Consider the following 125,480-nt stretch of genomic DNA (forward strand, 5'->3'; position numbering starts at 1 on the left):
ATAAAGGAGGGGAGAGGAAAAACGGAGGAGAAGAATAAAATAATCAAAAGGAGGAGGAGGAGGAGGAGGAGGAAGAGAGGAAGGAGTCAAAGGAATATAAGCCACATGCAATACAAGAAGTCTCTCTCTCTCTCTCTCTCTCTCTCTCTACGCCTTCAGATTTCACCGACTTCCTCATCGTCACTATTATCCAAATCTTCTTCTTCTTCTTCTTCTTCTTCTTCTTCTTCTTCCTCTCCCTCCCCCCCCCCACCCCACCCCGCGGCACCTGACGGAAGCCTTGCACACTCTCATCACGTTTCAATAAAGCAACAAAACAACATGAGGGAGTTCCGCGAATAATGGCGACAACAATAACAACAGCAACAACAACAAGCGAAAATAATGATGATAATAATAATAATAATAATAATAATAATAATACAGCCAACAACAACAGCACTATCACCAACAACAGTAATAATAATAGTAATACCACAGCCACTAACAATAATAACAGCAACAACAGAGGAACTTTATTAAATGGAAAAATATGAAGAAAAAATTGAGAAAATGGAAAAGAAAGGAAAGAAAAAAACTAAACTAAGAAAAATAATTAAGCAAGGACACAAAAATAGCAGAAAATATTCACCAACCAAGAAAAAAGTGAGGAAAAAGAGAAAAAACAGAAAAGGAAGATGAAACAAAAAAAGAAAAGAAAACTGAACTAAGGAAAACAACTAAAACAAGAACACGAAAAACAAATGAAAACAAAGCAAAAACAACAAACTTAAAAATAATAACAAAACAGAATAGAAGAACAGAAGAGAATAACAGAAGAATGGGAAACAAATAACCAAAAAAAATAATAATAATACAAACAACAACAACAAACAAAAACAAGAGTCACCGATCGATCACGGGTGTTTGTGTGTCTGTCTGTCTGTCTGTCTATCTGTGCGTCATAAAGCGTCGACTGCGGGATAGTTTGCATAAATATTCCCGCAGAGCATTGTGGGAGGGAGCCAGACCGAAAATTGGCTCCCTTTGTTTTCGTTCAGTGGCGCTCTATCACTGTGTTCTATAGAGGGGGGGGGGAGAGAGGGGAGAGGGGGGTAGAGTGGTTAGAGAAGAGGAGAGGAATGGGACGCGGAGGAAAGTGATAGAAGAATGAGTGAGGATGAGAGGAAATGTGAGGAAAGGGAAAGGAGATGGAGGAGAGGGGGAGAAGGGGGGGGCAGGAGGACAAGATAAGTGAAGTGAGGGAATGAATATGAGGGAAGGGAAAGGAGAGGAGTACAACTTGAGGACTGGGAGAGGGAGGAGGGAGGAATAGGCCAAGAATGAGGAAGAGGAGGGGGGAAAGTGTGTGAGGAAGAGAATGACAGGGAGAGACAGGGAGACATAAGAAAAGGTGAGAGAGAGAAGCAGGAGAGAGGAAAAGGGGAGTATAAGGAGGAGATGGAGGAGAGATTGAGGGAAGAATGAATAGCCGTACCGTGAAATCGTATGAAGGTATTTGAAGTAAACACAAACAAAAACAAATAAACAAAACAAATAAAAAACAAAATACACACACACAAACACACACACGCTCCCACACAAACTTATCCCCCACCCCCCCCACCCCCACCTACACACACACACACACACACACACACATACAAACACACCAAATTCAATAATGCCCTAACAAAGCCTTCCGGAATGTGGTGACGTCGCGATGAAAGAGCGAGTAGGAGGGAGAGAGGCGAAAAATTATGACGCCAAGAGGAACGACGCGATGAGGGACTGAAAGGGACGCAGACATGACGAAGAAATGAAGAAGAGCAGGACGTCAAGGGGGGGGGGAGAGAGAGAGAGAGAGAGAGAGAGAGAGAGAGAGAGAGAGAGAGAGAGAGAGAGAGAGAGAGAGAGAGAGAGTAACAAACAAAGAAACAGACCCATGAAAGAGAAAAATAGATAAGAAAAACAGACAGACCCACAAGAGAGAGAGAGAGAGAGAGAGAGAGAGAGAGAGAGAGAGAGAGAGAGAGAGAGAGAGAAAGGTATGTCTGTGTTTGTGTACGTGTGTGATCAGATCTCCTTTACCTGTATATTTCGTAACCTTTCCTCTCTTCATTTCTCGTTACATAGTTATTTCAGTTCGTTTCCATCGCTTAGAATCCAACGGCAACTTACTCTAACACCTTTCTCGTGCTCATAACTAAAGCAACACTGAAGCAATACAGGAAACACTACAACAAAGAAATACAAAAAAATTCAGAAACACACATGTAAGCTAACCCTTCTCTCGTCAACACAACTAAAACACAATGAAGAAAAACAAAACAAGAAAACAAAACAAGCAACACAACAACAGGCACAAAAACAACACAGCACACAACAAAAACTTACCACCACCACGACACACACACACACACACACACACACACACACACATACTTCATCCTTCCTTCCTTCCTCTCATAAACTATAAACTCAACTCCATTACCAAAGCAACACAGAACAAAACCTCGGAAGCAAACAACACAAGCGGAGGAGCAGAACACAGTAGCAGGAACTCATTGCCATCGCGCCCATGAAGTATCACCAATAGCAGAATTTACGCCTCAGCCCACGCACCCCATAAACTGCGCTAATTAACCACACAGGTGCGCCAGGTGAGATAAGGTGCAGGAGGAGGAGGCGTCCAGGTAATGCTTACGCCGACTCCCTCCTCGTAAATTTTCCCCTTCGTTCGCGAGAGAGCGAGACCGAGACCGAGACCGAGAGAGAGAGAGAGAGAGAGAGAGAGAGAGAGAGAGAGAGAGAGAGAGAGAGAGAGAGAGAGAGAGAGAAGGGGGGACGTGGGGGGGGACTCAACAACTTAGAAATGATGTAAGAGTTTATTGAATTACAATACCGCCGAGCACACCTATTTGGACAGGTGAAAAATAAGGGTTAGTGGGAGGTGGTGCAGGAGGAGGAGGAGGAGGAGGAGGAGGAGGGATTGGAAGAAATGTTTGTGAAGATTTGCTGTGGTGGGCAATCGTGAATGATGGAAGAGGTGAAGGAAGGAAGAAGAAAAGAAAGAAAAAGAATTTGAAAGAAGGAAAGAAAGGGAAGAGAAAAAAAAAGGAAAGGGCGGAAAGGAGGGATGGATAAATAAAAGGAAGATGGGACGGATGGAAGGAAGGAAGGAAGGAAAGAAGAGCAAGAGGAACGAAAGAAGGACTTATTACAGACAACAAATGAGGGAAGAAAGAAATTACCGAGTACAGGCAAAAAAATAAGAAAAAAAGACGAGAAAAAAGGAAGGGAGGAAAAAAAATAAAAGAGGTGATTAAAAAAGGAAAAAAGGGAGCAGAAACGGAAGGGGTGACTACTATTTTTTGCTCGGTGGAGAAACGTACTTCCACTGAATGACGATGGTGAGTATTTGAGTAGGAATGCATGTGTTTACTAGGCTATCCAGACGAGGGAGGGGCAGGGAGGGGCTGAGGCTGCACGGGGAAGGAAAGGTGAGAGGCAGCGCAAGTGATAAAAGTGGACGAGGAGTGAAGGGAAAAAGAAAAACAAGTGGTAGAAGCGTTGGTAAAAAATAGAAGTGAGGAAGAGAGCGCACTGCCAGGTAAGAAAAATAATGATACTGGTGAAAATAACGCCATGATAAAACATATATTGAAGTAGGAAGCGAGTGGACTTCTAAGGGGGAAAGATAATATATACATGCAAGTGAATAAGAGATAGAAAATTGAAAGGAGAAAGAGAGCAGACTTATAGAGCAAAAAAATATATATAAGCAGGTGAAAATAATGACAAAATGAAGTAAATATTGAAGAAGGAAGAGAGAGGGTGCTTCTAAAGGGGGAGAGAAAATAAATGTAGAAGTTAAAATAATGCAATAATGAAATAAATATTGGAGGAGGAAGAGAGTGGACTCGTAAAGGGAAATAAAATAGATGAATATATGAAAATAACGCCAAAATGAAATAAATATTGAATCACACGAATATTAGAATAATGCTGGAGAAAATGATAAATGGTGGGCGAAATAAACGAAGTGAAATATATACTAATCAAAGAATGGCACGGAAGTACAGATAATTAATTTCTGACGCGACATGACCCAGTTTATCTCTCTGTATGGGACGAAAAGAGAAATAGTGAAAGAATAAACAAAAGATTCTCCTCGTAAATCTAAAGGTATTCAAATTCTCGTATTCTTATTATTTATTTTATCTCACTGCTATTTTCTTTGAGTCTTTCCTTCGGTTTTTTTTTCTCTTTTTGTTCCTTCTTTACTTTCTTCCCTCCGTCTCATTTTTCTTTCATTTTTTCATTCATCCTTTCTTTCCTTCCTTCCCTCTCCCTACCGTTCCATTTTCTTTTCATTTTCTCATCCCTCCGTTCTTTCCACCTTTCCTTCTTCGTTTCCTCCTTCCCAACTTCCTTCTTGTCTTCTTTCCATTTCCTTCTATATGTCTTTTCTTCCATCGTTCTTTTTTTGTTCTTTCTTTACTTGCTTCCTTCCGTTTCACTTTCCTTTCATTTTCTCATCCCGTCTTTCTCTCCACCTTCTTACTTACTTCCTTCCTTCCGTTCCTACTTCTTTCTTGTTTCCTCCTTCCTTCTTTCCCTCCCTTTCTACGTATCTGAGTTTTCTAGCCTTTTCCTTCCTTGTGTATGTGTTTACCTTCCTTTCTATACGTCTATGTACTATACAGTCTCGGCGCCGTTACACGATGACCAGAATCACTATAACAATTAACACCGCCGTTCAATTAGTCTAACCCGGCATTGTTATGAAGGCCAAAAGACAGCAGGGTGACACAGTTTCCTACAACACGTGACATTGCTACCAAGGTTACAGAATTTTGTTGACGTTTCACTGGCTTGTCTGTCTGTGTGGAGGCAATACGGATAAATCAATAAGAGAAGGATAGATGGGAGCTGTGATTTATCGTTCGTGTAAGCTACGTAAGGGTCACCATATATAGTGCAGTAGTTAATGTTATGCGTCTTGATTTCTTGTTTACGTTTAACTCTTGCTAGTCTGTGTGTGTGTGTGTGTGTGTGTGTGTGTGTGTGTGTGTGTGTGTGTGTGTGTGTGTGTGGAAACAATACAAATAAATAAAAAAAAGAGGACAGATGGATGTAGTTATATATCGTTTATGTAACCCACGTAAAGATCTCCATCTATAGTTTCTTAGTTAACGTTCATGTATCTTCTTAATTTCACCAACTAACTCACTGGCAAAACATAAATAAAGGAAATGTTAAAGAAAAGTGGAATTCTCTAACTTTCCCGAAACAGACCACACCCTGTTTACATGTCTTTTTTTGTTGTTGTTGTTGTTTGACCCAGAAAACAACAACACAGCCCTCCCTCCTCCTCCTCCTCCTCCTCCGCCGCCGCCGGCCGTATCCACCTTAGCCTTTTCTCTTCCCTGAAATGTAGGTTCTTTTTTAATAATTCGTGGCGTCGAGGGAAGCTTGGCTATGAATATAATATGAAGCCTTGCTCTCCCGTGCTGCCTGGCCGAGGAAGTTACCGAGTTGGGACTGCTGCGGGAGGGGGAGGGGGGCTGACGGAGAGAGAGAGAGAGAGAGAGAGAGAGAGAGAGAGAGAGAGACTCCTTGTGTGTGTGTGTGTGTGTGTGTGTGTGTGTGTGTGTGTGTGTGTGTGTGTGTGTGTGTGTGTATTTATTCATTTATCAACCTATTTACACACACACACACACACACACACACACACACACAAAACGCAAACACACACACACACACACACACACACACACACACACACACACACACACACACACACACACAAGGCACTAAGGATATCCATTCGACATTAAACTTTGGTCATTACTCAACCGGACAAATCCTCCCACCAGCTGATGAAAAACAAATAAATTATTCGCCTTTCAATTTTCGATTCAATAACTTTGGCGTCCAGATGAAAAGGTGGGCAGCGGGCCGCGGCGCCGCTGCTGCCGCCATCCGGGGACAAACAACGTAATTAAGTCGATGGCTAATTGCATGTCAGAGGAACATAACCTTTATGAATCGAGCGACACAGTGCACGCCGCGCCGCGCTGGGCCGCCGTGAATGGTGCGGCGCCGCGACCCACTTACGCCGCGACGGAAAAACAGGGAGAAAAATAGTCTTACATGGAGACGTGAAGAAGAGCAAGTGTAAATAAAGGAGGGAAGGTGTGTGTGTGTGCGTGTTTATGGGTGTGTGTGTGGCGGGGAGGGAGGGGGGGGTTGAGTGAGCGAGTGACAATAAGAAGAAAAACGGAATATCAATAACATCCACAACAAAAACAAGGGTACTGTCACCTACAAAAACAACAAGTGTCGAAACCCAACCCATAAAACAAAGGCGAAGTAGCAGCGGCAGCAGGTACGCACAATAACAACCATAAAACATAGCCGTGCATGGGAAGGCTTCGACCGCGCACACACACACACACACACACACACACACAAACCGCTCCACAGTGTACCCAGGAGCTGCCAGTCTTGTCCCTCCCTCACTCACCCTCATCCTCTCCCCTCACCCCTATCTCTCCCCTCTCTCCCCTCACCCCTTCCCCACCCCTCTCTCTCTCCTTTCATCCCCTTCCCTGCCGCCTCCTTCCTGTCATAACCCTTCTCTCCCCTCACTCCCATCATTGTCATTTCCCCACCCCTCTCTCCCCTCACACTCTTACCTGACTCCTCTCCCCTCTTCTCTTCCTCACCCCCCACACACACCCTCACCCCTCTCTCCCTCATTCCCCAGAGCCCAGACAGCGAGATGAGAAAATATCCCAATAGATCATTAAATATTTCAGGGCACACGAACGATCACCGGCCGGATTTATTGCACCCCAAACAAATACTCGCCATAAAGTATTTCTGTCGTAAATTGGAGAATATTTCATCGAGGTAGCAATCACGTTTCATGTATCCAGAATGCTAGAAATGCCGCTGACCCACGCTGACGCCGCCGCTACTGCTACTGCTGCTGCTGACGGTGAGGCTGACGCTGTTTCAGAATATTCCGCGTCGAGTCAAACAGGACGCGTGACAAACACTGATATTGCTCAACACTTCAAACATAATAACACCAACGGCGCGGAAATTCTCGAATATAAATACAGCCCAATGTAGCTCAGCGCGGCTCCCTAGCTTTGTTGTTGTTATACTTGTTTGTGTGTGTGAATGGACTGAGGTCATAATACAAGGCTACAAATGAAGGAAGCAAAAGTGTCCTTAGTCTGTTTACGTACAGGAAACGAACAAATGCAGCAAAGATCCGTATTTTTGTTTTCGTGTATTTGTTTGTATGATTTTTTATATTTTTTTACAGCTAAAGAAACAGCTCAAGGGCAACACAAAAAAGGTGTAAAAAAAAAACCCGCTAATCGCTGTTCCTACAAAGACAAAAGTAATGAGCGGCCAAAAGAGAGGTCAATTTCGGGAGGCTACTAATGAAGAAAAGCAGATGTTCCTTAGTTTTTCATGTATACAAAATAGCCCAACATAGCTCAGCACGGGTTCGAATTTTTGTTTTCGTTAAGGTGTATGAATGGAATCTGGACATACAACGAGGCAACTAATGATGACGGCAGATGTTCCTTAGTTTTTCACGTACACAAAATAGAACAACATAGCTCAGCACGGGTTCGAACTTTTGTTTTCGTTAAGGTGTATGAATGGAATCTGGACATACAACGAGGCAACTAATGATGACGGCAGATGTTCTTTAGTTTTATTTTATGCAGGCTATACGAAACTAAATAATCATACACTGCCCGCTATAGGAACTCGAGATTCATTATTATACTCAGTTATGTTTGCGAATGGGACCTTGTTATGCAAATGGAGGGCAATATAACTACCCATTTGTTTACGTTGAAGAGCTGCATGAGTCGTATCGTACAAGTTGCGAAGAGATTTTACGTGGAAAGCGAGCGTGAAAAGCCTCCCCTTGTGTTTCAGTTTCCTTTACTATTGAGCCATTCATATTTCTAAAGGTAAAGTTAAAGTTGGAGGCTATAACTGCGCGTGGCCTCTGTGCTCATCTCCGTCTTGAGCAATTTTAAACGAAGATGCCAAGACTATTTTCTCATGTCCGCGAAAGAGATCGAGGTAAGGGCGTTGGAAAAAAGAATACAGGTGAAAACTAACACACAAATGCTTTTCACTAGAGGAACCAGAGAATATTGAGAACCAGAGATGAGTGTTGATAAAAAAAACAGAGAAAAAAAAGAAGTGTTGGGAGGAAACAGAGAGAGAGAGAGAGAGAGAGAGAGAGAGAGAGAGAGAGAGAGAGAGAGAGAGAGAGAGAGAGAGAGAGAGAGAGAGAGAGAGAGAGAGAGAGAGAGAGAGAGAGAGAGAGAGAGAGAGAGAGAGAGAGAGAGAGAGAGAGAGAGAGAAAAAAGTGTTGGGAAAAACCAGAGAGAAAGTGTTGGAAAAAAGTAATATAGGTGAATAACTAACACTCAAATGCTTTTCACTACTAGAACCAGAGAGTATTGGGAAAAAATACAGGTGAAAAACTACCCCTTAATTGCTTTTCACTACAAAGATTAAACAAAGACTTCCAAAAATGCCAAGTTCAGGGCTTGACCTAATACACATCTCACGAGCGAATTTATTACATCACAATCCTCTCTCTACATTGCCCTTTCTTCCTCGTAAAAGTATTAATAAACTTCCTTCCAATTACTGACATTCAATCTTCTCTCGTTTAAGAATTTATAGGCCTCCAACACACCACATCTACACGGCCAGGGTTTTTTTTCTTTTCATTAATTATTTACTCGCCTTCTAGTCACTTACAAACACTTACAAACAAGTACAAGTATCCGTGTAGTATTCTTATATTCACATACTTTACAAACACCATCTAAACTTTTACTCACACATCTTTTACTTATTCAAAAGACTACCATTCCTTAATCATCTCCTACCTTTTACTTATTCAAAAGACTACCATTCCTTAATCATCTCCTACCTTTTACTTATTCAAAAGACTACCATTCCTTAATCATCTCCTATCAAACAACTCGTACACGTTCTCCTCTATCACACCTCATTGGCACCTTTGTTTAATCACTTACAAACTACCTTCACACAAGAATTTACCCATTTTCACCCGCTCCTCTCACTCATGAATCCACTAACTTCTCGTACTAACTCACTCACACTTCCATTTAACCAAACACAAACAACCTTCAATCACGCAAGAACTTACACTCAACCATTCATCTCTCTCTCTAAGCAAGAACCCAACATACCTCCAAAACTAATCAATCACACACACACGAACACAAAACCATTACAACACACGTACAGTCCTTCCTTACTTTTTTCCTTCACACGCTCTCAACCCCAGACAGATACCCTTCAGTCACTCACCTCTCATCTTCTCCTCTCATTCAAGAACCCGAACAAACCTTTCACAAAACCATTACAACACACGTAAAAACAGTCCTTCCTTACTTCTTTCCTTCATACGCCCCCAACCCCAAACAGATACCCTTCAGTCACTCACCTCTCATCTTCTCCTCTCATTCAAGAACCCGAACAAACCCTTCAAACATATCAATCACTAAACATCTTCACCAAACACATAAATACAGTTCCTTCGTCCTCCCTTCACCCCCTCACCTCAAAAGCCCTCACCCCAAAAACAGGCCACGATAAAGCCCAGCAACAGCACCATAATCATCATCATCATCAACATCAGGAGCAGTATATCACAGCGGCGCTAATGAAGTTTACATAATTTTCGAGGCCCGGCGAAGTTTCATCATCAGTGAGGCATCGTGCATTCTTGCCCTGTGCTGCCGAACAATTACCGCCGCTTACTACACGCGCTTCTGTTTAGAGCTGAAATACACACAGCGAAATAATGCAGGTTGTGTTGGCTCCCTTGAGTGTGTGTGTGTGCAGGGAGGGAGGGGTGTGTGCGTGTACGTGTGTTTATGTAGCAGGTAAAACGTGAAAATGAGGTGTGGATGTGAAGGGCAATGAAACGACCAGGAGGAAGAGACGGCGAAGGAGAGAAATAATACAGGAAGAGACGGCGAAGGAGAGAAATAATACAGGAAGAGACGGCGAAGGAGAGAAATAATACATACACAAAGAAGAAAAAGAAAATACTGAAAATGAGGTGTGAATGTGAGGGATAATGAAACGCCCAGGAAGAAGAAGAGAGCGCGAAGGAGAGAAATAAAACACACTCAGAGGAAAATAAAAAGACTAGTCAAAAGTTTCGTTGAGTGGAAGATAATGAATCTGACAGAAGGAGAGGAAGAAAGGGCAGGAAAAAAGGGAGGAAGTAAATGAATCTAAAGCTAAAACTAAACCCGGGAAAGATTATAGATGTAGAGTTAACCATAAGTGATAGAAAATGGGAAATATAGGATAGGATGTTATGCAGTAATAAAAATAAGGTTAGAAAATAAAACAAGTGGAAAAGATGAGTTTATGTAATTATTATGACACAGACAGGAGAGCTAAAGGGATGCATGCGAGAAGATAAAACACTCACAATACATAAAGGAATAAACGGTGAATATATCGAGTAATCAAAGGAACAGGAAACAGAAAGGAGACTGGAAAGAAACGCGTTGATGAAAGAGAAACAAACCACACAAACAAATGAGAAGTATGAACACAACGTAACGAAAAGAGAAAGCAAGTAAATTGGAAGGAAATGTCTTAATGAAGCGCCAGGCAGGAGAGGGAAACAGAAAACCGGAACAGAAAACCAGCGAGTCGAGATGGAAAAACAGTATGATGAGGCAACAAAAAAGAAAAGGGAAATGGCAGCAGTAGATGAGGAAGTTACCGGACAGAAATTGCTACAGACAAACGAGTAAAAGAAGAAAGGGAGGAGTAGGGTTGCAGAGGGTGGGAAAGTTTCCGGAAAACAGAAACTTTCAGGGACCGGGATTTTCGGAGAATTTTCAAAATTTTCACACACGTGTATTTGTATTAATAAACAAACCAATTTTGGTTAACATACCTATTGATTAAAAAGTTTAAAGCAAAATAATTGTATTTCCAATAGGTTAGGTTAAGTTTAAGGAACTTTCAAACACATGATATGGCATAAGTTAACAAAGAAAGCCGTCACTGTGTTATATAAAAAGACTCATTTAGTGAAGAAGAACAGATGCATGATTTTTCTGAGTCAAGACGTTTAGTATCTTTTTTAGTACCATACCAATACCAAGAGAAGGGAAATGAGGATGATGATGAAGGTAAATGGGCAAGAAAAGGAAGAAAGGTGATGAAGCAAAGTGAGAAAGATAAAGGTACATAAAACTATTAAGAGAAAAAGGGGGAATGATAAGTGGGACCCAAATGTCAGAAACTAGAGTATGTTAAGCTCGGGAGGGAAGGAAGGAATGAAGGAAGCCAGGCAAAGAGTGAGGAATGAGTGCATAAGAGAGGGAGGATAGTAGAAGGAAAAAAGAAGGGTGGTAAAGGGAGAGGGTAATGAGGATAGGTGGAAACTGGGGTAAGCAAAAGAGGAAGGGAAGGAACGAAGGGAACCAAGCAAAGAGTGAGGAATGGAGTGTATACGTGAGAGGGGGTTATGAGGAGGGCGGTAAGGAGGGAGGGTAGTGAGGAAGGGAAATGAGGATAGGTGAAAACTGGGGTAAGCAAAAGAGGAAGGGAAGGAACGAAGGAAACCAAGCAAAGAGTGAGGAATGGAGTGGATGAGGAAGGGTAATGAGGGAGGGTGGCGAGGCTTGGATCGCAGGCAGGCGGGCCACGCAATACGCCACCCTCGCCCCTTCGTCAAACTGAGATAAGCACGTGGGGGCCGAACAAGCGACGGTCTGTTTGCGTGGGTGAGGGTCGCCACTCAAGGGAGGAGGGACAGGGCGCCGTGTTTGTGTTGGGGCAAAGCTGAAAAATGAACTGTAATATCAATCAAGGAGGAGCGGGCGTGAAACCAGACACGACCGCGATTAGAAGCGTCGTAAACCTTAGAAGAGAAGGGGAAAAAAGTGATAATTAGCAAGCTTGAGTATGAGAGAGTAAGAACCAGACATAACTTTGATAACCATACGTAACCTTACAGAGGAAAAACGCGGTAATGGACAGACTTAAGTATTAGAGAGTAAAAAACAGACAAAAGCTTATACAGAAGAAAAAACGATAATAGACAAATATTAGAGAGTAAGAACCAGACATAACTTTGATAACTAGACGTAACCTTACAGAGGAAAAACGCGGTAATGGACAGACTTGAGTATTAGAGAGTAAAAACCAGATATAATTTTGATAACCAGACATAAGCTTATACAGAAGAAAAAACGATAATAGACATATATTAGAAAGTTAGAACCAGACATAACGTTGATAATAATAGCCATAAATTCAGAGAGGGAAGAAAAAGAATGCGAACAGAAGACGAAATGTAAGTACTAAAGATGGTGACAACTTTCATAAATGTTACAGGAGGGGAGAAAACGAATGACACTTAAATTATTCGAAGGTAAGAACCAGACACGACTTTTTGATTAGACGTCATGAACTTAATTTAAAAGGGAAGAGAAAAAAACGCCAAGTAGGAGCAAAATTTATGTATGAAAATGAGCCAGAAAAGGTGATTAGAAACATTCATAAAATCTCACACACAAAAAAAGTGCAAAAAATCCTACAAAAAACAAAACGGAAAATGCAAAACACAAAACACCCTGAAAATAACACAAGAAGCAAAACAAAGAAACAAACACCACAACGACACCTCAGGAAAAGGACACACAGACAAACACATCAATTAATTAAGGGGGACCAAGACCTGACAGACGAGAGAGAGAGAGAGAGAGAGAGAGAGAGAGAGAGAGAGAGAGAGAGAGAGAGAGAGAGAGAGAGAGAGAGAGAGAGAGAGAGAGAGAGAGAGAGAGAGAGAGAGAGAGAGAGAGAGAGAGAGAGAGAGAGAGAGAGAGAGAAAATGCTTGTCACTTATCCTTCACCTTCCTCTCCCTTATGGACACGCCCCCCCTCCCCCCACCTCCCCCTTAGGCGACCCCCACAAGACTCCCTTAGCTACCAGAAAGAGGAGAAAGGGAGAGGAGGTGGGGAGAGGAAGGGAAGAGGGAGGAAGGGGAGAAGGACACCACCACCACCATCACCATCACTAACAACGAGAAAGGGGGGGGAGGAGTAGGACAAGGGCACCACCACCACCACCAAAGGGCAAAGGGTCAAGGCGCAGGGCAGGCTCGCGGCGTTCTCTGAGGGAATCTCTTGACCTCATCTGTTAACACTAGGGAGGGAGCGAGCGAGAGAGGGAGAAAAAAAACTTATGATCCTTAATGTGTTGTTGTTCTGTCTGTGTTTGATGTAAATGAGTTATTCCTTTTTTGTCCATCTGTGTATATGTGTTTATGAACGAGTTGCCATTTTTCTTTTTTTCTTCAAGTCTGTCATTCTTTTTCTTTCTCTTCTTCTTCTTCTTTGTGTATGTGTTTATGAGCGAGTTATTTCTTCCTTTCTTTTTTTCTTCCAGTCTGTCATCCTTTCTTTCTTCTTCTTTGTGTATGTGATTATAAGCGAGTTTTTTTTTCCCTTTTTTTTCAAGTTTGTCATCTTTCCTTTCTTCTTCTTCTTCTTCTTCTTCTTTGTGTATGTTTATAGGAGCGAGTTTTTTTCCTCCATTTTTTTCCTTCAGTCTCGTGTCAACTTTACTTCAACGACTTGTATCTTTCTTTAGCCGTGATTATTTTCCTTTTCTTCTTTTTTTACAGCCGAAAGAAATAATATCAATAGTTCTTAATTGCCTTTTGGAGTGAGTTGTTTTTCTTTTCTTTTTTCTTCAGTCTTGTATCAGATTCACTTTAACGACTTCCATCTTTGTTTGGTCGTGATTATTTTCCTTATTCTTTTTTTAAATGCAGAAAGTGTTGCAATAATATCAATAGCTCTTAAGGCTGTCATCACTTTACAAGACTCTGCTCTAATAGAATAATAACCATCAAACACACACACACACACACACACACACACACACACACACACACGTTCATAAATACATACATACATACACATACCTTTTACGTAGACCTGACCGGAACTAACATCCCGCCAAGCACACCTGTACGCCCCCCTCACCCCCCCTACGCCCCACCCCCCGTGCCCCACCTGTTCCTTCCGAATCAAGCCAATTTTACCCTTCAGTGCAAGCGAGGCCCAATATGCCCTTAGTATAATCATGTGTGTGTGTGTGTGTGTGTGTGTGTGTGTGTGTGTGTGTGTGTGTGTGTGAGATCTCTCTCTCTCTCTCTCTCTCTCTCTCTCTCATCCTTCTTCCACAATGTGAATGATCGTCGACCTCTTGTCCTCGACACGTGAAATTAGGCAGGTAAGAGAGAACGGGAGGAGGAGGAGGAGGAGGAGGAAGTGGAGGTGAAAATAAAATGAAAATAAAGGGAAGGAAAATAAAGGGGAGGAAAACAAAGGAAAGGAAAACGAAGAAAATTAAAAGAAAGGTAAGGAAAATAAAGGAGAGAAAATAAATGCTGATAACAATGACGAAGATAACGGAAGAGACCTAAAAGATTACAAGAACGAGGATGAGAAATTAATAAAAAAAGAATAAAAAGAAAAAGTCGAAGAAGAAATGCCTCTCATATAATAGAAACCCATAATTATAGTCAATACGTAAAACAGACCATAATAAACGGAAGAGAAAAAAAAACACGAACTAAGGACAAAATTTAAGGACGTATGAAAATGAACCAGAAAAATGTGATTAGAAACATCCATAAGGTCCCACGAATCAACAAAACACACACACACACACACACACACACACACACACACACACACACACACACACAAACACACACAGGTAAACACGCCAGGGAGATTTACCGGCCTGGCATAGTCGTTTAAATCAATGCTTCATACTGAGACAAACAGACAAAACACAGAGACAGACAGACAGGCAGACGGACAAACAAGGCAAAAGAAGGAGTAATGGTGAGGCCGAGAACACAATCACACGAAGACGAACACGCAATAAGACAGAGAAACAAGACAACAATAGAAAATAAGAGGAAAAAAAATGGAAACTGGGATCAATTTCTTGCCATCTTACGAACTCCGAAACGCGACAAGGAACGATGGCACTTCCCCCTTCTCCTCCCTGCCCCCTCCTCCTCTTCTTCTCTCCCCCATCGGCGTGAGTAAGGAAGAGAAGGAAGAGAGGAAGAGGAGTAGAAAAGGGAGGAAAGGGGGAGATGGGTGGCTGGGAAATGGATAGGTTAGGAGGAAAGGAGGGAAGGAGGGAGAGAGGAAGGATGGGGAGGAGAGAAGACACGAGATGGATAAAGGGAGGAGTCTGGGAAATAGATATGCTCGGAGGGAGGGAGAGAGGGAGGGAGAGTCGATTAACTGAAGACTGGGAGGAAAGGAGAGAATGAACCAAGGAGAGGAGGTAAAAAGAGGGAGGTAAATGGTAAATACATAGAGGAAGGAAGACTCGGAGGAAGAACAGGGAAGGTAAAAAAGGTAGAGAAAAAGGTAGAGAAAAACAAAACAAAAGGGAAGAGGAGAAAGAAAATGGAAGAAATGCAATGAGTGGAAAGGTACAGAGCAATAACAAAAGGGAAGAAAAGAGGAGAAAGGGTGAGAAAGGAAGGCAGTGAGAGTGAACAAGTGGAGGGAAAAAAAAGAGGAGGAGGAGAAAGGATGAGAAAGAAAGGTAGTGAAAGTGAACAGGTGGAGGGAAAAAAAAAGAGGAGGAGAAAGGATGAGAAAGGCAATGAGTGAACAGGTGGAGGAAAAAAAAAAAACAAGAAAAAAGGAAAAGAAGGAAAAGCAATACAGGTGAAAAGGTACTCAGGAAAACCTAGTCGAGGAGATGAACAGGAGAAAGGGCGAGGAAAAAAAAAACTACACTGGCTGGAACAAGGTCACGTTATGGTCACGTTATTGAGGCCAAAGTGACGGACGTACCGCAGCCTGGGCGTGGGTGATTAGGTCATTGTGTCAGGCCTCAACGCGGGATCATTAGCGGAATCAGTTCGTTGCAAAAAGGTTACGCGAATAATGGAGAGTATTATACCATTACAATACTCCTACTGCTGCTCTTGTTGTTTTTGTTATTGTTGATGTTGTTGTTGCCTTCCCTGCCATGCGATATTACTAGTGTTATTTCATTATAAAACTCCTTTCATGTCGCCTCTTTTCATACATTCCCTTATTGTTGATGTTGTTGTTGCCTTCCCTGCCATGCGATGTTACTAGTGTTATTTCATTATAAAACTCCTTTCATGTCGCCTCTTTTCATACATTCCCTTATTGTTGATGTTGTTGTTGCCTTCCCTGCCATGCGATGTTGCTAGTGTTATTTCATTATAAAACTCCTTTCATGTCGCCTCTTTTCATACATTCCCTTATTGTTGATGTTGTTGTTGCCTTCCCTGCCATGCGATATTACTTGAGTTATTTCGTTATACAATTCCTTTCACGTCACCCCTTTTCATACATTCCCTTTCACGCACCTTTCCTGTCACCTGTAAGAATACCTGAACTCCTTTCCTCACCTTTCTTTTGATACTGAAATCACTATCACCAACAGTATAGAGCACCTCACCTCACCGCTCTTATACTCACAATCAGAGGCATCATACAGCATCTCATCTCATCTTTACTTATACTCATTCAAACTCCCTATCATCCGCATTAAACAGCACCTCACTTTTTTATACTCACTCTATTACCAACAGTCTATACAACACCTCACTTCACTTCTTATACTCACTCTATCGCTAACACTCTACACAGCACTTCACTTCACTTCTTATACTCACTCTATCACCAACAGTCTATATAGCACCTCACTTCACTTCTTATACTCACTCTATCGCTAACACTCTACACAGCACTTCACTTCACTTCTTATACTCACTCTATCACCAACAGTCTATATAGCACCTCACTTCACTTCTTATACTCACTCTATCACTAACAGTCTATATAGCACCTCAACTCACTACTTAAACTCACATAACATCGCCTCGGTCCACACGACGAGGATCACTAATACCTTGCCACACGTCTGATTTCCTGAGCTCTTTTTAGTAGTCTTTGTCAGTAGGATCCAACAGTACAGAAAAACAATAATAATAAGGGTCTATTAAACAAAAAACTTGGTTCCGCAACACTTGGCCTCGTCCACTACACTCAGGTATTACGATAACGACGTCTACTCTTCACCGCCTCTGCTGCTGAACTGTGCTGCTACTGACCTATATGAATATTTTTTTCCGAATAATGTCTCGAGCAAGTTCGGGATAACGGAGCCTCAATGTTCATGACTGTTTCGAGCGATGTTCCGGACAGAGCTCGGTGGTAAGTGTGTCCGCGTCTTGAGGTAATTCACACACACACACACACACACACGATGCACCACCACCAGCACCACCCTCAACGCCTTCGCCTGTCTAAAACCACACTGCCCTTCATCACCAACAAGCAGGCACAAAAATAGCAACATTCCAGCACACAGCTCCTCCTCCTCCTCCTCCTCCTGACAGCATTACTACCTCAATCAACAATCACTCGACTAACACAACTTTAGTTCAATACAAAGGTTACCCGGCCAGCAGGAGACTTTTTTTTCAACTACTTGCAAAATCGATCTGATATTTATGCACAGCGATTTGTAACTATTTCATTTCTCTCACTTTTTGCTCTTTCATTGTTTTAAGTGCTTCATTACATAAGAGCATGATTTGTTTTCCTTTCACTGGTTTGATTTTCTATTCACTTACTACTTTTACGTTAATAGAAAAGGTTTTGTTTCTAATTTGTTCTCTGTTACGTTCTCTATCTCTGTGTTATGCTCTAAGTTATAATTGTTTTCTTTCTTTGCCATGTTATGTTTTCTTTGTTATTTTCTTGTTTGCCATGTTCTCTCTTATTTATATCATGTTCTTTCCTTGTTTATGTAGTTTTGCTCCCTCTGTTGTTTGTTCTCTTTGTTTGTTTGTTTAGGTTATATTCTTAGTCCTGTCCAACATCATACGCCCAGTGGAACCAGTAGTGAGCAATATCAACACTTAAGAAAACACAAGTAACCTTTCTTATAACATCTAAACACACACAACATGACGAACCAACACCAAGACGCAACGTAAACACCCAAGACTCAAACCGTACACAATTTCATACCATTTACACACACATTTTTCACTACTATCCTTACATAAACAACTGAAGTCAAGTGGAGAGAAAATGTGACGAACTCGAACAAAGACAAGGAGGAGGAGGAGGAGGTAGAGGAGGAGAAGAGGAGGTGGAGGAGGAGGTGAGTATTATGTAGTGGAGGCGGCGGCTTTGTGGTCTGAGGGGAAGATCCAGTGAGGCAGAATACAAGTGAGTTGGTGTCTCCCTGAGCATACATTATTCCCGCCACTTGAGACCGCACGTGTGAGAGTTGACGAGACCAAGGAGACGAGAGAACGAGAGAGACGGGTGGTTGGTAGTAAGGCAAAGAAAGGAAAGGATAACTGGAGGATAGCTAAGGATGGGATGGAAAGGATGAGAGAGATGGGATGAGACGGGAACAGAAGGGAGACAGGAGGAAAGGAAAGAGAAGAGAAGTAATGAGAGTAAGTCAAGAAGGAAGGGTGCGTGAAGGATGCCTAAAGATGGGATGGGATAGAGAGAATGGAAAGTTGGAAAGTTTCGTTTAGTCGGAGCAACGTCTGTGGTCATATGCCGGAGAGAGACTGAAGGGGAAGGAATTATAGGAGAAGGGAACAGATTCCAGGAGACGAGACACAACCCCCGATTAACACCTGGTACCCACTCACTGCTGGGTGGACAGGGACGTAGGGTATTGGAAAAGCCGCCCAATTTTTTTCCACTCCGCCCGGGAATTGAACCCGGGCTCTCGGTTGTGAGCCGAGTGTGCTAACCACTGCACCACGAAGCCCCACCAGAGAGAATGGAAGGGATGAGAAAAAAATGGCACGAGATGAAGAAGAGAGTGGGAAAAAGAAAAGAAATTATGAATAAGGAAGACAAAAAAAAAAGGGTAATTGATGGATAGCTAGGATGGCATAGAAAGAGAAAGGGTAGATGAGGAACACGAGGAGAGAGGAGGAAAATGATGAAACACGAAAGAATGAGGAGGAATGAAGAAAGATGGAAAGGGAGGACATACTGAAAAGAATACATAGAAAAAGAACAGGAAGAACATAACTATTCAAGGAAAGTAAGAAACCGATGGAAGAAAGATGAGAAGGAAGGAAGTGAAAGGAAAACAAAAAAACATGAAATAATAAATAGAAGGGAATGGGAGAGAAAAATGGGAGGGAGAAAAAGAAAGAAACAATAGTGGAAATAGAAACGAAGGAGAAAGAGCGACATGAGAGAAGGGAGGGAAGAAGGATTGAAGCTCAGGAAAGAAAGGAATGCAGAGGAAGTTGGAGGCACGGGAAAAAATAAAAATAAAATAAAGGGAAGAGGAAGAGACGGGGAGAGAGAAGAACAAGAGGGAAAATAATTGAAAGGGAGGACGGCTAAGAGAAGGAAGGAAGGAAGGAGGGAAGGAAACCAAAGAAGAGAAAGCAGCAGATGAAGTATAGTTGAAAGCAGGGGAAGAAAAATACAAAAAAGTACAAAAAGTAGGATAGATACAGAGGGAGGGGGGGGAGATAAAGAAATACGAAAGACAAAGTAGAGAGAAATAAAGGAAAATATATGAAGGGGAGAAAGGGCAAGAGAGAGAGGAGTGAGGAGAGTGAAAAAAGTGAAAAGAAAAAGGAGAATAAACTAAAGAAGGAGAGGAGGAGGAGGAGGAGGAAGAAGAGAGGGACTGAGGAGGGAAGGAGGCATAAGAAGGAAGAAAAAGAAACGAAGGAGAGAAATAGCAAGAAGAGAGAAAGAGTAAGGGAGGTAAATAAAATAAAGGAAAGACGAGGAGGAAAAACAACCACTAGAGAAGGAAAGGACAAGAATGAAGAAGGAGAAAAAGAGAGACTGAGGAGGCTCGGAAGGTGAGACAGGGGGGGGGAGGGGCTGAGAGGGAGACTGGGAGGGGAAGGGGGAGTGGACTTGCCTGGCCTCCGATCAAGCCCGCACAACAAATGGGACTTATACGAACATAATTTTTAGATGAAGAAGTGTGGATGGTGGCAGAGGTGGAGGACGCGGCGATGTATCAATGAGACGGACAGGGAGAGAGACAATACGTGTGACAAGGGGGAGGAGAGGAAGGAGGAGGAGGAACTGGGAGGGGTGGAAGGAAGGCATGGAGTGTGAGGAGGGAAGGCTAAGAAGTGGAGAAGAGGAATGGGGTAATGGAGTGGTGGACAGTATGGAGTGCGTGGAAGATGTGGGAGGAAAGAAGGGAATGTATACTTGAGAGAAGGGGAATGGAGGGGATAGTATAAGAATGCGCCTATGGACAATAAGCGAGAGAGGTATAAGACTTTGACTACGTGGGAAAGATGTTGAGGTAATACTGTTGAAGTAGGTGTGAAAAAAGAAGATGGAAAATGAAGTGGAGTTAAAGAAAGAAGGAGTGTAATGTGTAGGGGAAATTACTCTGTAGTGGAGATGGAACGTTAAGTGGAGTCGGAGAAAGAGGGAGGAAGAGAATGTGTGGGATAGACGGTGACGTGGGACAGAGAAGTGAATTTGAGTGTAGTGGATACAGGCGGAGTGGATGCAGGTGGAATGGCGAGGTGCTGTGGAGCGGTGGAGCGGTGGGGCGGTGGTTGGAAGGCGCGGTAAGTCGAGATGCAACAGAAAGTCTATTGTTTTCAGCATTCGCAGCGGCACAGACAACGGGGCTCGGGTTGTACAGACGGCAGGGGAGCGATAGCCATTGTGATATTCAATTCTACCTCTGCTCAAGCCTCCAAATATTACCTGCCACACACGGGAAGCCTCGATATTTTACTCTGCGTCAAGATAACTCATACACAAACAATACAACTCAGACTAAAGGCGTGTGAGATGCCTATAAAACCTGGATTTCTTATGGTGTAAAAGGAGGGCCATCAAACTTAAAACGGTTTGACTCTCGCAAGACAAAACAAAACAATGCAACTCAGACTAAGGGCGTGTGGGATGCCTATAAAACCTGGACTTCTTAGCGTGTAAAAAGGAGGGCCATCAAACTAAAAACGGTTCGACTCTCACAAGCCAAAACAAAACTTTTTCCCCCAAACTCCGGCCGTAACCGAGAGCGGCCAGCGAGCTAATTGGTAACGAGACACCTGGGCGGCAGCAACAATACCTGGCCGGCATTGATCAGGTATCACGCCAAGCCTCCCAACAGGATCGACTATTTTCACCGTGCATTTCTTACTCAACTCTGGGAAGCTGCCTCTCGCCCCCCTCACACACACAGACAGACGGAAAGACAAAAACACAGACAAATAAGGACAAAAATAGACAGACAGACAAACACATAAAATCAACACAATATAAGTAATACAAAAGTAGTAACACTTGATATTGGTTCACCGTTGCTGCCGCCGAGACAATGGTGATGCTACAGCCGGTGAATCATGAGTCCTCTGGTTCTGGTTCTTCTGGTTTCATTCTAGTTCTTTCATCTGGTTCTTTCACTGCATCCTCTTGTTTCACTGTTTCGGCCATAATAATATCACGAGGGTCTGCTATGTGGCTAAGTTATGACTGAGGGTTCCTTTTACCTTCCCTCGGCTCAGCGTTGGTAGCAGCATAGTCACTCAGGCCTCGCTGAGAGGACGGGTTGTCACTGTTCCTTCAGCGAACACTGGCGGTGAGCTGTTCTTCATGCCACTGGGTTTATTGACGGACCCACTGTCTCCTGTCCAAGAACAACACAACATTAACTCTAGGGCGCGGCACAATCAATTAGGAACACCTGCCATTACCGCGACACAAAAAAGTAACACGGGACGCGCGTCAACATGTTTTGATGTAAGGGCATTAGAGGCACTGCAACAAAACATTACCTATGCACTGCATATGATTACGTATTATTAATAATACTATGACAGTAATGATACAACAACACCAATAATGATATTAATAATAATAATAATAATAATAATAATAATAATAATAATAATAATAATAATAATAATAATAATAATAATAATTGTATAAATAATTACACCCTCTCACCACTAAAACAACTCCAAAGCCAACGCCACCAACACCACCATCACTACCACCACCAACATTATAATAATAACAACAACAATAATAATAATAATAATAATAATAATAATAATAATAATAATAATAATAATAATAATAATCATAATAATCATAATAATAATAATAATAACAATAATAATAAAAATACTAATAATACTAATAATGTCAATAATAATCCTAATAACATTAATATTAGTATTTTCATCATCATCAATATTATTTAATACAATATTTCTGGTGATATCTTTTTTTATTCCGACTGATTATAATTAATGTACGGTACTCTGGTCTCTTGTTGTGAAAAGTGACGGACAGAACTCATTTGCCAAACTATTTGCGAAGGATATTGTGTCTAAAATACTTCCCATCAAAAATACCAACCCATGAATATGACGCACGCGTCAGAGTCACATGGAATTTCGATTATCCAAATGAATTAATCAGGAAGGCGAGCTCTCGGCGCGGCGAGCAGGCTAATTCAGGGGCACCCACGCACGCACGCACCCTCCCACCCCCTACTCTCTCTCTCTCTCTCTCTCTCTCTCTCTCTCTCTCTCTCTCTTTTCACACACACACACACACACACACACACACACACACACACTCACATACACACACAAGCAAACACATGAAGGCAAACACAAACAAAAGGCTAACTGGGGAGAAATACAGCAACATTACGAAACACACGCGATGGTTCGTGCCGCGGGAAAACATGACCAGCAGAGATTTTTTATTTTATTTCATCAAGTCCAACGAGACGCAAACGCCGTCACAACCACACTTTGCATCCTTGGCTGGGAAACTGTAATTGATAAACCTAATAATCCGGTGTCTGTCAATCACGTTGCTGTCGAAATTATTAGCTGAAAGCTTCTGGGGAATTAAACAAAACCATGATCCTGAATATACTAATACACAGTTCCATCAAATTCAGTTCATCAAATCCAGTTCATGATATGTATGCAAATATATTATACATTCGTTTATTATCCATTGTAAACGAAAAGCAATAAAATAATCAATGTACCCTTGTTGATAAGCTTATCCAGCAACAAACTTGAAACATTTTAACTTATTCACCAGCGTGTTATGGCAAATTTGCATTAGTGCGACAGCGCCGTAACTTTCACTGGCGGAGGCGTTGTCCGGGGGTCTGGAGGAAACTTGTTAACTCTTCTCGTGGACGCCTCGGCCCGGGCAGCGCCGCGATATTCCCGTCCACCTCATTAGCGGCAGTAAACAAGGCGGGCATGGCGCAGCCTCTGCAAAGTTAGATTGCTTGTTAAATAGGTCACTTTTCCTTTCAAATATCACTCAGCCTCGGAGCCGTGTTTGTCACGGGCACACACCAAGTTTGAAGTGGAGGATTCCCAAGGCTCTGCCCCTCACAATGGCAGGCAGAGCGGAGGAGTGCCTTGGTGATGGAAATTTCAAGAATGACGATTCATTTGTAAAAATATAGTGATGTCCACGCTGGTAATCAAGATAAATTTCTCTTCATCCCCCTCCTTCCTCTCGTGCTTTTAACCTCTCCGCTATAGATGCCAAGTTCACCTCTGCTCCGAGATTATAAGTGTTAGATTTATTATTATATTTTTTGTTAAGTTGTGTTAGATTAAATAAGTTATTTTCTCTTCATCCTCGTTTAAAAGTAATAATTGTAGCTGTGTCTTATTAATCAAAGGGTCAGATAATGCAGTTTCAATAGTGTTATGGGTACTGAATGAGTCAGGAGAACAGAAGTAGAAGACCTAAGAAAGTAATTTTTATCTAAAACTGGGAATGGTCAGGACACGGATGTAGAGGCTGAGAAAAGTTATCACCTCTCACCTTTATTTGATCAGTGTGTGTGTGTGTGTGTGTGTGTATGTGTGTGTGTGTGTGTTGGCCGGGTACAGATGCTTGTTTCAACACTTGCAAGGAAAGGGAGAGAAGAAATGAGAAGGAAAGGAGAGAAAGAGGGAGAGAGATCGGAGGGAAGGTATAATTGGCGAGATAAAAGGGAGGGAGGGAAAGGGGAAGGTGAGTTGAGGGAGATAAAAGTGAGGGAAGAAGAGAAAAGAGGAGAAATGTGTGTGTGTGTGTGTGTGTGTGTGTGTGTGATGGGAGAGGAGTTAAATATACGCTGTCATTCCGATTTGATACTTTTTTGCGTTCACATCCTCATTACGAACACACTCTTTTGATGCTGCATGTTATTGTTGTTGATGGTATTATTGTTGATGTTATTACTATCATTTTATGTGCACTGCCATCAACACCATTATTCCTGCATTCCCAACGATATGTTTCGGCCCATTATGCCACTGATTTGACCCCTTTGTGCACGCAGCCTCACTATGGACATACTCTTTTTGTTTTCATGATGCTTGTTGTTATTATTATCATCGGTGCTATCATTATTATTTCTATACTTTTTATTATTTATTACTATTATCATTATCGTTATTGCTGTTATTATATGGTAACTTGTTCTATCGCCGGTGCTGGGATTCGAACCCTTGACATCGGAGACACCTCGGCCACCTGGGAGTTAACATATGTCGGGTCTCTGATGGGTTCAAATCAGGCACAGGTGAGAGAACACAGTATTTATAATAGTAGTAGTAGTAGTAGTAGTAGTAGTAGTAGTAGTTATTGTTGTTGTTGTTGTTGTTGTTGTTGTTGTTGTTGTTGTTGTAGTAGTAGTAGTAGTATGGTAGTAGGGACATCATCAATATTACCATAACTTCTGAATTTCCAACAGTAATTTTCGGCCCACAATAGTCTAACATGTACTCCAGAAAATTACTGCTCGGGACAAGGAATGCGTCGAGTTTCTTTCTTTTCTTTTTTTCTCCTTTTAGTGCTGGCGACACCAGACCCCAGACCACCGTTAACTAGGACACTGCTCAAGGTGACAGTCAACGCAGCTGGGAAGTCAATAACTGTCTCCTCGTTGGGAAGCGAAGACGGAAATAAGGAGCCAATTCCACAGTCCAACACGGTGTCTTTGTAACCCCCTGAACCAAACGAGACAATCCTATACAATCCCATAATGCTAAGGTATTCGATACGACACCAGACACAAAAGAGATTTCCTGTATAGTTTCCTAGAATTTCTTACCACAGACACACACACACACACACACACACACACACACACACACACACACATAAGCGCCGAGGGAAAACGCATGCGAATAAAAAGATAAATAAATAAAAGGATAAACGAAGTGAAAGGTGAAATCTGCGAGCAATGAACTGGCTTAAGCTTTATATAAACTAATGCTCTTATCGCCTAGCCGCTAATGGCAAAAGCAGACCAATACGAAACAAAGGAAATTCAAAGTCTTTGGCATTTGGTTTGGGAGCTTACTAACCCATCATGTCGAACTGTGAAAGTGACCCCGAGTGACCTTGACAAGTGTTCTTCAAAATCTCATCACAACGACCCAATTTTGACCTCTTTCTAGTACCAAGACCTCTGTACCCTATTTCTTCTATGCACACCCACTCATCTATACTCTTTTTTTATATAGGGGCAGTGATAAGTGGGCTTTTTTTCTCTCTTTTTGTTGCCCTTGAGCTGCTTCCTTTGCTGTATAAGGAAAGAGAAAAGAGGAAAGAAACTGTTGCTAATGAAGAGCTAGAGGAAGAATGGAAATGCGATAATATGGGCCTCATGCTCATTAACTCTCACCGAACAGAAAACGGAGTGCCAGCGGCATCTATATAACCCCGTAAGTGGAGGTGAATGCAGGTGACCCACAGAGCCATTAGGTACAAAAGGCACTACCTCTGCCATCGGTAATTATCCCTGAACACCTATCGACATAATTTGCCTCGTAACAGCCAGCTGGGCACCGCGGCCTCGTTACAGCACGTTAATCACTCCGGAAGCCTCATTACCGCCTGACCAATGGCTGGCATAATTTTACCTTCTGAAATGGTGGTGCTTTACGGTCAGCCAGCCAGACGTGAATCCTCTTTTTTAGGAAGTTTGGACACACACACACACACACACACACACACACACACACCATTATCCCACTAGCTAACAAACATCACTCATCTCCTAACCTCACCTTCCTCCCTCTCTCCCCTTCCCTATTTTCATCTTTCCCCCTCCCTCCCCTCCCTTTTTTAAGCAAGTGTAGTTCCCCCCCCCCCCCACACACACACACATAAGCGCCGAGGGAAAACGCACGCGAATAAAAAAAAAAATAAATAAAAGGATAAACGAAGTGAAATGTGAAATCTGCGAGCAATGGATTGGCTTAAGGTTTATATAAACTAATGCTCTTATCGCCTAACCGCTAATGGCAAAAGCAGACCAATACGAAACCAATAAATAAATAAATAAATAAATAAACCCGGAAACTCGTGATAGAGGTGTTTTGGTAAATATATACAAATGATTTTTTTTTTTCAACGTCCTTTCAGTTTTCATCAACAATAATGAACCTCTTCCCTCTCCCTCTCCCTTCTTCTCTTTCTCAATGCAGTTCTCAATTTCCATCGTCTCTTATTGCAATATTTCCTGTTTTACCCAATTTCCTATCCTCTGTTCTCCTATGTTCACGTTTCTTATTTCCTGTTGGCCCCTTGCCTACTGTTCTTCCTGTTCTGTTCTGTTCTGTCGTTTTATGTTTAAGTTTCAAATTCCCTGTTGACCCCTACCTATTATCCTTCCTGTTTTGTTCTGTTTTGTTCTTTTATGTTTCAGTTTCTTATTTCCTGTTGTCCCCTTGCCTACTGTTCTTCCTGTTTTGTTCTGTTTTGTTCTTTCATGTTTACGTTTCTTATTTCCTGTTGCCTCCCCTGACTAATATTCCTGTTCTCTTCTGTTTTGTTGTCTTTTCTGACCCTGAAGGAATGGTTAGCTGGTTTTGTTTGTATATATCCCTTTTTTTAACGACTAAGTTTGTATTAATACTCTGATTTTTATATATTCCAACATCACATAAATCAGTTTCTTAAGAGGCCAGTCACTTCCTGTATATATACTTAGTGAAGGAAGGTTGTATGTCGACTTAACGGAGTGAAAATCCAACACTTCTAGCAAACTTCGCCCCAAAGGTAGAGTTAAGAAGCCAGAATACCCACATAGCTGATAATAAATACTACTACGATATCAAATTTTCAGAAGATAAACTTAACATATCTCTCCTCTCGTATACACTTCAACACCTCAACGTGAATGCGATACACAGCGACACTTTCTGAGGAGTCTCCGATACCGATTACCAGGAAGTGCAATTATGAGCAATGAATAACTGAAACTCAAATCAATCAAGAGGTGAACGCCAAGGAGGAATCGAAGGTGAAAAGTGAGGATAATAATAGTACCAGGAAGTCATTTCATCACATCGCACTTAGCCATTTCTTAGTATCCATTATTTCATATACAAAATTTAAAGGTAGTGGTGGTGGTGGTAGATGTACGATAGTAGTAGTAGTAGTTGTAGTAGTAGTGATAATAATGATGAAAAAAATAACAATAACAATAATGAGGAGATGGAAGAGGAGGAGGAAGAAGAGGAGAAGGAGGAGGAGGAGGAAAAGGAAGAGTTTTGACAAGTTAGACCAATACGAAACCAATAAATAAATAAATAAATAAACAAACCCGGAAACTCGTGATAGAGGTGTTTTGGTAAATATATACAAATGATTTTTTTTTTTTCAACGTCCTATCAGTTTTCATCTACAATAATAAACCTCTTCCCTCTCCCTTCTCCCTCTCCCTTCTTCTCTTTCTCAATGCAGTTCTCAATTTCCATCGTCTCTTATTGCAATATTTCCTGTTTTACCCTATTTCCTATCCTCTGTTCTCCTATGTTCACGTTTCTTATTTCCTGTTGCCCCTTGCCTACTGTTCTTCCTGTTCTGTTCTGTTCTGTCGTTTTATGTTTAAGTTTCAAATTCCCTGTTGCCCCCCTGCCTATTATCCTTCCTGTTCTGTTCTGTTTTGTTCTTTTATGTTTCAGTTTCTTATTTCCTGTTGCCCCTTGCCTACTGCTCTTCCTGTTCTGTTCTGTTCTGTCGTTTTATGTTTAAGTTTCAAATTCCCTGTTGATCCCTTACCTATTATTCTTCCTGTTCTGTTCTGTTTTGTTCTTTTATGTTTCCGTTTCTTATTTCCTGTTGCCCCCCTACCTATTATCCTTCCTGTTCTGTTCTGTTTTGTTTATATATTTCAGTTTCTTATTTCCAGTTGATCCCCTGCCTACTATTTTTCCTGTTTTGTTCTGTTTTGTTCTTTCATGTTTACGTTTCTTATTTCCTGTTGCCTCCCCTGACTAATATTCTTCCTGTTCTCTTCTGTTTTGTTGTCTTTTCTGACCCTGAAGGAATGGTTAGCTGGTTTTGTTTGTATATATCCCCTTTTTTTAACGACTAAGTTTGTATTAATACTCTGATTTTTATATATTCCAACATCACATAAATCAGTTTCTTAAGAGGCCAGTCACTTCCTGTATATAATTAGTGAAGGAAGGTTGTATGTCGACTTAACGGAGTGAAAATCCAACACTTCTAGCAAACTTCGCCCCAAAGGTAGAGTTAAGAAGCCAGAATACCCACATAGCTGATAATAAATACTACTACGTCATCTAAATATTCTGGAGATAGACCTAACATATCTCTCCTCCAGTTTGCACTTCAACATCTCAACGCGAATGCGATATACAGCGACACTTTCTGAGGAGTCTCCGATACCGATTACCAGGAAGTGCAATTATGAGCAATGAATAACTGAAGCTCGAATCAATCCAGAGGTGAACGCCAAGGAGGAATCGAAGGTGAAAAGTGAGGATAATAATAGTACCAGGAAGTCATTTCATCACATCGCACTTAGCCATTTCTTAGTATCCATTATTTCATATACAAAATTTAAAGGTAGTGGTGGTGGTGGTAGATGTACGATAGTAGTAGTAGTAGTTGTAGTAGTAGTGATAATAATGATGAAAGAAATGACAATAACAATAATGAGGAGATGGAAGAGGAGGAGGAAGAAGAGGAGAAGGAGGAGGAGGAGGAAAAGGAAGAGTTTTGACAAGTTGGATAATTTAAACAAAAATAAAAGGAGAACAAGGCGTAAAAAAGCTAAAACGAGAAGAACTGAGAGAGAGAGAGAGAGAGAGAGAGAGAGAGAGAGAGAGAGAGAGAGAGAGAGAGAGAGAGAGAGAGAGAGAGAGAGAGAGAGAGGGGAAATGGAGACGGAATAAAGAGGAGGAGGAGGAGGAGGAGGAGGAGGAGGAGGAGGAGGGCACAAGTTGGACCATAACACAGCATAACGTGACCACAAAGAAGGGAGAGGAAGGCGAGAGGACGAGGCACACACGGAAATTTCCACACTCCTTCGCGCTCTCCCTCCTCCTCCTCCTCCTCCTTTATACAGTTCTCCATTTCCATTCTCTCCCTACGTAATTACAATGTTCCCTGTTTCTCCTATTTCCTATTTTCTGTTCTGCTCTGTTTTGTTTCCTATTTCTTCTTTCCCTTCTACCTATTCTTCTTTATCATTCATTAAACCACCTCCATCTTTTTTTTTCCTCTCTCTCTCTCTCTCTCTCTCTCTCTCTCTCTCTCTCTCTCTCTAGTGACTTACCCCCATTTATCTCTTTTTACTAATCATCCTTTTCCTCCAAGACTCTATTCTTCCCTCCCTTACCTTTCTATTCTCTCATTCTCTCCATATACGGCTTAGTTCGCGTTTATCTTCTCCCGAGTGGATTATTTTTTATCCTTTTTGTTATTCTCCATGATAGGATAATAACAATAATGAAAAGTTTAGTTAGTAATAATAATAATAATAATAATAATAATAATAATAATAATAATAATAATAATAATAATAATAATAATAATAATAATAATAATAATAATAATAATAATGGTAGAACACAAAAAAGAAGAAGAAGAAGAAGAAGAAGAAGAAGAAGAAGAAGAAGAAGAAGAAGAAGAAGAAGAAGAAGAAGAAGAAGAAGAAAAGGAGAAGAAGAAGAAGAAAAAGCTAAGACATAGACGAGGAGGAGGAAAATGAAGGAAAAAAAATCAAGGAAAAATAATTATTGTGGGAAGAAGAGGAGGAGGAGGAGGAGGAGGAGAAAGTTACGATGGAGGATGTCGAGTTGGAGAAAACGAAGAAAAAAGCATATGACAGCAAGACAAAAGAGGAGGAGGAGGAGGAGGAGTAGGAGGAGGAGGAGTAGGAGGAGGAGGAGGAGGAGGAGGAGAAGCAAGATGGCTGAAGTGTAACACTAACACCATTGACTTGTTTTCCTCACGGCTTATCAGTCACCTCCCATCGCACGGCCGAAATGGCATAATGTGCACACCCATAGCCCACAGGAAGGCGGGGCACGGTGACCAAAGCAGGGAAGAGGCGCGGCGACCCCCCTTGCCCCTCACCCGTGCCCCCTGCCCCCGGTGACGGCGCACACCCACCTAAACTGACCTCTACTGACTGATGGTGGAGGAAAAATATTCGCCTGCACTTTATTTTGAGCCACGGGCGGTTGAAATTTGTTGTGGATGCGATTTAATATCAAATATATTTATACTTCAGGATTTTTTCCCCTCAGGATGGGTCCCCTGGACATTTATAAATGCAATATTAAAATATTTAAAGGCGTAGTGCGGGGGACACCCCAGGAAGGTTTGGGCCAATATTCATTCGTCATTGCCAACATGACATCACTATTTGTACTTGATTTTATGGCCAGTAGTGGTTGACGGATAGGCAAGTACGCGGCTCCTCCGCCTGCCTGACGATCAGCGCTAAGAGCCCCGCGACAGGCCCTTAAAGTGCGGTGAGTACATTATTCTACACGGAAAATTAACTTCGAAAATATATTTACAAAACCTACTACGAAAAGTAAACACACACACACACACACACACACACACACACACACACACACACACAGCTGCGGAAACAGACACACATGTAGCTGGGTGTAAAAGCCTCAGCGCGGAGACACGGGAAGGGAAAAACAGTGACTAGTGCGGCGGCGGGGAGCGTCCAGCGGCGTCCAAGTGTCCGGGATGGGGCAAAGTGGCCCCCTGCAGCGTGCACCCCGCCCCCCCTCCCAAAGTGGTCCCTCTCCTCGCCTCCCTCACCACTCACACCACTCAGCGACCCACAGCGTCCTGACCCCCCCCCCCCTCCACCTCGTCGCCGTGACCCGCGCCCCCCCCACCTTCACCTTGTCGCACACCTTCCCTGTGTTTGCTTGCCCAGCTGAAAATCGAAAAATATATCCTCGGAATTCTGTGACCCGAGGGAGCAGGTTTTTGCAAATGCAGGAGAGAGGAAAAGATAGAGACAGACAGGCAGACAACTATCAGTGGAGGACATCTGAAGAACGACCACTAAACTATTCACCGAGAGATTAATACGGCGACGGATGGACTTAGGGAACATTACAGGCAGATAAGAATGACGAGAAGCAAGATAACGCCCTGCACTCACGAACACTTAGCAAACACTGACCGGGACCTCCAGAAACACGCTACTTACATACAAATTACACAAGTTGTTCCTTACTAAACTGTCACGTTAGTATCTTTTTATCTTACTTCAGAAAACGGTAACCTGGAACAATTTTTTTTTCCAGTGCATAAGACCAGACGTAGTAGTAGTAGTAGCAGTAGTAGTAGTAGTAGTAGTAGTAGTAGTAGTAGTAGTAGTAGTAGTAGTAGTAATGAAAATAATAATAATAACGTACCCTCAAGTCCATTATAATTTCGTCCACCCGGTCCATTTCGTTTCACCTGTACCTGGAGAACACCTTAGTTACACACACACACACACACACACACACACACACACACACACACACACACGAACACGTCACTGACTCGAACACAAGCGAAGGAACACACAGGAAACACCCGAAAAATCCAAAATCAACACAAAAAGAATGTTTGTCAGGATCCCACGCCGTCATTTCCTCTCCCAACGAAAATGGAAAAGAAGATGGAGGAGGAGGAGGAGGAGGAGGAGGAGACAAAGAAAAAGAAGAAGGAGAAGAAGAAGAAGAAGAAGAAAAAAAAATGAAGAAGAGGAAGAAGAAGAAGAAGAAGAAGAAGAAGAAGAAGAAGAAGAAGAAGAAAGCTAAAGAGAATTGAAAATGCAGCTTAAAATAAAAAAAGAGAGAGAAAATGACAAAGAAAAAAGAAATAGGGAGGAAAAAAACTAGGAGAGAAAGAGAGAGACAGACAGACAGACAGCAACCGATCCTCCGTCTTTTATTTACACGAATCAGCGAATTGGCTCAGTCTGTCCCTAAAGCGATTATTACTCTCTATTATAATTACTTACCGGGAGTTCTTTCTTTGTTATTTTGAAAAAGTAATACAGCCACTGAATCCCGAAATGGCCTTCCGCTTAATTAAATGTACCTGCAGCGTTAAAACTCATCTCACTCTTACTTTCTTTTTTTATTTTATTTATTCCCATAAGAGTAATACAAGCGAAAAGTGAGTTCATCCTTTTTTTCGGGAGCAACGCGCGGGTCAGGCCACTCACTAATATTAAACACTACACACACACACACACACACACACACACACACACACACTGACCTTCGCTTCATACGCTTTGTTTTTAGACTAGAAGCCAAACACCTTATTTTTTTCATCTGTTATATCAAGAGTGTAACACCTCATCTCTCTGCTCATCTCTCACTCACTCACTCTCTCTTTTTCTCTTTCTTTTTTTCTCACTCGCTCTTTCTTTTGTTCACTCACTTTATTTTTTTCTCCTTTCTTTCTTCCTTTCTTTCTCCGTTCCTTTCTTCATTCAATCATTTCCTTGTTCCTTCCTTCCTTAATTCCTCCCTTCCTTCCTTCCTTTCTCTTTCTTTATTCCTTTCTTTCTTTACTTATTTATTACTTCTCTCAAACACACACACACACACACACACACACACACACCTCAGCTTACTATATATACCTAACTTTTTGCCCCCGGCCAGCACTACCACCACCACCACCGCGAGTGTTTGACAAATCATATACACCTATACACGTTTTTTGCAACACATAATAATTCACGGACAACTGAAACTGAAAGCGTTAATATAGTTAACCGATAAAACGGGAGAGCGAAATGTATATCGAATTTATGCGTATACAGACATGCAGAATTGTGAATCAAACAACCGACGGTCACAAAAATTGGAGTGTGCTGCTACATGGCTTTATCTAACGCGTTTTATATATATTTTTTCATTCCCTCGCCTCTCACAGATGGCAATTACTGACGTTTAGAAGAAATATATTAAAAAAGGAGAGGGCACAAAAATATCTAGTAGCTACTAAAATATAGATTAAAGATGAAATTATACAGACAGAGATACAGAACAAATATATATAAAATTTAGTGACAGATTTAAATAAGAATATGGAAAGGAGAAGTATTAAAAAAAGGAGAGTGAACGAAATATTAATTGGAACTAAAATTCAAGATAAAAAGCAAAAAGATAGATGGAAAAAATAAAGTAAAAGCTAAATAATAAATAAGGAGAAGAGAATTAAGAAGACAGGAACAAAAATAAAAAATAAAAGAAATATTAAGAAAGAGGGGTACAAAAAATGACTACTAAAATCATGGAAAAAAAAAGGAAAGAAAAATATGAAAAAATACAGAAAATATAAAGAAAAATACAGATACGAAAATCAAGAGCAGTTGAAAGAAAATGACAAATACGAGAAAAGATAAAAATACGAACAATTACAGGAAAGGAAAAGGAGTAAGTACAGAAAAGCTACACAAGAACAAAATACATGAAAGAAATAGATGAAAAATATAGAGAAAACAACGGCGAAGTAATAATAAAAAAAGAACAAAATAAAGAAAAGAAAAAGCAAAAAATTATGAGGAATACAATAGATAAGAAAACGAAGAACAGGCAGAAAAGAACAAGTAGAACAAACAAACAAACAAACAAACAGAAAATGAGGACAGAAGACAAAAAAAGGCATAATAAAACAATAAAATAACAAATAATACAATTCCTTCATTTACTGTGACGATATTTTTCCGGCATTTTTTGTTTCATTATATTAATACTATTTTAACGACTCGAGCGCCGTTTTCTTTCCACCTGTTACTTTTTTTCAGCGGTAACCTCCTCGTTTTGATAATGTGCACACACACACTATTGGTCGCCTTCGTCTTTTGCGTCACGATCCGATTACGTGCTCTAGGGGGCGTTTTGACTCGGGTCTCAAAAATTCTGACCCTCGGCCATCAGCACAATTACTCTTTCATGCCGGCAAGCAGCGTTCACAAAAGACTGTAAGATTAAAAAAACACAACTCCGGGAACAACGAGAGAAAAAACAAATGCTCGGTAAACAGTTCGTTCAGCGTAAAACGTTTTGTTAGCGGCTTGCACCACTAACAATAGCAAAGTCCAAAGAAATGTCGTTAACGAGATGTAATAAAAAGTGCATTTTGAGTAACAATTATCGTAAAAACAAGGAAAATAAAAGCAATAATACCTTTCATGGTAATAATTCCAAATACAGAAAGAAAAATATCAGGGAAAGAAAAGTTAATGACTCTTAAAAGGAATCATATTTTGACGAACAATTATATTAAGAAAAATAAAATAATACCATGAAAATACTCCCCGTTAGAGAAAGAAAAATATCAGACAAGAAAAAGTCATTAATAAGACGTAAAAAGATGCTTACTATTTAGAGGTACAATTATAGTAAGAAAAGCAAAATAAGAGTAATAAAACCATGAAAATGCTCCCACTTACAGAAAAAAAAATATCATTACTTTCTGTTCCCCTACCAGCACTGAAGCCACTGAGAAGCCATTGAAAAAAAAAAAAAAGGAAAGTTGGAAAGTTTCGTTTAGTCGGCGCAACATCTGTGGTCATATAGCTACCGGAGGGAGACAGAAGGGGAAGGAATTATAGGAAAAGGAAATGAAAAGAAAATCAGACTGACAAAATGAATTCCAGACTAGCAGTAACTGATATAAAAGCACCCAAGAGGACGCCGCTTAGCAGATGGTGTGATGAAATTAAGCAGCTTACGGAACGCTTCAAGGTTGTTAAATAAAAAATCGGGGTTTATTTATTTATATCGGATTTTTTTTTTTTTTTTTTCAATCGGATCTTTTCAATATTTTTTGCTAATGAATATATATACGCAAGCACGCAGCCTTGTACCCCGGAACATAGCTTTCGCATACGTCAAAAGCAGGCATCAGGGATTGACTTGGTAATAATATTTGACAGGTAAGGAGAGGGTGCATAGAGGGACGAAAGGGAAGGAGAATGCGGAAAAGAAGAGAGGGAAGGAGAATGAAGAAAGGAAGAGAGAGAAAGAAGAGTGAGGAAAGGAAGACAGGGAAGGAGAATGAAGAAAAGAAGAGATAAAGAAAAGTGAGGAAAGGAAGAAAGGGAAGGAGAATGAAGAAAAGAAGAGATAAAGAAAGGTGAGGAAAGGAAGAAAGGGAAGGAGAGAGAGTTAAGTAATAAGAGTATTAAAAGACAATGGAATGGATGGAGAAAGAGAAATGAGAGAGGGAAAGAAAGGAGGAGAAACAAAGATCGGAGAAAGAAAAGGGCAGGTGAGAAAAAGCGAATAAGGGAGAAAAAAAAATAAGGAGGCAAGATTTAGTTTTCCTTAACCAAGTCAAATTATCAGCCCTGTTCCTTGACCCCAGTAATGACAAGGGAGAATCGATACCACCCTCCCAAACACACACACACACACACACACACACACACACACGAGAGAGAGAGAGAGAGAGAGAGAGAGAGAGAGAGAGAGAGAGCCCTGTAATGAAGGCCTTTCCGCCGACGCCGCCACACACACACTCATTAACAAACTTTATGCTGGCTTCGTGAATGACTTAGTGCTAATTGATTTGAAACGCTCATTAATATTGCATCCGTTTCCGAATTTACACAGTCAGTCCTGTTGGCCCGACATGCCTCTCGTCTTAATGACACTAATTACCACTCGCTTTTAATGCAGGTATGCAGACTCTGGCGGGTCGCTTTACCTGTCCAGTACTTTATTTAACCTGTAATGAGCTGCGTGTGGATTTGAGGGATGGCCAAGGTGGATTTTGGTGGTGTGGAGGCGGTGGAGGGTACGGCAGGTGGGCAGGTGGAGCGTCTCAGCCCAGGAGGAGGGTGGGGGGAAGGGGGAAGTGGAGGCAGCAAGGTGGGTCTGTGAGTTGGGGACCGTAGGGGGATGTGGAGGTAAGGATGGTCCGCAGGGCACGAGAGGCCAGTACTCCCAGCGATACCTCCTCCTCCTCCTCCTCCTCCTCCCAGACACAAGCTTCATCAACAACCGCCAGTCTCTCTAGCAACTCTTCTCTTCTTTTATTAACTTATTCCCTCCCTCTCTCTCCCTCTCTCTCCTTTATTATTATCATCATTATTATTATTATTATTATTATTATTATTATTATTATTATTATAGCGTGTATCTTTTTTTTATTTCTCCCTCTCGTGTTCTTTTAATGATGTAAGGTTTCTCATTGCATTTACATTTCCTTTCTTTCCTTAATGATTCTTTTTCCTCCTCCTCCTCCTCCTCCTCCTCCTCCTCCGTCTCATCTTCCAACCACTTTTTTTTTTGTTTTCTCCTCCTCATTATGTGCCTTGTTCTCCTCATGCTGTATTTTCATTTCCAGATACTTAACATTTATCGTTGCTATCTACATCCGCCTTTTCCCTCCTCCTCCTCCTCCTCCTCCTCCTTCACCTTTTCCTCCTCCTCCTCTTATTCCCCCTTCTCCCGCTCTCACAAGTATAGCATCGCGCACATCTGATAAGCAAATACTCCGCTAATACCCAAATAACTAATCACAGCGATCCAATTAACAAAACATAGGATACCGCATCTATAGACACGTGAATATTTATGTTTGCTATTACGAGAGCCTTTCCCTTCATGCACCAACGAGAACCAGGGGGGGGGGGGGGGGGAGAGAGAGAGAGAGAGAGAGAGAGAGAGAGAGAGAGAGAGAGAGAGAGAGAGAGAGAGAGAGAGAGAGAGAGAGAGATTCCTGATGTGAATTCACGCAAACTTGTCGTGTCATTGCATCTTACGCGAGGTTTGGAGGGAATGACACCCTTACAAAGACGAACGAGGAGGAGGAGGAGGAGGAGGAGGAGGAGGAGGAGGAGAAGTTGATGGAGATAACTCAGGAAGGCGAAAAATCTGTCGAGTTATGAATAATGTTACTCTATTTATTCTCTCTCTCTCTCTCTCTCTCTCTCCACATAGTTTTCATCCCCACTTTCTTCTTCTCATTCCTCAAATCTTTTTCCTCCTCCCTTCCCTCTCCCTTCGTCTTCCCTTCAGCCATGTGCTTCATCTCCATCCGCAAGAGAATTTCGGGAGGAAGATGAATTTCAGGGAGGCGAGATGAGATGCCTAACCTTTCATATCCTCACGGCCGAAGGTAACGGATTTAAGCGCTGCAGCAATGAGCATTAACCTGTACGATCTTCTGCTGTACAATTTACCTTCAGCATCTCCTTTCTTGATCATCTTTCTTTAATATTCTTCCTAAGTCACAGCCTCTTCTCGTTTTGGTAGTCTTTCTTCCACTATTTGTTTCATTAATCGAACTTCTGGTAAATTTTCCAAACAATACATTATATTTTCTCTCTCTCAGCTAACCTCACCTTCTTTTCCTTTCCTTCTTCCTCTCCTATGCACTCTTCCTTTCTTGATTGCTTTCGTAAGTCTCCCTTTTCGCAACGTCTCATCTTATCAATCCTTTTTCCTTTATTTCCTTCATCAAACGAACTTATGGCAAATTTTTCTGACAGTTTCTATATTTTTTTCTTCCCCTCTCTTATGCACACTTCCTTTCTTGATTGCTTTCGTGAGTCTACCTTTTCGCATCGTCTCACCTTATCAGTCCTTTTTTCCTTTATTTCCTTCAACAAACGAACTTATGGCAATTTTTCATAACAGTTCCCATATTTTTTTCTTCCCTTCTCTCTAAGCTAACGTCACCCTCTTTTCATTCACTTCCTCCTCTCCTCCTATACAATCTTCCTCTCTTAATTTTCTTTTTAAGTCCTCCCTCACCCTCTTTTCATTCACTTCCTCCTCTCCTCCTATACAATCTTCCTCTCTTAATTTTCTTTTTAAGTCCTCCCTTCGTAGTCTCTCCTCGTCTCCTTAGTCCTTCTTCCCTTAGTCGCTTTGCCATACGGACTTCTGATATTTTTTTTCCTAACAGTTCACATATTTCTTTTTATCCTTCTCTCTATTCTAACCTCAAGCTCTTTTTTTCACTTCCTCGTTCCTCTACGCGCACAACCATTCATTACATCTCATTTTCCTCGCACACTTTTCTTCTTCTCTTTTATTTCCGTTGTTTGTGGCATCTCGACAGAACGAATACACGAGTGACTTCCCTAAAAACGCGAGAAAAAGGAAAATGAAAAACAGAAATTCATGCACGCGAGAGAAGAGAAAAGCACCGCCGAAACAACACCACCACCTCCGCCACAATGGGGAGAATGATCGAGGTGGAAAAATATAAATGCCCCGAGACTCATCCATATGCATGAACGCAGACGCTGAATAAGGAACGACATTTAGCAGCAGCGACGTTTAGGAGTGTGCACGCAGACGATTGAAAAAAAAAAAAGAAGAAGAAAAAAAAGAAGAGTTCCTGGCCGTGTTTATTTATTACCGATATACATCATTTACAATTCCTTCGTGTCCTCCCCCCTCATCTTCCTTCCTGCCTTTCTTCCTCCTCCTCCTCCTCCTCCTCCTTCTCCTACTCTCCCTCTTCTTCCACCTTTTCCCATTTATCACCCGGCCGTCGCGAAGGTGTTGATTAATTGTCTACTTTGAGATTGCTTGATTAATCATTCCCCTTTAATTATGCAGGTAACGAAGACGCGCTTTGGACTCGAAATGACTGCCGGACTTTAACAAATAGCTGCCATTTATTCCACTCCCTTTGTCTCAGGCGCCTCCTTCATCACACACACACGCGGATTATGCTTCTCGCGCCCTCTGATTCTCGGGCCCGCTGCCTACCCTTATCTTCGCCTCCTAATGACGTCAGCCCCAACTAAGCCGGACTGTGATTACCGATGTTATCACCGTATGGGCGGCCGGGAGCTACCTGGCTGATGGGACGAGGCGAGGTGATGGTTGGGGGGAAGGAGGGTGGTGGTGAAGAGGGTACGCGATAAAAAATGCAAAAACAACCATTATTATCATCACCTCCATTGTTGCCATTAACACTACCATTACACAAACAATGGCGACAAAAATGGTGGTGGTGGTGGTGGTGGTCAAGGGTGGTGGTGGTGGTGGTCAAGGGTGGTGGTGGTGGTGGTGGTGGTTGTAGCTGTTGTTGTTGTAATAATGATGAAACTAACACTGCTACCACTACTACTACTACTACTACTACTACTACTACGTACTACTACTACTACTTAACAATAAAAACCATAATAGCAATAATAATAATAATAATAATAATAATAATAATAATAATAATAATAATAATAGTAATAACAAATGGCCTGACTTTATCTCCGGAGCTTATCTCTCTAACAAATAGCCATGCCTTACACCCAGCATTTAAATCAATGCAGGCAAACTCGTTACCACTTCAATATCTATCCCTCCTCCTCCTCCTCCTCCTGCTCCTCCTCTACCAGTATATTTTCCTCCTCCTCCTTCTCCTTTCTCCTCCTCCTCCTTCGCTTCATCCTCTCTCGCCTATTCACATTTATCTCTCCTTGTGTATTTATATTTCTCTCTGTTCATCGAGCGACGCAAGACCTTTCTGCGCGCCTTATAAGTCGCTCTATTGTCACTGATCCCCGAGAGCCAATGGCGTGGCTGCGGGGGGTGAGGTAGTCCAGCGGGGCCTCTGTCACCCCCTCAAGAGGTCAATGGATGGTCCCCGGCGAGTCGCAGATCACTGTACTATGCCAGGGGTCAAACGCTGCTTAGGGGAGGGCTGCCCACTGTGCCAAGAAGGACCCGAGACACTGGATGGCGCTGCGGTGTTCCCCGAGGCTTGCAACGGGTCATGAATCATCTTGAGGTCACGGAAGGTCACAGCGTAATGTCAATCGAGTCATAATTAAGTAAAGCACTTGTCGGTGCTGCCCGCCGTACATGGGGCGACATGTGGACGGGAAGAAGCAAAGGACAAGTCACATAATTGGAACCTGCTGCTGCAGGTAACAGAGATACACCCACCGCGTGTGTCTGGGCGGGGGTGCGTGATGCGGCCACACACTGCAGGCGGACAAACTTGCGACAGGAACCTTGATACAGCGTGGGAAGTGAGCTCAGGCAAACCTTGACCTCCAGGTGAAGGACGCAGGTATTCTCAGCCGGCAATAAATGCTTAAATAAAGAAAAACGTTGTTTGCTAATATCATTTGCTTAAAAGTTTAGCACGACTGTGTTTGAGCGATGTCCAGCAACTGTGGGCAGCCTGAAGCCGCGGCGACCTTACTATACGCAATACTCTACGATGGCCGATGTGTTACGATACGGGCGCCTCACGACACCAGACACCTTTGCGATAGCACGGTGCCGGGCTGGGATGGCGGAAGGTCAGCGTGGCGGGCACCAGGAGGTCAAGCAGGGTCGAGGCGGGCCTCTCGCCGCCCCGTAACGAATCTTGTAATGAAGGGGACGTGACGGTTCCCCACTGGCCATCGCTCAATACCCCAGACTTTCGTCCCGCACTACAAACAAGTGATGCCCGGGCCGCCAGGGTCCTGCCGTGGCCCCGCCGGACTAACCTCGGCTCAGAGCGGAATCACTCCGTCGGTGCATTTCAGTCACTTATTCTGTGTCCAAAGCGTGATATTTGAATTTGGTCGATAAGCCGTGAAGCGAGCGAACGCTGGTGTTTATTTTTTTCCCTTCCAGACGAACGCTTCAGCGGGAGACGCCAAGCGATGCAGGGGCGGGGAAATTTCAGCTGCCAGGCCCTAAACCCGCCCGTGCGTCGCGTGCACGCAAGGTTCATCCATGGACACGGCGAGGCTGGCGATGCGCCCCTCCGCCCGCCTCATAAGGCCACAGGTGCGAGGATGCCACAAAATTACAAGAAGGATAAATATAAACACCTTGAAAAATGAGTTAATGTGACTGGGATTTCTTAAAGACATTACTTCAAAGTTGATTAAGATAAAGTTTCCCGGACCCTCGGGACGCCCGCGGCCCCCGCCCCTGCCGCCTCAGCCGCCGCGGGGTCGCCGCGCCGCAGCTGCGTCTCGTCGCAGATTCTTGCCTCCAAAATTGATTTGCAACAATAATTCGTCACGCCGCAACGCAAATGCCATTGGCAGTAATCGTGCGATTATTATTGTGTTACGAGGTCGATACATATATTGGATTATTTTGTTAATCTCCCGCCAGAGTGACGGCAACTCGGCGGCGAGCACGACGCTTGGGCAGTGCGGCGAGGCCGGGGGCGCCGACGCGAGGAGGAGGAAAAAGTGTGAGGAGACGCGCTTGAAGCATTAAATAATAAATGCAGCTCTACCAATATAATACAGGAACACACACACACACACACACACACACACACACACACACACACACAATTCCCGCCTTCCACCCTCATCGCCATTACTTAGCAACTTCAATTCCTTTCCCATTCTTCGCCTCCAGCCATTCCATTCCCATGACGCAATGAAACGCAATAAGACTCATGCCCATTATCTTCATCTTAATAAACAAACCGAACTTGCATTATATCAATCACTCCGTGACTTGCAAAAAAAAATAGTAAAAATCGAACAACGATTTTTTAATTTTATCATAGAATATATATATATATATATATATATATATATATATATATATATATATATATATATATATATATATATATATGAGAGAGAGAGAGAGAGAGAGAGAGAGAGAGAGAGAGAGAGAGAGAGAGAGAGAGAGAGAGAGAGAGAGAGAGAGAGAGAGAGAGAGAGAGAGAGAGAGAGAGAGAGAGAGAGAGAGAGAGAATTCTTTGTGGCAGGAGTACCTATAAAATATTCCTGAAGTCTTTATTTACCCAATATTCTAGATTGACGACCAGGGGCGTATTTAGGACCTTGAAACATTGAGGCTTAGCCCAGCTCAAAGTGCTGGGTGGTTGGAGGCGAGAGAAGCGCGGAGTTTTTAGGGTGATTCTGAGGCCTCTCTGACATACAACAGGGCCAATTTATGTGTTATTGTATTTAGCAGCAACACTGAAAATATGGCAAGTGTATCATAATAAAACTTTCAAGGTCATTATCAAACTTTGGTAAAGCATAAGCACATTTTAGCGCTTAAGACTGATGTATCATACATATAAATGTACTGTACAGACAACTTCAAAAGGCACTAAAAACTGACGAAAAGCAATTGGCCGTTTTTACAATGTACTATAGTAAAATATGAACATCTGAATAAGTGAGCATCAAGTAATTAGCAATCAGAAACTACGATTTTGCAGAAATTCATCTAGTTTTTTTTTTATTTAATTTATTATCTTACCAAGGAGATTGAAAACTACAACTCAGCACTCTTACACTTAACTGTTTTGTTTGTTTTTGTCCGGAAAAAAAAATGTCCGTGCCTGGAAATTAGACCGCCAACAAGTTCAATATAATACCCCCTTTTTTAATAGGAAAATTAAGCAATTCATTTTGTGAATAATATTAATATTAATGGTAGCCACAACTTATGTCTGAAGAAAAAATAACTGTTCACACTCCAGCGGCAACGGAACGATCGATTTATTTATTTGCTCTACTCACCTAGAAAAAGAAGAAAAAAACTTTCAGACTTTAATCTTATAATAGACGTATTGTTTACCCCGTTGTCATAGCCTATGTCATCATATCACAATAATAAATAATGTGGCCTGTCAGGTTTCATATCCTGCAGCCTACTACTCTACTACTACATTTTATAAATTTAGATGCTGGTTTTTACTCCTGCCATGTCATCAGTTCCTGCAGGCTGCAAGTTTATTTAATACAGGGTTAAATACATCTTAAAAGCTTATTTTACTGTTATGCTTTTAACTTTTTTTTGTATCAACGATGTACGATCTCGCGACTGGCGAGTGTCCGTGACTACGTGATGATAGGAACGTGAACCGGATCTTATGATCCACCAAGTCTGGACCATGGGGTCTGTGTGGTCTGATTTTCTATGTAAATCTATGTAAATCTATCTATGAGATTATGAAATCTAATTTCTAGTACTAATAGCTTAACAAGAATGAACATTTTTTTATTGGCCTGGCTGGGTCTTTTCTTAAAAAAAATAAACCCATTGAGATCCGGGGCTATTCATAAAACATTCGGGGCTATAGCCCCGAAAGCCCAGGGCTAACTACGCCACTGCTCACGACTATCGGGATTAGGAAGGGAATATTGAAGAGAGACCCCTTAAGATGTCTCTTCTCATTTTCTCCCAAACAGCACAGCATCGTTTTCTGTCTGTCTACAAGGCACAACATAGCTATTTCGTTTGCCCCGCTTGTAAGCCACTCTGTCTTGTAAGCTTGTAAGTCACTCTGTTAGTCTCTGTTACGTTGGCCCTTAATCCTATGATGGGTAAGAACCGGTTCCCCGGGGCACAGGGCCAGTGTGACATCCAGGTACCCACAGTTTACCTTATCAAGGTTTCCTCAGGTGCTCATTCATCTACTCTGAATGGGAGGATGAACAGCTGAGTGAACTGCATGCATGCCGACTGCCTGAATGGGGATTCGAACCCGGGCTCGCGAATTTGTAACTTTTTTTTGTTACAGTCACGTTAACCACCGCACCACGGAGGCGGAGTTAAAAATGCTTCCTTCCTATATGACTACAACTCCTCGTTCTTGACTGGGACAACAGCATGCTTACGGAACACTTACACTGAATGGATGCAGCAAACCTGCTGCTACTGCTACTGTACGACTCGTTCCATCTTCTATCGATATTTTCATGATCAATGCTATTCTGAACTTGATAACTGCATCTCTCCACCCATCCCGCGGCCCTGCAGAGCAAGACTTTTTATTCAAGCTCATCCCTATTCTATCCAAATCCCTTCGCGAATCAACCAGCATGTTAGTTCTTACATTACTTTCGGTGGTAAACTCAGGAACAGCCTTCCTTTGTCTGTAATTCCTATTGCCTATATAAGAACATAAGAGCATAACGTAAGGAGTCTGCAAGAGACCGGTTGGCCTATACAAGGCAGCTCCTGTACATGGCCCCCAAGCCTGTTCCATTCGTCCACCACTCTATTGGTGAACCAATTCTTGCCTGTGTCTTTGTTAAATCTGAATTTGTCTAACTTAAAACCATTGCTACGCGTCCTACCCGGCTCTTTTACTATCAAAATCTTATTGACATCCCCTTTATTAAATCCCTTCATCCATTTATAGACTTCGATCAAGTCTCCTCGCAACCTTCGCCTTTCTAGCGAGTGTAGATTTGACTGCTTCAGCCTGTCTTCATAAGGCAAGTTTCTCACCCCCTGAATCATCTTTGTCATCCTCCTCTGTACAAATTCTAACATCTTGATATCCATTCTATAGTAGGGGGACCAGAACTGAACTGCATAATCGAAATGAGGTCTAACTAGTGCCAAGTAAAGTTTGAGGATGACTTCAGCGCTCCTATTGCTTACGCTCCTTGAGATGAAACCAAGTACTCTGTTTGCCCAATTTTTAGCCTGAATGCATTGAGCGCTCACTAGGACTCGTAAGTCTCTCTCACGCCCAGACATACTTTGAACATTTTCAGTATGGGAGTATCAAGGCACCTCCTTTCCAAATGATTCTGGCATCTCTGTTTTGGAACACTTTCACTAGTGTTGTGAAAACACTGCAGGAGCAGCGCCAACAGGTTCTTTTGTTTCCTCTCTTGTATTGCCCTTGAGCTGTAAAACCATAAAAATTAAATAAAAAAAACGCCTTGTGATTAAAGCGGCAGGAGTAACATCGCCTCACAGACACAACGCGCCATCGTTGCCTCACAGGTTGTCACGCTTTAGTAAATACTAGGGTAGACACGGGCCAAGGGGCATTTTACTGATACACGGAAGAGACCACCCCCACGACACTGACCCAGACTTACAAGAACAAAGAACTCGAGATATCAAACTTTAAATGATGTTTAAACAATATCCACTAAGAAAATATACAAATATACTACTACTACTACTACTCATAATAATAATAATAATAATAATAATAATAATAATAATAATAATAATAATAATAATAATAATAACGATAAGAATAATAATAAGAACAAAAAGAATAAGAATGATAATAAGAATTATTTTGACGCTCAATGGGTTTAGTGAACTCAAGGTGTTCCCTGTGAAATATTTATTAGCTTTCCGAAATCCAATTATCGTTTCACAAGCAAGACAAACCACTTCCATTAACTAACAACAAGAACACAGGACTAAAATTTCATTGTTACCCAAATTAGAGTTAAATCCCGTCTCCGATTTATGAGTGAAAGTATCTACCATTATATAAAGTGATTGACAAGGACGGTATTTTCCCCACACTTCATCCCGGAGACTGATGAGCTCAGACACTTTGTTGGTTTCCTGCAATTCATTCATGTACTTGTGACAGACTGTAACCTGCAATTTTCCTTGAGATACCCGAGATGAAGGAAAAAGTCAATATAATCAAGACCACCATATAAGCCATTAAGCATTAAGCATTTCAGTTATAAATGACCGACAAGCAAATGGTTGGAGAAAATATAAGTATGGGGCAATGTAACATCAGCATCACTTTGTTTACTCTCCAACACAAACAAGAGTATTGTTTTTGTTTGTTTTCATCAGTTGGGTTATGTGCAACAGAGACATCAGACTTACGTATGAAAGGCAGAGAGGAATCATCAAAAATAAGGACACTATCAGGTCAGAACACCAATTATGAGGCTGAGGAACACGAAAATAGTAAGACTTTCAATTATTTTCTTATTAGATCAAGCCAGAAATTGATGTTGGGTGTTGGAGAGGCAGTAGCGACGTGCACAGTATTTTTGGTGGGCGTGGGCAGGACAACCGTGTCATGCACTGCCTTGTTGGTGGGTTTGGGCGGGGCAGCAGCGACGTGCACTGTATTTTTGGTGGGCGTGGGCAGGACAACCGCGTCATGCACTGTCTTGTTGGTGGGTTTGGGCGGGGCAGCAGCGACATGCACTGTATTGTTGGTGAGTGTGGGTTGGACAGCCTCGTCATGCAATGTCTTGTTAGTGGGTTTGGGCGGGGCAGCAGCGACTTGCACTGTATTGTTGGTGGGCATGGGCAGGACAACCGCGTCATGCACTGTCTTGTTGGTGGGTTTGGGCGGGGCAGCAGCGACATGCACTGTATTGTTGGTGAGTGTGGGTTGGACAGCCTCGTCATGCACTGTATTCTTGGGTTTGGGCAGGACAGCCGAGTCGTGCAGAGTATTCTTGGGTTTGGGCAGGACAGCCGCGTCGTCCACTGTGTCGTGGGGTATGGGCAGGGGGATTGTGTTGCTGGGTCCAGGCAACATAGCGGGGTAAGGAAGGTCCATCAAGTCAAGCATATCTTCATCCAGAAAGTGACCAGTTAGCCACGTCAGGCCCTGCCCCATTGCTGCTGGCAGCAGGAGCATTGCCACAAGGAAGACAGTTGATCTTTCGGCCCACATGGCTGCGGCACACTAGTTCATCGAGACCTAGCTCACAGCACCTCCCTGGCCGGTGGGGTGAGTGTTTGGTGAGTGTTTGGGTCATGTGTTTATAAACTACACTATGCACAGAGATTCGAGAATGGTCAGACTTGCTTGGTACGACTATGCAAGACACCATATGCAGCACTAGTTTAGTTATTTATGAATATTCTCCTTCTCCTGCACTCAGCCAAGTACTGCAAGGATCCTTGTTATTTTGCAGTTGTTACTGCACTTCAATTATTCCAAAAAAAAATCCTATGTTTATTGTTTAACCTCCTTGACATCCTCCATCCATCGCCTACTTCACCATGTTTTATGATGCTGTACTATTATAATCATGCTGTGACTTGCACATTTTTGTTATGCATTTTTGTCGTGTCACTCTCTGCAGTGGCATGGCTGGGTATCTATCAATGAGGGGGCACAGCTGAGTGTGTGGGGAGGGGTGAGGGTCGGGGGCACTTAACAAGTGGAGCGCAGGGGCATTCTAATGCAACATCAATGTCGATGTGGCATACTCTAAGATCCGACCAATGAGGGGCATCAAGGCATGGCCGGTGGGGGGGCATCTGGGGGGGCACTGGATTCTCATGGGGAGACACGTGCCCCCCTCCCCCCATAGCTATGACACTGAGTATCAGGCACTTTTACAGATAGTATATATGATCATATTTTAACTCTTAGATCAGAGCATGTTGCAAAAGCAATGTACTATGGGATAATGCTAATGTTTTACATGCAAGTTAAACACTGGATATGTTTCCTATAACACACACACACACACACACACACACACACACACACACACATGGCTGGCTGGGCCAGCCTACAAATTTGAAAACATGTTAGTCAGCTGCCCGGCCTATATTGACAGTACCTACCCAGAGATTGACTTATGAGCCTTGCTGGCGATTGCGAGTTCAACTCGTGATCAGGCCGTGATGAAACCCACACACACACGCCCCCCCCCCCCTCTCTCTCTCTCTCTCTCTATATATATATATATATATATATATATATATATATATATATATATATATATATATATATATATAAACAGACACCTACAAAATTGATATATTTATCTTAATTTGTTGTTTAAAAAGAAAATCAAATAAATCCAAAAATAAGGTGTTATAATAATTAATATAAAACATAACAATTATCTTTTTCTTTACCCTGTTAGTAAAATATTGGTTAATCATGAGATTAAATTTAAGACTGGATAGAGTGCCCTGATACCATAAAAAGAGTAGTTACCCCTTCAAAGTGACGTTTTCATTCAGTGTTACTATAATAGATACCTTTACTAGCAACAGCCTCGGGGCCCTACTGAAGAGCACCTTCACCTTGTAAATAGTCTCCTTGGCGGCTGAGTGGCCAGGGAATGTCAATACAGCCATGGGGGGGGGGAGGGGAGGAGAAGGAGACGTCAACACAACTATGGGTGACAGGCTGTCGCGGCCTGGGCGGCCAAGTAGCTACCCAAAGGGATGTCAACACAACTGTGTGGGGAGGGGCAGCTAGGGACGTCAACAGCCATGAGGAGCAGAAGGCCTCACCACTCTACACAGCCATGGCGGGGAAGGGGATGTCAACAAACGGGGCGGGGGTGTCAACAGTCATGGCGGGGCAGGGGACATCATCAAACGGGGCGGGGTGTGGGTGTCAACAGTCATGGCGGAGCAGGGGACATCAACAAACGGGGCGGGGCGGGGTGTCAACAGTCATGGCGGGGCAGGGGACCTCAACAAACGGGGGGTGTCAACAGTCATGGCGGAACATCAACAAACGGTCGGGCGGGGCGGGGTCTAAACAGGCATGGGGGGGCAGGGGACATCAACAAACGGGGGGGGGCGGGGGTGTCAACAGTCATGGCGGGGCAGGGAACATCAACAAACGGCCGGGCGGGGTGTCAACAGTCATGGCGGGGCAGGGAACATCAACAAACGGGGTGGGGCGGGGGTGTCAACAGTCATGGCGGGGCAGGGAACAGCAACAATCGGGGCGGGGCGGTTGTGTCAACAGTCATGGCGGGACAGGGGACATCAACAAACGGGGAGGGCGGGGGTGTCAACAGTCATGGCGGGGCAGGGACCATTAACAAACGGCCGGGGGGGTGTCAACAGCCATGGCAATACAGGGAACATCAACAAACGGGGCGGGGCGGGGGTGTCAATAATCGTGGCAGTGCAGGGAACATCAACAAACGGTCGGGGCGGGGCGGGGGTGTCAACAGTCATGGCGGGGCAGGGGACATCAACAAACAGCCGGGGCGGGGCGGGGGTGTCAACAGTCATGGCGGGGCAGGGAACATTAACAAACGGCCGGGGCGGGGGTGTAAACAGTCATGGCGGGGCAGGGAACATCAACTAACGGCCGGGGCGGGGTGGGGGTGTCAACAGTCATGGAGGGGCAGGGAACATCAACAAACGGCCGGAGCGGGGCGGGGGCGTCAACAGTCATGGCGGGGCAGGGGATAACAACAATCGGGGCGGGGGGGGGCGGGGGGGTCAACGGCGATGGCGGGGCCGGGGCCAACAAACGGGGCGGGGCGGGGGTGTCAACAGTCATGGCGGGGCAGGGAACATCAACAAACGGCCCCTGCGGGGCGCGGGGGTCAATAGTCATGGTGGGGCAGGGATCATCAACAACCGGCCAGGGGGGGGCGGGGGTGTCAACAGTCAGGGCGGGGCAGGGGACGTCAACAAACGGGCGGGGCGGGGTGTCAACAGTCATGGCGGGGCAGGGACATCGACAAACGGGGGGGGGGTGTCAACAGCCATGGCGGGCAGGGACATCAACAAACGGGCGGGGCGGGGGTGTCAACAGTTATGGCGGGAGGGACATCAACAAACGGGCGGGCGGGATGTCAAGTCATGGCGGGCAGGGGACATCAACAAACAGGGCGGGCAGGGGTGTCAAGTCATGGTGGGGCAGGAGACATCGACAAACGGGACGGGGCGGGGGTGTCAAGTCATGGCGGGCAGGAGACATCAACAAACGGGGCGGGGCGGGGGTGTCAAGTCATGGCGAGGGAGGAGACATCAACAAACGGGGCGGGGCGGGGGTGTCAGGTCATGGGGGGGGAGGAGACATCAACAAACGGGGTGGGGCGGGGGTGTCAAGTCATGGCGGGGCAGGGGACATCAACAAACGGGGTGGGGCAGGGGTGTCAAGTCATGGCGGGGCAGGGGACATCAACAAACGGGGCGGGGCGGGGGTGTCAAGTCATGGCGGGGCAGGTGACATCAACAAACGGGGCGGGGCGGGGGTGTCAAGTCATGGCGGGGCAGGAGACATCAACAAACGGGGCGGGGCGGCGGTGTCAGGTCATGGCGAGGGAGGAGACATCAACAAACGGGGCGGGGCGGGGGTGTCAAGTCATGGCGAGGCAGGAGACATCAACAAACAGGGCGGGCAGGGGTGTCAAGTCATGGCGGGGCCGGGTACATCACCAACCGGGGTGGGGCGGGGGTGTCAAGTCATGGCGGGGCAGGACACATCAACAAACGGGGCGGGGCGGGGGTGTCAAGTCATGGGGGGGCAGGAGACATCAACAAACGGGGCGGGGCGGGGGTGTCAAGTCATGGGGGGGGCGGAGACATCAACAAACAGGGCGGGGCAGGGTGTCAAGTCATGGTGGGGCAGGAGACATCAACAAACAGGGCGGGCGGGGTGTCAAGTCAGGGCGGGGCAGGAGACATCAACAAACGGGGCGGGGCGGGGGTGTCAAGTCATGGTGGGGCAGGAGACATCAACAAACGGGGCGGGCGGGGGTGTCAAGTCATGGCGGGGCAGGAGACATCAACGAACGGGGCGGGGCGGGGGTGGCGAGTCATGGGGGGGCAGGAGTCATCCACAAACGGGGCGGGGCGGCGGTGGCAGGTCATGGGGTGGGGGGAGACATCAAAAAACGGGGCGGGGCGGGGGTATCAAGTCATGGTGGGGCAGGAGACATCAACAAACAGGGCAGGGCAGGGGTGTCAAGTCATGGTGGGGCAGGAGACATCAACAAACAGTGGGGCGGGGGTCTCAAGTCTTGGGGGGCCAGGAGACATCAACAAACGGGGCGGGGCGGGGGTGTCAAGTCATGGTGGGGCAGGACACATCAACAACCGGGGGGGGGGGGGGGTTTCACGTCAGGGTGGGGCAGGGGACATCAACAAACGGGCGGGCGGGGTGTCAAGTCATGGTGGGGCAGGACACATCAACAAACGGGGCGGGGCGGGGGTGTCAAGTCATGGTGGGGCAGGAGACATCAACAAACGGGGCGGGGCGGGGGTGTCAAGTCATGGTGGGGCAGGAGACATCAACAAACGGGGCGGGGCGGGGGTGTCAAGTCATGGTGGGGCAGGAGACATCAACAAACGGGGCGGGGCGGCGGTGTCAACACAGCCAAGAGGGTCAGGCTGCCACGGCCGGCGGTTCACGGGACGTCTTCAGCTGCTTCACCGCTCATGCCCGCGCAGGTTGACACATTTCATAACTATTTCAACGCCTGTTTTGGACTACACTCTTTCCTAAGGCTCTCCAAGGGGTTTGAAGGCTGGCAGATGACACAGGGGAGGAAACGAGACATGGGCACGTCAACACAACCAATATTTACTATCACGCAAGTTCGCTGTTTACTTCAAGGTTCTACCGAATGTTGAACTTACAGCTGCCTTGCATGTGTCCCCCGCTGGCCCTCAACGCGTGTCCTGGAGCTGCAAGGCACTTAAATAACTCTTTGGGGCCTCTTCGGTGACACCTCCACACTGCTTTGCGGACAACCACACAGGCACACATTGACATACTGCCCCCGACAACACAGGCGCAGCGCGAAGCGCTCCACACGCGGTTACCGTAATAAAATACTTTATAAATCTTACCAAACTAAATCTAACCTTAATATATATAAGTCCCCTCTCCCATCCTTTCCCCGCTGCCAAAATGCGATGCGTTCATAAACTACCAAATGGTTTGAGCAGAGGAAGGATATCCAATGCCCAAGAGGTGTTAGGCTAAGCATGCAGTAACCAGCCTTTCCTTTGCCATTAAGACTTTTACTACTATTAATCCACCGTCCAGAGCATGACAACTGCTTGTTTGAGAGTGCTATTATTATCTCCGCAATGATATAATGTAAAATGAAAACTCATTCCTGGCAGCCTTATGGGTGGAAGGTAGGTGACCTCTATGGACAGAGTCACTGCCAGGCTGCGGCACTTCATAATTAATAATGATGTAATAGTTAGTTGAGGGACCTAAGTTATGTTTGATGCTAAAAGATTGAGATCTCAGACTGACACTGCATATATTACTCTAAATTTTAACAACCTAACAAAATGCATTTATAATAAATGTGTATAATTTCTTTGTCTTTGGATATAGAAGTATCATGATGTTGGAAATATGCTGAGATATCTTAAACATTACTGTGGGACGGGATAATCCCTGCCAGGCCACAGCAGCAACAGCCATTGCAGTGGGGTGAGTTAATACTGACTGCAGTGACTGGTTCCTTCCCCAGTGTGACAATGTATGTGGTGCACAGAACCTCTGACAGGAGATGAATTAGCTTATTTTGACACTGGACATCCATGATCCATCCCAGGTTTTCCATCCTTATACTGTTTACCCCATTACTTGCTCTGTACTGTAGTACTCTTACCTTCAATAATGACCTTCAGAATCTTCTTTAGTGAGATATTACAAGTTTTCAGCACATCCCTTACAGTGAAGACTGAGGTGCCTTCCAGGTGTGCCACCATCAGTAGTTGACTAATTAGTACTTTCATTTCATTCTTTTCAATTTCTCCTAACATTAGATTTTGATAGTCATTTTGTTCTTACAATAGAATATACACAACCGTATACTTTTTATGATTAAGCAGGCCCAATCAAACTTGCAGCTGTGACAGGAGAGTTTAATTTGAAGTTAATTCTTATGTAACTGGGAGCAGTTGGCAGTGCCTGTCCGGAACAAACAAAAGGGTTCAATTTCTCTTATTTGCTCACATGACAATCTGTGAGGCAGCTTGCATGTTATCTCTCATCTCCTGGGACATAGCTAACTCTGCACCTACTTGGGCAAGGAATAAAGTGTTGATGATGGTGAGCACAAAAGCTTCATAGTCAGACTCCCTTTTTTTTGTGTGTACTCTTTAGAGTCAAGATTTTTTGCATGAAGGTGCAGCTCCACTTTTATGTTAGACACTGACAAGCTTGATTATAAATTGACACATTATAAAACAAATCCATCATTGTGGTTCCATAAGGGTACATAGGAAAGTTAAAATTGGGGCATAAACTATAGCCGAGTCTTAATTATTATTGTGTCAATGCTCATCTCTGTCACCTCTACCCTTGAGCCTGTGGTGGGTAAGAATCCATTATCCCAGAACACAGAACCAGTGTGGCATCCGGATTACCACAGTTAACCTTCCCAAAATTTCCCCAGACACCCAATTATTGATCAACTCAGAAGGGAGGATGCACAGTGGGGTGAGCTGAGCACCAGCTGCCTAGGTCATGACTGAACCCAAGTTCACAAATTCATACATAAACATGTTAATCACTTTACCACGACAGCACATGTGGGGAAAAGACAAAATTGGTATGGCCTAGATACTGGTCTTTATATGAGTATAATACAGACTTAACAAGCATATTTCTTACAAAGTAATATTTACAAAACTTACACTCACCGTGGGACAAAACCTTGAGAGCATAGGCCTAACTGGACGCTATAACCTGACGACCCTCATGCCCTCCCCCTCGCCTGCACTAATGAGTCCTGAATGTACAGGTGGCAAGGGCAGCACTTAGAGCTAGCAAGCTTTCAATAAAGCTAATGCTTGGGGTGATGTGTGTACACTGATAAAACAAATGAAAATGACAATGGAGAATGCATGATAACCTAAGTGGTCGTAATTTATCGCTGTCTTTGCCACCATGCACGAGCAGCCCCTGCTGTAAGGATCACAAGGCTGCCTGGCACCCTTGTACTCTCTGACCTGCAGCAGGCGGGTGAGGGACACACGGAGAGCCTCTTCGCTGGCTCATGAGACTCGCCAAACTTTGTAAATGGTGGGTGTCATCAGGGAAAAATATATATAACACGAGTCAGCTGGACACTCTTGTCACACTCACCGATGACTCCGCCCACCGTGGTGATCAAAACGTGTGACACAAGATCTGGCTGACCCATAGCTCATTTCCCAACACACGCAGGATGTATTCTACGCAGCTCCTTTGGTACAAAGGCAGCTGAGAAGAGGAGTCCGTAGCTAGAAGAAAACTTGTACAAAACAGGCTGTATAAAATGGGGCTGCACTACCGAGAATAATGAATTCAGTGATTATATGTTGTTTCTAATAATGTTCAAAGCTATGATAAACTCCTCTTTACACCATGCCTAATAGAATCTTCTAGTTTTCACAGGATCAAACAACTCAGGTTACAATTGGATTTGGTCAAAATGGGATTGGATTTGGCTTAAAAGCTGAAGGAAATACAAGTTACATCGAACCTGACTTGCAAATGTAAACAATAGTCAATGAGGTGCATGATGAAGGAATGAATGTGTGTGTGTGTGTGTGTGTGTGTGTGTGTATCAGTAAGTGGCGGCCGGCAACTGCCCATGACATCACCCCTCCATAACAGGTGGCTTGCCCCCTCAACCAGCACCACTCCTGATGACTTGCTGCTCAGTTATCGTTCACCTCTTGACAGGCCTACCCCCTAACAGGGTAACCCAGCTTCCCTTGCAGCAGTACAATATCCTTCAGTCTTTAGATAATATTACATTGAAACACTGACCTCTATGTGCATTTTCATCATTTCATACTGACATAACTACTTATTCAAAGCTTGATGTAGTCACTTCTAAATTTTCTATAAATGTATTTTGTACTTTCATCGATTCTGACCAGCCACCACATACAGTAAGCTTGTGGTGCAAGCTTAATGAGTTGGGAAACTAAGTGCTTTTATAAACAACCCCTGATAAAATATAATATTTATGTGCACTTGATGGCTTCTTAATAAGCTTATTGACTCTGTTAGGTTATGGAATCTCTGAATTCAGAGTTATTGGAAATACCTCTAATCTTTAGGTCCCATATATATATATATATATATATATATATATATATATATATATATATATATATATATATATATATATATATATATATATATATATATATATATATATATATATATATATATATATATATATATATATATATATATATATATATATATATAAAGCATCACTTCAAATGTACTTCCAAATTTTGTATTGTTTTAAAAACCCATCCAATTTTTTCCCCAAATTCCCTGTGAGTCTCTGGAATATATCAGCTGGTAGCATAATTGTTCATGTACAACACTGGTGAGTGAACATAACCTTTCAGTGGCCTCACTCAGAGGTGAATCCTGGAGTCACAAAAGAAGAAAAGTACATCAGTGGTGGTTCAGCTTCCTCAAACAAAATATATATACTGGTATATTAACATACTTAAATGAAATTTCAAGCATTTTCAGTCACACTTTTCTATCTTTTACAATTTATTTTTTGTTACACTCTGTTGTGTGTGTGTGTGTGTGTATATGTATATATATATATATATATATATATATATATATATATATATATATATATATATATATATATATATATATATATATATATATATATATATATATATATATATATATATATATATATATATATATATATATATATATATATATATATATATATATATATATATATATATATATATATATATATATATATATATATATATATATATATATATATATATATATATATATATATATATATATATATATATATATATATATATATATATATATATATATATATATATATATATGATAATAGTTTTATGTTATAGTATTGCTGAGATTCGCTAGGGAAACTTTTTGACCAGTTGTCAGTTTTCTGCCCCACATGCACATACGCTGCCTCATACAGTTCTGCCTGAGAAAAAATAGGTTTGATGCTTGCAGCTCAGCGAGCAGACTCACACTCCCGGCCAGCACTCTGAGGACGATATCACCTGGCGAGGTTCCACTGTCACTTGTTGAAGTGTTATCAGTTTTTGGCCTGTTTCTGTCTTGCACAAGAAATGAGAGAAAGAGTAGGTTTCACCTTTGTCACTAGACCTATAAAATGCTTTCCTAATTACGGTATAAAACGAGTTTAATAATATAGTCTCAAGCAAGAAGTCACAGTACCTTGCTCCACCAGTAGTTAGATGTCAGGAAGCCTATCAACAAGAAACTTTAAGCTAAGAGTACCTCTTGCATTTTTCAGAAGAAACCTTTCCCAGACAAAACACAACACTGATCATACCAGCAAGCACTACCTATTTCATTCGTCCTTAGGGGTAATAACAAATAACTTCAAAGTTAGTTGGCTTACCATACGTAAATATATGGACAAGTTTATCGAATCACGTTGGCAACCAAACTTCAGCCGTTTGCCATGGCATTATGCATCCCTAAATGATATTCTGTCCTGATGAGCAAATGTTCTTCTCGACGGAACACGTGGGCCTGATCACAGGGGCCGCCTGGCAGGAAGGTGGAGGCAGTTGGGCGCTGGTGCTGGCATCTTCACCAGAGTGGGCCCGCACTGCCCTGGACTACGTGGCCAGGTCAGACGAGCCCAGCTGTTGCGTCTCGGGGTCTGAAGTACTGCGTCCATTAGACACGTTGGGCTGTGGAGAGTCTGTACCACCCCGGCCACTTAGATTCTTCCCATCAGACTGGGACACATCGCTTTCTACGTCACTCTCCGCCTGCAACGTAAGTCTCATTTGATGATATTTTCAGAGGAATGATGTGGAATGTAATCATGTGTTCTTACAACATTTATGTGTAGATCAAAGGGGATTAAAAAAGAGTGAGTGAAATTCGTCCTTACTGGAAAAATGAATGAGAGGTTTAGCAAGAATGGAAAAAATATTGAAAAAGTTAAGTGGAAGAAAGGAATTGAAAGAACTGGTATTAGGAGCACAAGTTATGTTGCTATGCTTGTAGAGCTTGTAGAGCAAATTGGAGCAGGCACTTTAGTAATTGTGAGAGGGAAAGACAAGTTTGTGATGTTATCATAACTTGAAACATAAAGCTCCATAGGTATGGATAGGTGCATAAGAAAGGTTAATGCAAGAATGAAAGGCAAGGATGTGAAACTGAATGGAGAGAAAGTCCCTAACAGAAAGCTCTATTGCAGATGCAGATATCAATCTGCTGTTTAGTGAAATAGGGTTTGCTGAGTGGGGAAGGAGCTCCACATAAGTTGTAAGAGAAGAAAGCTAAATAAACATATTGACTGCTCCGTAGTGTAGTGGTTAGCACACTCGTCTCACAACTGAGTGAGCTCAGGTTTGAATCCTGGGCAGAGTGGAGGCCCATGGGCAGTCTCCTCACAATTTTGCCTCTGTTCACCCAGCAGTGTGCAGGTGCTGGGTGTTAGTCAGGGCTAGTGTCCTGCCTCCAAGGGTGCAAAACCCAACATCACCAAATGAGTACCACAATTAAGTAAGCGTTCATAAAATACTTTCATGTGTTACCTTTGGTATATCAAGCTGACAACAAAGTACTAGTAATAAATACAAAATTATGCTCTTCAAGAAAAGGGTGATGAAAGCCACTGAGAGGAATTGACAAATAATACAAGATACAAGAGTAATGTGGGTAGAGATCAGTCTTAAGAAACTCTGAAAAAATAGAAGCTCTAGTAAAACTAGACTTGACAACGACAAAGCTGATATATTATACAGATACAAAACTGATTAATGAAGGAAGCTCAACTTCTCAGAGTAAGTATATGATATTCACAGGACGACTATTGACCTGCTGTCTGAATAAAAAGCACCAAGACGCACCATAAGGGGGAGGGTGGAGGTGAGCGGTTGGCTCACCTGTTTGCCCTGGGGGAACGGAGAGAGCCGCTCAGAGGTGTCGGAGCCACAGGAAGAAGACTCGGACAACTCCGTGGTGAACTTTCGGCCCACCCTGGGGGAGGCTGGGGGCCGCCGGCTACACACTTGTGCCTGAATGTGTTCGCAGATGCGTCGAAACCGCCGGATGTTACCTGGTAGTGGGTGAGGGTTAGGGGAGCACCACCACCACCCTGCGGCATGCACCGGCTACTGCAACTAAATCTTTGCGCAAAAAACTCTAAGAAAAAATTGTTAAAGCAGAGGTAATCCTCACACATGCATAAATATTTAATGTAAAATTCTTTGGTATTAAAAGTTGTTGATATTAAAAATATATGCTTAACAGTTTTGTATCAAAATGCAAATATCTACTTTAAATAAGTTACTGAAGCCTTTCACTTAATCTGTTCATATTCAGTGATTGTGACTGATCACAAAAATAGAGGAAAGTTAAAAAGAAATATTGAGAATAAAGCCGGTAATACATAATGTGAGTACTGTAGGCCACAGCCGAGTTCATCTGTCCACAACTGCTGGGGATTAAGAGCATTACCATACCTGTGGCAGATTTAGGAAGAGAAATGCTAAAATACCTGATATACACCTACTGTCTTATCATCATCATTATCATCACCATCATCATCACTATCACCACCCCCATCACTTCCCCTCCCAAACCCCACCATCACCCCATCTTTCATGGTGAGCAGGGAGGTGCATGACATGTGGCACAATAGCTGCCTGCACAAACAAATTTATTCCTGTGATAAAAAGTCCCTGCTTCTCAAGTCTGTGGCCCCTCCATTGTTTTACTTGGAAAAGTGAGTTACTAACAACAAAATTAATGTTAAATAGTTTCCATGATAACCCATGGCTTTATATAATGTGACAAGGCACAATATATTTCTTCTGCATGGTAAATATTTCATTAGTTTTAGGATTTTTAAGATTGTAAATGTCAGAGTTCATATATGATGATTTAAGTGGGTCTTTCCTTTTAACTTATAACATTATTGATTTCAAACCTTTCTAGACATGTGACATAATACAGCAGCAGACAGTATTGAGTTCATAGTGGAAAGTGTCCAGCCAACAGAACTCAAATGGTGTGTGAAAGAGTGGCATCACCCATTTCAATAGGCAAATACTCCTCCTACAATTGGTTTCTTGTGGCTCCGTGCAAGGCTTCAGCTCACATCCAAAAGAACACTTGACCTGCATGTCTTTTGTTGCCCCCCCAATACCTGGAGCATTGTGTTCACACTTTGCTGAATATAAATGTCTTCCTGCTTTTATTTTTTTTCATTCATGTAGGAAAAAGTGGGAGCTGCTCTTTCCACTTCAGATGATGACCACAGTTAACATAATGGCAAAGGTCATGATGGCAATGATGATTATGGTGGTGGTGGTGATGGTGATGAAGGTAGGCAATACATTCAAGTTATAATACGAAGGAAACTGATACTAAGAACAATTTGTAGTACTAAGTGATATACTGCCACATGGTCTATTATCTACTCTATTCTAGAGCAGCATTACGGCTACCAAGATGGACACTTCACTGCAATATAAGTGACTGTTGAGGGGCCAGGAGAATGCTTGGCCTGAGGAGGGGCAAGTTGTCTTGCTGGATGATGTTAAACCCTTTGAGGTCAGAATAATGTGCTTTAGTCTATGCTTGTGCAGTTGTGTTTGGTGGCTCAGTGTGTGACTACAATACTACATTATTCTTTACCAAGAGATACATAAATGATACAGTACGTATATGTTGCACAGTACTCGCACTCAAACCAAACCTTGTGAGCAAACTAAAATTTTTAAATGTTTTCATTCACTCAACTATGGATGCATCTTCCATGTGATCGTGTGTATGGCAGTATAATGCATTCCAAAACTTGCCATTCCTTAATAAATCAATTCAAGCAGTTTTTACTCAAAAATGTTATTCAAGCTTAAAAATTGAATATTTTTATGAGATCAAGCTACAGAATTTTGCATATTACAACTTTCTTAAATAAACAGTACTTATGTATTGTCCTTCAGTACTGTACACTTAACCTTTTTTGGTGGCCAAAGGAGGCTGTTATTGATTTTGCATCCTCCGAAGTAATAACAGTGGGTGTGGCCTTGCCAGGGACGGTCTGGGTTGAGTGGTGGTGTGCTGTCTCACCTTGGTACAGATAAGCTCAAGCTGTGAAGCAGAAACTACGAAATACTTGCAGTGTTTTATTACCCATCATACCAGAGAGCAGGATGAAGTTAATAGCGTAGAGTGGATTGGGATCATTTGGGGAATACACCGGTGTGATGTCCACCTGGAACCTCACGTGTCTCTGGAACACTGCCGGCCCTGCACTGCCTCTTTTATACTCCACCCGGAAGCTCATGGGTGAGGTGACACTATGGCTCAGCTCTGCCACCTGCAAGCACCACGAGACAGTTACCATCAAGAAGTCAAACATCATGGAGTTAATTGAAATTCCTACTCTGTCCTATGTTGTGTCAGGTACTGGCAGGGGCACAAAGCATCTAGACACCATTCATAATAATACTACTATACTAAAAAAAATCATGTTAAGGATGGTTTCCACAGCTTTAGAAAGACAGACAATAGAAAAACAGATGACCTCTATAATGCGCTGGATGCAAATGGAAGGGCACCAGCAAAAAAGTCCTAACAGGCAAAGGGATAAACCAATAAACTTTAAGAATTCTTACTATGGGGGAGGGGCCAATGAGAAGCAATTACATCCTGAATGACTGCGGAAAACTGAAAAGACGAGTTTATCAGCAACACACTTATTGAGGAGAAAATTGGGATATAAACATCAAGGAGGGAGAGAGAATCAGGGTGGTCAGCAGATTGGGAGAATATTGGAAGGGAGGGAATGATGTATTGGGGCAATATTAATATACAAGGAGGGGAGACAAGATGAAAAATGTGAGATAGAGGAGGAAGATAGTTATGATACAGGCTGGGCAGTGAGGATGAAGCAATATGGAGTGAGGAGGGATGTAGGAAATGTACAGAAAATGTTAAAAAGCTGTCAATCAAATAAGCCCAGCAAAAGATATGAAGGAAAAAGAGAAAAGTAAGCACAAATATTAGACAAATAGAAACAAGAGAGGATTGATGAGAGGTTATGTAATGCTTGAGGGAAAGGGTGAAATTGGATAATCTTGAAAAACCTCAGACAAACAAAATAAACTTAACTCTTGCAGAAAAGATACCATAGATGAATTAGGGTTTCAAAGTGACAAAAGCAATAATGAAGAGCTCAAAGAGAGATGACAGGGACCAGTGGAATAGTCCTAACAGGCAGAGGGATAATCTAATAAACTCTTAGAATTCTTACTAATTGGGAAAGTATTTATGGGGTAAGGTTGTAAAAGTGATCAAAATCTTAAATAATACACTAAGAAAGAGATGACAGACACTAAATATTGGTAACAAGTAGATAAATAGTAACCTTTAAGAAATCCTACAGGAAAGCATAAATAGGTAAAGTTTCCCAGACCAAAACCTGAACGCAGAAGTCAAGACGAGATGACTGAGACTTGAATAACAGTAACAAGCAGAGGAATTAACCTTGCGGGCCCTTACAGAGAGGAAAGCATGGATGAGGTCGGCCTTGACAGTGGCCAGAGCCTTGTCCTTGACCAGAATGGTGTAGGTCTCATCCCTTTCAGTGCTCATGAGGGAACCAAACCATGACTTCTTGGTGAGTTCCGGAGAGGACTCTGGAGTGAGATGGACCTCGTCTGTTGGGACTGAGACACAGTGTTATTATACTTATCATTGTACTACTGAGTTTATTCATTGTCCTTGCATCAGTTTTAATATTTTGAGATTAATATGTACACTGAAAGAGTATCATATATTTTGCCTGGAGGGTATGTCAGTGTTCCAAACAAATGACAACACAGATAATATATACTTCACCCATTTTGACAATAAGCTGCTAAGGTTTTCTTCTCATAACTAACATTATTATAGTTTTGTAATATCATCACTTTTCTTTCTACTTTATAATCCTGAATTTTCACCTGGTTTCATATCAGAAGACATTTATTACAGTCAGACACGATTTTAAACTCTGAATTCCTTTTGTGATGTATTATATCTCGTGAGTTAAGAAAGAATGAATGGTAATTTTTTTTTCACTCAAACTGATCTTTAAGTTTGCAAATCAATCATACAATTTCCATAAGTTAAAACACACTTACTTACACATACACACACACACACATACAAACACATAGTACACAGATATAAATAAATAAATAAATAAATACATGAATGAATCAATAATAAGCAGCAATATCATCCACCATCCTCTCCTAAGTGATGAGCGAGAATGGAACCGTAATTACTACCTTGAAGTTTCCTCCTGTGGAAGCGCGGGGAGCCTAGGAAGGAGTTTTTGATGGTGTTGAGGCGAGACTTCCAGTAGGGGGCGGAGTAGGGGGAGCCCGGGGCGGAGGGGGGGTTACTGTCATCCCCTGGGGTGATCGTGCCCGACTGCTGGTTCCCTGCTGTGGTGCTGGTGACGGTGCTGACTCCGCTGGTGCTGGTGCTGCTGCTGGTGGTGCTGTGGTGGTGCTGCTGGGAGTGGTGGTGGTGGTGGCGGGAGGTGCGAGGCGAGGAGAGGGGCGAGGCAGTGGGCGTGACGTTGTTCGAGTGGAGAGGCGAGTGTGAGCCGCTGTTGTTGTTGTTGGCGGAGCGACGACGGCTGCACGGAAGGGTGTGTGAGGATCTGAGGAGGTGGAGAGAGGCGTTAGAGAGGCATAAGGGAGGAGCCCAGTGTAAATGTGAGGACCTGAGAGGGCAGAAGAGGGCAGTCACCATAAAATAAAACAGAGGAAGGTTTGTGTGTGTATCTGAGAGGGGGAGGAGGAGGGAGAGTGGGAAAGAGGGCGGATATGAGGAGATGGAGAGAGGCGTTAGCTTGGCATACGACAGGAGGTGAGTATAAAGACCTGAAAGGAAAGAAGAGGGTACCTAGCGTAACATGAAACAGAGGAAGATGAAATAAAAAAGTGTGTGGTTAGTATGGCCGAAGGTAATGGTTTTCAAACTCTTTAATGGGACTCAGTTTACGTTAGTGCATTACTCTCCCGACCCTGCTCCAAGCCTATTGATAACCTGTGGGGGGAAGTAAAACGTGGAATGATGGCACCGTAGACTTATTTAATTTTCTTACCTCCTGGACTTGCTAACCACCCTCCCTCCACCCACCCCTTGACTTTAGTATGCACGGAGATAAGATTAGATATGTCATAATAAGTGTTAAGCTACTTACTGATGAGCGATAACACTTGTATGCAAGAAGATAAGATAAGATACGTTAAATACATGGTTCTTAAGCGTTTCAAGAGGAGAGTTATCGAGACATCTCTCCACTCGATATTGACCTCTCTTTTGGCCACTCTTCTAACGCTCTTTTATAGGGGCAGAGATTAGCGGGCTTTCTTTTCTCAATTACCTTTTTGCCCTTGAGCTGCTTCCTTCACTGTAAAAAAAATAAATAATGCTACGTACTGATGAGTGATGACTTGAATGCACGGAGATAGGATAGATACGTCAAATAAGTGTAAATCTATGTACTGGTTTGCGATGACTTGAACATAAGGAGATAAAATAAGGTACGTCAAATAAATGGCAAGCTACATACCGGTGGGCGACGACTTTTGTAATGAGGGTGATAAGTCAATGAATCGTTTATCTACGTACTGGTGAGCGATGTTCCGCCGCGGGGTGATCGGCGAGCCCTCCGCCAGCCGCTCGAAGTGAGACATGGTGCCGTTGACGGAGCACGTGTCCACCCGCTTCCTGGGCGGGTCCGCGGACTCCGAGCGGTACCTGTGGATGATCTCGTTCTCGTCCTCGCACGCAGGTTTCCGTCTCTTCCGGTCCAGCAGCAGGAAGTAGATGACCTTCTCCGTGTTGTGGCTGGTGGGGAAAGGTCACGCACGTCAAGGAAGGGTTACGAGTAGAAGGGTAAGGATAGTTATTAGCATGACGGGGATGTTTTCTCTCTCTCTCTTCCTCTCTCACCCTCTATCTATCCATTTATCCGTCTGTCTATTTCTATCTATCTGTCTATCTATCTATCTATCTATGCGTGTGTACGTGTAATAAAGGGGGCGAGTGCACTGCGTAAAGAGGCGTAACTTGAAGCGTCGATCATTTGCCATTCCCTTAGCTGTCCACCCACTCACTCCCACCCTTTTCAGTGCATTAGCGGCTTCATACGTTCTCTTTTTTATTTGGAAACTCCTCGCAGCAAAGTTGTTCGCGTGCCTTCATCATGTGGCGGTGAGGTAACTTCCATGCAGCCCTCACTTTTTTCCATAATTTTTTGTACTACTCCCAGCCATGTCAGCAAATTTGTGTACCCAGGCTATGACAAAAAAAGCTATCTCTACAACGTTGGTCCGAAGTTGATGGTCGCCGTAAATGAACAGGAAAACGAGGCAAACTTTCATGCAGGCCAGTGTGTGGATGCAGCAAATAACGCGTATGGTGGTGAAAATAATTCCATATTTGTGAACCTCCAACACGCCAAATGGAGACTAACAGTGACTCAAATCAACCCAAACAAAGCCTTTATATACGTGGCAAATATTCCAAACGTAAAAATGGGAATGACTGAAAAAAAAAAGCAAATAGAAACGAAACTTTAAGAGAAACCACAAATAAACTAATGAATTAGTAAGTGAACTTATATATATATATATATATATATATATATATATATATATATATATATATTTATATATATATATATATATAGAGAGAGAGAGAGAGAGAGAGAGAGAGAGAGAGAGAGAGAGAGAGAGAGAGAGAGAGAGAGAGAGAGAGAGAGAGAGAGAGAGAGAGAGAGAGAGAGAGAGAGAGAGAGAGAGAGAGAGAGAGAGAGAGAGATAGATAGATAGATATACAGATAGATAGATAGATACATAGATAGATAGATAGATAGATAGATAGAGATAGATAGATAAATATAGATGTACTAGATATATAAAAGGATATAATAGTAATAAACAAATGAGTTAAGTTATGAAAGACAAAGAATGTTTGAAATCAAAACGTATACCCAAATAATTAAAAAAAAAATAGAATACAAAATGGAACTGAAAAAAATATATAAAACACGATCCACAGAAGTAAAATTACAAGGAAGCGAAAAAAATAGAACAAAAAAAGCATGAACTTTGAATTAAACAAGTTAAAAAATAGTAAGAAAAATCTAACAAAACAACAACCAATAATAAAAATGCGCACGACGAAAATTAAAAAAAAAAAAACACGTGCTGATGATTGACAATTATAACAAAAAAAAATCACTTGTCTATAAAGAAAAACAGACAAACTGAAAACACGTATAAACAAACAGACAACCGTAGAATCCAACACGCTGGAGAAGGAATAGGAGAAACAGAGCAGGTCAGGAGGTCAGGTCATGGCGCCACACTAACCAGGGGTCAAGGAGGTCAAGCATCACTTTATCCTTGTCCTTGAAGCAGCCGAGCGACGCCATGTTCCGTATGACGTCAGGGTCGATGCTGTCCTTGGTGGGGATGATGTGAGTCTGTACCACCTCCATCATCGGCCGCTCCAGCTCCAGCTCGCCCTTACCCCCTGCGATGACCCACGGGTGCTTGTTGATCTCCTCCAGCTGCGGGGGCACGGGGGAGAGATGTTAGGGGGGCACAGGGGAGGGATGTTAGGGGCCCACGGGTGAGGGATGTTAGGGGGGCACAGGGGAGGGATGTTAGGGGGCCACGGGGGAGGGATGTTAGGGGGGCACGGGAAAGGGATTTTAGGGGGCCACGGGGGAGGGATGTTAGGGGGGCACGGGGGAGGGATGTTAGGGGGCCACGGGGGAGGGATATTAAGGGGGCACGGGGAGGGATGTTAAGGGGGCACGGGGGAGGGATGTTAGGGAGGCAGGGGGGAGGGTTGTGTTATGGGGTTAAGGAGGGAGCCACAGGGGAAGGAATATAAGAGGGTGAACAGGGGGACTTAGGGGGAGGGAATATTATGGGGGGAACTGGGGCATACTGGGGAGGGTGTGTTTGGGGGATCGCAGAGGGGGCACAAACACACACACAAACACACACACACACACACACACACACAATGGAGTCACGTCGTCTGCTTATGCGGCGTAGAGCAAAACACACACACACACACACACACACACACACACACACACACACACACACACACACACCAGTTTAAAGATGAAATGCATGAATATGGAGACAGGACGATACGACCATGACTCAAATCCACACACACACACACACACACACACACATAAACACACACATTCCTCCATGGGCGCATCAGGCCGGGAGCAGCAGCAGGAGGGAAAGAGGGGGAAGGGGAAGGATTGGAAGGGGAAGGGGGAGGGGGGCATGGGCTTCCCTCTTTGCTGACCGATGCTGATGGGACTCCCCGTGAGGGCGGTGAGGGGAGACCGGGGCGAGCACCACCACTGTCTAGTCCACCCATAAAAGAGTGCTGGCGAGGGAGCGTTGAGCCAATGATGAAGATTTTACCTCCACCTCTGCAACGAACCTTTACTTTCCCCAACAACCTGCCTTGAATATGAATAAAAATAGAAAAGTGCTCGCCGTCTACTATGGGTATTTTCACTTCTGTATGTAAGGCAGGCCAGACCCTCGCCGCCCCCAGCAGCCTGAATACCAATAGGGAGCTGCCAGACGTTTGCTATGTATAGGCAATGTGTGGGCCGTAGGCTGTGAGGAAGCATACGGAAGTGTACTGTGGGTGGGTCTTATGCATTACATCAGCATTTTCAAATGGAGATCCAGAATTTCCCCGAGGAGAAGGAAGAGGAGGAGGAGGAGGAGGAGGAAGGGGGTGCGAGGAGAAACAGTCCACAACACATTCCTCGCGTCCGTGTTCCCCTCCCTGCCACATTTAATTGTTCTCGTATCTCTCACTTTAGCGTTTTCCAATTTCTTAGCCACAGCTCGTACTTGAATGCGACGTGTTTCATGGGGGGAGGGAAATGCATGTTCCTCATCATACGTGTGTGTGTGTGTGTGTGTGTGTGTGTGTGTGTGTGTGTGTGTGTGTGTGTGTGTGTGTGTGTGTGTGTGTGTGTGTGTGTCTTACCGTGAACCTCTTCTCCGGGTTGACCTCGATCATGCCCCGCAGCAGGTCCTGGCAGTCCGGGGGCACGAAGTGGGGGATGTGGAACACGCCGCGCTTCACCTTCTCCAGCAGCTGGCGGAGGTTGTCGTCGTCGAAGGGCAGCGCACCCACCAGCAGGGCGTACAGGATCACGCCGCACGACCACACATCCGCCCGCCGACCGTCGTACTTCTCCCCCTGCGGCACAACGACCACCACGAAGACCATGAGGCGATAAGAACGACAAGTGCGCCTTTTATTCTACCTCCTTATAAGGGAACGAACTGTAAATGCCGGTGGGCGCTTGGGAGAGGAGGGAGAGTGGGAGGAAAACGTGTCCAGAAACTCAACACATTGCCGAAGGAAAGGAAGAAAACGGGTGATCAAATAATGCTGAAGCGGAGGGAGGAAGGGATGACAAAGGCCGGGGCGAGCAGGGAAGAAACTAATGTGATGGCAAGACGAGAGACAAAGGAATAAAGGTTAGTGAGGCGGATACGTCGCCCTGCTGAATCTGAACCCCACAGCAAAGCGATTCCTGCTGTTTTGGCATACCGGGTTGTATTTCAAAGCCTGACATTTATTTCTGCACCTTTTAAATTGCGTGTCTTTGATTTATTTTTTCATCATACATGTGTTCCCTGTCTCACTATGATAGCTTCAGTTAATAACAATCATCAAACAAATCAGTTTTATAACTTTGTTGACTGAAAAAAAAACTCTTGTATTTGTCAGCTATTACAATGATATAAACACATCTCTAGCTTTTATTCTTCCTCCATGTGGAATAAATAAAATTCCTACAATTATTCTTCATGTTTTGTCAAGATAAAGTGAGATATGCCTATTAATTTATATTATCCTGAATACCAAAAGGTTTCCTCGTCTGGCTGGCAGCCACACTCACCCGTATCACCTCCGGGCAGGCGTAGTGCGGGGAGCCGCAGGACGTCTCCAACATGGAACCCTCGGGCTGCAGCGACGCCATGCCGAAGTCTGCGATCCTGATGCTGTTTTTCTCGTCCAGCAGTAAATTCTCCGGCTTGAGGTCCCGATGGCTGGCGGAGAGAAGGTTAGGGACTTATGAGGGCTTGTGGCGTGGGTGGTGTGGGGGCGGTGGTGTGTGGGGGACATGTTCGCTGTGCAATATTCCGGTCTATTCCGCGTGCGGGTGATCCTTGAAATGAACAGATAATGATTCGTGAACTTGAAGTTCCGAGCCAGTGACTCTGAATGACCCGAAAATCCTATAACGACAACGCTGTGTGCCGCATACTCGTCCAGTTATCGACGGACACCGTAATGACGACTCTCGCCCCTCCCTCAACCCTTGTGTACTGCGGAAAAATGTCAGTGTCCAAATGCCACGTCAAGTGGCGCGACAACACACAGAATCGGCCTTTTTGTGCCTCGGTATGAAGGGTTGTTTTCGGCGGCGGATGAAGGTGTCTCAGGGGGACATTGATTCGTCCCTCCTCCCCCTCATCATAATCTGAAGGAGAGGTTTGGTTCCTCTCGCCTCCTCCAGCAGAAGTGCCTCGGTCTCATGGATTCCTGGAATCAATAAGTGGAGGTTTTTCTGGCCTGAGTTGGCGGACCGGATTTACCGCGCCAGTAAACATGACTTGGCGGGGCAAAGTTCATAATTGTTGCCCAACGCCGATATATATTACGTAAGTCTTACACACACTCTTATTCCTCTTGAGCGTACGTAATCAAGTGGGCGGGGCGTGGGAGAAGCGATCGGTTGGCTCCCATCAGACACACATAAACCATTTATATATTTGTTATTCCGTCGCGGGCCGCCGCCTCAGCACAAACACTGATGCCCCATAAGCCCGAGCGCCGGCGAAGCCACACCGGGAGATTACCTGCGAAGGGAAAAAAACAATGTCCCCCCCTCCCCCCCCCGAGGCGGCCCTCAAGTGGATGTAATAACTCCCGCACTCCCCTCCCCTTCCCTTTCCACATTCCTGTCACACTCCCTCTCGCCACGCCTTCAGTGAGCAACACGGCAAGTTATCGGAGCCTTCCATTGTAAACTTTGCAACAAAAATACTCGGCGCCACAACTTGAGGGAGAAAATTAAGGGACAGACTCACTCAGGTCTAGGAATTTCTTTCTACCGGAATGGTCGGTCTGGACGTGTTCCAGGACCCTACGAGCCCCTCGCCCCCCTTGGTAGCCAGCCATCATTCACCACGGGCTTCCCTCCGCCCCGCGCGATGAGCTGTGGGCGCCGCTGTGTGCTGTGGAGCCTCGTATAAGGATGCAGACTGACTCAAGTGTTAGGATAAACTACCGAGTCGTGTCACGTGATCCCTAGCTCTAAGGGCCGCGTGGGGAACTATTTTGGGTCGCAAATAAGAAAAATAATCCAAAATTCTCCAAAATATCTCTTCTTGGGGGTTGGATTCCCTCACGTGATATTTGGCGAGGGATCTGCTCAGTCTTATATTTAAAACCGTGACGTGGCCGCCTCGCTGGAGCCCCGAGGCAGCGGAGGGGCGGCGAGGGTCAGATTCTGGCATAGCGTCAACATTTGCCTCCTGCCGCGGCTCATCCGTCACTCCGTTATCTTAGCGACTCCACGCACCGACTACCGACGGCTACACGACCCCTCAGACCCCACCCCCCCTCGTAGGACCCTTTGGAGAATCAACTACGCCCCTCGATCCCCTCCTCCCAGCCCACTATACATCTCTCCCCACTCAATCCCCTTTTTCTTTCATACTCTTCCACGCAACCCCTCTCAATCCCCCAATACCCTTCTCCCTCGCTCCCCTCTTTTTCATCGTACCATTTTCCCGCTCCTCCCAGCCCTCCATACATCTCCCCTCCCCTACTCTATCCCCTCTCCTCTTTCTTTCAGACCCTTTCCCTTTACATCATCTCAACCCCCATTCCTCTCCTCCCTTGCTCCCCTCTTTTTCATCCATTTTCCCTCAGTTCTTTCTTCATGCTCGTTTCCCTTCAATCATTCCTTTATGGCTCTTCGCTTCCCTTTCTCTCTCTTATTTCTTCCATTTCCCTCATTATCCTTCTGTCAACATCTCCTCCATACACTTTGTCTTCCCCTTCCAGCAAAACCCCCAGTACCCCAGCTCACCCTCTCTTACCCTTCAGTAACTTGTTTGCCCCTCCCCATCACCCTTTCACATCCCTCTTCTCCCACTCTCACCCCTCCTATCCACACTGTTCCTTTTTTGTCCACCTCATCCCTTCACATCCCTCCTTGGCCCTCTTACCCCTCCTATCCACACTCAGTACCTTCTTTGACCCCCCTCCTCCTCCCTTCATATCCCTCCTTGCCTTCTCCCTGTCACACTCAGTTCCTTCTTCGCCCAACACATCCCTTCACATCCCTCCTTGCACCCTCTTTCCCCCCTTCCTTCCACAGTCATACCTTCTTTGCCTCCCTCATCCCCTCATACCCCTCTTCGCTCCCTCCAACAACCCCCTCTCCACACTCTCCTCCACGTCACATTAAAGCCACCGGGTCGTCGGGCTGCGGGTCACATCACTAACGCTAGCGAGCCTGTGAGCTGCCTAATGGTAAGTGGCGGAGCTGTTCCTTCCCTGTTTTGGGGGTTGAAAGAGCCTTCGGTTGGTGGAAGTTAATGGCAGACTCATCAAACTTGTAATTATTTCTGGCTCACTGATCTCCCTCGCCCCGACCCCCTTTTTCATATTTTTTTTGGCATTAGTGGTCGGTGGCGTGGCCGTGTCTCGTCTACTTTCACTTAATGGTACGGCGGCCACTCCTGTTACCGAGCCAACGATAAAGGCGACGCATTGGCATAACGAACACTTCCACTTCGGTTAATGGTAAAGGGGGGAAAGGGACAAGGGCGAAAAAGGGGATGGGGTCAGTCTCGCCTCCCTCCATCCCCCCCCACCCACCCCGACGCAAGTAAACATAACAAGCTGCTCTTTCTGGCGATCACAAGGACAGAACACTTAAATACATGAGAAAGAGAAAGGGGATGGGGTCAGTCTCGCCTATCTCCACCCCCACCCACTCACCCCGACGCAAGTGAACATAACAAGCTGCTCTTTCTGGCGATCACAAAGACAGAACATTTAAATACATGAGAAAGAGAAAGGGGGATGGCGTCAGTCTCAGCTACTCCCCCTCTTCACCCATTCCCCGAGGCAACGATGCACAACAAGCTACACTTTCTAGCAATCTCAATCAAGGAAAATACAACACAAGAGAAAAAAATAATCTGTTTTAACTTTATCAGATGACCCACCAATCACTGCATAGACTGATACTATAAACTTGGTCTGCTGTCTTGTTTGAGTTCGAGTCGCGTGAACGTAAGAGCAATTACAGGACTTAAGGAGGTGGGTTTCTAGTTAAAGATGTTGGATCCGTATCGTCAGACTTTCGGCTCTTACAATCAGTATTTCCAAAGGCCACAAAGAAGATTAGGCGGGTTCTCAGAGTGTTTTTCACATTCATGGTGGACCAAAGCCTTATCAAATGTGGGTGTGTAAGCCCGGAAATGTTGGAGTTTATGGGATTTGGTCTCTAATTAAATACCGTAACTATGTTGAAGTCTGGTTAAGGATATTCGTCTCTAGTGAGCATGTTGGTTTCCAGTTAAAGTTGCTGGTTTCTGGTTAAGGATTTTGATCTCCGGTTAAGGATGCCGTCTGGTTAAGTTGTCTCCGGGTATTTTCACCACGGCATCCGCAGACCTGTTTCTCTTGCCTTTCATCTTCTCTGGAGCCTAAACTTTAAGGGTGTCGCGGAGGCGTGCTGCAGCCAAGGGGAAAACCTCGACCTGCTTCCTGGGATGAGCTTAAAAGGATTGCCCTGAGATCCAACTGACTCAGACCTGAACTCCGCCTCCTCGCAGCTTCCAGGCGAGGCGCGGGCGGTGCAGCATCAATAAAACCCACACACAGAGGTGACGCCATTCCTGCTTGCACTGTTTTATCACTTGTATTTTTATCAACTTTTCAATAACTATATCCGATCACTCGTATTTGTATTGTGTGTTATTATTATCTGTACTATTAATTAACTATATTTTAATAACTGCATTTTTTTTATCGAGTGTATTATATTAACTATACTTTTATGAAATTACTTATATATAAGTTTGTAATGTTTTTGTTTTCATACGTACTTTTATATATACTTTATGGCATTACCTATATATCAGTTTCCAATGTGTAGTATTTTCATATATATACCTTTTTGTAGAATTACTTATATATGTCTCTATTGTGTATTTTTATCAAATGTACTACTCATTAACTCTATTTTCGGTAACTACATTTTTTTCCGAGTGTATTATATTAATTGCACTCTTATAGAATTACACATATATAACTATTTGTACTTGAACTTTTATGAGGTCCGGTGTCATGCATAAATAAACACAATCACAAAAGGTCACGATATTTGTGTTCACTGGAATCTATTTTCTAAACCTCGCCCATTCCTGTGTATGTACATCAATACCTCAGATCCTTTGATAAAATATAATACTAATAAAACATAATACTAAGCTCTGTGACTCATTATCTTCTATATACAGCAATAAAACTTAACAATAACTGCTGTGATTCATTATCGACAGTACAGATAAAACAATAATTAACATACTAAATAATTCACCCGCGTAAGCTAATTGTCCCAACTTCAATTAACATATTTAAGAGAGTCTCTGCTGCAACACTAAACTCTCATACTAACATAGCGCTCACTGTACTCTGCATCATATCAGTTCTCAACCCTTAATATCAGTTTTCATCATGTTGTCTTTGTATCATCACATCTAACTTGATTAAACAGACATTATAGTGAGAGGATATACTTCATGATAATTTCCACTCTCACACTAAACAGTACACTAACAGCTTTCCATATCATGTCAGCTAACAGTCCATAAATCAGTCTTGTCTGCTGGCCTTTGTGTGCTCAGCGTTTTGTTTTGGTTTCATTGTGGTTTTGTTGGATTTTCGAAATGTTTGAGTTGGTGCATTGGATGCTTAATGTGTATAATATAAAATAAGAAGTATCTAGTATGTTATTATGTACTTGTCTGATCAATGACATGTGTGATCAGTGACACTTTGGACTTGGTTGGTACGGACGTAGATAGGCGGACTCACCATATGGAGTGGCTGTGGCAGAAGTCTAAGGCCGAGATGATTTGTCTGAAAAACCTGCGCGCTTCCTTAGGTGTTAACCTTCCCTTCTTGACGAGGTAGTCGAAGAGTTCCCCACCTGAGACGTGTTCCAGCACCAGGTACCTGAGGAAGAACAATACTCATTAGGTTAGGGAGAAGGTAAGGATGTAGGGCACTAATATGTATAGGTGCCTTACATCTACCCGTGTACTACCCCAAAAAAGCACAAAGGCCACACACACGTTAACCCCAAAACAGTCAACTTAAATGGTGGCAGCGGTGGGATATCCTGAGTATTCTGGGAGGCAGGAAAGAGTGAGGTAGATAAGAGTATGTGTATGGACGTACCCCTTTAGGTAAATAAGATAAATTTTACATGAAGAAAACAATAGAGGTTATAAAAAATGTGTCATGGGAGCCTGAGTATATATACATGATTCAGAATGTGTAGAATAGTAACATATAAAAGGCATGTGGGGTAAAGGTATTTGTTTCATAACGTAAATTTGTCAAGTAAAACTATAGACAAGTAAGAAACATATGTAGTGAAAATGGAGTTTGAATGCATGGCGAGAGTAGGTGAAAAATAAACACTGATGGAAGGAACATAATTACGGAATGGGAATATTTGTTCAAGTCAATAACGAACATTTTTTTTAAGGAAGACCATAAAAACTAATAAAGAACATGTAGTATGAATGTCTGAGTTTCATAAATGACGCGAGTACATGAAATAAGGCAACACAAAACAAGAAAAGTGAGCAGTTTAGAATTTTATCACACGAGCTTAACTGCAACGTAACATAAGAAGGAAAAACAAAAAAACTCAAGCTAACGCAGAAGAGAGGAAAAGAAATATTAAATTCGTGGAAGTACAAATGTTTTACCTGAAGGAGAGAGAAGAAAAAAGAAAAAGCGGCGTCACACTGAATATTTAATGAGACGAAGTTGACGCCAGAGTTCAAACGAAGCAAAAAAAGAATACAGAGGAAAATAAATTAATAAAAAAATAAACTCCGAGCTGTGTCCGAATCCCAGCTTAATGGAAACACTTCGCATTTTGCCTCGTGTCGCGTCTTCTTTCCCCTCAGTTTATTTTTCATCACAAACTTCCTCCGACTTTGGTTATTCTTGCAGCAAAAAAAATTCGCCTTCTTACTCTTCTTTCCCGTTTTCCTTCTCCCTGTTGGGCCATTTCCCGCTTCCCTCGCTCCTCCTCCATTCTTCCTCATCCTCTTCCTCCTCCTCCTCTGCTTCCTCCTTTCCTCCTCTTCCTCCTCCCTCCCAACACCTTCATCCAAGGACACCAGCTCTCCCACCCACATCTTCCCCCAAACGTCCCCCTTCCTTCCTCTTCTTCCTCCTCCTCTTCCTCCTCCTCCTTCCTCGCCTCCCCTTTCCTCCTCCCTCCCCCCAGCGTGGCGCCTCATGACTCCTGGTCCGACACACAAAAAACAAGAACGAGGCATATTCAACACCTGCGACTTTGCTCATATGGCGCTGCGACGGAGACGGCGGGCCGACCACCACCACGACCACCACCACCACCACTACGACTGGAAGAGCTATTACTACAACTACTACTACCACTACTACTAACTTAAGATCTACTACAACGATTGCGTTTTTATTGCTTCCGCTATCCACAAATAGCATACTCATTACATTTATGACTACTACTACTACTACTACTACTACTACTACTACTACTACCATCACCATTTCTTCATTTCCACTACCACTGCACACAACCACACCCACCACAAGCTCTACCACACACCATTACCACTGCCACCTCCCACCATACACACCACTACCATCACCGCCACTACCACCCCTACCACCACCACCGGCATCTCAAGGTATTAACCCAAAGGAAGTGAGGCTGTGGATACATACTGCAAATATGTGGGGAGTCTGAGCCGCTGGTGAATAGAGTAGGTGGGTCGATGCCGCCCCCCCTCGCCCCCTTCCTCCAACATGCCTCCCTCTGCCCCTCCTCCTCTTCCTCCTCCTTCTCCTCCACTTTAGCCACCCCCTTACCCTGGTCCTCCTCCTCTTTCAGTCCTCCTCTTACTCCGCCTTTTCCACTTCTTCCTCTCGATTCTTTCACTCCTCCTCCTCCTCCTCCTCCTCCTCCTCCTTTCCCTTACCCATACCCTTACCCATGACCTCCTCTCCCATTTCTCGTCCTTCCACTCCTCCTCCTCCTTACCCATTCTCTTACCCTGTTCCCCCTCTTCTTCCCATCCTCTTCCACTCCTGCTCCTCCTTCTTGTCCCCTCACTCCTCCTCCTCCTCCTCCTCCTCCTCCTCCTCCTCTTCCTCCTCCCCCCCCTCTTCCCCTCACAAGTCAGGGGCTCCGTGGCTTAGTGGAGTAATACAGGTCGTTCCCAAAGTCACAGTGAAGCTTCGAACGGCGCCCTTAATTGAGCCACGCCTATTAAGTGTGGAGGTAAACCAGTTTCCGAAGCACTTAACTCCACACGGCCCGTTGATTCGAATACCCCGGTTCGAACCCCGAGGAAAACATCATACAACCAACAAAATGGAATAAATGGAATAGCAAAAAAAGGTTACTTGTTTTTAGGGTGGTGCAGAAAGGAAAAACAAATCGAAAAGAAAAAAAAAACACTTCTATACAACCCCGAGAGATAAAAGATCAGAGTCAGAGAGGAAAAAAAATCAATATTCCTCCATATCAACCAACATGGGAGGGAAAAAAATGAGGAAAATGAGGGGGACTAGAAACCTTCGAGCCTCTGGGGGGAAAAAAATATAGAAGAAATTGGAATAGAAAATTGGTTTACTAATATTTGGATTTTCAGGAAAGGAAAAAAAACCACGTGTAGCCTATTCAGTCACGGAAGATACACAGAGTTAAAGAGACGAAAAATCATGTCCTCCAAATTAGCTCACAGGAGAGGGGGAAAAGGAGGAAAATGAGAGAATTACAAACCATCGAGCCTCTGGGGAAAAAAAACTACACAATAAAAATGGAATGGGAAATTTGATGCACTTATTTTTTAGGGGTGGTTGGGAAATGAAAATGAAAAGAAAAATGGTGTACATGTTTTTTGGATGGTCAGGAAGGGAAAAAAACAGCAAAAAACAAAAAACAAAAGTCACTTGTATGTAACCCCGAAACATAAAAGGTCATAGTCAGAGAGAGGAAAAAAATCTATACTCCATATTAGCCAAAAGGGAGGGGAAAAAAGGGAGGAAAAAAGGGAGGAAAATGAGCAGAATTACAAACCTCCACCCAAATGATCCTATCCCTCCCTTCCCTCCCTCCCTTCTCCCTCCTCTCTTCCCCCTTTTCCTTCATTCTCCCTCCTCTCATTCTCCACTTTTCCTCCTCTTTCCCTCTCTCATGCCATCTTTCTCTCCCCTCTCCTTCCTCTCGTCCCCCCTTTTCCTCACTTCTCCTTTCTCTCATCACCCTTTTTCCTTTCCGTCTCTCTCCTTTCATCTCCCTTTTCCCTCCCCTCTCTCTCCTTTCATCTCCCTTTTCCCTCCCCTCTCTCTCCTCTCATCCCCTTTTCCCTCCCCTCTCTCTCCTCTCATCTCCCTTTTCCCTCCTTTCTCTCTCCTCTCATCCCACCTTTTCCCTCCCCTCTCTCTCCTCTCATCCCCTTTTCCCTCCCCTCTCTCTCCTCTCATCCCCCCTTTCCCTCCCCTCTCCATCCTTTCAGTCCCCTTTCCCTCCCCTCTCCTTCCTCTTACCCCCCTTTCCCTCCCTTCTCCCTCCTCTCATTCCCTTTCCTCCCCTCTCCTTCCTCTTACCCCCTTTCCTCCCCTCTTCCTCCTCTCATTCCCCTTTCCCTCCCCATCTCCTTCCTCTTACCCCCTTTCCCTCCCTTCTCCCTCCTCTCATTCCCCTTTCCCTCCCCTCTCCTTCCTCTTACCCCCCTTTCCCTCCCCTCTTCCTCCTTTCATCACCCTTTCCCTCCCCTCCCTTCATTCATTTCCTGTCCTCTCTCTCGCCTTTTCTCTCTTTTTCTTTCTCCTTCTTCTTTCGGCCCCTTAAAAACCTCCTCTCGAACTCTCCTCCTCCCCCGCCGCTAAAATATTCCATTCAACTCGTCCTTGGTCTTTGCAACGGCGCATCAACAGCCATCAGGGAGAATGTAGTCTGTTTGTGCGTTCCGGCAACTACGTAAAGACAGAGGAGGGGATCTCTCTCTCTCTCTCTCTCTCTCTCTCTCTCTCTCTCTCTCTCTCTCTCTCTCTCTCTCTCTCTCTGTCACACACACACACACACACACACATTGCCTCTTTTCGTGGGTGGGTGTGTCGGGTGGGGGAAGAAGCTAGCTCGGGGAAGACTGGTGCATCTCTCTGCTTAAGGAGGAGGAGGAGGAGGAGGAGGAGGAGGAGATGCCGTTATGTGTGACTGCCTGAGTAAACACGCTTTAAGATATTCATGCCCCGGCCTTGTCCCTCGGGCCCGCCGCCGGAGGAGTGGGAGGAAAAGAAGTTACTGGAGGAGAAGGATAAGGAGGAGGAGGAGAAGCGGGATTAAGGAAGAGGGGATGAAATGAGGAATGAAGTGAGCAGAAGTGGCGAGAAGGAGGCGAGGCAGAAAGCGAAGGAATACAGGGAATGAAGGAAGTGGGCGAAGGAGGACGAGGATTAGGAGAGGAGAGTAAATAACAGGAGGTAAGGAGGGAAGAAACGGATGATGAAACAAAGGCGGGAGAGTTAAGGAAAGGGTAACAAGTGGGAGGAATGAGGAGGCGAGATGAGGATAAGATGGAGTAGGAAGAACAGAGACGAAACAAGGGATAGAATAAGGAGAAGAGGGAGAGGTAAAGAGGGGTAAGTGGATGGAGGATGATAAGAGGGAGATGGAAGAAAAAGGAGGGAGGGAATGGAGGATGAAACAAAAGGGAAAATAAGGAAAGGGGAGTGGCAGAGATGAAGAAGTGGAAATGGGAACGTTGTGGGTGAGCTGGGAAGGGGACGAGAGGAAGGACCCATGAGGGGGTAGAGAAGAAGAAGAGGAGGTAAGATAGGGAAGAAAAGGAAGATGGAAACAGAGAATGAAACAAAGATGAAAGTAAAGAATGGGTATAAGGAAAGATGATGTCAAGTGGGGAGGGAGAGGAGGGAAGAGGAGGAAAAGGAGGGAAGAAAGGGGAAAAAATATAAAAGAAAGGAGGAAACAGAGTAAATAAAGGGGATAGACAAAGATGAAGAGGTGGAAATGGGAACGTTGTGGTGAGCAGGGAAGGGGGAGGGGGGTAAAGGGGAGGAAGAGGAGGGAAGAGGAAGAGGAGGAGGAAGAAAGGAAGCGAGGCGAGGTGAGAGCTGGCAGGAGGAGGCGCTGGAGGAGGGAATGGCGCCTCTCCAGGTTTTTGGGGAAGCAACTTCAGCAAACATTATCTTTTGGAGGGATATCAAAAGGCGGTCGTTAAGTCCCCCCAAAGCGAAGAACCGCAAGCCGTCGGGAAGCTGTCGTCTCTCTCTCTTTCTCTCCCTCTCCCTCTCCCTCTCTCTCTCTCTCTCTCTGTCTCTCTCCCTTTTTTGCGGCAATATAAAAGACAGCGACAGTCATAGAGATAGAAATAAATGAAAAAGTAGAGCAAAGAAAACATTCCCACACAGACAAATACTTTCTCCTACATAAAAACAAACTTAACCCGCTTTCAAAACATCCTTCCTCCTTTGCCATAGTAGAGTGAGTCATAAAAATAAAACAAAAAGAGAAATAAGACACATACATCTCCGCCCCCCCCCCGCCACACACACACACACACACACAATCCCTCTCTCTCAAAACTGGTCGGTGGTCAAGTGGCTCAGAACGTTTCAACATTGTAAGCTATGGGTCGGGGCGAGACAGTTCGAACCCCAGCGCCGATCTGAAACCTTAAACCGAGAGCCACTACCTCCCCAAGCATCAACTCCTAACTCTTGGGGAACGACGTAATGGAGCAGAAGAAGCGGTCGTTGTAAAGTTAAGAAAAATGAAAGAGAACATGATGAACATATATTGCCACACACACACAATCACTCTCTCATACTTTTGACGTTCCATTTTAGTCTTAACCTGAGAATATAAAAATAAATAAACACGAAAAGGATAAATTACAACCCACAGTATCACTCTCCCTTACTTTTGACGTTCCATTTTAGTCTTAACCTGAGAATAAAAAATAAATAAACACGAGAATGATAAATTACAACCCACATAATCACTCTCCCTTACTTTTGACGCTCCATTTTTGTCGTGAAGTTAAAAAATAAAAAAAGAAAATATACATAAACACGAAAAAGATAAATCACCCACACCCACACAATATCTTCCGCTTAAAAAAAAAACGTACCCGCTATAATAAAAATAAAAAAAATTCCCGGAAGGTTCGTCTAATTAAGCAGCCCGATAGGAAACACCGGTGACAAATTACCTGCGCGGGAAAATAATTAAAACTATCCAAAATTAACCTTCACTTTACCTCTCAATTTCCACGTCATTTTACGCTGCCAAGGTTATTTCTTTCCTCCTCCAAAGTCGCTCCTCATTTATTCCTTTTCTGGTTGGCTTTAGAGAAGAGTATCCTGGTGGCCAAAGCTGCGCGGCGAATCATGGCGGATTTTGATGAAGAAATGTGTGGACTCCGAAGCCATGGTGTGTGGGTACAGCCGGCCGCGAGGGATCAACGGAGCTCCTCTCTTGTTACTGCTCCTTCTTCTCCTCCTCCTCTCTTTTTTTCTTTCTCTCTTACGTCCTTTTGTTCTTCTTCCTCCTTTTCTTGCTGTTACACCTCCTCCTCCTCCTTCATTTTCTCCTCTTCTTTTGGGTCCTGTTGCTCTTTTCCTTCCACTGTTGGTTATATTCTTCTCCACTTCCCCCTCCTTGTTCTCCTCTTCATTTGCGTCCTTTTATTTTCCTCTATATCCTACTTTTTCCTCTCTTCTTTTACGCCTTCTTGTTCTTCATCATCCGTTGTAACTCCGCTTCCTCTCTTCTGTTCCTCCTCTTCCTTTACGCCTTTTTGTTCTTCATCATCCGTTGTAACTCCGCTTTCTCTCTTCTGTTCCTCCTCTTCCTTTACGTCTTCTTGCTCTCCTCCTCCTCCGTTTGTTCCTCCTCGTCTTCTTGTTTTTCGTCTACTGTAGCTTATTTTCTCCTTCCTCCTATTCCTCCTCTTTTTCACGTCCTCCTCATCTTCTTCCTCATCTACTGTAACTTCTCCCCAGGCGCACACTTTTTACAGTAGCAGAATGAAATATAAGCAAAAAAACGTAAGCCACTTAGTACCAGGATTGCAAGGACCGCCGCGCTGAAAGGACTCAAGGACTTCCAACGCCACGCCCTCCACCAGCTGCCTGCCGACTCTCGATGGAGGAGGCCGAGGAGGAGCTGAGTACCTCCTCCTCGAGCCAGGCGGTACTTGGATGCTGCTCCTCCAACGCGGCCAGACTCAGAATGCCAAAAACTTAAGGGTCTGACTTTTAGCTTGATTCTTGTTTCCCTTCGTCTTTATCTTCTGCTTGTAAGAAAGTGAACCTGACCTTTCCCTTTTTTTTCATTCTTCCTTTTCTTAGTATTGTTTAATCCTCCGTTTTATTTTAGTTTTAGTGTTTTTCTACCCATTTTCTTTCTTTTTTTGTAAGTTTTCTTTAATATTCTTTTAGTTATAGAGGGTGTTTCCCGGTTTCTTTTCTATTACAGTGCTGTTGTCTTCCTTTAACTGTTTTCTTTACAGTTTCATTGTATTTTTATTCCATTTTTATGTTTTTACTTTGTTTCTTCTGGTTTCTTTCTCAGCGCAGAGTTTTATATCCTTTTTGTTTTCGTTCCCATCGCATTTTTTTTCTCAATATTCTTCCTTTCGCTTTCATTGTGCTCTTTCTATTTTCTTCTCGTTTCATTGTTTTATCCTCTCGTTTCCCTTTGGCTTCATTACTCTTCACACATTTTCCTTTTCGCTTCAGTGGTTCTTCATTCTTTTACTTTTCCGTTCTCGTGTCTTTTTCTTCTGTTTTCCGTTCGTTTCGGGTGGACCTTTACGCGCCTTTGCACAAACAAATATTACACCATCAACTGACTAAAGAGACGGAGCTGAGCACAGAGGCAACGCGTAACAGCACACGCAACCCTACCTTCCCCCTCCAAAACGTCCCTTACACCCAGACAACCGATGTTCTCCCTTTGTTCATTTCCTTTAGCTTATCAATTTATCTTCATATAGTTATTGACAAACGTGCATGAGGGGAGACGGACGAGCCAAATTATCCTGTTCCCCCTCTTCTGTCCTTCTCAGTAATCTCCTTCATCTCTCTATGCGCATCCATCTACATACTGAGACTGCCAACCCGCGCTCCGGTCTCCCTCATCCACTCTCCTCAATTCGTCTCCGTGTGTCCATCTGCTCTCATCTGTTGCCATCTATATGCGGGGAAAGATAACCAGAGACACACGTACAGATTGGCAAACAGACATCGAGAGGGACAAGAAGGGAAAAGAGAGTAAGGAGAAACGTGGATAAAGACGAGAGACGGGAAGAGACAGGACAGACTGACACACACACACACACACGCACACGCACACACACTCCCCCAACCTACACACACACACACACACACACATACACATACAAGAGAGACAGAAAGGCGAAATAAGGACTCTCCATTTCCTCCACACGATTTCGCCTCGCCATAAATTCTCTTTCTGGGCCAACGCGGCGGCTCGGTGACCTTGAGACGACGCCGAAGCTCATAGGGGCCCGGTGTTCGACTATCGCCCTCCCCCCCCCCACCCCCCCGACCGAGGAGGCATCAAAAGCCCCTTCGGCGGATCACTTTCGAGAGCCTGAAGGAGAACATTTGCTGCCTCGTGAAGTACATATTGGGAGGAGGAGGAGGAGGAGGAGGAGGAGGAGGAGGAAGAAAAATATAGGGGGTTGGCATGAAGAGACGAGAAGAAACAAGTGTAAAGGGAAAGGAGGGGAAGAAGGAGGATGAGAGGAAGAAAGAAGAAGGGGGAGGAGGGGAAGGGAAACGAATTGGGATAGGAGAGGAGAGGGAGAAGATAATATGAGAAGAAAAAACGGAGGAGAAAGAATAAACGTGAGAGGAGGAAGGAGGCGAAGGAAACACTAAGGAGAGAAGGAGAAGAGAAAGAAGTACAGGAAGAGGAGGAGGAGAAGAAAGAAGAATTGAAGAAGGAAACAGGGTGAGGGAAGAGAGAGAAAGGAGAAGGAAGTAAGATTGAGAAAAAGAAAAAGGAAAGAAAGTGACGAGGGAGTGGAAAAGAATGGGAAAAAATAGAGGGGTAGAGAGAGAGAGAGAGAGAGGTAGGAGATCAAGGGTAGAGGGAAGGAAGTATGCTAGAGAGGAGGAGGAGAAAGACAAGGACACGGAGAAAGAACAGCGGAAGGAGGGGGAGGAAAAAGTCTATCGGGGAGGAAGTGAAGAGGAGGACGAAAGGAGCGAAGTAGCCTTAAGACGGAAACAGGAAGAAAGGAGAAAAAAGAAAAAAGAAAAGGAGAACTAAGAGGGCACGTAAGAGAAGGAATGTGGGGCTTAAATGAGGGAGAGGAAAAATGAAGAATGGGAGAAGGAGTAGGAGGAGGAGGAGGAGGAGGAGGAGGAGGAGGGGGAGAAGGAGTGGCAATCAGCTCTCTTAATTATTTTCCTTTCTTATTTTCCTCCAACTCACGACCCACGAATTTTCTTCCACGGGGAAACACTCATTAGTATTATTCTTATTATTAGTAGAAGTCGTAGTAGTAGTTGTAGCAGTAGTAGTAGTAGTAGTAGTAGTAGTAGCTGTAGCAGTAGCAGTAGTAGTAGTAGTAGTAGTAGTAGTAGTAGTAGTAGTAGTAGTAGCAATGTTTCTTTTCGAGTACATTTTTTTTCTTGTTTTGCATGTTATTTTTTTTCTAGTGATTAATTATCCTTATTTTCCTTTGGTATTATTATTAATAGTAGTAGTAGAGGCGGTGAAGATGGTAGTAGAAGCAGCAGGAGCGGAATAAGGTGGAGTCAACAACTTAACGACCTAATTACCTTCGTTATCATTATCATCTCAACACTTTCCCCCGTCAGCTCCGGTTACTTAAGTCGCCCCAAAAAGTTAGAGAGACGCGGGGATTACTCTACCTAAGCCTAAGCCCTTCATCATCACCACCACCACCACCGGAGAAGTAGAGGAGGAGGAGAATGAGGAAGAATTGTAGAAAGAAGTATGGTAGGGGAAGAGAAAGAGGAGAAGGAAATAGAGTTAGGAGGAAGAAAAAGGGAAAGAAAATGGGGAGGGATAGAGGAGGAAGAGAAGGAAGAATTGGAGAAGAGAAAGAGAAGAAGGAAATAGAGTTAGGAGGAAGAAAAAAGGGAAGAAAATGGGGAGGGGTAGAGGAAACTGGGTTAAAAAGAGTAGAGAGGGGTAGAGGGAAAGGTAGAAGATGAGGGAAAGAAGGAAGGAGGTGAGAGGTAGAAGGAAGGAAGTGTTCTAGAGAGAAGAGAGGAGAACCACCATGACCATCACCATCACCACTATCATCACCACCACCACCACCACTCCGTCATATCTTCTGCTGGAGTTACGCAAGTTAATCAAGGGGAAAAAACAGTAATTACTTTAGTACTTGGAGTGTAAGTAATGTGAGGCAAGATTACGTTTTTTTTTCCGTATTTTTTACAATATTCTTTTTTTAATTTTCGTTCTTGTTGGTATGGATTTTTTTCTCATCAAGATGTAGGAACGAGACGAATGAACGAGAAAAACAGCGAAAAAGGAAAACAAGCGAAAAAAAAAGAAAGGAACGAGACACGTCAACGAAAAAAAAGCGAAAAAAAAAAAAAAAGAAAGCGAAAAAGGAATAAAAAGCAAAACAAAGAGAGGAACGGGAAGCATCAACGAAACCAAAGCGAAAAGAAAAAGAAATCAAGCGAAAATAACGAAAGGAAAATAAGGACAACGAAACACTAGGAAAACAAGAAGGAAAACAAGATAAAAAAATATAGTAAACAAAATCACCTCATCAACAAAAACAAAAAGGAAAACAAGAACAAACAAACACTAAGAAAACTAAGAAATAAAACAAGATTAAAAAATATACCTGAAAACAAAAATAAAAACAAAAACAACAGCAAACAAATGGAAAACAAGGACAAACGAACACTAGGAAAAACAAGAAAGAAAACAAGATAAAAAAATATACTTGTAAACAAAAACAAAAAACAACATCAGCTTCACCTCATCAACAAAATGTACATTGCCTGCTCAAGATAAATCAGCCAAACAACCCACAATCTTATAAGTCCCTCCATTGTGTTATTTCCCTTGTTCGCCCCCTCCCCCCCCCCCCCTTTCGTCTAATGTTCCTCAGCCATTTTCCTCTTAATTTCATGGTACATTTATCTCTTGGTAATTTCCCTTCCTCGGTAAATATCCTCGACTATGGTTCACGTCTTCTACCCCTAAAACAACCAGCAATATTCCCTCTCGTTTCCATTTCTCTCTCTCTCTCTCTCTCTCTCTCTCTCTCTCTCTCTCTCTCTCTCTCTCTCTCTCTCTCTCTCTCTCTCTCTCTCTCTCTCTCTCTCTCTCTCTCTCTCTCTCTCTCTCTCTCTCTCTCTCTCTCTCTCTCTCTCTCTCTCTCTCTCTCTCTCTCTCTCTCTCTCTCTCTCTCTCTCTCTCTCTCTCTCTCTCTCGATCATATACTCACTGAATTTCCGGGTAAGCAAATCAACAAAAAAGAAAGGAAAACACGTCGATACAAACACGAAATTCATCCACTCTCTCTCGACAAGGATGAATGGAGTCCTTCAGCAAGACCTTCCCCGAATCAGACGCCGTTCGGAGAAGTAGGAACTGCCAATCAGCGCTCAGAAAGGCTTCAAATACCAGACCTAGAGAATGATGGATGGATGCTGGCGTTAAGAGACTGAAGGCGTGAATGTTAACACCGCCTGGCTTCAGAAAGGATGAAGGATTAGGAAGGACAACGTATGCATTTCAGGTCTTATTTAACGACACAAGGAAGGCATAGTAACAGAAAACAGACTAACTTCATTCCCATACCTTTAATTTTACACTGTAGGAAGATCGTATGGGAAACAGTATGTCTAATTTTTCTCCCTAGCTCTCTCTTTTCATGCAGACGGAAGGTAATTCATTTCTGCCGTGCAAGATTCCGAAAGTTAATATTCACAGCTCGTGCAATCTTTTTTTTTTCTTTTTGGTATAACTTTTTTTCGTACAACTTTCTTTTACTTTAAACTTTTTCCTCTACTTTTTCTAATCTTAGATCTCTCTGTTTTCGTGGAAGGGGAAAGTAATGCAACGCTGCCGTGTAAGATCCCGCTAAACAACATTCACAGCTCCTATAACATTTTTTTCGTATAATATATTTCGCACAATTTACATTTGACTTTTTTCGTATCATTTTTTCCTAGATCTCTTTCACGCAGGCGGAAAGTAATGTAATGCTACCGTGTATGTTCCCGTTAAACAACATTCACAGCTACTATAACCTTTTTCGTACAACTTTTTTTTGTATAAGTTTTATCGAATATTTTTTCATGCAACTTTTCCTCTCAGACTTCTTTTTCACGCAGAGGGAAAGTAATGTAACGCCGCCGCCGGAGAACACTCACAGCTCGCGGTACATTCTTGGTCTCGCCGCTAGACCGTGAACAGTACGCAGCAGAATCCCGTCCTTGGAGCGACCGGCGGCAGGGCAGACAATACCGTCCCTGCGCAACAAGCCTTACGAGGAGAGATTAAAAGAACCCGACCTACTTTTCGTGGAAGAAGCTCCGCCGTCGAGGTAAGATAATCACATTTTCAAATATTTAAAACCCTTATGAACACAGAAACACGGAAGGATATTTTCAGTGGATGGAGGCGGCGCATGGGAGGCAATGGGCTGGAAACACCGCCGGGAACGTGAAGTAGCGAGAGTTAGTGTCGGTGCTTCGCTAACTCTCCGTACCATTCCTTTCTCCTCAGTATTCCCCATAACGCTGGCTTGTGGGTCTGTTATTACGTGAAGGGGGACTAAATCAAAACTAACTATATATAAAGCCTAAAGATAATTATACGTACTTAATAATACACACCTTACTTCAATGATTCCACAACGTTAACTTTCAGGTTTTTTATCAGGTGACGAGAGGCAGAGATCGGTACTCTAAGACGCTTCCGCCTCTCAAATCAACTACTTCCAAAGACCGAAAAGGGGATCAATCGCGTTCTTATGAGTGTTTTTGTGAGTTCATCGCAAAAAAAGAATGATCAGACTACAAGAAGGGTCATAAAACTACCCTTGCAAATGCTTCAAACTCCTCCTACGAAAGCCTTGTCGAATGTGCGTGTGCGCGTGCTCCGAAATGTTTAAGAATATGGTCCTTAATTTAACTTAACTATATTTACCGTCTAAAGATATATATACCCAGGGAAACACACTCATATATACACGTTTAAACACACCCACACACACCCACACACACACACACACACACACACACACACACACACACACACACACACACACACACACACACACACACACACACACACACACACACACACATCAAGGAGAAGTGTGCGCGTTCAGCTTTACTCGTGTACAGGCAATGGACGTAAAACTTCAATCCTTTTACCTTGAATCGAATCCCTTTACCTGGTGCTCGTCCAACGCAGGTATTCATTACACGCCAGAAGGGATGAAGCTGGTGTTGTTTGCTTAAAGAGTGGATTATACATTCACCTTTAATTATATGTAGTGGGAAAATACCCAAAATCCTCTCCCCTTTCTGCTCGTCCAATGTATATATGCTTGAAACGCTACACTTAATGAAGCTTTTTCTTTTTTCCAAGTTCAGACTTCGCAATCAGCATTACACTTATAAATAGTGAAATCCGGGTTCAAATTCCCTTGGACTTTCTTTTCACCCTCAGCAAGTATTTCATAACCACTTAACACGATAACCTCACAGCCGTATTAAAATTCTCACTTACTGAAAGATACTAGTTAATACCGACTCAAAATCCAATGGCATCATCAAAACCATCTTTCGTCCTCCGTTAATTCCACAAACTTCACTTCCAACGACTTTTTTTTGCCGACTTGCTCCATACTATTACTGACAGACACTTAATATCTTGGATAGGCCATTAACCTGTAAAAGTGGGCCATAGAAAAGAAAAAAAAGGAACAGGGCTTGGCAGACTGATACTGTGGGAACTCTTGTCGAGGGAATGATCAGGAAGGGAGAACTTGTACTATGTTATTTTTTCCACGGTAAAGGAAGCAATTCAAAGGTAAAAAAAAGTGTAATCATGAGAGGAAACCCGCTAAACACCGCCCCTGTAAATAAAAAGTTCAGAAGAGTGTTGTTTTAGTATTCAAGAGCAGACTGTGATTTTGGTTTTACTCACGTAGATATAGAGAAGTAATAAATGAAAAATCTCTTGACTTTTGTATTTGTCTAACGCAGGTATTATACGTTAAGCAGGATCAACGTTAAGTCTGAGCAAGAAACGAAGCTAATATTAAAACCAGACTGTCAAGGTGAACTCACTGAGAACTCTGTGAGCTTTGGAATGTTACACAACTCTCTCTCTCTCTCTCTCTCTCTCTCTCTCTCTCTCTCTCTCTCTCTCTCTCTCTCTCTCTCTCTCTCTCTCTCTCTCTCTCTCTCTCTCTCTCTCTCTCTCTCTCTCTCTCTCTCTCTCTCTCTCTCTCTCTCTCTCTCTCTCTCTCTCTCTCTCTCTCTCTCTCTCTCTTTGTCTCTGTCTTTGTCTCTGTGTCTCCTGTCTCTGTCTGTCTGTCTGTCTGTCTGTCTGTCTGTCTGTCTCTTTCTTTTTCTCCTTTTTCTCTTTTTCTCTTTTTCTTCTCTTCTTTTCTCTTTTTCTGTTTTCCTCTTTTTTATCTTTTTTATCTTATACTCTCTATTTTTTTTCTCTCTCTATCTATCTGTCTGTTGGGTCATTTTTCTATCCTATCTCTTCTCTCCCTCTCTTGTTTCTTCAGCATCCTGGTCTTTTACTCGCTTTTTTCTCGGCTTTTCCCTCCTTCCTCCTCCCTCTTTTTTCTCCTTCCTCTTTCACTCTTACCCTCCCTCCCTCCAACATCCCTCTCTCTTATCCGGTATATTTTCTTCCTTTTGTTTTTTCCTCACTTTCAGGCTTTCTCATTGCGTTACCGTCCTCATTCCTTTATTTTTTTTCCTCATTTCTTCCTTTCTATTATCGCCATGCCTAAAAACATTATTATGCATACCTCTGAATACCTACATACCTCTTCTATATAACTCTTCACACCTGTATACCTTTTCATACATACACAGCTAGTCTACATACCTCTCCATACCTACATCCCCGTTTGCTCATTCCTACAGATCAGTCTTTCCTTTCCAGCTATGATACGAAGAACTCAACTTAAAGATGAGATGAAAATGTAAGGTCAAAAGGTAAGAAAAACCGCCATCCACTTGTTTGTTGTTTGTTTTGTCCTCTTTAGGAGAAAAGATTGCCTCGAGGAGTGGAAGTTTTTATTCCTTCCATTGTATCTCCGACATGGACGATTTTATTATTTGATGAGAGAGAGAGAGAGAGACTTTTTAATTATATATATTATCCCAGCATTTATCACACACACACACACACACACACACACACACACACACACACACACACACACACACACACAGACGTGCCTTATGTAAGGAGATGAGAGTCAGAACGGACGACTTCCAATTAGCGATAAAAGGTGTGAAATGTTCGCTAATGCTGAAGAGGGAGGAGGAGGAGGAGGAGGAGGAGGAGGAGGAGGAAGAGGAGGAGGAAGAGGAGGAGGAGGAGGAAGAGGAGGAGGAGGAGAATATAGAAAAGGAAGCGGAAAAGAATCAATATCAGGAAAAAAGGGAGTAGAAAGAGAAGATGAATCAGTTGGAGGAGGAGGAGAAGGAGGAGGAATACTTATAGGAATACATAAGAATACATAGAAAGAACGGACACCGGAAGACCTGGCGGTCTATGGTGAGGGTGTCTGTCTGCTACCACTACTACCAGCAAACTACGCATTGTAGGAAAGTACAGAACAGAAGAAGGCTCCTCCTCACCCACCTCTCCCTCTGACAACGTGCCGGCAGGAAATGGTTAGAACACCATGTGCCTTTTAGGAAGAAAGGAGCATGGAAATTCATTGACCAGGAGTAGTAGTAGTAGTAGTAGTAGTAGTAGTAGTAGTAGTAGTAGTAGTAGTAGTAGTAGTAGTAGTAGTAGTAGTAGTAGTAGTAGTAGTAGTAGGAGGAGGAGGAGGAGGAGGAGGAGGAGGAGAAGGAGATTGGGGAGAAGAAGAAAAAGGAGAGAAAAGGAAGAAAAGAGGAATCAGCATCTGAACGAAGAGGAAGAGAAGGAAGAGATGAATCAGTAGATGAAAGAGGAGGAGGAGAAGGAGGAAGAAGAAGAGCACAACCAGGTAAGTGGGGAAGGGAGAACACACCTTTATCACCTTTCCTTGTGCCTCCCTTCTTCCCTCCCTCCGTTCCTCCCTCTCTCCCTCCCCCCTCGTGATCGCGTTACCAGGGGCGAGGGGACGAAGGGCATCGATCTGGCTTCGGTTACTGCTGGCGAGGGCGACGACGAGGATCACTAATTTGCCGATGATGCTTCCCTTAGTGGTGGTGGTGGTGGTAGTGGGAGTGGTGGTGACATATGCAGGTTTTTTTAATTTTTTTTATACATCAAGGGAGGCAACTCAAGGGCAAAGAACAAGAAAAACAGCAACAAAAAGGACCGCTATAAGTAACTCCAACAAGAGGAAAAAGAAACAGAGGAAAGAAGAGAGGTCAATTCTGGGTTTAACTTAAAGTCATCCCTATCCTTAAATGACTCTATCTGTTAAACAAATCTGTAAGTCTCTGCATCAGGTCTTTAAGTATTGATAAACAAGTAAGGTATAAGAAAGAGATGTCGTGTGTCCTTTTCCCATTTTCCACTGCATTCAAAGTTGTCCCTACCTTCTATGTCTCTGTATCAAGTCTTTAAGTAGTAAAAAACAAGTAATCTATGTAAAATCTGTCTTGTGTCCTTTTTCTCATCTACCAGTGAATTCAAAGTCATCCCTATCTTCTACTATTTGTGTCTGTATCAAGTCTTTATCGTTTGTCTCTTTCACTCGAGTTATCCGTCACTGGAACAGACTCCCGGGACAGTAGGTAATGCAAAAGTGATCACGTCGTTTATATATCGCTGCGGCAGAGGTTTAAAGAGCAATAAAAACAAGTAAGATATAAAAGCCGAGTTGTTCGTCCTCTCCCCATCTTCCTGTTCTTAAAAGTCACTCATTTACAAACACAATCAGACGGAAAGACACGAAGCAAAGGAGCAACAAAGAGAAAACAAAAATGTCACCGATATCAAAGGAACCAGACTGGGAGAGACATCATCATTTTTCCTATTTTTTCCTATCTTGACATATTGCTCCTCCTCCTCCTCCTCCTCCTCCTCCTTCCCCGCATCATCAATCATACCCTGACCTTCAGAGGAAAACTTAGGGCATTATTATTTCACGGTGACGCTCAAACTGTTTACTCCGACTTTGCCCTTAGTTTGTTTGTCCCCCACGAGTCTCCTTTCTCTCTCTCTTGGCGCTCAGATGAAGAAAACTTAGCCAGGACTTTATATCACGCCTTCTGCTACTGCTACTGCTCCTTCTACTGCTGGTGGTACTGCTATTCCTGTTTCTACTGCTACTATCAACTCGACTACTCGTTCTGCTACTACTGTTATTGCTGATGCTACTAATACTGCTACTACTACTACTAATACTGTTGCCACTGTCCCCTGAAGAAGTAGAACATGATGAAGAAGATTGAGGAAGATGGTAGAAGAAGAAGAAGAAGAAGAAGAAGAAGAAGAAGAAGAAGAAGAAGAAGAAGAAGAAGAAGAAGAAGAAGAAGAAAAAAAGATGAAGAAGAAGAGGAAGAAGTCAAAAAGTTAAGCAAAGAAAGAAGAAAAAAACTACAACTTCCCGCTCCTTTCAGTCACTTCGTCTTGATAAATCTCACTCCAATTTCTTAATCCGATTCCTTTCAAGTCACTCACGCACACGCACACGCACACCCACACACACACACACACACACACACACACACACACACACACACACACACACACAGGTAGCTTTACTCTGAAGAATAAATACATCCCTATACACAGAAAAAAAAAAATATATATATATATATATATAAAAAATGTGAATAAATTAACCGAGGAAACAAACGTCAACCTCTGTAACCCAACAAACATATGAAACAGTTATACATATGATGCAAAAGCCGGCAGAACTTTCCTTTGTCTGCGAGTGTTCAAGTTAGATATAGAAACAAGCTGACTTTGCCCTCATTAAATAAATAAAAAATAAACGAGTAATATAAAACTCCATGGAAACGCCAAAGATGAAACACAACGGAGACTGTGTGAAACTAAAATTGAAAACAGTAAAATATGTAGAAAAGGCGAATTCATACCACTTAAAAATAATTTTAAAAAAACAAGCAGAAGAGAAAGAAAAGAAGAAAAAGAAGAGAAAGAATAAGAACAAGAATAAGGAAACGATGAACAAGAGCAGGAACAAAGAAGAACTGGAAGAACACGAAGAAAAAAGAAAAAGAAGGAAAATGATAATAACAATAATAACAATAACAAACTTGTGAAAAGGTGTGTCATGCCTACAACACACCTGAGCCTGGGCAGCGTGCAGGATCGCGTGCCTCTCCCCTTATCCTCACGCTGCTCCTTCCCCGACAACTGTTTGCTCGATTACAGGTGACTCAGGTGCTCGCCGGGGAGGTAAACAACTCCATCCAGTCCACTCCCTCACCTCACTTCTGCTTTCCTTTTCTTCTTCCTTATTTTTTCCTCCTTTACCTCCGTCTATTAACTCCTTTCTCACCTCGTTCTTACTTTCTTACCGTCTTTCTTACTCCTCCTCCTTTCTTTCTTCCTTACTTTCTTCTCCTTTACCTCCGTCTACTAACTCTTTTCTCACTTCGTTCTTACTTTCTTACCGTCTTTCTTACTCCTCCTTTCTTTCTTCCTTACTTTTTTCTCCTTTACCTCCGTCTATTAACTCTTTTCTCACTCCGTTCTTACTTTCTTGCCGTCTTTGTTCCTCCTCCTTTCCCTCCCTCCACTACTTCCTTTTTAACCTCTTCCTTTCTCTCCGTCCACTTCTCCCTTTTATATCTTACTTTTCCTTCCTTTTCTTCCTTCCCCTCCATTCACTGCTCTCTTTCTCACCTCACTCTCTCTTCCTTCCCTTCTTCCATACTTTTTTTTTCTTTCCCTCCATCCACACTCCTCACCTCATTCTTATTTCTTTCCCTGCTTCCTTTTCTTCTCTTCCCTCCTTCTCTTCCTTGTATATTTTTCCCAACCTATTTCCTCTTTTCTTCTTACCTCCTCTTCACCTCATTTTTCCTGACCTCATTTCTCCTTTTTCCCTCATTACTTTCCTTCTTTTCTCTCATCATTTTCCTCTACACTTTATTCTGACCTTATTCCTTCGCTTTCCTTCTTTTTCTCCTTATTTTTCTCCTGTATTTTTTTTATCTTATTCCTTCTCTTCTCTTCTTCTCTTCCTCCTTCCTCCTCTTCCTTTCTTTATTCTTTTCCTTATCTCTTCTCTTCTCTCCCTCTTGCACTTTCCTTACCTCCCTATCACCCTTCTTCTCCTCCCACCTTTCCTTCTCTCCCTACTTCTGTTCTTCTTTCTCTCCTTTCTTTCCCTCTCCTCTCCATGTATCTTCCATTCCTCCACTCTTTCCTCCACCTCCCCTTTAAGCTTCCCTCTTCCCTCCTCCTCTCTCTCCTTTTATAATTTTCCTCCTCACCTCCATCACGCCTCCTCATACCTTTCCTCATCCCCCCCTTCTCCTTCCCTCTCCTCCTCTTCCTCCTCCTCCTCCTCCCTCTCTCCTTCTGTCTCACGTCCCCTTTAGCTCCGTGTCCTCATCTTGTTCGCCTCTTTCGTAATAACTAATATTTTCTTTTTTATTATTATTTTTTGGGGTGTTATGTAAGGGGTGTTCTGACGTGCGTTGGTGTCCCGCTGTACGTTTTTTTTTTTTTTTTTTTTTGGTTATTAGTTTTTATTGTGTGTTCCATTTTCTTTTTTTCTCTCTTTTTCTCTTTTCTTGGTAGTGTTTTTTTTATCATTCATTTCCATTTTTTTCTATCTATTATTCTTGTCGTTTTTTTGTTGTCGTGTCTCTTTTTCTTTTTCTCTTCGCTCTTTTTTTCCTCTTTACGAATTAGTCTTTAACGATGTAACTTATTTTCCTTTTACTTTTTGTCCATCTAATCCTTTTTTCTAGTATTCTTTTTATTGTCATTCTTTATATCTTTCTTCCTGTTTTTATATAATTATTTGCCCACTCAGTGCCCACAATATTTTCCTTCTTTATATCTATTAATTTTTATATTTTTCTTTCCTTTCTTCATTATTTCTTTCAGTTTTCCCTTACTATTTCCTTCTTTCTTTCTTTCGGTTACCTTTTCTACAATATTTTCCTTCTTTATATATATATCCACACTTTTATCGCTTTCTCTTCCTTCTCTTTATTCCTTGCAGCTCTTCTTTACTCCTCGTTTCGTCCTTTCCTTATGTTAACTTTTCCATCTCTTATTCACCCATTCAGTGCCTATTATATTTTCCTTCTTTATACTTACTTTCATCTTTCTTTTCCATTATTTGTTCTAGTTCTCCTTCACTACCTCCTTCTTTCTTTCCTTCTGCTACCTTTTCTATTATATTTTCCTTCTTCATATCCACAGTTTTATCTTTTTCTTTTCCTTCCCCATTACTTCTTCCAGCTCCTCCTTACTCCTCCCTTCTTCCTTCCCGTCCGTCACCTTTTCTATCTCGCTACTTTCTGTCACTTCATTCAAGGTGTAAATCTCTCCAATTTCCTCGTCGTACAAGTTATCTCCGTCCCCGGCTCCTCCTGCTCCCTGTCCTCCTCCTCCTCCTCCACTTTTTTCTCCCCTTCCTCCTCCTCCTCTCATCTCTAATCCTATCCTAACTTCCCCAATCTCTTAGTCTTCTCTAATGCGCCATTTCTCCGCTTACTCCATTTTTCTCCTCTAGCTTTTTTTTCTCTCCCTCTCTCTCCCTCTTTCTCTCTCTCTCTTGTGTCCCTCCTTCCCTCAGTTTTTACCTTTCCCGCTTATCTCCTCTCATCACTGTTTCATGGCATTGATCTTTTCTTCTTCTTCGTCTTTCGTTTCGTCTTTTTAGTGATTCGCTTCCTCTCATGATTTGCTTTTATACGTGTTTACTTTTTCTTACTTTTCTTCTTTTGTTTCTTTTTTTATTCATTCTCTTACGTGTATAATAAATGTCCTCTTCTTTTATTTGTCTAGTGATTCTTCCTTTACTTTCATGGTTTACTTTTTTATGTTTGTTTATTTCTCTTATTTTTTTTCTTTCTCTTTTTTTTCTATTCTTTTTTTATTTATTCCTGTTACGTGTGATTTTTGTCCTCTTCTCATTCGTCTGGTAATTCTTCCTTTTATGATTTTCCTTTATATATGTTTAATTTTCTAACTTTCTGGACTTTTTTTTACTTCTATTCTATTTCGTATGATATTTTTGTCGTCTTTTCTTTGTGAGTCGTTTAAGTTCTTTTTCTCTCTTTTGATTTTTGCTTTTCCTCTTTTTCTCTCTCTATTTACTTTAATGTGTATATTTTTCTTGTTTTCTATATTTTTTTTCATTTTTCATTCATTCAGTTACGTGTATGACTATTTTTTTTTCTTCGTGTGTTCTTTAAGTTCTTTTCCTCTCTTTTTCCCTTTTCCTCGTTTATTTCTCTATTTACTTTTTCATCACAATCTCATCCACACTTTCATCCTTCGTTTTTCTTCCGTGCAGTCTGTAACTTTAAACTTTTAAACTCCAAGACTCTTATTTTTTTCTTCTTTCCGAAAATATCCTTCCTACCTCATTTCTATCTCTCTTCAGCTCTATCTCCCTCATTTCCTTCTCCCCCGGTCACTTCTCTCCCTCCCTCATTGCCCTTTTCTCCCCTCCAGCCTAGATTTCCCTCCCGTGATCCTTCCCTCGTCTTCTCTCCCTTTTTTTTCCCGCTCTCACTTTCCTTATCCGATCCCTCGCAATCCACAGCCTCCCTCTCATCTCTTCATCCCGGCCATATTCCCTTTAGTCTTCTGCTTCTCCCTAGCTCTCCTTCGTTTTCTCTCCTCCCTCCTCCTCTTCTTTCTTCCACACAATTTACTCTTTTCTTCACTTTCTCCTTCTTTCCTTGTCTCATTCCTCTATAGTCTTCTTTTCATATTTTTTTTTTAGTTTTCTCCTTTCCCTTAGCCAGTCTTTCCCTTCTCTCTCTTCTCCACTTTTTATTCCTTTCTCTCCCTCCCTCTTGCTCTCCTTCTGTCTCTCCTTTCTTCCGGTTTCCTTTCTCTCTCTCTCCTTCCCACCTGTCTCCATACCTCCTTCTGTATCCTCCCCTCCGAATTCCTTTCTCTCCCTCCCTCCTTCCTTCCCCTTTTCCTCCCCCACTCCTTCCCTTCCTCCCTTCCTCCCTCTTCTCTCTCTCCTCCTCTTCATTGGCATCATCTCCTGTATCATCACCAAGCGTCTTCCTTTCATCTCAGAGGCGGTGATGGGAGCTCATTTCGCCTTTTGTCTCTCTCTCCTTCATAAGCACAACCACGCCATTAGACACACACATACACACACACACACATACTCTCTCTCTCTCTCTCTCTCTCTCTCTCTCTCTCTCTCTCTCTCTCTCTCTCTCTCTCTCTCTCTCTCTCTCTCTCTCTCTCTCTCTCTCTCTCTCTCTCTCTCTCTCTCTCTCTCTCTCTCTTGCTACGGGTCAAATCGAGACTCGGGGTAGTGGTCTGTAAAATCCCTGCCTGACTTAGCAAGCGTGTGTACGTAGGGCTATGGGGGGGGAAGCTGGGGGGGAGGGGCGTGAGACTGGTGGGGGGGGCATCTGAGGGTGGTGGGGAGGGGCTGAAGGGCTATGGGAGGACGCGGGGGGGCGGAGAAGCGTTAGGATTGGTAGGGGGTGTTTGGGGGGCGGCTAGAGACAAAGGTAGCGTGGAGGGGGTAGGAGTAGACGTTAAGGGAAGGGTAGGGGGGCAGATGCGAGTATATTGGGGAGTTAGGGGGTCGTGCAATCAGTTGGGGGCCTCATGGGGTGGAACAGTGTCCGTATTGGGGGTGAGGGAGGCAAAAAGAGTGGAGGTGGGGGGAGGGGTCGAGCTGGGTTAGATTTGGTTTAGTATGACTTGGTTTGGTTGGGTTTGAATTACGTTAGGTTGGTTTGGTTGAGTTTGGTTTGGTATCGTCTTGGCTTTCTTTGGTCTGGTATGGTTTGGATAAGACTGGTTCGGATTGGGGTTGGATAAGTTTGTTTAGTTTACTTGGATTTGGTTTGGTGTTGTCTGGGTGAGGTTGAATTAGGTTTGGCTGAATTGGTTTGGTTTGGATTACGATGGATTGGGATTTGTTGGGTTGGTTTGGACTGCTTAGGTTTAGTTTGCTTTGGTATCGTTTGGAATAGGTTGAGCTGGGTTGCAACGTTGCCGGATTGTCGATTATATACCCAGCCGATTATATTTCCCGGCTTCTTACCCCTAAGCTGTCTTCTGGGCTCCGATAACGAAACTCATTTATAGTTATCGTTAAAAGAGTTAGATCCTGATGTTTCTTGGCAATAGTTAGGCGTCAGAAACCGGTAAATACTATGCTCTGAGTACGACAATCTGGCAACGGTGCTGGGTTGGATAAAGTTGGGTTTGATATGGGTTCGTAATATACTAACAGGCGGGTGGGCGGGCGTGTGGGAGGGCAGGTGTAAGGGTCAGGTGAGATGTGAGGTGTTAATCAGGGCACACGGCACACCTGGCTCACACACACAGGTATTTATGTAGATGGATGCACCACATATCAACGGGGGCCATAAGTATACTACCATGGGGGGCTGCTGGGTCGCTGGGTGCTGGGTGACTGGCTGGCTGGGGTGATAGGATGCAATTAATCCCCGGCTTTATGGGTGCACTTGATGGGGAAAGTTACAGCTCTGCCACCAGTGTAGTAAATATAGCATCTGGTGGTGCCGATAACGGGACCAATAGCCGATAGAACACATGGCCCGCGCGGAAACGAGGAGAAAAAGCGCGATGCGAAAGCAATACGAATAATACGAAGTTCACGGACACGCACAAAAGGATGATTGGTGATGCGACATTTACGTCAGTGGATTACGGAGGGTTCGTGAAAGCGTAAATTGGGTTCACGAGCGGAAATGAATGTATGAGCGAATGCATAAAAGGGTGAATAAATGAACGAATGGAAAAGTGAAACAAACAAACAAATACACGAACAAAACAATAAAGGAACGTGGATATTTTTTGTAGTTTTGAACATTAGTAAAAGCACAATAGAGGAGTAAATGGCCAACTTAAGTGAGGAGTTTTAACAAAGAACTGTGAACTAAAGGTGAGCGAGTGACTGACAGAAAGAGAAAGAATAAAAAAAGAAAACAGAAGCTCGCAAACCCTCCGGAGTCTCGCGCCAGGAAGCCACAAAACAGTTTCCCATCGTACGAATTTCTGAAGGAAAGGAAAACCGATTAGTGTCAGCGGCGAATGCAATTTCGAAGGAGAGGAGGAAAAAAAATGGCCGTCCGCGTATCAGTGTGTTCCTTGCCCCTTCCAGTAGTAATTATAAAAGGCTCGGAGGAGTGCTGACGAAGGGCGACGAGGAAGGAAAAGAAAAGGAAAACACAGAACATGAGAACAAATAGAGTGAGTAAAATACGAAAAGTAGATACTAATGAGGAAGATGAAGATGAAGCCAAAAGAAAAAGATGACGAAAACAAAGAATAAGGTGGAGAAAAATACGAATAAGATAAAGAAGATGTTAAATAAGAAGATAGAAACGAAGAAGAAAAGGTGTGTCCGGTTTGATTCATAACATTATCATGTGTTAAGGCGAAAAGAAGTACCTCTATTTCTCTCCCTTCCCTTCCCTTTCTTTTCCTTTCTCTTCCCTTCCCTTCCCTTTCTTTTCCTTTCTCTTCCCTTCCCTTCCCTTTCTTTTCCTTTCTCTTCCCTTCCCTTTCCTTTCTTTTCCTTTCTCTTCCCTTCCCTTCCCTTTCTTTTCCTTTCTCTTCCCTTCCCTTCCCTTTCTTTTCCTTTCTCTTCCCTTCCCTTCCCTTTCTTTTCCTTTCTCTTCCCTTCCCTTCCCTTTCTTTTCCTTTCTCTTCCCTTCCCTTTCCTTCCCTTCCTCTCCATCCCTTCTTTTCCCTACCCTTCCCTTCCTTTTTCTTCTTATCCTTTCCTTCACCTTCACTTTCCTCTCCTTTCCTTCCATTATCTTTTCTTTCTCCTTCCTCTCTTAGTGTCATTATTCTTGCTTATCCTCCTTCTTCTCCATTCCATTTTCTTTCCCTTCTCCCCTTGTAAGTGAATGACGTCACCTAACGCTCTTCCATTCCTTCCAGTTCCTCTTTTCTTCGAATCTCTTATCTCTTCCTCCACCTCGGTCTCTTCCTCTCTTTACCCCTCCACCTCTTCCTCTTCTTCCTCTTAGCATCTTCCGTGACTTCTGAGAGAAAGAATAAATAACATCCAGCACTTTTGCATCACTCTCTTCCCACGTCTTCCCACGCCCTCCCACGCCCTCATAAGTCTTCCACGCATTTTCTCTCCCTACCACGCCCTGTCCCATTCTTTTTCATCCCTCCACGCCTTCCCACACGCCCTTCCCACACACACACCTCTCTCCCATCGCTATTTTTAACCAGGATATCTTTCTCACTCTTTCACATCCTGGTACATCACTCTCCGCGTCTCTCACAGCATCCAACATCCTTCTCCGCTCTCCCGGGTCATTCCACACTTTTCACATCTTCCCTCTCTCACTCACACACCTTCCCAAGCTCTACCGTCATTATTTCGAACCAGGATATCTTTCTCACTCTTTCACATCCTGGTACATTCCTTCCCACGCCTCTCCACAGCATCCAGCATCCTCCTCCGCTATCTCAAGTCCTCCCATACTCTTGCAACATCTTCCCCTTCACTCTCTCACCTTCAAATTCTCTTCCATATCATTCTGCGTCATACTTTTCTCCCATAAGTTCTTACTCTCTCTCCCATACCTGTCTACATATCCACACACCTGTCCAGCTCTCCCACATGATTACATTCAGTTTCCATGCCTTTTTACACCTCTGCACACGTTAATACACCTCTCAACGGACTTTCACACCCCACCACATCCCTCTCTCCTACACTTCTCCATAATACACTCACATCCTCCAGCCAATCTCTTCCACATCCTCCACATCCCTCTTTCCAAAAGTGTTTCCCTCTTCCCTTCCCATAATACACCTACACTCTGCAACCAATCACTTCCACATTCGTCCATGCACTTCCATCCTATTCCACGTCAACCCACACGCCTTCCCACGCCAATGGACTCCCTCCCACGCCTTCCCACGCCCCCTCTTCCTTACATAGGTCTCGAGGGGCGCCCATCAGGAAGATCAAGGAGTGATGTAAAAGCAGAGACGTAACAACCACTTGGGGTATTGGAGGCCTCGGGGAAGGGGGGAAGAGGGGAGAAAGAGGGGAAGGGAATGGAAGGATAGGGAAGGAGTGGGTGAAAGGGAGTGTACGGTATATATAGGGGACTGGAGGAGGGAAGGGAAAGAGAGGGGGGAGTAGATGAAGGGAGGAGTGTAGGGGACATAAAGGTGAGGGGAAGAGGGAAGGGGAGGTAATGGTGCGGTCAATGCTAATGGATGATGGGAAGGTCAAGGGAAAGGGAAAAAAGGGAGATTGATGAAAATGCGATAGAAAGTGGGAAAGGAGAAAGAGAGAAAGTATAACAGACATACACAGACAGAGGCGGTGGCTGAGGCGACAGAGTGACGGCGCCGCGTTCAGGAGGACGCGAGTTCGATCCCCACCCGGTGCCACCAAGCTGGGATTTTTCAGCCACCGCCGAGTGGCTTAAAACTACCCACATGCTGTCCAGAAGACCACCTATCAACCCGGACTCTAGATTCTAGGATTAAAGATGAGCTCCGGGAGTGTAACACGAGGCAATGCAAGATGGCGCCACTATAAACACTCGCCTGCGCCAGAACGGGCTGGGCCGACCATCAGGCCCCACCGGGAAGAAGCCTACCGGGGCAATAGGCCGCGACGTAAAAAAAAAGAAGAAAATAAAGAGGTAGATAACAAGAGTGAAAGGAAAGGGAAGAGGAGGAGAAGACGAAGGAGAAGAAAATAGAAAGAGACTGAGATGGTGAGAGAAAGGGAAGGAGGGAAGAGGAGACAGAGAAGAAGAAAATGGAGGGAGAATGAGATAGGGAGAGAGAAAGAGGGAAGAGGAAGAGGAGGAGGAGGAGGAGGAGAAAAAGACTGAAAAGAGTGGATCGCTAAATGGATGAGTGGATCCTGAACATCTTTTTACTACTACTACTACCACTACCACTACTACTTCTACTACTACTACTACTACTACCACCACCGCCATACAACTCAGCCCATGGTTCTAAAGGCAAGCGTAAGCCCCTCTCATGACCTATAATCCTTCCTTGTCTTTTCCCTCCCATTCTTCTCCCTTCCCATCCGTCTCCGCCCTCTTCCGTTAGACAGCCGCTCCGTACAGACGCGCTCATCCTCGTGTAAGCTTCCCTTGATTGTATGACCGCTGAGAAGAAAGATCTGGAGAAATATTTAGCCACTCTCTTTCTCTGACTCTTTCTCTTTCGCTCTCTATCTCTGTTTATGTTTTTTCTCTCCATCTCTCTCTGTTTTTTGTTTTCTTTTTCTCTCTTTCACTATATTTCTGAAGACACATTTAATCTCTCTTTCTCCTTCTCTTTCTCTCTGTTTATCTTTTTCTCTCCACCTCTCTGTTTCCTGTTTTCATTCTCTCACTTCTTCTCTACACCCCCCCTAAAATTTATCGTCTCTCTCCGTCTTTCTTTCTTTTTCTTTCTCTCTGTATCTCTTCTCGTTCTCGTTCTCGTTTCCTCTCTCTCTCTCTCTCTCTCTCTCTCTCTCTCTCTCTCTCTCTCTCTCTCTCTCTCTCTCTCCCCATAAAATCCGTTCGATCATTATGAAACACCATTAGGCCATCATTATTATTTTTCTATGGCATAGGAAGGTTTTGCTAGTGACTAATTAAAGAGCCATTAACAGAATTTCCTCGAAGTCTCAATCCTATAATAATAATAATAATAATAATAATAATAATAATAATAATAGTAACGCGATTTCGCTTTAATCCACAAAAGAATGTCGTCTACTTTATTTCCTCCACTTCGCTTTTATCCTCCTCCTCCTCCTCCTCCTCCTCCTCCTCCTCCCTTTGCCTCTCAACCCCGTCCCACTTACACACGCTGACGTCACCTCCTCTCATTCCTTCTTCACATCTTCCCCTCCGTTCCTCCTCCTCCTCCTCCTCCTCCTCCTCCTCCGACCCACCGACACCTGAGATCCTCCTCCGGGCTCTCCACCCTCAGCTGTTCAATTCATTTCGATCCGCCCTCTCGAGGCTCCCGGGAGGATCAGCGACAGACAGGAATTCATGGCTCCTTGACACCCGAAAACTGGGCGAGAAAAAGAAACTGAATGAAAAAAGAAAGTAAGTGTATGTAAGGTCGATGATGTTACACGAAGAGGGTTGGATTTGAGCTCTACGCGACGGGTATTTGTGGTTGTTTAATTTGTGATGGTCTTTTTTATAATGTTATCTTTTATGGGAGGTTAGTTTTGATGGTGATTATTTTTATTGTTTATGTGTTTTTAATGTGTCAGGATATTCTTTATCCTTTAGCCTGTTAATAGTGGCAAAGAAGTGAGAACGTTACCTGGAAAATGAATATGCTTTGAGGTGCAACGTGTATCTTTCTTGTTTATTCTATAAGTATGCGTCATGTTTAGTGCCTAAGAGTGACGTGTATGTATCTTGTCTGGTTTATGAAAATGACGTTCATGGTATGTTTCCGACTAACTGCGAGACAAACGGACAACAGAGAAACTTATGCAATTAACTCTATTTACACGTGGTGATTATCGCTGTATCCCGTTAAATATGTAAATATGGCGCGTTGTATGTTTCTGGTTAACGCGGCGCTGCGGGACAAAAGGCCAATAAAGTAACTTAGGAAATTCACTTATTTACACGTAGTTGTTGCTGGGTTGTTACTGGGTTGTTGTTGATTGTTGTGTTGCTAAGTTGTTGCCTTGTTGTGCCTGTGGTGTTGTTGAGTTGCCGTGTTGTTGTTCTTGGGTTGTCGCTGTGTTGTTTGGCTGTTGGTGAGATGTTGTGTTGCTGTTGTGTTGCTATGTCGGTGGGGTGTTGCTGGGTGGTTCGTGCGGTGCTTCAAAAGGGCGTGATCAGCGGCGTGCTTTTCATTAAGGTTCGGGCGGCGCGGCGGACACAGAGGCTCGGCGCTGCTCGCTATCCCCCGGGCGTGTCAAGTGGCCAATCACAGCCCCTCCACGGCCTCTCTTTTCCGGCCAATATTGCAGATTCAATTGTCGCTCTGCTCCCCTCATCTCCCCTCTTCCTGCCCTGTGTTCTGTTCCTCTCATCCCCCCTTCTACCTCTACCTCTACCTCTTCATCCTCCTCTTATATCCCCTTTGTGCTCTGTTCCCCCTCATCTCCCTTTTCCTCTTCCTCTTCATCCTCATCCTCCTCTGTCCCCCTATTCTTCCCCTTCTTGCTCTTCCTCCTCCTCCTCTTCTGTTTTGTTTGGCTCAATCCGTCCTTCTTCTGGTTTAATGTTTTTCCTTCTCTCTCTCTCCCCCTTTCCTTCCTTTTCCTGATGTCTGTCTCCCTCTACTCTTTCTATTCTCAATACTATTCCTTCTCCTCCCCTGTGGCACTTATCATTTCTTCTTGCTCTGTTTCCCTTCCGTTCTCCTCCTTTGTTTCCCTTACCTTTCCTCTTCCTTCTTTCCTGTCCCCCTCATATCTCCCTCCTCCTTCTTCCTTCTCGTCTTTCCTCTTTCCACGAACATCTCCCTCTTTCCTCCCTCTTCCCTCCTACTACTACCTCCACCCCCCCCCCCCCCACCCCACCCCCGCCTCTAGTGTATTCCCTCTATTTAAGGACAAAAGTTCCCGGCGCCGCCAATTACGACAGGGAGCGTCGAAATGGATCCAGTGTGACGGCGGAACTTTTTAATCGCGGCGCGGCGGGATTTTCAGCGGCCGTCGGAGTCTTGCTCACAACGCGGGATGACCGGGGATGACTTACCTCGACGGCGGCCTTTGTCGGGTGCGATGTACAACGACACGCGCCTTTACAGCGGCTCGATAATGGCTCTGATGTAACGCGCGATGGAACGAGTGGAAGTAGAAAACGTGTAACAAGGTATCGCCAAAGAGGATCCAATAGATGTTCAACGTTAGTGAGGAAAACCTAAATATGAGTCTCGTAAGCAAGGAAAATCAAAATATCAGGTCGGAGAATGAAGAAAACGTAAATATCAGTTCCGAAAATGAGGAAAACTTTAAATATCAGTTCCGTAAATGAGGAAAACTTAAATATCAGCTCCGAAGAATGAGGAAAATCAAAATATCTGTTCCGAAAATGAGGAAAACTTAAATATCAGTTCCGAAGAATGAGGAAAACTTAAATATCAGTTCCGAGGAATGAGGAAAATCAAAATATCAGTTCCGAAAATGAGGAAAACTTAAATATCAGCTCCGAAAATGAGGAAAACTTAAATATCAGTTCCGGAAAATGAGGAAAACGTAAATATCAGTTCCGAAAATGAGGAAAACGTAAATATCAGTTCCGGAAAATGAGGAAAACGTAAATATCAGTTCCGAAAATGAGGAAAACGTAAATATCAGTTCCGAAAATGAGGAAAATGTAAATATCAGTTCCGGAAAATGAGGAAAACGTAAATATCAGTTCCGGAAAATGAGGAAAACGTAAATATCAGTTCCGAAAATGAGGAAAACTTAAATATCAGTTCCGAAGAATGAGAAAAATCTACATGTCAGTTTTCAGTTATCAGAGGACTTTTTTGCTTCCTGTATTTTGCCCTGAAATGCCTTCCTTGCTGAAAAAAAGTTCCATATACCAGGCTACACGAGGATATATACAAATACACTACAAGAGGCCAATCACCAGTATCAGTTAGTCAGTATCTTCCTTCCTCTTCCCCAAATCTATTAAACCTCCATTAGAAGTTCTCAATCAAATATGCATTGGACAACTGGTTAATTTCCTCCACTTATCCTCTAGTCTGGACACTTCCCAAAGAAATACCAACAACAACCTCTATGAAAGCCTTATCAAGTGTGTGTGTGTGTGTGTGTGTGTGTGTGTGTGTGTGTGTGTGTGTGTGTGTGTGTGTGTGTGTGTGTGTGTGTGTGTGTGTGTGTGTGTGTGTGTGTGTGTGTGTGTGTAAGACCCCGAAACGCTTGAGATATGAACCAAATTTACCTTAAGCCACGAGGTTTGAGACGCGGCCGCACCACAGCCAGGCAAAGATGGATTAAGAAGCCCCAAGACTCTTCACAAAAGGGACATGAATATAGTCTTAAAAACTCCTCTTGACTCGGGAACTTTCACCCACACGCATCACAGGCCACAGGGAAAAAGAAGAATAAAGAACTTAATATTTCTCCCATTATAAGTGACTCGTGTTCTTTTTCTTCTCTCTTATTTTCTTTTCGTCTCGCCGCGGTGCCCCGAAAAATTTTAGCCACAATTAAACCTTTCACGAGCCACTTCCAGATCTGTCAAGAACCGGAGGAGGAGACGAAGGAGGAAAGTCTGGCGGAGGGAAAGAAGAGGAGGGCTGACTAGGAGGAGATTGAGGTAGAGGAAGAGGAGACTGGTAGCGGAAAGGAAAAAAGAGGAGGAAGAGGTAGAGGAACAAAAGGAAGAGGAGGAGGACTGACTAGGAGTTGGAAGAAGAGAAAGTGGAGGAGGAAGAGGTGGTGGAAAAGGAGGTAGAGAATGAGGAAGTGGAAGATCAAGAACGAGAGGAAGAGGACTGACTAGGAGGAGGTGGAGGAAGAGGAATTAGAGAAAGAGTAGGAGGAACAAGAGGAAGAGGAGGAGGAGGACTGAAAGAGAGGAGGCGGAGGAATAGGAGTTAGAGAAAGAGGAGGTGGAGGAACAAGAGGAAGAGGAAGAAGAAGAAGACTGCCGAGGCGAGGAGGAAACGCCCACCACCAGTTGTCTGAATATGATGGAGGAGGAAAAATGAAGAGAAGAAAGGGAGATTTATCGCAAAAATACCTAACGGCCTCTGTGATGTTTCATTTTTCTTTCTTCTAATATTTCCAGGAGAGCGTGGCGGAGCAGAAGCCGGTGAACGTATATCAAAGGAGTGACACGCCTGAGAACACTGACGGAATAGCGAAAAAGACGAAAAAATGAGGGGTTGAAAAGGGGGCGAAGGGGAGTGAAGGGGGCTTTTAAGAGAGGTCCCCACTTGCGTCGGAATCAAAGTCCTTTTTAACGAGGAAAAAATGGATATAAAAAGAAAGACCTGCCCGGTTATTTTTGAGGAGCGACTACGATTTGAAAGGTTGAAAAAGTGGTGATAGGAAATGAGAGGAACAAAGAAAAAAAAAGTTCTATATGTGTCTAGAGAATAAGAGATTAAGAGGTATAAAGAAAGACGTTATATGAGTGTCTATGTGTATTATGGGAAGTTAATTAGCGGCATTAAGTTAAATTGAATGAATAGTTTATTGCAAAATATGACAAGAAGGAAATTCGCTCATGTAAGAAATAACGCCAATGTGAAAAATAAACTTACTAGAATATCAAAGCAAAAAGAAAAGGAAAGAATTAATGTGAAAAATAAACTTACTACTAGAAAATAAAAGCAAAAAGAAGAGGAAGGAATTGATGTGAAAAATAAACTTACTACTAGAAAATAAAAGCAAAAAGAAGAGGAAGGAATTGATGTGAAAAATAAACTTACTTCTAAATAATCAAACGAAAAAAGGGAAGAATTAATGTGAAATCTTACACTAGAAAATCAAAGAAAAAAGAAAATGCTAAAAATAACTAGCAAAAAAAAAAAAAAAAAAGGAAACCCATCGATCACTACCACCACCACCTTCATCATCACCACTACCACTACCACCACCACGTTTATCATCACCACTACCTCCCTACCACCACCACCACTACCTCCACCTGTGCCTCTCACGCTAATGTCAGACGCATCATCGAGGTGGTTCATCCCTTCTACGGCTCCTTGTCCCCCCCCATCCATGACCTTTCAGAACGACCTTTTCCTCTCTCGATGTCACTCACGATTATTGTTATGTTCTCTCTCTCTCTCTCTCTCGCTCTCTCTCTCTCTCTCTCTCTCTCTCTCTCTCTCTCTCTCTCTCTCTCTCGCTCTCTCTCTCGCTGACAAGGCTATTTAACTTTATAATAGAAATTGCTCTTCCCTCTCAATGTCAACTGCACCGGATGGGCTGAAGAGAAAAAGGAAGAGAAAGAGGAGATTGAAATACAGAGAAATGATGATAGCGGGATGAGAAGGAAATAATACGAAACGAAAATATACTAAAAGAAAAGTCCATAGATAAACACATTCCTTATTCAGCGCAGACGCTAATATGTGTAAAATGAAATGATCGAAGAAAGTAAAGACGAAAATAAGGAGAAATAAGTAAACACCCAAATTCTATAAAGCTGTAAAATATAATAAAAGAAAAATAAGACTTCCAAAATGTTACTCCGTGAAAAATACATAACATGGGCAGGATTCAACACACACACACACACACACACACACACACACACACACACACACACACACACACACACACACACACACACACACACTCCCCCCATTTCTCCTTCCCCTCCACGCACGCTAATTTAGTCAGCCATAAGCAACGCCTGACACTTTCTGACACGCCACGTTCGAGACTCTCACGCCAACAAACTTTACGAACCAATCAAATAAGAGTCGGTGTACGGAGCTCTTTGTCTTGTTAGTCCTGTCTCGCTTCGTCTCAATAAGCGGGAGACACAAGGCAGGCGTGAGTACCGTCGCTTGTTAGGTAGAGAGGTGATACAGTTTTTTTTCTTTTTTACAGTAAAGGAAGCGCCTCGAGGGTAAAAATAAGTGGTAACAAAAACAAGTCCGCTATTCACTGCTCCAATATAAGAAATTAGAGATGAGTAGAGTAGTTATTTAAGTCTCTGTATGCACATGGCGCAAACTTAATAAAAAACAAAATGGAATGAATAGTTTACTGCAAAATACGACAAAATGGAGATCCGATAGGCAGAAAAGTAATGACAATGCAAAAAATAAACTTACCAGAAAAGGAGGAAAAAGGGAAAGGGTATTGATTGATGCCTCCACCTCTCACATCCACTAATTTCAAAGTCCAAAAAAGAGATTAATCAGGTTCTCAGGAGTGTATTTTCGCGTTCATGGTACAGAGGCTTTGTCAAACTACCACCAGGATCATGAGAGTATTCATGGAAATACCACAACTCCTAGGAATACCACTCCTAGGAATACCACAACTCCTAGGAATACCACAACTCCTAGGAATACCACAGCTCCTAGGAATACCACAACTCCTAGGAATACCACAGCTCCTAGGAATACCACAACTCCTAGGAATACCACCACTCCTAGGAATACCACAACCCTAGAATACCACAGCCCTAGGAATACCACAACCCTAGGAATACCACAGCTCCTAGGAATACCACAACTCCTAGGAATACCACAACTCCTAGGAATACCACAACTCCTAGGAATACCACAGCTCCTAGGAATACCACAACTCCTAGGAATACCACAACTCCTAGGAATACCACAACTCCTAGGAATACCACAGCTCCTAGGAATACCACAACTCCTAGGAATACCACAACTCCTAGGAATACCACAACTCCTAGGAATACCACAACTCCTAGGAATACCACAGCTCCTAGGAATACCACAACTCCTAAAAATACCACAACTCCTAGGAATACCACAACTCCTAGGAATAACACAACTCCTAGGAATACCACAACTCCTAGGAATACCACAGCTCCTAGGAATACCACAACTCCTAGGAATACCACAACTCCTAGGAATACCACAACTCCTAGGAATAACACAACTCCTAGGAATACCACAACTCCTAGGAATACCACAACTCCTAGGAATACCACAACTCCTAGGAATACCACAACTCCTAGGAATAACACAACTCCTAGGAATACCACAACCCTAGGAATACCACAACTATGAATACCACAAATCCTAGGAATACCACAACTCCTAGGAATACCACAGCTCCTAGGAATACCACAACTCCTAGGAATACCACAACTCCTAGGAATACCACAACTCCTAGGAATAACACAACTCCTAGGAATACCACAGCTCCTAGGAATACCACAACTCCTAGGAATAACACAACTCCTAGGAATACCACAACTCCTAGGAATACCACAACTCCTAGGAATACCACAACTCCTAGGAATACCACAACTCCTAGGAATACCACAACTCCTAGGAATACCACAACTCCTAGGAATACCACAACTCCTAGGAATAACACAACTCCTAGGAATACCACAACTCCAAGGAATACCACAACTCCTAGGAATACCACAACTCCTAGGAATACCACAGCTCCTAGGAATACCACAACTCCCAGGAATAACATAACTCCTAGGAATAACACAACTCCTAGGAATACCACAACTCCAAGGAATACCACAACTCCTAGGAATACCACAACTCCTAGGAATACCACAGCTCCTAGGAATACCACAACTCCCAGGAATAACATAACTCCTAGGAATAACACAACTCCTAGGAATACCTTGTCAAATGGGTCGGTATCCTCAGATGCTTTCGCCTCATATGAACTGTTTCCAAAGTCTAGAATGGAGTGTTTTTTTCACGTACAGTTGCTTCGTCAAACTACCACCAGGGTCGTGAAGATACCCCAGAAATTACCCAAACTCCTGGAAAAGCCTTGTCAAATATGTGTGCTTGGGCGATGACAGGGTTAAGAATATGGCCCAGTGAGTCTTCTTAATGTCCTTCCCGCCTGACATAAAGCCGCGCCTTCCCCTTTCCCACCCCCTCTCCCACGCCCCCACCCTGCCCTCGCCATGTGCTCCGCCTCACAGCAAACTTAGGCCAAACTTTCCTAAGTCAGCTCAACACGGATGGTGAAGTGCATAAGCTTATTAACGTGTTTTTCTGTAAGTTTGTTTCATTCGCTCATAAAACAGATGCAAGTTCTTCAATATCAATCCATAACTCACGAAATCAATAAAATTTTGTGTGTATAGATTCCAGACTGCCGATAAACACGACAGACAGATGTTACTGTGGATAGGAAGGGTAAAAAGAAGATGAAATTTCAGACGCCACGCGGAAGTGAGGAGGCGAGAAAAAACGTTGACAGGACACACACGGCCGCTTCCTGCCCGTCAGTCTTCATTCCTTGACTCATGGGGCGACGGTTCCACCCCCCACAGGTTCACCCAGCCTTAGCCCACTCCAGACAACCTTAGCTCCGCATCATTAAACCTTTCGGAGCCTTCTGACATCTATTTCCAAAGGCTCTCGCAGAAAAAGTTGGAAAGTTTAGTCGGCGCAACGTCTGTGGTCATATGCAGGAGAGAGACAGAAGGGAAAGGAATTATAGAAGGGAACAGATCCCAGGAGACGGGACACAACCCCCGATTAATACCTGGTACCCATTTACTACTGGGTGGACAGGGGCGTAGGGTATCGGAAGGCTCCCGCAGAAATTGTCCGGGTTTCCACGGGTGGTTTCATGACCCTGGCGGTAGTTTTGCAAGGCTTCCGCGCTGCTGTGAACGGGAAAAACACTCATGACAGCCCGACGTATCTCCTCTGTGGCCTTAAAAAGAACCCGAAGCGTTTGATAATACGAGTCATAGCCCACTTCAGCCAACCTCAGGCCGATTCAGTCAACCTTAGCCCGCTTCAGCCCACCTTAGTCCGCTTCAGCCCACCTTAGCCCGCTTCAGCCCGCCTTAGCCCGCTTCAGCCCACCTTAGCCCGCTTCAGCCCGCCTTAGCCCGCTTCAGCCCGCTTTAATCCCGCTTCAGCCCACCTTAGCCCGCTTCAGCCCGCTTTAATCCCGCTTCAGCCCACCTTAGCCCGCTTCAGCCCGCTTTAATCCCGCTTCAGGTCACTCACCCCAACCCCTTTAACGAGTACAACCTCCAGCAACGCATGTAGGCCGGGGCAACACATCCGATGCAATTACACGCCTCCACCCACGCCAGCACGCACCCCCCCCCCACCCCACGCACCAGTACACCTCACTAGCCTCACTAGGACACCGGGCAGCTCCCAGTGGTGGCGGCGTGGCTGGAGGACTGTAAGGTGCGGCAGTGAGGACATCAAGGAGATTAATTAATACGTCTTCCCCGCCACGCCGGACCTCCAGTAAGGCGTAAACCGGATGGACTCTAATTGCAAAAGTTCTCCGCTTGGACCGAGACTTGATTGCTGTGCGGCGGGTATTTATTCAGTGAGCTTCATATTGGTTGCTTATCTGTTTGTTTGTGGTTGTCGGTCTCCCCAAAAGCCTAAACGCGGGAAGATGCTACCGAATATCTATCCAGTGGGCTTTGTAATGGTTGTTTTGGTTGCTTATCAGTTTGTTTATGGTTGTCGTTCGCCCAGGAAGCCTCAGTTCAGGAAGATGTTGCCGGGTATCTATCCAGTGGGCTTTGTGTTGGTTGTTTCGGTTGCTTATCAGGTTGTTTATGGTTGTCGTTCGCCCAGGAAGCCTCAGTTCAGGAAGATGTTGCCGGGTATCTATCCAGTGGGCTTCGTGATGGTTGTTTTGGTTGCTTATCAGGTTGTTTATGGTTGTCGTTCCCTCAGGAAGACTTAACTTAGGAAGATGTTGCCACGTATCTATCCAGTGTTCTTCGTGATGGTTGTTTTGGTTGCTTATCAGGTTGTTTATGGTTGTCGTTTCCCCAGGAAGCCTCACCTCGGGAAGATGATGTTGCCGAGTGATGATATATGCTATGAGTACTTTTTTACAGCAAGGGAGACAGCTCAAGGAAAAAAAAAAAAAACTACAAAAAACCCCCGCTAGGCACTGCTCCAAGAAAAGAAATAAAGAAATGAGTGTCCAGAAAATCATATGGACAGCTTTTCATATGGTTCTTAGTTGCCGTGAAAAATAATAATAAGTGTTTCCTTTCATTGTTTTCATTTTCGACTGTTACGAGGAAATTATGGTTCTTGTTACCGTCCACTGCAGTGTTGCCAAATTGTCGTACTCTGAACATTGCCTTTATAACGTGTACGCTCCAAGACTGTCGCAACCACACAAATAACGATAGAAAATTAGAGTTAGTGTTAAAACTGTTTAATATTGATGGTTTTCGTTCTTTTTTGCTAATGTTATCGGTCATAAACTACGAAAATGGAATGCGCTAAGTACGATAATTTGACGACGCTGGGCCACTGAGAAATACTGATGAGTAATGTGTATTGTTATAGGTTACAATTTCGACTCTTAAGAGGAAATATACGAGTGATGAAGCTCTCCAATTACAGGGAACGTATACACATGCACTCCTAATCAGCTTACAGAAGAACGTCAGCATCAAACAGCCGTCACGAATAGTATTAAATGACAGTGGGAAGAGGATGGAAATGTACTGAAGGAGCTTGTAACGAATCAACATACAGTAATGAAAAAGAAAGGACTAAGTTTAATATAGAATGACATGTATCTCTTCTCTTCGTCCCTCTTCTTCCATCTCCACTTTGGTTTGTATTATTATTTTCTCTTCTTTCCAGCTCTTTCTTCTCTCCAATTTTCTGTTCTGCTTTTCTTTTCTCTTTCCTTTCCCTTCTCTTCTTTATTATCTTTTCTCTTCTCTACTCTGTACTACATCCTCCCCTTACCCTTTTTTTCCGTTTCCATCTCTTCCCTTTCTTTCTCTTCTCTCCATTTCAATACATTTCTCATCTCATCTCTTTTTTTCCGTTCCCTGATCTTCTCTTTTCTTCTCTCCATTTCAATTGTTTTATCTTCTTAGCGTCATCGTGTGTTTCTCGTAGTGATCTTGCCGCGCCGACACCCCAGCAAGGGAAAGCGAAGGAAGGCAAGGGAAGGCAAGGCAGGAGTCGAACAGGCAGGAGGGAAGTGCGCGGCGGCGACTGTGGGCCAAATGTTCGCTAAAGGCCGCGTCAGTACCAGGCGAGCTGCACAACGGCCGGAAGGAGAGGAAAATATGCAGCATTAAAGGAAGGGAATGTGGGTCAGATGGCGGTTGGGTCTGCAATGCCTCCGCTGCCTCTAGACCGTCACATCCTGGTGGTGGTGGTGGTAGTGGTGGTGGTGGTTATGGAACGACTCCATGAAGGACGCCACGCCTCTGTACTTCTCCCCCGTGTCAACAAAGCGTCGCAATCCGATCATGTGCGCTACTCCCCTCGCCTCAGTAGTTCCAGTTTGTGCGGCGGAGGGTCTGGACGAGGGGAGTGGGTGGAAAGGGGCGTGAGTGAGTCTGACAGAAGTGACAACACTGCCACACTTGCCACCTGTGTTATCACGGCCTCGGGAGGGAAGGGGAGGTATAGGGCCCCGCATTGTGCTGCAGGCCCCCCCCCCCCCCCACACACACACACACAAAGGAAGGGCATCAAAGGCAGGCTTCAGCACCCTTCCCGCCTGTGCAATCCGCTTACCGCCTCGGGAGCAGCGGCGAGCCCTGAGGAACGGCCACGCGGGAGGCGACACAACGGCAAAACAGCGAACACGACCCCGCCAGCAGCCGCCTCACTTTGATTAATCTTAACGTCTCAGCGGAACGTAATAACAACGTCAAAATTTGCTCGCCCTGCCGCTCTACCCTTCCGGAACCAAGCGCATTATACCGTGTTGATGATCCCAAGGCAAACACGACATTATATCAACATTTCTTTCGCTGTCAAAATTCGCTAACCCTGCCGCTCTACCCCTCTGGAACGAAGCGCATTATACCGTGTTCATGATCCGAAGACAAACACGACATTACATCAACATTTCTATCGCTGTGAGAGGGACTTAGGGCGAGGGGGAGGCAAGACTAAATGGGGCCATATTCTTAAGCACTTCGGTGCCCACGATCACCTATTTTGACAAGGTTTTCGGAGGAGTTTTGGGCATTTCCAGGGGTAGTTTTTATGGCCCTGGTGGTAGTTTGACCCTTCTTCTGTACCATGAGCATAGAAAAATACTAATGAGGACCCGATTGATCTCCTATTCGGCCTTCGTAATTAGTTGATGTGAGGGGTGGAGGCGTCTGATAATACCAAACTCCATCTCCCCTCCTCTCCTCACCCTCCACGGCCTCTTGTCCTCTTAATAAATGCTCCATTATCTATATCTACCGCCTCAAAACACTTCAATGGACCTAAATGCGGGAGGTACTTGACGTTAGCTGAGGTGAGGGCGGGGGAAAGAAATGAAAAGGGGAGAGAGGGCGAGAGGGACGGAGGGCTGAGGAAGGGAGGGAGGAGTGGGGTGGCGATATGAATAGGTCCGTTAATAGCTTGTTCATCATCATCATCATGGGTTCTCGGCGCACTAAACGGAGGGAGTAATGAGAGAGTACGAAGCTGGTGGTGGTGGTGGTGGTGGTGGTGCGTTCCCTTACCACCCAGCCGAGCCGCATCTCCTAAGTGTGATGGTGATTCAGTATAACGTAAGTGTGTGTATATGTTCCCCATGTATTTCAGTCTTTGGGGAGAGAAAAGAGCAAAGAGGAGAGTATCAAGACACCTCTCCACCCGAAATTGACCTCTCTCTTGGCCACTCATCAATACTCTCTTAGACGGGAGCAGGGAATTGCGGGCTTTTGTTTTTCTCTCATTTTATTTTTGCCATTGAGCTGCTTCCTTTGCTGTAAAAATAGAGAAAGAAATAGACGCATAGTAATTATTTCGTCAACGCCGCTACAACGTGATTTCAGGAAAGGTCTTGTGGTTACTCATTGAGGGGAACCTTTTATTAATAGAGCAATCCACTTCCATCCCGACCTTTTACCAGTAGAGAAAGACCAATCCACTTCCATCCTGACGTTTTAACAGTAGAGAAAGACCAATCCACTTCCATCCTGACGTTTTACAAGTAGATAAAGACCAATCCACATCCAGGCAGACCACAGCATCCACCACCTCAGACTCCTCCACCTCCCCTTCATCCAAACTAGACACATCCACAGCATATCCGTCCACATCTCCCTCTATCCATATCCAGGGAGATCGAACCACTTCCAGCCAGACCACAGCATCACCACACCGGCCTCCTCCACCTCCCGATCATCCAGGCTTGACAAATCCACATAACCTCCATCCACATCCAAAAAGACCAATCCAATTTCAGCCAGATCACAGCATCCACGACACCTTCATCCACCCCTGACTCCTCCTCCTCTTCCTCTTCATCCATGCTAGACACATCCACTTCATCTCAACCCAAATCTTCATCCATCGGCATCCAGCTGCTCTAAATACCTCTGTTCATATGTGTGTTCGTGCGTCATCGTGTACACCTGGAAGCCCGCCCCCAGCGCTTACCTGTGAGCACATCCCGCCCACACCTACACCTACACACACACACACACACACACACACACACACACACACACACACACACACACACACACACACACAAATTACTTCCATCGTTCTCCCATTGGCGTATTAATGTGATGGTACGAGCCTCCTCCTCCTACTCCTCCTCCTCCTTCTCCTCCTCCTCCTCCTCCTCCTCCCATCTCGTCCTTGTTAGGTTAGCATCGATGAAACATTCACTCTCAAATAACGGTGTGTGTGTGTGTGTGTGTGTGTGTGTGTGTGTGTGTGTGTGTGTGTGTATGTGTGTGTTTAAAATAGTCTCGTTTGCAAATAAATCCTAGTCTTGGGTACATATTCTGCATTGTTCTCAACTTAAATCCTCCTCCTCCTCCTCCTTCCCCCCTTCTCCCTCCCTCCTCCTCCTTTTCCCTCTCCTCGCTAACAATTTCGTGTAGTATTCGCAACACACTAAATTCGTATTAAGGTAACTCGTTTACTTCAAATACATATTAATGGCCGGAAATGTTAATCGTACCCCAGAAACATATTGCCGCGCAGCCCCGTGTCCCGCCAGGTGTGTACAGGTGAGGTGCATTAGACTATTGTTAAGGGCCGGGACGAAGTACAGCCCCCCGAAGGCCCTTGCATCTCCATAACCCAGATGAGCCGTGTTTGTTTTGTCCGAGGATCCGTGTGTGTGTGTGTGTGTGTGTGTGTGTGTGTGTGTGTGTGTGTGTGTGTGTGTGTGTGTGTGTGTGTGTGTGTGTGTGTGTGTGCAAAGGCTCATCTGTTTGATCTGGACGTACCCACTCACGCTGTAGATAAACTATTACGAAATGTTTCAATGTTTAATGGTTTTGTTTTCTACCTCATAGTTCCCAATGACGAGTTCTTCACTAAGGAAAACGTTTTATAGTTAACAATAAATAGTTGACATGAATGCATCAGAAATGGCTACGTTATTTTTCCGAGATAAAAAACTTCGGAAAAAGAAAGTTAGGCAAGTGAGACAATTAAAAATTCAAAAGTAGTCTTGCTGTCCATCATCTTTTCAAAAAATAAAAACTCTCTCTGAAAACTATTGCCTGTCAAGAAAGTAATACAATTAAAAATAAATAAAACTTGGGGCGATTTGTTTACTACATTTAAAACTTGAAAGAAGCTGAAGAAAAAAAAACAGTATTTCCATCATCTTCACTGCTTCTCCCTCCCTCCCTCTCTCCCCCAGCACACAGGGCCATCATCACTCCTCCACCAAAATTATTTCCATCATCTTCATTCCTTCCCCCTCCCTCCCTTCCCCTCATCCTCAACCCACAGGACCTTCATCAATTCCCTCCTCCCCCTCCCTCCCCCCATTCCTTAACACAGGGCGAGGCTTCAACACCCCTTCGTATCATTCCTCCGCCTCGGCTTTGGGATCCAAGCACACGAGCGGTGAGAGTTTACAGAGTCTATAAAAGCCGTGTTGACTGAGGCACGGCGCACCCTCGTCCCTCTTTCTCCCTCCCTCCCTCCTTCTTTCCCTCTTCCCCGCCTTCCCTCCCTCCGTCCTTTGGGTACAAACACAAACACGTAAAGTTCGCGAGGTCGTGTCTAAATGAAGTGAAGGCGAGCCGTCTGCATGCATGGCCGCGGCTCTGGCTCGTCAACACGCCTTCCCTCTCTCAATTATGTCCTCGTGAAAGGCGAAACTCTGCTACCCACCCACCAACCCACCCACCAACCCACCTACCTACCCACTTAACCCAGCCATTCACTCATCCGTCCTCCCAGTTCCCCAACCAGTTACTCATCCAGTCAACCCACCCACCAACCCACCTACCTACCCACTTAACCCAGCCATTCACTCATCCGTCCCCCCAGTTCCCTCAACCATTACTCATCCACTCAAACTCACACCCAGCCAACCACCAACTTACCCAGTTAGCCAGTCTCTCATCCAGTCATCCACTCGGTCAGTCCCTCAGCCATCCAATGGAAATCACACCCAGCAAGCCAGTCAGTCACTTATCCAGCTTACAAGTCAAGCATCCAGTCAACCACTCTCTAAGTTCCCCAGACAGTTACTCCTCCAGTCAAAGAAACTCAGACTCAGCCAGTTAGACATCCACTCAGCCACCCACCCAAGCGACCAGTTAGCCATTCGCCCAGTTCCCCAACCAGCCACTCATCCACTCAAAGAAACGCACACTCAGTCAGTCACTCACCCACCAGCCCACTCAGCTACCCACCCAGACAGCAAACCGTTCATTCATTTAGGCACCCAGCCAGCCAGCCATACAACCAGCCACCCACTCACCCGCCAGACAGTCCAAAGATTTCTGCAAAGGGCGAGGCGGCGACGCAGCGGCCTTGGGTGTGTCAACAGATGCTCGTGTGAATAAAGTGAAAACGAATCCGAGATAAAGTTTTCGGAGGCATAACAAGCTATTTTAAGGAAGGTAAATACAAGTCGGGAAGGAGGAGGAAGATGAGGGAGGAGAAGATGTAAGAAAAGGAGGAGAGGATGATGCAGGAGGAGAAGGAGGAGGAGGAGGAGGAGGAGGTACACACTCAAGGGGGGACATTAATGGTCTGGCTTGGCGTCTTTGAAAAGTTAGAAGTTGAAAGTGTTGCTCTTGAGACAACAACGAAGTAAGTATGAGAGAGAAAAAAAGAATGAAGAAAGAAATTATTAGACAACAAAGCGACGCTATTCCGGGAAATGAAAAGCGAGAAAGGAATAGGAGGCGGAGGCGGAGGAGGAGGAGGACCGCTAAAAATAACAAACACTTCACTGACGAAAAATATTATAATGAAGATGGAAAGAAAGAAGATAAAAAGAGAAAGAGGAGGAGAAAAAAAGCCACTGCAGTACGCATGACGTGTTAGCTCTGCTGAGTAAAGGAGAGAAAAGTGTGAAGAGAAGAGAGAGAGAGAGAGAGAGAGAAATAAAAAAGGCAAATTCTCTCACACCTGGATGCAAGACTACTTTCCCCTCCCTCCCCCTCCCCCTCTTATACCTGGCAGTCACAGAGGAGACAAACTCGCAAATAAGAACACACTCAGGGATGGGGGAGGGGGGAGAGCGGCGTAGGGGGGTGGAGGAGGGAAGGGGATGGAGGGGGCGATGTGGAGGAAGAAGGCGGGAAGGCGGGGGACGTAGGGCTGGGGGGAAGGTGGGGGGCAAGGGGCGGGGGTTGACGGGGCGTGGGGGAAGAAGGAGGGGGGATCGAAGGGGGTGGGGAAGTAGCGTCGGGGCTCGGAGAAAAGACTCGCCGTGACCTCCAGGCGTAGGATATTACGCCAAATAGCGCCATTTGTCCTACAAGCTCTTGGTGACGGCTGCCCGGGAGGAGAAGGAGGAGGAGGAGGAGGAGGAGGAGGAGGAGGGGAAGAAAAAAAGGAGATGAAAAAGAGAAAGATGAAGATAAAGAAGAAGTAAAAGATGATGATAGAATGCTGATGAAATGGAGAAGGAGAAAGAGGAGGACGATGACGAAGAAGACGAGAAGGAGGAAGCAGAAGAAAAAGAAAAAGCACAAGGAGAAAAAGAACAAAACCAAGTAGAAAAAAAAACAAGAGCAAGAAAAAAAGAAAAGAGAGAGAAACAAGAACAACAGAAAGAGCAGCAAGAAGAAGAGGACGAGGATGAGTCAGAGTCGGAGTCGAGGGAGGCAAAGTAGGAGGCGGAGGTGGTGGCGGAGAAAGCACTGATGAAGAAGGGCAGCGCGAGGCGAGGCGAGTGGGCCCTCCCTACACCAAGAGGCTGCATGCTCGGTTACTCGCGCGGATGGAGTCACGAGGCGGCGCTAAATGGATCATAACGTAAGACGGACCGCCAAGTCAGGCCGCGCCGAGGAGGGCCACAGATGACAGAGGAGTTAATTAGCTTATTCTGTGTCTCATTTACGTTATGTAGTTTCTGATGACGATGAACGCTAGAGAATAGAAGAGGCTGGTCAACTTCATCACAGGAGCCATAGTTGTTACCAAAAGAGCAGTGCGAAATTGAGATTGATGTTAATATAAGTGTTTTTTTTGTGTGTGTGTGTTCTGGGTACATATTCGAGATCCTGACAATACCTAGAGCATACAAAGGTAAACGACAGACAGACAGACAGACAGGCAGATAGACAGCCGGACAGATACTGACAAAAAAAGAAGGACAGAAAGAGAGAAAGAAAACACAGAGACAGACAGACACACAGAGAGAAAGAGACAGAAAATAAGAAAAATACAGACAGACAGACACAGAGAGAAAGAAAGAAAGAAAAATACAGACAGACAGACACAGAGAGAAAGAAAGAAAGAAAGAAAAAAAGAACAAAAGAAAGAAAGAAAACACAGACAGACAGGCACAGAGATAAAGACAAAGGAGATGGAAAGAAAAGGAAATAAAGAAAGAAATGGTGACGATGAACGGTTCACCTGCATATATTGACTTCCTTCAAGGGGTGGGGGGGTGAGGGGGTGGGGGAGGATGGGAGGTATTAAAGTCCATCTCATTGTAAAAAAACTATTAATTTACACCCCGGAATAATCCTGAAGTATCTCACGGCGACTAAAATAAGTTACGAGGCCATTTACTGATTAAAATTTGCATGATTTCGGATGATCCCAGTGCGTGTGCGTGTGCGTGTGCGTGTGTGTGTGTGTGTGTGTGTGGGTGGGTGTGTGTTCGCCGGTTACTGATCCTCTCCTTGCACCTCACAGCTTTAATAGGAATCCTGATAACACGTCGAAACTTTTTGTGTGTGTGTATTTTTTTTTACTTTCTCCCTCGACGCCAGGAATGTGCATAAGCTTCCCTTGAGCGGGGCAATACGGTGAGAGCAACCAACCCGCAAAATACAATACAAAATAAAACAACTCATCTATACACTTTTTTTTTTTTTTTGCCCTTTTGCCCTTTACTGTAAAAAAAAAAAAAAAAAAGGAATAGAGAATACATAATACAATCTCCCCTTATATATAAACCTTTCAGATAATGCAAGATAGTGAGATAAAAGAACAACAAAGGAGTATCAATGCCGGATGCACTTAATCACAACAACAACAACAACAAAACTATCTTATCTTTAAAAGCATGCAGGGAGAAGACGACAGCGGAAAGAGAAAAATCACACACACACACACACACACACACACACACACACACACACACACACACACACACACACACACACACACACAAACAGACTGGCAGAATACAGTATAGCCACACACCATCGTTAAAGCAGAGACTGAGGAAGGAAAGGAAGAAAAAGAAAGAGAAAGAAAAAAAAAATAGTAGTAAAAGAATGAAAAAAGAAAGAATAAACAGAAAAAGAAAGAAAGAATGAGTTAGAGGAAAAGATAGAAAGATAAAAAAGAAAGAATGACAGATAGAAAGAAAGGAAAAAATGGAAGAATGAAAAAGAAAGAGAGTGAACACATACTAGAGGATGAAGACTGAGGGAGAGAAGACAGAGAAGACGGCAAAGAGACGGACTTCAGACGGGCAGCAAAGAGTGAGAGCGACAGAAGACGATAAAATGGATACAAATAATTGGAGACGATTCGTAAATGATAACAGAGACGACGAACAAGAAAAAAAAAAGGAATGAGATTGAGAAACAGGAGAAAAAGATGAAAGTGACAGAGGAAAGGTAACGCAAGATTGTGAGATAAAACAACAACAATGGAGTATTATTAACGGATGTACTTTATCTCAACAACAACAACAACAACAACAAAAACTATCTTATCTTTCAAAGCACGCAGGGAGAAGGCAAAAGTGTAAAAAAAAGATAAGAAGAAGAGTGCGGAGATGATGATAAATAAGAGATAGAGAAAAGATAATGAAAGATAAAGAGATAAAAGACAAGAAAAAAAGAAGACAGCAACAACTGATGTATTTTTTTCTTAACTCAAAACAGTCTGCATCTTGTCCTTAATTGAAAACAAAACAAAAAAACATGCAAGGGTAGTAAAATCAATACCAAGGAAGGAAGGAAGAGGAGGAGGGGGAGAAGGAGGGACATGACGGTAGAGTAGGAGAGGAGGGCGGTGGGGAGGTGAAGGAAGGGAAGGAGATTATAATAGACGATACAATAGGCCACAGAGGAATACTTATAGATATTTCTCGTTTTCGTACTCGTCGTAGAATTCTAAACATGTAAGGAGTGAAATAAAGTCCAATGGAGGAGGAGGAAAGGGGAAGGAAGGGAGAGGGGCATGAGAGTACGGTAAGTAGACGATGCAACGAACAACAGAAGGATACTTACAGATATTTCTTGTTCTCGTAATCATCGTAGAATTGTAAACATGCAAGGACAGTAAAATGAAGACCCAGGTAGGAGGAGGAGGAGAAGAAGGAGAAGGAAGGGAGACGGGCATGACAGTACGGTAAGTAGACGACGCAACAAAATTTCAGAGGAATACTTACCGATATTTCTTGTTCTCGTATTCATCGTAGAATTGTAAACGTGCAAGGACAGTAAAATAAAGACCCAGGTAGGAGGAGGAGGAGGAGAAGAAGGAGAAGGAAGGGAGACGGGCATGACAGTACGGTAAGTAGACGATGTAACAAACCTCAGAGGAATACTTACAGATATTTCTTGTTCTCGTACACATCGTAGAGGCCGAGGACGTGCGGATGTTCGATAAGCTTCATAATCGCTATCTCCCTCTCGACCTGCGGGAGATAAGGACACACACGTTAGGTTGTAAAAATAGGAGATAAGGAAACACGCCCAGGTTATAAAAATGGAGACTTACTGCTTTCTTTTATCGCTTCTTATCTCGCTTCATTCCAGTCTTCTTTTTTTATCAGGTTGAGAAAGATAGTTCCTGCAAAGCTTTATCTTATTTTCATTTTCTTCCGGCATTCTATTTTTTTATCAGTTTAGAAGAAGAGAGGTGATGGATTGCTTTATCTCTTTTTATCTTCATTTTTCTCTCCTTTTTTACCAGGTGAGAAAAAGAGAATCACTGCGTTTTCTTATCTCTCTTATCTTGCTTTTCTTCCCGCCTTCGTCCTTTATCTCTTTCCCTTCTTTCTTTACTCTTTTGTTATCTATTTTAATCTTTCTTTCCTTCCTGCCTTCTTTCTTTACCTTTCTCTCTGTTTCACTTTCTATGCTTGTTTTTTTTTTGTTTTCTTTTTACTTAACTGTATCTCGTTATCTCTTCTCAACTTCCTTTATTCTTCCTTACTTCCTTTATCTCTCTTTCATGCTAAGTGCCTGTGTGGGTGTTGTTGTTTTCCCTCTTTACTTACTTTAATTTCCTTTTTGTGTGTGAGTGGCCAGTGTAATAATTAGGATGAATTAGAAGACACACCAAAAAATAAAAGTAAATAAAAAAGTAAAGAGGACAAGATGAATAAATGAGAAACAATAAGCGCATGAAATAATCCACGTCATTCAAATACATAAAAAAACACACAATATTTCAAGGCATTTTCGTCTCCCTGAAGTAAATAAAAAAAGGGAAGGGAAACGAGAGAGAAAAAAATATGAAGACAAAACCAGAGAAACAAATGGGTGAAGGTAAGTGAAGAAAACGTGTACCCTAAAGGGGGGGGGTCAACTATTTCCAGGAGGGACAGAGTTAAGGGGAGTCAAGGGGGGAGGCAGGGTGGGGGGCCGCCTTGCTTCCCACAATGCCGCTGTAAACTCATTAGTGGATATACAGTTAAGGTCCTTTGATTTCCTTCTGCTTTTTCTTTTTCTTCTGTATCTGCGTCCCTTTAACTCTCTCTCTCTTATTATGTATTTTCAAAGTTTTTTATCATTTTTTTTTCATTGAGACTGACAGATTGAAATTATGTAAATGATGAGATGAAGAACACACACACACACACACACACATACACACACACGTTAATGGAAAAGAAATATACACAAACTGAATATCATTAAATAAACACACTCACTTTCCCTTCCGACAACAAAAGAAAGAAGGAAAAAAAAGGAAAATAAACAACAACAAAATCAAGACGAAGATAATAGCCTTTCTCCCCCTATTCCCTTCCTTCCCTTCCTCTCCTTCCCCTCCTATCCTCCTTTTTCTTCCCATCCTCTCTCTTCTTTTTCTTAATTTCCTTTCATTCCCCTCGACTCCTCTCCTTTTACCTTCCCTTCCTTTCCTCACTTTCTTTTTCTTCCCTTTATTTCCTTCCCCTCCTCCCTTCCTTTTCCTAACCTTCCCTTCCTCTTCCTTTTCTTCCTTTCCCCTCTTGTTCTCCACCCTTCTCCTTTTTCCTTCCCTTGGCTTCCTCCCCATTCTTTTCCTTCCCTTTCCTTCTTTCCCCTCTTTTTCTTCCCTTCCCCTCAGCTCCTCTCCTTTTTCATTCTCTTTGCTTAATCCCTTTTTTTCCCTTCCCTTCTTTCCCTTCTATTTCTTCCCTTCCTTTCCTTCCCCTCCAATCCTTTCCTTTTTCCTTCCCTTTGCTTCCTTCACTTCATTTTCTTCCCTTCCCCTCCTTCCCTTCTTTGTCTCCTCTTCCCCTCCTCCCCTTCTTTGTCTCCTCTTCCTCTCCTTCCCTTCTTTTTCTTCACCTCCCCTCTCTCGTCTTCCACCTTGTGACGTCACTATTTTTTTTTGCCTTGCTCCAAATTGGTGGGGAAGACCCTTGAAGGAGATTCCCAAAGAGCCAGGAGGAGGAGGAGGAGGAGGAGAAGGAGGAGGAGGAGGAGGAGGAGGAGGAAGAGGAGGAGGAGGAAGCGAGATACAAAGTGGAGGAGGACAGAAGAAAATTAAGAAGAAATTAAGAGATGGCATTAAACCGGAAAAGAGAGAGAGAGAGAGAGAGAGAGAGAGAGAGAGAGAGAATGAAGATTATGTAAAAGGAGAAGGAAGGGCAGAGGAAAGGAGAAGAAAAAGAGGAAGATAAGTGCATTAGTGTGGAGGAGAAGAGGAGGTAAAGGAGCAAGAGGAAGAGGAGGAGAAGAAGGAGGAGGAGGAGGAGGAGGAGGAGGAGGAGGAGGAGGGTCTTCATAAGCGATTAATTAAAGAAGAGCGCATCGACTAAAGGAGGAAATGCAGAAAAATGCTCCTCCTCCTCCTCCTCCTCCTTTTCGTTCCCTCCTCTTCATCCACATTCCTCTATCCGGGTTCTCATATTCTCTTTTATTCTCTCATTCTCCTCCTCTTCTTTTCATTATCTTTGCCCTTTATTTCCTTTTTCGCAATGTTATCCTTGTTCCTTGTGTGTCTGTTTCTGGTTAAATCAATGTTTTCTTTTCTTTAACGCTTGATTTTTTTTATTTGTTGTTGTTGTTGTTGTTGTTGTTGTTGTTGTTGTTGTTGTTGCTGTCGTCGTTAGCATAATTGGCATCGTTTTTCCTTGCTTTCTTCCTTTTTTATTTTTTTCCTTCTCTTTCTTCTTCATTATTTCCTTTTTTCATCTTCTTCTTCTACTACTACTTTATTTTCCTCTTCCTTTATAAACTCTCCTTCCATAGTTTTCTTTCTTTCTGTTCTTTCTTATTTCCCTCTTTTAGTTTCCTCTTCTTCCTCCTCCTTTCCGTTTCTCATTCTTTCTCTTCTTTTCCTCCTTCTTCTTCTACATTTTTCTCTTCCTTTAGAGAGTTTAGACACTCAGCCCCCATATTTCCCTTCCTTATGATTTCTATTCTTGCTGCTTTCCGTCTCATGGGTCCCTCTCCTCCTCCTTCTCCTCCTCCTCCCAGTCACGCCCTTCACACAGCCGGGTCGCGTCCTCCCGTCTATGGGGATTCCCTCGCCCCGCGGGTCGATTTGGGGGGGGGGGGGGGGGTAAAGGGGGGTTTCCTCTGATTACCTTAATTTCAGAGTGCACTTAATGCCTTTAATTCTGCATGCCGCCGCGTTTTTCCCTTCTCTCTCTCTCTCTCTCTCTCTCTCTCTCTCTCTCTCTCTCTCTCTCTCTCTCTCTCTCTCTCTCTCTCTCTCTCTCTCTCTCTCTCTCTCTCTCTCTCTCTCTCTCTCTCTCTCTCTCTCTCTCTCTCTCTCTCTCTCTCTCTCGTTCTTTCTTTCTTTTGTTTTTGTTTTTTTTATTTTTCACGGTTTTGTTTTTTCTTCCTCGCTGCTGTCATTTTTTTTCATTATTTTTTATTGTTTTATTTTTTTATTTTCCTATTTTAATTTGTGATTGGGATGACGTAAGCAGAGGATTCTTTTTTCTTGTTTTTCTCGTTTTTCTCTTATTTTCTTTCTTTCTCCTTTTATTTTTCTTCCTTCCTCACCGCAGCCATCTCTTTTTATCTTCATCATTTTTCTTTTTGTCTTCTTTTATATTTCCTTGGCATGTGATGGTGATGGCGTAGGCAAGGGATTTATTTTTGTTTTGTTATATTTTATTTTGTTTCTCTCTCTTATCTATTTTTCTTCTTTATTATTTTATCCTGCAGTCGGATCGCCTCAGGCTTACGTTTTTTTCTTCATATTTTTCCTTTAATCATTTGTTGTCTGGGTTTCCCTGTTTGTCTAGACTTTTACCTCGAGGCGCTGCCGGTAATTTTTCTCTTATGAAATCTGCTTTTTTTCTCGCTCTCTTTGGTTCGGCATTCGCGTGGAGGAACTAAAGATGAAAGCAGCAGTGAATGTTTGAGTCTTAGATCAAGAAAATTAACAAATAATAAAAATAAATAAAATAATAAAGAATAAAAAGGAATGAAAATAAGGATTGAATGTATTCCAGTTCCGTCTCTGTTGTGAATTGAGTAGAAACAAACTATTTTTTCCTATTGTATCAAAA

General features: G+C 43.7%; 1 protein-coding gene and 1 long non-coding RNA gene across 6 annotated transcripts; both read right to left on the reverse strand.

Moving 5' to 3' along the window:
- Positions 1 to 21,409: 21,409 nt before the first annotated feature.
- On the reverse strand, positions 21,410 to 52,251 carry LOC127000415 (uncharacterized). The gene is made up of 2 exons (XR_007754027.1): positions 51,525 to 52,251; positions 21,410 to 21,802 (listed from the first exon to the last, which is right to left on the reverse strand). It is a non-coding gene; the product is annotated as an uncharacterized LOC127000415 (long non-coding RNA).
- A 3,504-nt stretch (positions 52,252 to 55,755) lies between these two features.
- LOC127000413 (serine/threonine-protein kinase BRSK2-like) lies at positions 55,756 to 121,430 on the reverse strand. Of its 5 annotated transcripts, none has more exons than XM_050864122.1 (11): positions 121,348 to 121,430; positions 73,135 to 73,275; positions 67,910 to 68,060; positions 66,985 to 67,200; positions 65,313 to 65,512; positions 63,565 to 63,783; positions 62,208 to 62,587; positions 61,435 to 61,601; positions 60,073 to 60,250; positions 57,774 to 57,982; positions 55,756 to 56,684 (listed from the first exon to the last, which is right to left on the reverse strand). In XM_050864122.1, the coding sequence occupies exons 1-11, from the start codon at positions 121,410 to 121,412 to the stop codon at positions 56,529 to 56,531; spliced, it is 2,082 nt and encodes a 693-aa protein (XP_050720079.1). In that variant the 5' UTR covers positions 121,413 to 121,430; the 3' UTR covers positions 55,756 to 56,528. The 5 variants fall into 5 exon arrangements, with proteins under 5 accessions (XP_050720079.1, XP_050720077.1, XP_050720076.1 ...); XM_050864120.1 differs by having other exon boundaries at positions 60,064 to 60,250; XM_050864119.1 differs by having other exon boundaries at positions 61,420 to 61,601.
- Between the last annotated feature and the right edge of the window lie 4,050 nt (positions 121,431 to 125,480).

The sequence above is a fragment of the Eriocheir sinensis genome, chromosome 18 (genome assembly GCF_024679095.1).
Source record: "Eriocheir sinensis breed Jianghai 21 chromosome 18, ASM2467909v1, whole genome shotgun sequence".
In the NCBI taxonomy this organism is placed as follows: Eukaryota; Metazoa; Arthropoda; class Malacostraca; order Decapoda; family Varunidae; genus Eriocheir; species Eriocheir sinensis.

Coding starts and splice junctions, on each gene's coding strand:
- LOC127000413 (XM_050864118.1), bottom strand. CDS start 121,412: ATGAAGCTTATCGAACATCCGCACGTCCTCGGCCTCTACGATGTGTAC. Junction 73,276..121,347: donor TACGAGAACAAGAAATATCT/GTAAGTATTCCT, acceptor GTTCTTCCTCAG/GTACCTGGTGCTGGAACACG. Junction 62,588..63,564: donor CGGCGGAACATCGCTCACCA/GTACGTAGATAA, acceptor CCACCTCCTCAG/ATCCTCACACACCCTTCCGT.